Below are 135797 nucleotides of genomic sequence, written 5' to 3'. Positions count from 1 at the left end.
CTTTTTGTACACTAATAACAAGGTTCTCCTGTCTGGTTTGCCAGCTGATGGGCAGAGACCAGCATGTTGGCATCAGGCAGGCAAAACCTGCTCCTCTAATTGGACAAGACATCCTGTGCTTCCTCTTTCCAGGCCTTTGGGTACCACTGCTTGGATGAACACCAAGGACAGAACTAAGTCAACTAGCCCTGCCCTGTACCAGGTCCCCATCCTGTACCCTCACAAGCTTATTGTCCTCTACAGTTATCCCAGCCGGGTACTGATGCTAGGAACCCCACACAGGGGTCAGGATGAAGTGACTTCCCTAAGGGGTATACATACAGTAGGAGGAACGGTCTGTATGGAAATGATTCTATGTCCAAACAGCAAGAGAGGCAAGAGCTAGACAATGACAGGGACACCCCTGGTTGTGATTATCAGTGTGGTTGTCATTTTTACCGACCATCTACTCAGTGCGGGCTCTGAGAACACTGACAATTTACAACACAAGCTCCTTGTACAGGAAGCTTTAGCAGCTCCTGAGCAAAGGTTGCCAGGTGGAAATTGTGTCTAAAGCCAGACACATGCGGGGTAGGGGCATAGGGCAGGGCAGGCCGCCCTGAGTGGCCCGTGCTGGGGAGAATACTGGGGGTGAGGGTGGGGAAGACAGAGGTGTCTAGGACAGAAGAGGTCTGGAACAGTGGAAGACAAAAACAGGCAGTGATGGAAAGGAGGGGGGAGAAGGCCCTGGGGAGATTACAGGAAGTCCTGGCAGTGGGCAAAGTCCTCACCAAGAAGCCAGGAAGCATGGGCTCTTCCTGAGACATGGATCTTCTGAAAGGCCTGTGCACAGGTGCCACCGCCAGGACTTCCGTTTGCTGAGAACAGGCTGAGCAGGAACAGGCGGGAGACTACCAGTGGTGCAGGTGCAGGCCAAGGCGCCGCAGGGGACAGAAAGGTTTGCAGGCGCTAAGTGAAGTCTCAGGAACTGTGCGGGAGATGAGGAGCACAGGACACATGGCCCAGGGCTGCGTGCAAACAGTGAACGGGTGTTGTCATTTTGCCTTGGGACAGGGCAGAGGGTATGCTTGGAACTCACAAGTAGGGACAAGAGTTGGAATCTCAACAGAGCATGTATAGAGTGAGGAGAGGCCCAAAGAGACCCTGAAACTCCCAGAGGAGGAGGGGGCCCTGCAGAAGGCTGACACAAACAGGGCAAGGGATTACAGTGCTTCAGGGAACTGGTTGGTGCCGGAAGTCTCTGAGTACAGGGTGAGTGAGTGATAGCAGGACACACTTCTGAGGGTGGAGTCCCCGCAGAAGGGAATGGGGAGGGGGCAAGAGAAGAAACATTCCCCAACATACACACAGCATGAGACAGTGGGAGGCTATTCTGGGGCCTCCTCTGGTAAATATAGCCTCTGAGCTAGCCGGAGACAGGCTTGGGGGTGGGGGGTGTCGGGCGGAGGTGGCTTCCTCAGTTTGTTTGGGGCACTTCCTTATAAGGCAGTGCAGGCTGAGGCGCCTCCGAGGGTGAGGTCAGGGGCAGAGGTTCCCTCCAGTCCAGCCCGATGCTGTCCCTGTAGCTGCCAGAGTCTCAAAGGAAATCAACGTCTAGGCTTCCTGTGACAGCCAAAGGCACTCTGAGTGCCTTCCTCCTGGGAGCACCCAATCTGCGTGGGGCTCTCAGAAGGTGACCTCGAGCCTCTGGACCCCCAGAGCCCAGGCTTTCCCTCTGCAAGGTACTGGGTAAACCGAATCCTTCCTCCAAACAGTTCTGACATGAGTGGGATCACCCTCGACCTCCAGTGCTCAGCCCTGGGTCGAAGAATCAGCAATCAATTCATTGTCTGAAGAAAATCCCCCTCCATTCCTCTGCCGCCCACAGTCCACACCCAGCCTCGCCCTGGGACACCAGCTGCTGTCACTTGGCCTGTGCTGTTGCAGTAGCTGTCAGTCATGCCAGCCTCTCTGGTGGGGGTGTGTGTGAAGGAATGTGATTTCATTTTGTCTGGAATGTGCTGTCTCTACTTCTCCAGGGAGGGGTGCCCACCAGCCCAGAAAACCCAATTAGACTCTGACTTAGGGACAGACTCCCTAGTTCCTATTGCGCCCAGCGCACCTCTTAGGGGAGGAAGGGCACGTACAACAGAGTCTTCCTGGGAGAAGGAGGAAGGGCAGTTTCTCCCTGGAATAGCAGTAGAGGAAGGTTGCCAGCAGCTGTCCCTGAGCATCGCAGGAGAGCACGGAGCCGCAGTAGAACCATGGACACGGCCTGTCTCAGGAGCAGAGAGGCCGCACAGTGAGGACTCCATCAGTCTGCCTTGGCAGGCAAAAGCAAAGGTCTTTCCTCTTCTAGGGTCCCTGCTTCCTTTACGCTGAACCCTTGCATACCACTTCTAACTCAACAATCGGGGTTGCAGGCCCGCCTCTTGTCTCAACCTCTCTAGGCCTGTTGCCCAGGTGCTCCAATGTCAATGTTCATCTGGGAACTTAACAGCCATTCTGCATGCCCTGCTTTAAAATGATGGGTCCCAGGTGTCCGAATGCCAGGCCCTGGCATCCTCTTCTTTAGAGTTTCCTCCTTCAGTCATAAGGCACTCCCTTCCCCAGTTCCATCCTCCCTCCCTCCCCTTAGGACTCAGCTGTGGTTCCATAAATAACTGAGGCAGGTGCCAGGAGGCCTCTGTTGAGGAACCCCCACCCTGCAGCTGTGGGCTCAGTTGCTCACTATCTGTTGGCCCTGGGCCCCAGAAAGGGTGCCTCCTCCTGGGTTCTCCATTAGTGGAGGCCTCAGTTACCACTCACCGCCTCCTGTCTCTTACGCTTCTCCCTTCTCCCAGCCAGAGAACTTGGACTCACCGCACCTGGGAAACTGAGGTACAGAGTGATGCATCTTGTCCATGATGTCATCAGAGGCCACTTGGGGTCAGCAGAACATGGGCCAGGGAGCTTTGGGTGCCTCACACTGAGCATCAAACATGAGTAGTGTTTAATTCCAGTCTTAAGTGGTCAACAGTCTTCTTTCTGTTAACAATTAATCTAAACACCAAGACAAAGCCACCTGGGTGCCCACAGGCTCAGGGTCCACCCATTTAGCCTTTCACCTGAGCCGTTGGCTTAGTGGGACAGTGTCCTCACATCCTACCTGCTTCTCTTTCCCAGTGTTTCCTTGGGCTCTGTCCCTGAACTTATAGTTACTCTGCCCAGGAGGAAGCTGGCTATTTTGCAGCAAGCCAAATAGAAGCCAGACCTCAAGAAAGGCCCTCATCTGGGGAAGGGAGAGCTGCTTGCATCATACCCTGAGAGGGGCAGACACTGTAGACCAGGATCTGACTGCAGTGCCTGAAAAAGCTCTCTGACAAGCTGGGCATTTTTAGAGTCTTCGGGAACTGCTAAGTCATTGTGGACACCAGGACAATGGAACCCTTTCTCTCCCTATGCAGGAGTGAGGCCCACAGACAGGGTCTCAGAGCTGTGACAAAGGCCCCCAGTGAGGTTGAGGCAGAGCTGTAGGAGGCCAGGGTGTGGTGAGCAACTGGGAGGGGGATGTGAAAGAGCATCCAGAGGCAGCCTAAACCCCAGGACAAGACACCTCGCTGGGAACTGCACTCTACTCATGTGAAGGAGACTGAGAGCTGGGCCTTACAGTGTAAGTCACACTGGTCCTGATAGTGTGACAGAGGTGACAGGCGGTGTGACCCTACTCCATTTCTCCAAAGAGGTGTGCAGCGCTCAGTACAGGACCTCTTTCTGAGGCACAGCCTAACCACCTTCAGGGCAGGGCACTGCGGAGTCATTCCAGGACAGCCCCCCTCTTCCCCAGGAAGCCCAGCCTAGCCAGGACTAAGCTTCCTGTTTGCTGCTTTGCCAGGGAAGCCCAGCAGGTGGTGGAGGATTCTTGTTCTAGCCTTCTGTCTGCTTCTGGAACTCTCCTCATCCACAGAGCAGAGAAGATGGTAGAACCGTGCCATGGGAGACTCGATGAAAACCTTGGGGAGAGGGTTGAAAAGCCCAGGGTACCACAAACCACCATAGTATCTAGACTTTGCCTCAGTGAGTTCTGAACCCGAAGGACAGACACTGCTTTCTCTCCAACCTTCTCCTTTTCAGGATCTCCTCAAAAGTCACCTGGGTCTTCATTCTCACACGGTTCCAGCTAAATTCCCTGACAGCCTCCATCATGCATTGCAAAGGCAACCACGGGCCAATACAGGATAAAGCATGGTCCACGCAGGCCCCAGCTTCTTCTCTTCCCTGTACTGCCTTAACCAGTTTGTACTCTAGGGCCATTCTAGCTTGACTGTGTGGGCAGGCAGATGAGCCCAGACCTGGAGGAAGGAAAGCGGTGGTGAAGGTGGTGAAGTCCGAGAGAAATAGGTGCTTTCTTAGAGAAGGGTCAGGAGAACCCCAGGTCCTCAGCACCACCTTGCCAAGGCCCTGTCTGGGACTCAGCATTCTGAGGATGTCTCCTTGCCTCTTGCTTTTCACCAGGTCGGCTGGCTTTTAGAAAAGTACCAAGAATCGCCAAGTAGGTTAATGGGCATAAAGATTGTGTCCATATGCCACTCAGTGCTGAGTGAATCAGGTGTGAGGATCTGCAGCCACAATTTGTCTTGTCAGGACGTGCACTCCAGCCAAGACAAGGCTGCACTGAGGAGTCCGTGGAGTTCCGACTGGTTCAGGCACCGTTAATCCACTTCCTAGCTTGCAGTGACCTCATCTTAAGCCTCCGTTGACTCAACCCGGGCCAGCACAGTCTGCCCGGCCGGAAGTCCTGCTCTCCCCGCACCTAACTGCCCCGCACTTCTAATAGTCTCCACAAGTCGGAAAGGCTGCGACGCCCCTGGTGGCCTCTTGGCTTCTCTCTCTCATCCCGGGCCACCGCGCAATCTAGTCACATACCTGTATCCGCTGCGCCCTCTACTGGTCACAACGTGTGAGACTCTGATGCTGCTTCTCCTTTCCAGTTCATTGTCCAGCCTTCCCTTCAGCACTGCAGTTTTGGGGGGCACTCCGGGAAGCTCAAAAAGAAGCCACCATTAGGTCCCCCTCCTCAAACCGGACTCTTTTTTAAATTTTTTTAAATTGTTTTTATTGAGCTATATATTTTTCTCCACTCCACTCCCCTACTACCCTCTGCCATGGTTCCCCAGGCTCCCAATTTACTTAGGAGATCTTGTCTTTTTCTACTTCCCATGTACATTAGATCCATGTATGTCTCTCTTAGGGTCCTCTTTGTTGTCTAGGTTCCCTGGGATTGTGAAATGTAGGCTGTTTGTTCTTTGCTTTATGTCTAAAAGCAATTTATGAGTGAGTATATGTGATAATTGTCTTTCTGTGTCTGAGTTACCTCACTCAAAATGATGTTTTCTAGTTCTATCCATTTTCTTGCAGAATTCAAGATGTCGTTATTTTTTTCTGCTGTGTAGTACTCCATTGTGTAAATGTACCACATTTTTTTTATCCATTCTTCGATCGAAGGGCATTTAGGTTGTTTCCAGGTTCTGGCTATGACAAACAAAGCTGCTATGAACATAGTTGAGCACATGTCCTTGTGGTACGATTGACCATCCTTTGGATATATACCCAAAAGTGGCACTATTGGGTCTTGAGGAAGGTTGTTTCCTAATTTTCTGAGAAATCACTACACTGACATCCAAAGGGGTTGTACCAGCATGCATCCAAACCAGCAATGCAGAAGTGTTCCGTTTTCCCCACAACCTCTCCAGCATAAGTTGTCATCAGTGTTTTTGATCTTGGCCATTCTTACAGGTGTTAGATGGAATCTCACAGTTGTTTTAATTTGCATTTCTCTGATGACTAAGGATGTTGAACATTTCCTTTAGTGTCTTTCATCTATTTTAGATTCCTCTATTGGGAGTTCTCTGTTTAGGTCTGTACTCCATTTTTTTAATTGGATTATGTGACCTTTTGGTGTCCAGTTTCTTAAGTTCTTTGTATATTTTGAAGATTAGACCTGTGTCTGATGTGGGGTTAGTGAAGATCTTTTCCCATTCTGTAGTTTGTCGCTTTGTCTTGTTGACTGTGTCCTTTGATTTACAGAAGCTTTTAAGTTTCAGGAGGTCCCATTTATTAATTGTTTCTCTCAGTGTCTGTGCTGCTGGGGTTCTATTTAGGAAGTGATTCCCTGTGCCAATGCATTCAAGTGTACTTCCGACTTTCTCTTCTATAAGGTTCAGTGTGGCTGGCTTTACGTGGAGGTCTTTGATCCATTTGGACTTGAGTTTTGTGCATGGTGATAGATATGGATTTATTTTCATTTTTCTACATGTTGATATCCAGTTATGCCAGCACCACTTGTTAAATATTCTTTCTTTTTTACATTTGATATTTTTTGCTTCTTTATCAAATATTAGGTGTTCAAAGATGTGTGGATTGATATACGGGTCTTCTATTTGGTTCCATTTGTCCTCTTGTCTGTTCTTATGCCAGTACCACGTTGTTTTCAGTACTGTAGTTCTGTAGTAGAGTTTGAAGTCAGGGATTGTGATGCCTCCAGAATTTCTTTTATTGTATAGGATTCTTTTGACTATCCTGGGTTTTTTGCTTTTCCAAATGAAGTTGAGTACCGTTCTTTCGAGGTCTTTGAAGAATTTTGCTGGGATTTTGATGGGTATTGCGTTGAATCTGTAGATTGCTTTCGGTAAGGTTGCCATTTTTAATGTATTAATTCTGCCTACCCAACAGCATGTCACTTTCTGTTGTCTTCTCAATTTCTTCTTCAAAGAATTAAAGTTCTTGTCATACAAGTCTTCCACTTGTTTGGTTAGAATTACTTTGAGATATTTTATGCTATTTGTGGCTATTGTGAAGGGTGTTCTTTCTCTGATTTCTTCCTCAGTCCTTTTATCATCTGTGTACAAGAGGACTACTGATTTTTTTGAGTTAATCTTGTATCTTGCTACATTGCTGAAAGTGTTTATGGGTTGTAGAAGTTCCTTGGTAGAATTTTGGGATCCCTTATGTAAACTATCATATCATCAGCAAACAGTGAGAGTTTGACTTCTTCTTTTCCAATTTGCACCCCCTTGATCTCCTTTTAGTGTCTTATTGCTCTAACTAGGACCTCAAGAACTGTATTGAATAGATATGGAGAGAGTGGACAACCTTGTCTTGTTTCTGATTTCAGTGGGATTGCTGGGAGTTTCTCTCCATTGAGTTTGATGTTGGCTGTTGGCTTGCTGTATATTGTCTTTATTATGTTTAGGTATGTTCCTTGTATCCCTTCTCTCTCCAAGACCTTTATCATAAAGGGATGTTGTATTTTGTCAAATGCTTTTTCAGCATCTAATGAGATGATCATGTGGTTTTTATTTTTCAGCTTGTTTATATTGTGGATTACATTGACAGATTTTTGTATGTTGAACCATCCCTATATCTCTGGGATGAAGCTGACTTGATTATGGTGGATGGTGGTTCTGATGTGTTCTTGTTTTTCATTTGCTAGTATTTTATTGAGTATTTTTTTGTACAATTTTTTACTTATTCATTTATTATGCATACAATATCTGCCTACACGTCTGCTTTCAGGCCAGAGAGGGCACCAGACCTCATTACAGATGGTTGTGAGCCACCATGTGGTTGCTGAGAATTGAACTCAGGACCTTTGGAAAAGCAGGCAATGCTCTTAACCGCTGAGCCATCTCTCCAGCCTCTTTATTGAGTATTTTTGCATCAATGTTCATGAGTGAGATTAGTCTGTAATTGTCTTTCTTAGTAATGTCTTTCTGTAGTTTGAGTATCAGGGTAATTGTAGCCTCATAAAAAGAGTTTGGCAATGTTCCTTCTGTTTCTATTCTGTGGAATAATTTGAGGAGTATTGGTATTAATTTCTCTTTGAAAGTTTTGTAGAATTCTGAGCTGAAACCATCTGGTCCTGGGTTTTTTTTTGGTTGGGAGACTTTTGATGACTGTTTCTATTTCTTCAGCAGTTATAGGTCTGTTTAATTTGCTCATCTGGTCTTCATTTAATTTTGGTAAGTGATATTTATCCAGAAAGTTGTCCATTTCCTTTAAGTTTTCCAACTTTGTGGAGTACAGGTTTTCAAAATATGACCTGATGATCCTCTGTATTTCTTCCGTGTCTGTTGTTATGTCCCCCTTTTCATTTCTGACTTTGTTAATTTGGATATTCTCTCTCTACCTTTTGGTTAATTTGGATAAAGGTTTGTCTATTTTGTTGATTTTTCTCGAAGAACCAAATCTCATTGATTCTTTGTATTGTTTTCTCTGTTTATATTTTGTTGATTTCAGCTCTCAATTTGATTATTTCTTGCTGTCTAGTTCTCTTAGGTGAGTTTGCTTCTTTTTGTTCTAAAGTTTTCCTTTTTTAAAATATTTATTTATTTTTTTGTTTGTTTTGTACACAGTGTTAGTTTCCATGTCTGCCTACATGCCAGAAGAGGGCATCAGACCTCATTATAGATGGTTGTGAGCCACTATGTGGTTGCTGGGAATTGAACTCAGTACCTCTGGAAGAACAGTCAGTTTTCTTAACCTCTGAGCCATCTCTTCAGCCCCCCTAAAGTTTTTTAATGTGTAACACGAGGGCTGGCTTGTTGGGGTATCTGTCCCGCCCAGTACCCCACAACTGGCAAGCCCAAAGAAAATCACTCACAAGACTTCATAAGATTATAAACTGATTGGCTCATTAGGTCAGGCTACTTATTAGTTCTTATGACTTATCTTAACCCATTATTCTGATCTATGTTAGCACACGGTTCAGTACCTTTCTCAGCTGGGCAAGTTACATGCTGCCTCTTCGGTGGTCTGCACAGGAGTGGAGAGAGAGCTTCCTGTGGCCCAGAATACTCCCAGTCTCTTTGCTCCACCCCTACTTCCTGTCTGGCTTTCCCGCCTATACTGCCTGCCTGGCCAATCAGCGTTTTATTAAAATATGATTGACAGAATACAGATAATTCTCCCGCACCATTTCCCTCTTTTTTTTTTTAAACAAAGGAAAATACCCATAATCCATTTGTTGGGAATGTGGGAGTAGTATTTCAGGCTACTTCCTGCTGGTTGGGGGCACTGATGATCTTATGGGGACCTAAAGAAAATTTAGAGTTATAATCAAGTTCTGACTGGAGTATCCTGTGAGTCTTGATCATCTCAGGCATCTGTCTTGAACCTGTTCTGGATGAAGAACTCAGACATCTGGGCCATCTATTCCTGTCGGAGATCTTTTAGGTGGCCTCCCTTGGTCAAAGGTGATTTTTCTTAACTCTGAATAAATCCACAGCCTCTCGTTTTCTGTGGAAACAAAAGCAGAATCTCTTCTCCAAAGTAGCATACCTTTTGACTTCAATTTTGAAGCCAAGGTATTTTCAAAATATCTATATTGGATTAATTCAGCAGCATTTATAAACAAAAGTCTTTTAGCAGCTATTGCTCCTTCCTCAACAATCAAACAATTCAAAGAGAGCATAATAACATACAGTATCAAGATTCTCTGTGTATTTTCTATCTTTATGCGGCTTTATTTTAATCTCTATTGCTTTTATTTTTACTTTTACTTTTTGAGACAGGTTCTCTGTATATCTTTGTCCTGGAATAACTCTGTAGACCAGGCTGTCCTTGAACTCACAGAGACCCTTCTTTCTCTGTCTCCCCAGTGCTGGGCTCAAAGGTGTTTGCTACCACACCTTGAACTCACAGAGACCTGTCTGCTCTGCCTCCCAGGCATAGGGATTAAAGGCGTGTACTACCACACTTTGAGGTCACAGAGGTCAATCTACCTCTGCCTCCCTTGTGTTGGGATTAAAGGTGTGTACCACCACATCCAACTACTCTCTTTCTTCCTTTTTTTTACCCTAAGAACTTTAACCTTTATCCTACATATATTTTTAACTCAGAGTAAACCATTTAGAGGTTTTCTTCCTCTTTGAATCTCTTTTTACTGTATATCTCTCTTTTTCTGACCACATGAGTCTAAAACCGTGGCTTTGACGGCTAGATCCAGTCCATTCCTTAGCTTTCCAGACTCATGGTAGAGGTACCAGCCAGAGCTGTGTTCACTGCCACAACTCTATGGCGTTTCAAGGTCCTTGCTAGCAAGCAAGCTGCAGCATTCTGCTCACAAACCAAACTCAGTCAGACTGCCTGCCTGAAAGAGAGTTTGCCCTGGCAGGACAGCCCAGAAAGCTGGCATTTTAAAACGGCACAGCTTTTTTTCCTGCTACAGCTGAAAACCGAAAAGCATGCATTCAGCTTTTCATCAACACCGTTTAAGTGTTTCGTAACAGGACCTCTTAATAGAGCTGCAGGGTTTTGCAGCTAAAGCTGAGTCAGGAAGCCTCTCTTAGATGAGAGCACTGGCTTGCCTCTAGCAAGTAGAGCAGACCCGAGAAATTGCTGCTACCAAGAAGCCATGCTTTACTCTATTCTTTCCCAAGCTTTCTCAAGCTTTCGGTGGATTCAGTTATCCACGTGGGCGCCATATGTAACATGAGGGGCCAACTTGTTGGGGTTTCTGTCCCGCCCGGTACCCCACAGCTGGCAAATCCCAAAGAGAAAATCACACACAGGACTCCATAAGGTTATAAACTGATTGGCCCATTAGGTCAGACTTCTTGTTAACTCTTATAACTTATATTAACCCATTATTCTCATCTATGTTAGCCATAATGGCTCCATACCTTTCTCGGCTGGGCAAGTTACATGCTGCCTCTTCAGTGGTCTGCGCAGGAGTGGCAGAGGGACCTTCCTCAACCGTAGCCTTATTCTATTCTCATTGCTCTGCCTCTACTTCCTGTCTGGTTGACCTGCCTATACTTCCTGCCTGGCCAATCAGCGTTTTATTAAAATACATGATTGACAGAATACAGACAATTCTCCCACACCACTAATGTTCTCTTAATTCATTAGTGTGGGATTTTTCGTTTCTTTATGTAGGCATTTAGTGATATGAACTTACCTCTTAACACTGCTTTCATTGTGTCCCATAAATTTGGGTATGTTGTGTGGTCATTTTCATTGAATTTTAGGAAGTCTTTAATTTCTCCCTTTATTTCTTCCTTGACCTATTGATGATTAAGGTGAGCATTGTTTAATTTTGATGTGTTTGTGGGTTTTCTGGAATTAGTATTGCTGTTGACTTCTAGTTTTAAACCATGATGATCTGATAAGGTACATTGTGTTATTCCAAGTTTTTTATATTTGTTGAGGTTTGTTTTCGTACCGAGTATGTGATCAGTTTTTGAGAAGGTTCCATGAGGTGCTGAGAAGAAGATATATTCTTTTCTGTTTGGATGGAATATTGTGTAGATGTCTGTTAAGTACATTTGAGTCATAACATCTGTTAGTTCTCTTATTTCTCTGTTCATTTTTTGTCTGCCTGACCTGTCCAGTGGTGAGAGGGGAGTGTTGAAGTCTCCCACTATTTGTGTGTGGGGTTTAATGTATGATTTAAGCTTTAGAAGTGTTTCTTTTACATATGCAGGTGCTCTTGTATTTGTGGCATAGATGTTCAGTATTGAGATTCCCTCTTGACGAATTTTTCCTGTGACTAATATGAAATGACCTTCTTTGTCTCTTTTTTTAAAATATTTATTTATTATGTATACAATATTCAGTCTGCATGTATGCCTGAAGGCCAGAAGAGGGCACCAGACCTCATTAGAGATGGCTGTGAGTCACCATGTGGTTGCTGGAATTGAACTCAGGATCTTTGGAAGAGCAGGCAATGCTCCTAACCTCTGAGCCATCTCTCAAGCCCCCCTTCTTTGTCTCTTTTGACTGATTTTAGCTTGAAGTCTATTTTGCTAGATATTAGGATAGCTACACCCACTTGTTTCTTAGGTTCATTTGATTGGTATATTTTTTTTCCAAACCTTTACTCTGAGACTATGTCTGTCTTTCAGGTTGAGATGTGTTTCTTGTATGCAGAAGAAGGATGAATTCTGTTTTTGTATCCCATCTGTTAGCCTGTGCCTTTTTTATAGGTGAGTTGAGTCAATTTCCATTAAGGGATATTAATGACCAGTGATTGCTATCTCCTGTTAATTTAGTTTTCATCGTTGGTGATGTTAATTTGTGCGTTTTCCCCTTCTTTGGGATTTGCTGCTATGAGACCATCAGTTGTCTGTGTTTTTGTTGGTATAGCCAACTTCCTTGGGTTGGAGTTTTCCTTCAAATATTTTGTGTAGGGCTGGGATTGTGGCTAGGTATTGGTGAAATCTAGATTTGTCATGGAATATCTTGTTTTGTCCTTCTATGGTCATAGACAGTTTTGCTGGGTATAATAGTCTGGACTGGCATCCGTGGTCTCTTAATGTCTGCATAACGCTTGACCATGACCTTCTGGCTTTTATTGTCTCCAATGTTAAGTCAGGTGTAATTCTGATAGGTCTACCTTTATATGTTACTTGGCTTTTTTCCTTTGCTGCTCTTAATATTCTTTCCTTACTCTGTATGTTTAGTGTTTTGATTATTATGTGGCGAGAGGACTTTTTATTTGGATCCAATCTATTTGGTGTTCTTTAAGCTTCTTGTATCTTTATAGGCATATCTCTCTTTAGGTAGGGAAAGTTTTCCTCTATGATTTTGTTAAATATATTTTCTGTGCTATTGAGTTGAACTTCTTCTCCTTCTTTTATACCTATTATTCTTAGATTTGGTCTTTTCATGGTGTCCCATATTTCCTGGATATTTTGGGTTAAGCTTTTGTTATATTTAATGTTTTCTTTAACTGATGAGTCTATTTCCTGTATTGTATCTTCAGCGCTTGAGATTCTCTCTTCCATCTCTTGTATTCAGCTGTTGATGCTTGCGTTTGTGGTTCCTGATCGTTTTCTCGTGATTTCTATTTCTATAATTCCCTTGGCATGTCTTTTCTTTATTGTCTCTATTTCAGTTTTCAAGTCCTGAATAGTTTCTTTCATATATTTGATTTTTTTTCTTGGTATTCTTTAAGTGATTTGCCGATGTCTTCCAATTTTTTGGTTTGTCTTTTCCTCCATTTCCTTAAGGGAATTTCTCATTTCTTCTTTAGAACTTCAGTCATTCTCTTGAAGTTATTTTTAGGTCATTTTCTTCTGCTTCTTCCATATTTGGTTGTTCAGGTCTTACTGTTGTAGGGTCTTTAGATTTTACTGGTGTTGTGTTGCTCTTTATGGTGTTACATGTGTTCTCACCTTTTCTACTTATCTTTTTCTCTGATAGGTGTGGTTGGGGCTGTCTGAGATTCTATTGAATAATCTTCTAGGTGCCAGTGAATCCAAAGCTCAGATGGTTGTTTCTCATGGTACAGTCAGTGTAACAGTTCTAGTTACCCTGTTGTTTACTCCATGTTTCTGGAGATAGCTCAGTGTTCCTGTGCCTTGCTCTGCTCACTTGGCGTTTGCTGTGTCAGGTCTACTTTGGCCTAGGTTGCCGGCTTTACCTTGTTTCTCTAAATCCTGGTCTGGATTCCCTCCCGGAGAAGTCCCTGGGTTGTAGTTGGACCTGGAAAGGTTTCTGGCTCCGGTCTACTGCCTCAGACGTCCCAGGCTTGGGTGTGCCCAGACCCGCAGAGGACCTGCTTACTTCCTCAGACTCAAGCTGGGACCTGCAGAGCTGGTTCTTGCCTATTCCCTTTGATGTCCCAGACCAATGCCCAGACCTATAGAAGTCCTGTCTCAGGCCTACTCATCTGAGGTCCCAGACTCAGGCCTGGCCCAGATCTTGGCCATTCTTACACATGTTAGATGGAATCTCAGAGTTGTTTTGATTTGCATTTTTCTGATGACTAAGGATGTTGAACATTTCCTTAAATGTCTTTCAGCCATTTTAAATTCCTCTGTTGAGAGGTCTCTGTTTAGGTCTGTACTCCATTTTTTTTATTGGATTATGTGATCTTTTGGTGTCCAATTTCTTGAGTTCTTTGTATATTTTGGAGATGTGGGGCTGGTGAAGCTCTTTTCCCATTCTGTCTGATGTGGGGCTGGTGAAGATCTTTTTCCATTCTGTCGGCTGCCGCCAAACTGGACTCCTAATTTGGTTGGTGTCCCATAAAGGCAATGTTATTCCTTTTGATCTCTGGTCCCTTTAAAGGACAAGCCACGCCCACTCCCAGTGACTTCTGACCTCTCCTCGCCATCTAGGCCTCTTTCTTTTCTCTCTCTTGGTGTCTGCACACGTGTTTCCCATCTCTCTCTTTCTCTGTCTCTGTCTTTCTTTCTCTTTTAAGTAATAAATGTTCAGCTTTATGTCTATTTACTATGTCTTGTAAGCCTTTTATCCTCCACCTGCTCACCCGCCCGTCGCCTGCTCTCCTGGCTGCATGGCAGGAGCAGCCTGCCTGGGACGCACTCCCGCCTGCTCTGTGAGCTCGCCACCTGTTCACATGGCCTCTGGGGATCTTGCAGGGACCCACAGCTGTCCTTTCCGGACTAGCAGCTGCTCTGCGAGCCTGCCGGGGTCACACCAATACTTTTTAAGGAATATTAGGCAGTAATGAATCTTTAATTGGCTGGGCAACTTTTTTGCACCACGGCACTATATCCACCAACTTCTTGGTGACTTCTCGGACCTTTTGGCAAGCTAATAATCTCAGCAGCCCTACTTATACCTACCTTTGGAGGTTCTAACCCTGTCTGACTGTTCACATTCACACAGAAGCATCAAATTTGTTTGGGTTCAAACAACTTTATTTCCATCTGGTTTTGCTGGCATGCCACCCTGCAAATCCTTTCAATGAGGAATGAGTAGCACAGTGTCCCTTAGATTAATCGAGAGACAAGGAAGCAGCTGACATAAGAGAGAAGTCGAGGCACTTAGGGACTTACCCGTTGTCCTGAGGGTAAAACCTGAGGGCCAGGAATGAGAGAGAGGGCCCAGGCTGGGTGGAGCCATCCAAGTGTTTCCCAGAAACCCCTTCCAGCACTGTCCAGTCCCACCCCTCTCAGGCCACTCCCTGTTATGGGAAGAGGGCAGTGCTGAGGACAGCAGTATTCCAGGCTGGCTCCTTAGAGACTGGATGGAGGTGCCAACAGTGCCTTCCTGGGCCTTGGGAGCTGTCCCAGTGGTCTTTCTGGGGTGTCCCCTGAGCGAAGAGCACGAGCCTAGGGAAGACACACGTACTCATCCTCCACACTGGACGCCCCTTCGTCTCCTCAGCACCTGGTCCTTGCTATTTAACTCCTGATCTTATCAAAATACTTGCCCTGCCCTTAGGAACCCAGGTGTGGTTGCATGTTCTCAGCCATTAGCACCTAAGGTGTCTCCAGAACTGCAACCCACTTCCTTCTATGAGCCTTGGAGAGAGGCAGTGGTCACTCCAAGCTCACACAGTTAGTGAATGACAGACAGAATGGGTCTTGAGCCCAAGACTTCCAAGTAGCTGGAGGCCCCCACCTGCTTCCTCTTGTCACTCACAGGCCTTCGGGGCACACAGGAAATCTGAGGGGCCTCCCAAAGCCCATTTTCCTGGCAGCGGATCAAAGGCAGGTTGCGCTGGGCCAGCCCCTCTCGGCACCGGTATCGTAGTACAGTGTCCACCGCATAGCGCAGCCGAGGACGACCAAATATTTGAGCCAGGGGCAGCTGTGGTGGAGGCCCACAGGACACTGCAAGGGGCGTACAGTTAGAAACTGGGAGCCTGGTTTGTGGCTGATGGTCCACAGAAACTTGATGGGAAGGAAACGAGTGGCCACAACTGACAAAAAAATCAGAATTTCTGAGTAGGCCAATGTAATGCATCACCCTCCCACAGCCTGGGGCACACCCTGATGGGTTCTTCTGGGTAGCTTTGCTCTCCTTTTATAAGTGGCAGCCCCAACCAGCCTTCCCCTGTCAGCCCTCACCAAGCCCCATCTTGCAGGTGTAGGAGAGGTGGTAGTTGCAGGGTACATCACTCCACTGTCCCTGGTCATGCCACACCATGACCACGCAGTTCTCCCCAGACAGGAAGTAGCTGTCAGGCTGCCCAGGGTTCCAGTTTTCATAGAGCTGGGAAGGGGGAGTACAGGAAGTGGTGAGCTTAAACCCCATAAATACCAGAAGGAACGCCCTGAGGAAACTGGAGGGAGGGCTTGGGGGCACCCAGGGTATGGAGGGGCAGGGGTCTGGGTCTGGTTACTTTGACAGGAGTTTCGCAGGAACGAGGCAAGAGCCCAAGGAGACAGGGACAAGGGAAGAAGGGGTTCAGGGGAAAGACGGGAATGGAGGAGGCACAGTTCCTGAGGCAGAGGGCATCAGGAAGTGACCTAGACTGCACTGCAGTGGAAGTTCTTACCACAGGGGCACCATCTGACCACAAGAAGTCACCCTCAATGGTCCTGTCATTGAGTCCAATCCACTGGTACTCCCGATAGCGATCTGGGGAGAAAAACAGAGTTGCAGTGAGCAGGAAGCCCTGTGTTCCTAGGTCAGTGACTGACCTTTTGGGGGGGTCCACCCAAAAACCTTCTTCCTAGGCAGTTTCTAGGCAGTTGGCTAGGCCTGTGGCTGCTGGCTCTACCAGGAGAGCAGCACCACCAGCGACTGTCTCCATCCCTCTCTTCTCTTCTTCCCCCAGGTAAGATATTTAATATCATGAAGACTCTCCCTAAATTCTTTTCTTTCAGAAGTTTTTAATTCTTTAATTTTATGTGTATGGGTATTTCATCAGCATAGATGTCATGTCTCACTTGTGCACAGTGTCCTCAGAGCCCAGAGGCCTTCAGATTCCCAGGACCTGGAGTTATAGATGGTTGTGAGCTATCATGTGGGTGCTGGAAATGGAACCCTGGATCTTTCAGAAAAGCAGCTAGAGCTTTAACCCATGAGTCATCTCTCTAGCCTGTCTCCCTATTTTCTTAAGGAACCTCCACACCCCATAGAATAGCACTTCGGGAGGGAAGGAAGAAGAGCAAATCTCGTTACCACAGAGTTAGGGAAGCAGATGCACCTGGGAAAACAGGGAGCCCAGCAGTCTAGGCCACCCTGCAGAAGTAGGACATGGAGCCCAATCGCCCTACAGCAGGCTTTCCGGTGAGAGGCAGGAGGAGTGAAGGAAGGGAAAGACAGAGTGAGGAGAGAGGAAAAAGGGAGGAGGAAGCGGGGATGGGGTGGGGAAGGAGAGGGTGAGGAAGCAATGAGGAGTGGGCTTGGTGTGGAGCACGCGCAGTAAGCCAGGCTCCACCCACCGTTGACGAAGTCCTGCTCCTCTGGAGTGCAGATGCTGGTCAGATGCGCACCTAGTGCTCGGCACTGGCTTTCTGCGTCCTCCCAGCTCCTCCGTGTGGAAAAGTGTTTGTAGCAGGCACCCTGGAAGGCTTCCCAACCCGGGCTGCAGAACTGGAGGCCTGGAGCACAGGGGAGGGCCTGTTTTAGGCTGCCAGGTCTCAGATTGGTTTTTTCAACAGCTGGCAGCAGGAGGAGCGAGGGCTCAGAGCCACTTTAGAGCAGCCCGGGAGCCCTCAGCGCTTGGGCAGTGGCTAGGACGGCTGGTTCTCCCGCCCTGCTTTGTGCAGCCCTGCCCGCTGGAGAAGCGGCTACCCTCCTCCCTGCTCCAAAGACTGGACAGAGAGAGCAAGGTTCAGATCAGCTATGTAACTTGCCTGAAGGGCAAGGCCCAAATCAGTGAGCTCCCTCCACCTTAGGAATTAGCTTACTAGGGTTGAGGTCAGTCTTTCGACGTGCCTCCCCGCCCCTGCACACACTCACCAACATCGCACAGGTCCCCCCCATAGCCTGGCAAACATAGGCAGCGGAAACCCTCCTTCTCCTCCAAGCATGTCCCACCATTGTGGCAAGGGCTGGGGATACAGTCACCTGACAGGGAAGAGAGTGAAGGGGAGGAGCTGTAAGGGTAACTGTGCAGACTGAGCTCTCCAGGGGAGGGTTCGTGATCCCCCACCCGGACACTTTCCAGATCAGGGAGGTAACAGTTCTGCCTAGAGTTGGCCCTTGCTACAGCCCATCCCTGAGTTCTGGGCTTCTCTCCTCGCCCTAACCTCCCAGTTCTTCACTGACTCGTCCTTGCACAAGGCCACTGTACTCTCACAACTGTGAGCCCCGATCAGCTGATGGGAAGAGGCCAAGAAAGCCCTGGGCTGTCAATCATGAGACCTGGATTCCTGTCAGTCTCAGGCTGGGCCAGCCGCCTTTTCCAGCCTGCTCTCTGGGCCCTTCCTAGGTGCTGGAGTTGTCAACATCTACTCCATTCTGGTCTAGATGACCAGAGAAAGCGACTTCTAGCAGCGCAGACCAGGTTTCTTAGAACTACTCCCCGCCAGCATCGCACAAGGCACAAAGCTTCATGCTGGCCTTGACGGGGGAGGGGAAAGAGAAGCTGGGCTATGTTGCTGGATACCCTAGCTAGAGCAGGTAGAATGCACTAGTCAGCTTTCAAGCATCGCTTCCTTTCTTCCTCCACCAACAGTCTCCCCAGTAAGGTGAAGCCTGGTCTCAGGTCATGAAGGTAAGAGTCCTGAGCTCCTCATATTGCTTTCTCCAGTCCTTAGGAGATAGACTTTTTTTGTTGTTGTTGTTTTTGTTTTTCGAGATAGGGTTTTTCTGTCCTGGAACTTGCTCTGTAAACCAGGCTAGCCTCGAACTCACAGAGATCCAGCCTCCCAAGAGCTGGAACTAAAGGTGTGTGCCACCACATCTGATGGGAGACAGACTTTTAAACCCAGTCTTTGGTCTCCCACTCTCTAAGGCATAAGTCCCACCCTGGCTGTGAGCTACAGGGCCTAGACCTTGGCTGGGTGGTACGGGATGACTGGACTCCCTTTGGGTTTTCCTTCCTCCCTTTCTTTCCCACCTCCTGACTTAGCAGCAATTCCCCTTTCCCACTACAGCCATTGCAAGGCCAGTGGGCAGAAAGGCAGCGACTGAAATGGGTGAGCTGATGACAACACAGGGGCTGCTCCACTTGGGCCGTGGAGGAGAGGTGAGAACCAGGAGGGCTCAGTCTTTCCTGAGGGCTCCTGATGGGAACCTCACGCTTTGCATGAGACAGATCCTTGGTGTTAAAGAGCATTAGCCCATTTCTCCAGGGGTTGGTCATTAGTGCAGGGTTAGTGCAGGAGAGGAACACTGGGCACAAGGTAGCAGTACTGTCTCTTACTGGGTGCATGGAGGAAGATGATGTACATAAACCTGGAGAAGCCAGAGAACTAGCTCCATGCAGGAACTACCTGGGTAGGTCCCACACCACACCTGACTGTGTGAGTTTCTCCTGTAGGTAACAGAGGACTCCATTGGGTGAGATGCACAGTCAAGTCTGGGGACTCAGTAGTATGAAGGGGAAGTGTAGATGGCCCAAGGAGAAACAGAGGGGACAGCAAGGGTCTGCTGTCCTGTTGGAACAACAAGGATGTTGGCTGAAGAAGAGTGGCAAAGAGATACATGGAGAGACACAGAGGGATGGCGAGGGCGAACGGGACCAGAGATCCTGACTCTGACTCAGTCATGAGCAGAGAAGACAGCTGGAGAAGGGCGGGTGTCAACACCTGGGTACAAAAGCACTTTAATAGAGATTTATTTCCAAGGCTTGTTTTCCATAAAACAGTCAAAAAATACTTCACAGAAGTAGTGGCTTAAGGCTCTTTGGGGTGAATATTCTGGTCCCCAGAGGTGAGGGGCAGGTATGGTCTCTCAGGCTTCCCTGGAATCACTGCGAGGTGATTAAAGGGATGGAACCAAGGGCAGAGGGAGGGAAGAGCGGACGATGGGCCTGGCTCCAAAGGGTATGATGGGTATTACGGGCACCAGGAAGAGGCATGAGGATATTCTGTGTGGCCAGTGAGACGTGAGCTACAGTAGAGGGCCCAGTGGTCAGTAGTGGAACTTGGGTAGCAAGTGAAACAGAGTCCTGGAGTGGAAGTGACAGGATGGGGCACCATAGGGACAGACAGGCAAGGGACAGATGGGCAAGGGAAGGAGGCCAAGGACCAGAGGATCTGGGGAGAAGGTGATTAAAAGCCTACATGTCAGGTGGTCCAGAACTGGAGAAGGAGAAAAAGGAGGAATGGGGGCATCGAGCCTTCAGCAGATTTACCTGACGAGGGAGCCACAGCCACTCCCCCTCGGCTGGCACTGTCGGTGGGCAGCACTGGCTGGGCCTGCACAGTTCTTCCAGACTTCTCTCCTGAGGGGGCTTCCAGCTCTCTGGTACCCTCAGGGGCCCAAGTGGCTGGAAGCAGGGAAGGGCCATACTCCAAGCCGGAGCTCCCTGCCTCCTCACTCTCTCGAGAGACCCCAGAGAGCTCTGGACTTCCAATTTCTCCTGCTACCTCTCTCGCCCCATCTGGAGTGGATGTGAGACTTCCATCCCTTGGGGGGAGTAAAGTCTCTGCAGGTGGTCCATGAACCCTCGGAGGCCTGGGAGAAGGCGATGCACCCAGCTGCAGAACTGCCCCAGCTGGTGGGGTCACCTGGGAGAGTGATTGCTCTGTTTCCAAGCCAGTGGGGAGAGGGCTGCTGAGTTCCCTGGGCCACACCCACAGGTCCTCCTGCTCCTTCTCTTCCTCTGGAGCCTCTGTGTCTTCCTCCAGGGCTGCCTCTTCTTCTGAGGACCGGGTAGGTGGTGCAAAGGATTGGGTTTCCGATTCTGACCACAACAAAACAGTTCAGGACCAGGGACAGCACCCCAGAGCAAGCTGGGGAAGGTGGGGGAAGGGGCGGGACCTGGGGGAGGGGACCTGGGAGACCTGGGGGAGAGGTGTCCTACGTGTCTGTCAGGAAGAACTCTGACCATTGGCTACACTGTGAGGCAACACTCTGGAGCGTTCTGCAAGCTGCCTCTAGCTCCTGCAGACAAGGCTGTTGCACCTCCCTCTCCCAGTCTGCCAAAATTATCTTATCTGTCTGAGAGGGTAGATAAGGAATATATTTCCTTCCCAGAGAACACCATCTAAACACATGCTTCTCTAGCTACAGAGAACTGGAGGTGGAATTTGCTTGAATACTAAGTTTGGGAGAGGGACAGGAGAGATGCCTTGTATGGTGGAACTGTTGATGAAGGCCAGGTCAGAACTATGCTAGCCATGACCCCAGCACCCAGCTGGGCTTACCCTCCTGCCCCCAACTTCTCTGATGGAGTGAGAATACAAGGTATGGGTTTAAAGTTACCTAGGAGAATCCCAGGGGCCTCTTCTGGGCCTTCTGGAGAAGAGGAGCTTCCTCCTGCCCCATCCTCCATGACAGGGATGGAGTAGATGGCCCCACGAGACTCACTCTCCATAGCTTCCCGAGGCAACTGCAGTTCCTCCAGCTTCTCTGTCACTGTGACAATGGCCTCTAGTCCATCAGAGGCTGGGCTGGAGGCTTCAGAGAAGGCAGAGGGGTGGGCAGAGTCTGTGGCAAGAGGAAAATGCCAATGGAAAGCTCAGGAGGCAGTGGCCTGCATCTGAGGCTCTAGGATAGGCCTCAAAAGGCCCTGGAATGTGCTTCATCCTCCCACAACTTCTCCCAGGGAGCTCAAGGGCACCCTGGAACATCATCACTTATTCCTTGAGTACTAATGCAGTGCCTGTTAGTTCTAGGCCAAACATTCTCTGAGTATGGTATAGAGAATGCTAGGGAAACTCCGTCCTGAGAAAACAGACATAGGCAATAAACACATTAGACACACAATAGAAAGAACACTTTGTTATAAGACAAAGTGGGGGCTCATTTTCCTTCAGAGGGATCTGGAACATCTGAATGAGCTGCTCCCTGAAGTGATGGAACACAGAGTGGGTGGATAGGCTGAGTTTGGGTTGAGAAGGGTACAGACTCCATCTCCCCAGGTACAGTATTCGATCGTCAGTGTCTCAGGTACTTGGAGCTCAACTAAGGCAACAGAGAAAGGGCTGCTTGGTGGCTCAGGGAAGGAACACAGGACAGAAACTCAATGATTCCAAAGGAGAATTGGGGTAAGAGGAGCCCAGAGGGCTGTCTCCAGTCAGGACAGATGGATACTATGTCCCTGACCCTCTGACCTGTTCCAGTGAGCCTTGCTCCACCCCACTCCAGACCAACAAACCTGCATCTCTGCTGCGTCTCTCCTCCATCCCTTCTCCCTGCCCATCCACACTAATGTCTCCTACTATTCCTTTCAGGACAAAGTGCTGGGCTGAATTTCAGGTACCACCCTCTGTCCACTCATCAGCAGTGCTAAAAGATTTGACACTTGTAAGCACACTAAGGAGTTCCTGGGTGTGTGTAAGGATAGAGTGTCAGTCACCTGTGCTGGCCAATATGCTGACAGAAATGTGGGGATTGAAGCAACCTTGGAACCGGTGGAAACTGGTACAGACTACTGAGCAGGAGGGAAGTGAAGTGACACAGAGGCTACAGGGAAGATGCCCAGACCCTAGATGACAAGCTGGGCACCAATAAGACCCCTGTGGGCAAATGACCAAGAAGATGGTGAAGCTGAGGCTAGACTCCCAGGCCTGGCACTGCTTGCTTCTGAGGTTACTCACCTCGGAAACAGTAGACATTGAAGCGGTTCTGCTTGCTGGGGAAGCCAGTCTGATTGGGGAAGAGGAAGAGGGTCTTGACTCCTGGCAGACCCCCACCACAGCGTTGGCTGGGAGTGATGATGGGGTAGCGCACACTGCCATCAGCCAGCCAGCCGGGGCTGCATTGGTCCAGGCCACCATTCCAGGCTGCATAGAGCTGGCCCGTACTGGCAATCTGTGCGCCCCGTTCCAGACAGTAGTCCTGAGCCTCCTCCCATGTCAGCTTACTGGGAGGGGCACCTAGAAACAGCTCTCCTGAGTGAGAAGAAGAACTGGGTCATCAGGCAGTTGGCAGTCCTTCCGCCCTGGACTCTTACAGGCAAACTCATTCCTGACATGGGGTCATCTTGCCCACCTGATAGTATCAAGGATGGCATGAAACCCAAGACAAAAATTAGTGCATAGAGAAGTCTGGCCCCAAGTCCTCACTCAATAGTGCTCAGAGGTAGTGCTGCAAATCACCCCCAGTTGGCAGCTACCTGTCAGGTTTGCTCATGGACTTGCCTCTGGAACAGTATTTGGAGGAGTACATCAACTGCCTGCCTATTCTGCCCTTAGACACATGAAGTCTACTGGAGGCCCCAGAAGAAACCCCAGGCCTTGTTGCAGAAGGGCTTGTCACTTGCAATCACCATTTAGGTCTTCAGCATAACAGTAGACATCATAGAGGTCCTCAGGACCCACCACTCCATAGTTCCGGACTCCGGGGTAGCCATCCATGTCTCCATAGCAGGCCTCCCTTGGGTTCTGGATGGGATACCTAAAAGAGAAGAGGCTAAGGGCTGGTGCCTTCCCCCCAGGAGGCTGTCCCTATCAACCTTACTGCTGTGTGACAAGTGGGGCAAGGATGTCGGGATGCAGGACAGTACGCTCTAGGCAGGGGCTTGTCCACTTTCCTTATGCCAGTTTTTTCCCCAGAGGCAGGGAGCCCTGGGGAACCTCGATGGAGGGTGGAGGCAGCAAGCAACCCCGATATAACCAAGAGTCTCTGGGCTACACCTTCAACCCACCTTACAGTTTGGTCGGAAAGCCAGCCGGCATCACACTGCTCGTAACCGCCGAGGTAGGCAGCATAGAGCTGCTCAGGGGTGGCGATTCTGGCACCTATGCGAGCACAGGCTTCCTGGGCTCCAGCAAAAGAGAAAGCATAGCGGGCAGAGCCCTCTCGGTAGAGAAAGACGACCCCTGAGGAGCAAAGAGAATTCCTGAGCCTGACAATCACCAGCGCACTGACTTCCCCTCCCTGTCACTCTCTGTTCACAAAAGGCAAAGTACGACTGAGCTCTCTAGGGCTCGTAGGACTGTTTCCCGCTCTACTTTCTCAATTCAGCCTGTGTCTTTTACGCATGCAAGGTTTGCTAAGTCTCCTCACACTCAGCTCCCCGGGGGCCAGAGTCCTTTCCTCCCTCTTTTTAGGGACCTCACTCTACTCGGTCTTCTCACCTTTGACCTTGACTTCCACAGCGTCACTGCTGTCGTCTATACCATGCTGGACCTCGCAGCGATAGACCCCGGAATCATTGGGCCGCAGCTCGCTCAACACCAGAGACACATCCGTGAGCGATGCAGGGTAGGCGGGCAGGGCTACTCGGAACCTGTAGGCTTCGTTTACCTTGACCCGCAGCCCGCGAGCCACCAGCACCTCAGCCTCCCGGTCCCCAGTCAGAAAGGTCCACTTGACCCGGGGAAAGCCCGGCACGGTTCGGCGGCTAGTCAGCGGCCGCAGGTGGTGGACGTGGCATGGGATGGTCAGGGCGCCGCCCAGCACGCCCCGCAGCTGCGTGGTGCCAATGCGCACGCGGAAGGCTCGGTCCTCTGTGGACAGGGGTCAAAGCCCGCTGCAGCCAGACGCAGGACGCAGTGCGCCTGTGCGCGTGGCTCCAAGCCCCGCCCCCCAGGACCAACCCGCCTAAGGTGCCTACACTGGGCTCGGAATGCTGATCCCTGCCCAGGGTCCTGAATGCGATCCTCCACCCTTAGCCTCCTGCCTTCGGCCCCTTTGCAGCACTGACTCCAAGGTCCCCAACTCATCCCTATTCTGCAGTTGGCTCCAGCCCTTGCCCACAGAACTTCCTCATCCGTTTCCTTTCCGGTACCCGGGCTGGAAGCAGATGACTTTCTGCCGTAGGGGAGATACAGCAGAGACAGTGGTCCTCTGGAGGGTTGCTCACCTGAACTGTCCTCTTTCAGATCATCAGTTAGGACTGCAGGGGCCTGGGTCAGTACCAGGGCTGCTAGCAGGGACAGCAGTGGGATCATGCTGCAAACTGATGGATGAACTTGAGGAGGAAAGATGAAAAGTGTGGTTAGACTTGGGGACGGACTTCCTCTGGCTCTCTGCACATACCAGAATAACCACTAACTCTGTTTCTAATCCCATCTCCTCAGCACCACGAGGAATCCCCAGCCTCTGTGTGACCTAGCCAAGGTTCTTACCATCTCTGAGTCTCTATTTTCTTAATTGTAAAGAAAAAAGGCACAGTCATTACTACCTTATGCATTTTGGTGGGGCCATGTGCTTTGAGTGTCTGTTTGTCTCTCTATCCGCCTAGCTAGCTGTTATCTATATATTGTTGTCGTTGTAAATCTATTATCTATTGCCTAACTATAATCCACAGCAGAAAACACCCGTGCACATGCCAGCACCAGACAGAGTAGATGTCCAACGAATGCTTATAATCCACGATGGGTGGCACTGTGCAGCCAGCTGTCCCTGCACTTGGGTTCTACATCTGTGCGCCCAACCAGTCAACCCTCAAACATTCAGAGAAAAAGAGGCGGTGCTGAGCACATACAGATTTTTTTTGTCACTGTTCCCTAAACAGCATGCATACACTTGGAAATTGTAAGTCACCCAGAGACAGGCTCCTGAGTATGAAAGACATGCGTGGGTAAGATGCAAGGACAGAACTCCATGCGAGCGACTTGAGCACCTTCAGGTTCAGGCAGCCACATAGATCCATGGGGTGGGGGGGTGCACAACTGTGGGCCCACTTTCCCCTGCCCTCAGGTGTTCCCCAGCGGTAAAGCCCAGTCTTCTCTTTCTAGCCACTCCTCTTTCAGGAGGGCCCCTAGACTGAATGCCTCCTGCTTCCTCTCCCCACAAGGACTTGTAAGGAAGCTGCCCCTGGTACCCAACATCCTCTGCCCCCTCCATCCCTCCTACTTTGCTCTCAGTCATTCCCCTCTGACTGGCACGGGCTTTTCCACCGGATCTCCTGGCTCAGAAGCCAGCTGGGACAAAGACCCTGTCCCTGCCAGGCTGGCCTCTGTCCAGTTGCTCCTTCCCCCACCCATCTTTTGTGAAAGCCTACAACTTGGAGTGTACTGGAGAAGGGTGTGGGGCGGGGGGAGAGGCCAGCCCCCGTCTGGCCATGAGCTCTGGAAACACTCTCTTTCTGAGGACCTCAGTGCACTAACACTCTGGGAAAATGCAGGTAGGTGCCCAGAGAAGGCTAGAGCGAACTCTGGGCCACCAGCAGAGCCAAATCAGGAGCCAGGGCATTTGCCCTCAGTACGGAAAGCTGAAGAGCTAATAAACACAGTCTTCAAGAGCCAGGCCGGAGTTTGAAGACTATGAGGACCCAGGTCAAGGATCAGGTACTCTGATGATGCAGCAGGGTACCAAGGTTAGGACGGCAAGCAATTCCTACGGATTACATTTCTTCTTGCTGGCTGCCTCTCTCACTCCTAGTCCTCACTCTGGGTTCACAGTTGCCAATTGCTGGAGCTTAAGTGATGGGAAATTTCCTCCTCTCAAGTCCTGCCATGTCCTTCCAGGCCAGACCCCCCTGCTAACCAGAGCTGTGGCCTTCACTCTTGGCTGGTCTGTGCAAGCTGTAACTAGGGTTATCGCTTGGAAGTAAGAAGGGAGTTAGGTTCTGAGGAGAAGGGTTGCTGGAGAGGCCAGGCTGAGCAGCAGCTACTCACACTCGTCCTCCCTTTTACTCGGTTTGGGACAGCAGGGGATTAGAGGGGAAGCCTGGGGTCAGAGGATCCGATTGTCCTGGGACAAGAGTGGCTCCTGTTCGAAGCTCAAGCGCTCTGACCCTTCCCGGAGGCACCGGGGCACCCTTGGTTGCGCCGCAGCTCCTTTGCTTAATCGCACACTGGCTCCTGCAGACTGCGCGGCGGAGGCAGGGAGCTAGCGGCTGCGCGGCTCGGGACGCCAAGGCCCGTACAGTACGCTGTGCGCCTGCCCTAGGAGAGGCGCCGCCAACCGCGCCCTCGGGTGCGCGGGGACCCCAGGAAGCTACGGCGGGCGACCATCCCCGTCGTCCACAGCAGTTAGGCCAGCTGCGCGCCCTTACCCACGCCCGAATTCTCAAGCTCAGAGAGGTCAAGAAACTTGCCCAAGGTCACACAGCAAGTAAGTGACTGGCAGGGCCCGGCCTCCGCACTCACCTTGTAGGTCCCCTCCGCACACCGTGCGTCCCGCAGCCGCGGCCGAGACTGCGGCGCAATGCGCGGGCGCGAGCAAGGCAGGGTGCGCGGGACGCAGACGGGGGCGCCAGCCCGCCGGGCGCCGCACAAAACCCCTTTTCTTCCCACGCGCCCCGCCTTCCGCGCAGTCCCCGACTCTAGCCGCCCCCGCGGGGGGCTCTGCGCGGTCACGGGACCCGTAGTCTTCTCTGCGAGGGTTCCGGGCGACAGCAGCCAGAGCGAGGGAGGACAAGCGAAGTAGGACAAGGTTCCGCGAACGGGAGCCCAGGACTTGCAGTAGGGAGGGCAGAAGGGGTGGGGAGGGAGCGGTGGAGGGCGCTGTGGCTACGCAAAAAGGCGAGTTAGAACACGGGAACGACTTCTCATTGGTTAAAGGGAGGAGGACCGACTCAAACTTCATAGCTCAGAGGATGAAGGGATGATGGGAGCTTTGCCCAGGGAAAGAGGGCACTGGCGGGTGAAAATGGAAAGCCGTATTCTGAGGTCAGAGAAGGTGCAAACGACCACAGCTTCCTTCCCCTTTGAGGAACCTTTGATTGTTTTACTCCCTCGGTGCTTTCTCTCCCTCCACAGAAGAGAAGCTGGCTTTGCAGTCGTTGGCTAGGCGGAGGTGGGACAGCAGAGCTACCGGCTAGCCAACGCCAAGTCAGGAAAGTCTAGGGCGTCAGGGGCAGTGAGTGGCCATTATTGATGGAGCAGACGTCACAGGTTGCAAAAACCCACGTGCAGAGCGAGAGCTTGCTAGCCTGGTGCCCAGGGTGGGCCTTGAAGACGGCCAATTGCCTGCCCCCCACTTTGCCCATTGCTTCTCCCTGCTTTCCCAGGCTCTCCATCTCTCCCGCCTGGGACGCTAGGCAAAGCCTTGGCACCAACTGTAGGCGACTCAGCCAGATCCCTGCCCCTCATTCCTCTGGATGCCAGCAAGGTCAGTGTGGGAGCCTCGGCCTCATCATCTCCAGATCATCAAATGCACCCTCCCCACCTGTGACACCTTAGGCCCCAACCCAGGGAACGTTGGGACAGTTTCCTAACCATGCCCCACCCCCATGCTGTGGACTTAGTTCCAAAACGCCTTCAGAACCTTTAAAAAAAAAACAAAGTCCTCTCCAAACTCTTAAAAGTTTAAAGGAAGAGTTCCAGCTCATGCCGCCCACTGTAGGGACAGGACAGAAGGACCTTGGAACAGAAGCAGAGTCACGCAGGGAGACAAATGCCAAGCAGTGGCACCCAAAGGAAGGCAACAAAGCAGAGCTCCTAAGAAGCCGGCCAGGAGGCCTTCGTTTATTCCTTCCAAAGGCAGCTAGGACCCGGCTCGGTTTGAGGTCCTAAGACTACCGCAGTCATCAGCCGGGAAGGACTTCAAGACTCCGGGTCCAAGTGTCTGGACTGCATCTGTGTGGCTCAGCAACACATAGGCTTATAGGGCTGCAGGTCCACCAGGTCGGGCTAGGAAACCAAGGGATTGAAATTCAGTCCAGTTGGTGTCTCAGATGTAACCCAACTTTTGCCTGGGAAATTCTATGGCCAGAGAAGACAGGAAAAGAGGCACTCCCCAACATCCCCACGCCCCCACCCTCGAGCTCATCTTGGTGGGGGTTTGCGGGGGGAGGGAAAGCTAGAGCTCCCCGGGGCAGGCAAGGCCGGCTGGAGACTGATGTGGGCAGATTCCCGAGACCAGGGTAAGTAAGAAGAGCAGATGGCCAATTGTTAGGAACACCCTGGCCTCGGGAACCCTGCTTCTGCTTCTGTCTGGGCTGTAAACTCACCCACACCCAGCAGGGTGTCCAGCACACATGTGGAATCTTTTCCTACATTATCCACACCCTTACGAAGGTCTGTCCCAAGGATTCTGACTAGGGGCTCAGCAGCCCACTGTGGGCTGGGCCTTCATGAGGGAGCCCTTTCCAGAAAGTTGGCACTATGAAGGACTCCTTTGTGGCCAGCTCAGGACATTTACCCTGAAGTCTATCCAGACTCGACTCTCACCGTTGCCGATAAGTACCTTCCCTCCAGTTTTGAAGTCTGGCATCTTGACTCATGGCCAAAGGACGCTGTCCGTTTCTATCCTCCATCTGAGGGGCAATTGGACCCGTGCCTGCTGCTCTGTGCAGCCCCTTTAGGTCTTAGGCATGGTCCCGGCACTGGCAGCAACAGAGCCAGTTTTCCTGCACAAACCCGTGTCCTAGCAACAGGGTGCGATACTTCACAGAACCCCAGAGGTCTTCTGGGAGAGATGGTAAAGTGCAGTGTTACAGGGGTTGGCTGGTTGAACCAGAAGCTGCCGGCCCTGGACTACTGCACCAAGGACTCAGGAAAAGAGTGAGGAGGAGGGCCAGGCCTCCTTCATACCCACATGGTGCAGCTGGCTGTCTACCAGGCTGCCCTGGAGACTTTTGCAGGCTCTCTTGAAGAACCTGTGATCTCCTGCCACTTTAGCTCCCATATAGGCCAAAGCTGTGGCCTGAGGTGTGAACAAGCTGTCCCTAAAGTTCTTGCCTTCCAAGCACCTACCTCTTCAGCGCAGGCTGTTACTGGGTGCCCATCTGAAGTGGCCACCAGGAGGGCTGTGCAGACTCTCCTGCCTTCAGGCGCCCCCCTCAGGGCTCTGACACCTGGCTTCTTGGCTGGGAGGGGCTGAGGGCTGGCACAGCTGTGCTCAGAGAATGGGGGCTTTGACAGCCTTAGAAGGGGGCCAGGAAGTACAGAACCAGCTTAGAAATGCCGGGGGGGGGGGTGGCTCTGAGTTGCCATGGCTGTCGGGGGAGCTGGAGCTCGGGACTGCATCTACAGTCAAGCATCTGGCCAGCAGGGTCAGACTCAGATAGGACCACCAGCAGCTCCTTCCCTGCAACCTCCCTCCTCTGTGATGCTGGGTCTGTGATGCTGGGGCAGGCACCTTCTCCCTGAGCCTCAGTGTCTCCTCATATACGATGATGCCAACACCTTGTTGAATGGTCGTTTTTTTTTTTAAATATCTATCTATCTATTTATTTATTTATTATGTATACAATAGTCTGTCTGCATGTATTCCTGCAGGCCAGAAGAGGGCACCAGACCTCATTACAGATGGTGTGAGCCACCATGAGGTTGCTGGGAATTGAACTCAGGACCTTTAGGAAGAGCAGGCAATGCTCTTAACCTCTGAGCCATCTCTCCAGCCCCCTTGTTGAGTGGTCTTGATGTTTAAATATAGCAGACTTTCTTGGACCACTGGCCCCCAAATCATGACACAGAGACTTATTGTTAGTTACGAATGTTCAGCCTTATCTTATGTTTGTTCTACTAGCTCTTATAACTTAATTTAACTTGTTTCTCTTCATCTACATTTTGCCTTGGGGCTTTTTACCTTTTTTTCATGTTGGAGACTGTGGACCACCAGACCCTGAATTTCTTGTAAACAACTTGTTTTCCTCTGCTCTGAGAAGCCTGCAGCTGCTCTGAGCATGAGACCCTGATGGGTTCTGATGAGTCTGCAGCTGAAAGATCCCGAGAGCTGGGGCGTGGCCAGAAGCTGCCCCTGAGCACAATAAAGGGGCATTCTTGTCTCAAGGATGTCCCCATGGCCCTGTCTGTCTGTCTCTGTCTGTGTGAATGATTTTAAATTTTCAGCCTAGTTCCCATAGCGTGTAGCGAGTAGATGCAGAACGGAACGGGTGTCATTTTACACTTTCCTACTGCATGTCCTGCCTTCCTGCTTCCTCTGTGTCTGGCTGACCCTGGGTGTCTCCCTCTTGAGCCCAGATTTCTCCTCCTATCTATTCCTTCCAGCCCCACCTATCCCTCTACTTGCTAGCTAGTGACCATTCAGCTCTTTATTAGACCAATCAGGTGCCTTAGGCAGGCAAGGTGAAACAGCAACACATCTTTATATAGTTAAACAAATGCAGCATAAATAAATGTAACACAACCTTTACATAGTTAAACAAATATTCTGTTCCGCAACATTGGAGCATGTATGTGTTTTTATTTTAATTTTATCCCGCGTGTGTTCACCCTTCTGCGAAGGTCCCCAAGGAGCCCAGAAAAGGGTATTGGATTCCTCTGAAGCTGGAATCATAGGTGTTTGTGATTTACATGGTGTGGGTGCTGGAAACCAAACTTAGTCCCCTGGAAGAACATCAAGTGCTTTTGTTTGACTTCTGACTTTTTTTAAAAAAAAATATTTATTTATTATGTATACAATAGTCTGTCCCCATATATGTCTGCAAGCCAGAAGAGGGCACCAGACTTCATTACAGATGGTTGTGAGCCACCATGTGGTCGCTGGGAATTGAATTTAGGACCTTTGGAAGAGCAGGCAATGCTCTTAACCAGGAAGCCATCTCTCCATCCCCAACTTTTTTTTTTTTTTTTGAGACAAGGTCTCTATGTAGCCCTCGCTGTCCTGGAGGCCAGGCTGGCCTCAAATTCACTGAAATCTGCCTGCCCCTGCCTCCCAAGTGCAGAGATTAAAGGTGTGTGCTGCCACCACCCTCTGAAGCAAGCACTCTAACAGTAGAACCATGTCTCCAGTCCTGCATAGAATGGTTTTAACTCAGCACATTGACTGTGGACAGGACGTCACATTCTTTTGTGACAGTCACTCACTGAGTAGGGAAGGAAGCAACAGTCTTAAGGCATACTGCATGCCTTTGTGCCCATGTCAGGGCATGCAGTATGGGCCCATGAACAGTCACCAATGGTGGTGGTGGTTGTGGAGACCCTGACAGGGCTACTTCTCCACAGAATGGTGACCCTTGGCACTCACCAGCTATTTGGGGGCACGTTGATTGACAGGGATCTCTTGATTTGGAAGGGAGCTGTCTGCACTCACTAGTGCACTTCTTGAGCTACAAACTGTCCTGACCAAGCACCTTGTCCAGTGTGAACAGGCACAGAGGAAGTGGTGTGCCCCTGCAGTCTGTTAGATCATGGCTTCTGAGAAAATGCCTGGAGCTGCCAGCCCAGCACACTCTACAGCCTTTCTTTCTCTCTTCTTCCTTCTTCCCTCCCTCTTTTTTGCCCTCTCTCTCTCTTTCATATGTGTACATGTTCATGTGTGTGTTACTAAAATCCTTTCCCAGGGGAGACATATACAACACTTACCCCTTCTTATAAGGTCCCAATGACAAACTGAGGTTCAATTCCACCAAATTTCATTTTGGGGAGCCAATGAGTTCATTGGGTTTTCTTATAGAGCACAAGTGAGGGGCAACTTCTGGGAGTGTGGGTGCTTCCTACCAAAGGTCAGGCTGGAAGCCATTAACCCCTCTGGCCCCTTCCCAGACCACTGGCAATGGTAGTCAGGTGAGGGTGTCCTGCCCCTCAACTCCCCCTTACATGGGGATGTAAACAGTCAACAAACCAAGTTGGGATGATGCAAGTGGGCACAGCTGAATCTGAAGGTGTTATTTGGTTCAGAAGACAGTCGTGTGCAGCAGTGTGTATGTGTGTATATGAGTGCATATGTGTGCATGTGTGGTAGTATATGTGTGTATATGTGTGCATAAGCATGTGTGGTAGTACAAGATCAGTGTTGAGTGTCTTCCTCTATTTCCCTCTACCTTGTTTTTAAGATAGGCTTTGTCATGGCACATACCTCTAATTCCAGCACTTGCGGGAGGGGGACAGAGGCAAATATGTGTCTGTGAATTGGAGGCCAGTCTGGGAGTTCCAGGACAGCAAGAGCTACATAATAGAAACAGCCTGTCTCAAAAACAAAACAAAACAAATAAACAGAGGAGAGCTAGGCTTTGCCACTGAACCCAGAGGTAGGCCGGCTGCCGTGAGCTCCAAGGGCTTTCCTGTCATTAACTCACTGACCGGATCACAGGAGCTCAGGGCTTTTCTATAGGTGCTGAAGATCCAAATTCAAGACCGCCTGCTTGGGTGATGGGCACTTTACAGCTGAGTCACCTGCTCACCCAACCCTCCCCTCCTCCTTCCATCCTCTTCCCCTTTCTCCTTTCCTTCCCTTCCTCTGTTTTTCCCCTTTGAGGCAGGAGTTCCTCCTTATATAACCCATCCAGACGGGTCCCTATGAGTTTGGGGTGAGCCTGGTTTGCATAGAGCAGTTTGCATAGAGAGAATCTGTCTCAAAAATGAATAAATAAATAAGAAATTGCATTAGGCCACTGCCTTGAAGCATCAGGGACAAGACAGATGGAGTCAGCATGAAGCACAAAGGGCCCAGCAGAGCTATGACCCACGTCCTTCAGCTCTCACTCGTGAGAAGAGAAGTGTCTTGATGCCATCTGGGCGCTGGTGTAGGCATTTGTCTGGGTCAAGGGCAAGGCAGGCCTGCTAGATCAACACTCAGGACGGTGACTGCAGTTCGCAGGGGAGCTGTCAGGCCATAGCTGACTTCCTCTGCTGTGGAGAAAAGATCCCTAGAGGAATTATCCAGTCTCCCCGAGTTCTCCAGTGAACCCCATGCCTCTCTCCTCTACGGCACTTTGACTGACTATCCGCCCCACGGCCTTTCTCCTATCCAAAAGTCGCTTTGCTTCTCTTTCCCAGTGAGCTACTCACTTGTTCCCAGCCCAAGACCTGCTTCAGGGAGCCCTACCCAGGGCGTGCTGAGAGGCCAGCAACACTTCAAGGAGGGGTGCGTGTTGTGAACACGGCAGCACGAGAGTAGTGCAGCTGTGTGTCATGTGGAAAGCTGTGCGTGCTGGCTTTGATGGTGGCCCATTTCTTCCAGGGGGACACTGTGATTGACCTAGAGGAGAGGTCTTTGTGGTGGTCCTCTCTCTCTTTTCATTTTTTGAGACAGGGTTTCTCTGAGTAACAGCCCTATTTGTCCTGGAACTCACTTTGTAGACCAGGCTGGCCTCGAAGAGTCAAACCCACAAAGATCCAGCTGCCTCTGCCTCCTTAGCGCACCACCACACTCGGCACTTGCTGTCATTTCTTCAAGTCTTTTTAATGAGATGAGTGTTTTGCCTGCATGCACCATGTGTAGTACCTTCCAAGGCCAGAAGAGGGTGGCAGAGGCTGTGCAAATGGAGGAGCAAAGGGTTTTTGAGCATCCTGTAGGTACTTAGACTGGAATCCATGTCCTCTGAAATGCCAAGCCAGTAGTTCTCAACCTACTCTTTAATACAGTTCCTCAGTTGTGGGGACCTCCAGCTGTAAACTTATTTCTCCTCCTCCTCCTCTTCCTCCTCTTCCTCCTCCTCTTCCTCCTCCTCCTCCTCCTCCTCCTCCTCCTCCTCTTCTTCTTCTTCTTCTTCTTCTTCATTATGTATACAGTGTTCTGCCTGCATGACAGAAGGGGACATTCTTTTTTTTTTTAAATTTATTTATTTATTATGTATACAATATTCTATCTGCGTGTATGCTTGCAGACCAGAAGAGGACACCAGACCCCATTATAGATGGTTATGAGCCACCATGTGGTTGTTGGGAATTGAACTCAGGACCTTTGGAAGAGCAGGCAATGCTCTTACTTCTGAGCCACCTCTACAGCTCCCTTCACTGCTACTTCTTAACTGCAATTCTGCTACTGTTGTGAGTTGTAATGTAAATATCTGATATTCAGGATATCTGACATGTGACCCTCATAAAAGGGTCATGATCCGCAGGCTGAGAAATCTCTCTAGTCCCACAAAACATGTTTAATTTCAGCTAAGGATCTTGGGATAGCAAAGTGGGCAAATCTCAGGGTGTATCCTTCTGAGGGACAGAAAAGAGGCAGCCACCACACACAGAGGAGGAGGCAACGCTGCCCCAGAGATATACCTCTGCATACTTTGATTGTGACTTCTGTGGTCACTTGAGAAACCACAACGGACTTCCAATGGGGCACTTGGAATAAAGAATGGGTCAGGCAGCATTCCCGGCTTACTGGGCGGTCTCAGCATCACAAAGGAGAGTTCCCATAGTGTGCCTCCCGGTGCAACAGAAGAGCTCACAGTGTCATTTATAGATTAGTCCTGGGGGGACAAGGGGATTTAATCAAACTTCTAACTATAGTTACAGAGGACAGAGCAGGGTATCACATGGCATTGTAAGGACACTCGGCTAAATCTAGAATGTGGAAACTGGAGGGGGACTGGCCCAGTTTTGTTCTGTTTTTTTTTTTTCCTTCCTTCTCATCTGTGGTGTGGTGTGTACATGTGTGTACACATGTGTGTGTGTGTGACTCATGAGTGCATATAGGGGTCAGAGATCTATGTGGGGCATCTCTTCTATTGCTCTCTATCTTATTTTTTTTGGAACAGGGGCCTCTCATTAAACCGGAGCCACCACATTGCCTAGACTGACTGTCAGGAGCCGCAGGGAGTTCATGTCTCCACTCCCACAGATGTGTGTCATCACACTCGGCTTTCGTGCGGGTATTGGGGATGAAGACTCAGGTTCTCTGAGCCATCCTCACCATTTCCGGCTGCCTCTTTAGATAGGGCTGTATGCAGTCCATCCTGACTTTGAACTTGCTCTGTGACCTTGGATTCTGATCCCACCTTTCCTCTCAAGTGCTGGGATTACAAGTGTGCACCACATTCAACTCTTCTTTTTTTTTTCCCCCTTTTCTCCTCCTTCCTTTTAGAAAATTAAAACTTTAATATAGGGCTGGACAGTAGTGATACATGCCTTTAATCCCAACACTTGGGGGGCAGGAGCAGGCAGATCTCTGTGAGTTCGAGGCCAGCCTAGTCTACAGAGAGAGTTCCAAGACTGGCTCCAAAGCTACACAGAGAAACCCTGTCTCAAAAAACCAAAAATAAATAAATAATAAAATTTTTTTAAAAAATTAATATAGGGCCAGACAGTGGTGGCACACGCCTTTAATTCTAGTATTTGGGAGGCAGAAACAGGTGGATCTCTGTGAGTCTGAGGCCAGTCTGGTCTACAGATCGAGTTCCAGGACAGCCAAGGCTACCAAAAAAATAAAAAACCAAAACAAAACGAAAATATAGAATCTCACAAATAGCCCTGGCTGGCCTTGGACAGAGCTCTGCCTGTATCTGTCTCCCAAGTCCTGAATTAAAGACATTTGCCAGCACGCTCAGCACCTGGTAAGATCTTCTGACTAGTGCTGACGCTGTTGCCCTAAAGGAGGGTGGTCTCCTGCTGTCTGACCTGCTGGGGTCCAGGATCTTGGTTTCCTGGGGTATAGCTTCACTATGGCAGAGACCAGTACATTGAAAGCTTAGGATATGTAGAGGGGTAGCTTTCAGTGTGCCCCCAAATCCAGACTGTTCTCCCTGGTGCTGGCGATTGGCCTGGGAGCTGGTGCTGTTTATCAGAGTTTGGGAGAAAGCTCCAGCCAAAATAAGGTTGTACTCTTCCGCCCCCTAGTGGCCAGGAGAACCTCAGGGGCACATGGCTAGGCACCACCCCGTGCTCTTTCCTTTCTTCTGCCTAGATGACTGATGGCATTTGATTTTGGTTACCTTTTAATTTTTTTTCCTGACACAGCACCTGGCATTGTAGCCCAGGCTAGCCCAGAACTAATTATGCAGCCTAAGCAGAAAATTCTCCTCTTCAGATCCCACAATGCTGGGATTCCAGGCTGAGCCTACACACCACTAATTATGTTTGAGATGACAACTTCGGTAGCAGCCTGAAGCTCCGAATGCCTAAAGTGAGAAGTGTCCCTCACTGAGGAAGCAGAAAGCCTGGGTGAGATGGTGACCTTTGGGATTTAAGCACTGAGTGGTCTAGCTGACCCTGATGGGCATGGCCCTGAAAAATGATTGTTGGTTCCCAGCTGCTCAACTCCGAAATAATCACACAGAAACCATATTCATTAAATCACTGCTTGGCCTATTAGCTCTAGCTTGTTACTGGCTGACTCTTACATATTAATTTAACCCATTTCTATTAATCTGTGTATCGTCATGTGGCAGTGGCTTATCAGCAAAATTTTGGGCAAAGTTTCGGCATGTCTGACTCTGGCAGCGGCTCCATGGCTTCTCTCTGACTCCCTCCACCCTTCTTTCTCCCAGCATTCAGCCCCACTTTCCCTGCCTGCCTAAGTTCTGCCCTGCTATAGGTCCAAAGCAGTTTCTTTATTCATTAATGGTAACCACAGCACACAGAGAGGACTCCCACACCAGGTGAGGATGATTGGTACTGCACTATTGTCAGGAGTCATTTGTTGCTACCGGCAATTGTGAGCACCAGGCATTTACTACCCAGTGCGTGCCGTGTCTTAAAACCCACAGCATGTATAGCAGACCAAGCTGAGAGGCCAGAGCCTGACCGTTCGCTGTATGATGGCGATCAGAGGTGCTGTCCGTCTGCTCACTCTGCCCACTACCTGCCCCTTACATGATGTCCCATGCGATAAATTCATTTTTTTTCTAGACAGAGTTTCCCTGAATAGCCCTGACTGTCCTGGAACTCCCTTTGTAGACCAGACTGGCCTTGAACTCGCAGAGATCCACCTGCCTCTGCCTCCCAAGAACTTCATGTGCCACCACTGCCCAGTGGGATGAATTCTTTTTAGTAATTATAGCAAAATAATTTAGTAGTGATAACCTTGGGAAGCAATTTTAAAGAATTTATTTATTTATCATTTGTATTTTATGTGTATGACTGTTTTGCCTGCATGAATGTGTGTGCACTTTGGGTATGTCTGGTGTCCTCAGAGGCCAGAAGAGGGCACCAGAAACTGGAGTCAAGGACAATGGGAAGTTGACATGTGGGTGTTGGGAACAAAACTCAGATACTTTGCAAAGATAGCAAGTGCTCTTAACTTCTGAGTCATCTCTCCATCCATAAAGCAATTCTACAAGATATCTCAAGCTCAACGTAGAGACCTCCCATCGATCGCCCTGCCCAGGGCTCTTCTCCTGCCAGGTTCCTGTGCTGTGTGTCGCTGCTGGAATGGTAAATGAGTTCTTGAATCACATGCGACATTTTCATCAGTGACAGACCATGAATACCACAAGTGTAATGATCCTGTAAGATTCTGCTGGAGCTGAAGAGAAACAGCACCTGCAGAAGAAAAAGAAAATCCAAGAAGAACTCAGCAGAAGCTTGCAGACCTCAGCAAGCTCCTTCACTCAACTCTCGGAGCTCAGAAATTGTAGGATGTGGTGCAATAAAAAAAATCTTGGTACAATATAAGTGCAACGGAGAAGAAACTGGCCAAGCACAAATATAGCAGCAACACAGCAATTGAACTGAAATTAGGTTCTTGTATAACCCATGCTGGCTTCATACTGGCTATCCAGCCAAGGACAACCTTGAACTTCCGATCCTTCCGTCTCCTTCTCTATCACTTGGAGCTGCCACATTACCTGGTTTATATGGTGCTGGTATCAAACCCAGGGATTCATGCATGCCAGGGAAACATTCTACCACCTGAGCTGCATCTCCATACCTATCTCCTTTTCAGTTTTAAAGGGACTGCCTTGCTGTTTCCATAGCTACCACATCATGTTACATTTCTACAATGCACAAAAGTTGAAAACCTTGGTTTGTTGGGAATATTATGTTACGGTGTGTTACTTTTGTTTATGTTGCATTTGTTTAACTGTGTGGAGCTGTGATACTTTGCCTGTCTCAAATACCTGGTGGTCCAATAAAGATCTGAATGACCAATAGCAAGGCAGGAGGAAGGGTAGGCGGGGCTGGCAGGCAGAGAGAATGGATAGAAAGAGAAAACTGGGAGGCGTTCAAAACAGGAGCCTGAGAAGGAGGGGGACATGCGGGGCCAGCCATCCAGTCACAGAGCAATCCACGGAGTAAGAGTAAGATTTGCAGAAATAAGAGAACGGGAAAAACACAGAGGCCGAAGGGTAGACAAGATAATATAAATTCAGAAAAGCAGGCAAGAAACAAGCTAAGATAAGGGCAAACGACTCTAAGTAAGAATAAGCCTCCATGTGTGATTCATTTGGAAGCTAGGTAGTGGGCCCCCCAAAACAGTCCAAAGAGCCTAACATCATATTACTACATTGGTTAGGCACAGGCACAGGGACACACACTGTGACCCAACAATGAGGCCAGTTCAGATACATAGTCAGTTTGAGGACAGCCTAGTCTACAAACAAAACAAAACAGAAAACAAACAAACCCCCAGAACAAAATAAAACAACAAAACAAACAACTTGTCTCAAAAATATTGAAAATATTTTTCAACACAGATGGGTCTCCATAGTAGACAGAAAGGGTTTTGTTTTGTTTGACACAGGCTGGCTGACCTGCCTCTGCTGAGATTAAAGGCATGCACCACCACACCAGGGCCTTGGTAGAGAAATGTTAATGGTACCTTGTCTGTTCATAAGCAAAGTCAGGTTTTATTTGTTTAGTTTTAGTTTGAGAAGAAGTTGGGAGGTAGAAACAGGTGACAACTTCCTCTGAATTGAAATATTACAGGCTTCTGAGACTCAGGAAGTAAACACACCTCATAAATCCTTCACAGGCCCCTCCCCAGGTTCCCTAGGTGAACAAGCCTGGGAAGCAGAGTCACTGGCAGGGCTGCTGCAGGCTCTGCAACTCCCAGGATGCAGCTTTGTCACACATCCTGGATCAGGCTTTGTGATCAATGCAGCTGCCACTGAGTGGCCCCTCTTCTTCTAAGCAACCACAATCAATTCATTGGTTTGCCAAGGAGGCCTTAGTGGGATTTTGGTTCTGGTCTGTTCTTGGTGAACCCTCTGAGATGAAGAAGTGCTTGTTCAATTCTCCCCAAGAGGTCACACAACAAGGTCTCTCTAGTAGGATGCACTCTAATTCTTGCTTCAGCCTGGGCACTGTACCTGGTCGCAGCCAAATTTATGATGGAAAAAAAATGACCATGAGAATGTTTTGAAAACAGTTGCTCTCCTTAAGAGCCTGAGTTCAAGGCCAGCCTGGTCTGCTAAGCAAATTCCAGGACAGCCAGGGCTACACAGAGAAACCCTGTCTCGAAAAAGAAAACAACAACAACAACAACAACAACAACAACAAAGAGCCTCAGTCACTTGGGAGGCAGAAGCAGGTGATCTCTGTGAATTTGAGGCTAGCCTAGTCAACATAGAGAGCTCCAGGCCAGTCAAGGCAACATAATGAGACTCTGTCTCAAAACAAGCAAAGTAAAAAGCTAATTAAAGTAACTAAACCTCAGTTAATCCTCAGGGACTCCACAAGAGGGTGCTGTGACCACAGAAGATGTGTGCTGCTTCATTGCCCCTGAGGACTTTCTGTAAGACTTTTAAAAACCCCACGGTGAAGTCCCACGGCGAAGTCACTCCAAGCAACATAGGAGGTTTATTGGAAGAGGAAAGAGAAGGAGCAGAGACCGGTCCCTGAGTCAAGAGTGGCAGGAGAGAAAGAAAGAGAAGAACTATCCTGCCAGGGCCCCAAGAGCAGACCAGTACAGATGCCTGCCCTTGGGACAAAAGGCAAGGAAGGCAAGGTTGAAGGTGAACTTGACCCAAGGTGGGCCCTGGCTAATACACAATTATGTCTTAGTTTTAAACACAAAGTCTAAAGAATAAAAACATCAAAGATGAAATAAATATTTATGTAATAATATAATAAACATAAACACAATAGGATATAAGTTGTTTTTTGTACAGTTATACAATGTACTTGTGTTGTAACCCAAGTGTTATGAAGGGATGAAGTGGCTAGCCTAGGGGCTGGGCATCCGGGGCTGCTCAGGGAGATTCTGTCAAAAAAAAGAGGGGGGGTAGTAAGCTAAGGTTAATTTATTATTGGAAGAAAAAAAAGCAAGGTGAGGATGGCACACTCCTTTAATCCCACCACTCAGGAGGCAGAGAAAGGCGGGTCTTTGAGTTCAAGGCCAGCCTGGTCTATAGAGTGAGTTCCAGAACAACCAGGGATACACAGAGAAACCCTGTCTTGAGAAACCTGAAAAACAAAAACAAAATAAAATTTTCTTATTACATTTATTCATGTGTGGGTTGGTGCGCTATGTTCAGCAGTCATGTGGAGATCAGAGAAAAACTCTGGAGACAAGCACTCTCCTTCCATGTAGGTCCAGAGACCAAACTCAGGTCCTTAGCAAGTAACTTCTTTTTTTACATTTTTATTTATTTATTTTATTCATTATATATATAGTGTTCAGTCTGTCTGTATGCTTGCACACCAGAAGAGGGCACCAAATCTCATTACAGATGGCTGTGAGCCACCATGTGGTTGCTGGGAATGGAACCTCTGAGCCATCTCTCCATCCCCCAAGTAACTTTTTTTTGGTCTGTTTGTTTTATTGATTTTTATTGAGCTCTACATTTTTCTCTGCTCCCCTCCCTGCCTCTCCCCTCCACTTCCCTTCAACCCTCCCCCAAAGTCCCCATGCTCCCAATTTACTCAAGAGATCTTGTCTTTTTCTACTGCCCATGTAGATTAAATCCATGTATGTATCTCTTAGGGTCCTCATTGTTGTCTAAGTTCAGTGGGACTGTGTTTTGTGGGCTGATTTTCTTTGCTTTATGTTTAAAAATCACTTATGAGTGAGTACATGTGATAATTGTCTTTCTTAGCAAGTACCTTTATCTGAAGAGCCATCTCAGCTGCCAAGGAAACTATCTTTATCAACTTAGCATAGACTGGGTAGGGTCATAGAGTGTGTCCTGGGCCTTCCCAGTCCTTCCTTGCTTGTCCACTGGTTGACCAAGGACAACACCTGTACCTGAATGTTCCCTTCACAGTAAGAGTCCTGAAGAGATTTGCCATGCTTCTACTGTAGTATTTAGAGATGAATGTCACTGTGTTCTCAGAGCTTGCAGTATTGAGTACAGCTTTGTCCAGCTCACAGCTTAGGAGCACCAGGCTACTCTGGTGCAGGAAAATTGTCTGTATTCTGCCAATCATGTTTTAAATAAATACTGATGAGCCAGGCAGGAAGTATAGGCTGGTCAGGAAGTAGAGGCAGGGCTATGAGAACAGGAGAATTCTGGGAAGGAGGAAGCCCGTTCTTCCCAGTTCAGCCCAGATCACCAAAGAAGCAAGATGTGACCTGCCCTGCTAAGAAAGGTACCAAGCCATGTAGCTAACATAGATAAGAATAATGGGTTAATATTAGCTATAAAAGCTAATAAGAAGACTGAGCTAATGGGACAATCAGATTATAATTAAAGCAGACCCTTTGTGTGATTTTCTCTGGGACTAAATGGCTGGGGAACCAGGTGGGACAGAAACCCCAATGAGCAGACCCTTCCATGTTACAGAATGGCACCCACATGGATAACTGCATCCACAGAAAGCCTGAGAAAGCTTGGGAAAGAATAGAGTAAAACATGGCTTCTTGGTAGCAGCAATTTCTTGGGTCTGCTCTGCTTGCTATAGACAAGTAAGTGTTCTCATTTAAGAGAGACTTCCTCACTCAGCTTTAGCTGCAAAACCTTACAGCTCTTTTAAGAGGTCCTGCCATGAAACACTTAAATGGTGTTGATAAAAGCTGAATGCAGCTTTTTGGTTTTCAGCAGTAACAGAAAAGGAAAAGCTGCACCATTTTAAAATGCCAGCTTTCTGGGCCTTCCTGCCAGTGCAAACTCTGACTCTTTGAGGCAGGAGGTTTGGCTACAGAGAGAGCATTTGAGTGTTGTTTGTGGACACATTATTGCAGCTTGCTTGCTGGCAAGGGCCTTGAAACGCCATAGAGTTGTGGCAATAAACATGGTTACAGCTGGTACCTCTGCCATGAGGCTGGAATTGCAGAAAGCTAAGAAATGGGCTGGATCCAGCCGTCAAAGTCACGGCATTAATCCTACCCATATTGCTTAGCAAATTAAAGACCCATGTAATCAGAAAAAGAGAGATATACAGTAAAGAGAGATTCAAAGACAAAGAAAACCTCTAAATGTTTACAGTGTGTTAAAAATATATGCAGGCAAAAGGTTAATGTTATTAAAGTAAAAAAGAAAGAAAGAGAGTAATTGGGTGTGGTGGTACACACCTTTAATCCCAACACTTGGAAGGCAGAGGTAGATTGACCTCTGTGACTTCAAGGTGTGGTAGCAAATACCTTTAATCCCAGAGGCAGAGACAGACGGATCTCTGTGAGTTCAAGGACAGCCTGGTGTACAGAGTGAGTTCCAGGACAAAGATACCCAGAAACCCTGTCTCAAAAAGCCAAAAATTAAAAATAAAAGAAATAGAGTTTAAAATAAAGCTGCATAAAGATGAAAAATACACAGAAAATCTTGATACTGTATGCTATTATGCTCTCTTTGAATTGTTTGAATACTGAGAAAGGAGCAACAGCTGCTAAAAGGTATTTGCTTATAAATGCTGTTGAATTAATCCAAGATAGGTATTTTGAAAATACCTTGACTTCAAAATTGAAGTCAAAAGGTATGTTACTTTGGAGAAGAGATTTTGTTTCCATAGGAAAAGAGAAACTGTGGATTCATTCTGAGTTAAGAAAAATAAGATTTGATCAAGGAAGATCACCTGAGCAATCTCCAGCAGGAACAGATGGCCCAGATGTCAGAGTTCTACATCCAGAATGGATTCAAGATGCTACCTGAGATGATTAAGCCTCACAGGATACTCCAGCCAGGACTTGATCATAACTCTAAATTTTCTTTAGGTCCTCATAAGATTATCAGCACCCCAACCAGCAGGATGTAGCCTAGAAAACTATGCCCACATTCCCAAAAAAATGGACTATGGATATTACTTTCTTTTTTTTTTTTTAAAAAAAGGGGGAAATGGTACAGGAGAATTGTTTGTATTCTGTCAATCTTGTTTTAAATAAACACTGATTAGTCAGGCAGGAAGTATAGGCAGGTCAATCAGACAGAAAGTAGAGGCAGAGTGATGAGAACAGAGGAATTCAGGAAAGGAGGGAGCTCATTCTTCCCAGTCCGTCCCAGACTACTGAAGAAGCAAGATGTGACCTGCCCCACTGAGAAAGGTACTGAGTCTTGTGGCTAACATAGATAAGAATAATGGGTTAATATAAGCTAAAAGAGTTAATAAGAAGATTGAGCTAATGGGCTAACAGATTATAATTAATGCAGACTCTTTGAGTGATTTTTCTCTGGGACTAAACATCTAGGGAACCGGGTGGGACAGAAACCCCAACGAGTAGGCCCTTCCATGTTACACTACTTCATGTAGCTCTGTGTGGAAGGCTGTAACATCTGGGCTATGGAAATAAATTCTACTATGTTCATGAAAAAAGAAAATCACCTGAGACATTTCTCACAGCTTATTGGCCTTGGTCAGCTGGTGTAGGAGGTCATTCTGTATTTGTGTTGCTTTCATTGGCTAATAAAGAAACTGCTTTGGGCCTGATAAGGCAGAATTTAGGAAGGCAGAGAAGACAGAACTGAATTCTGGGAAGAAGAAAGCAGAGTCAGAGAGAACCACTATGGAGCTGCAAGAATCAGACATGCTGAATCTTTCCCAGTAAGCCACGACCTTGTGGTGATATATACAGATTAATAGAAATGGGTTAAATCAAGATGTGAGAGTTAGCCAATAAGAGGCTAGCAATAATGGGCTAGGCAGTGATTTAATTAATGCAATTTCTGTGTGGTTATTTTAGGTATATGCTAGCCGTGTAACCAGGACTAAAAGCAGACCCTCTCTCCTTCAACAATCAGCAATCAACTGTGTGTATAAAATCTGCACATATCTGTGAATTAATAATCCCACTGGAACAGATTCAACACAATGCCCATCAAAATCCCAGCAAAATTCTTCAAAGACCTCGAAAGAATGGTACTCAACTTCATATGGAAAAGCAAAAAACCCAGGATAGCCAAAACAATCCTATACAATAAAAGAAATTCTGGAGGTATCACAATTCCTGACTTCAAATTCTACTACAGAACTACAGTACTGAAAACAGCCTGGTATTGGCATAAGAACAGGCAAGAGGACAAATGAAACCAAATCAAAGTCCCAGATATTAATTCACATACCACTGAACACCTGATTTTTGACAAAGAAGCAAAAAATATCAAATGGAAAAAATTTTTAACAAATGGTGCTGACATAACTGGATATCAACATGTAGAAAAATGAAAATAGACCCATATCTATCACCATGCACAAAACTCAAGTCCAAATGGATCAAAGACCTCAACATAAAGCTAGCCACACTGAACCTTATAGAAGAGAAAGTGGGAAGTACACTTGAACGCATTGGCACAGGAGACCACTTCCTAAATAGAACCCCAGCAGCACAGACACTGAGAGAAACAATTAATAAATGGGACCTCCTGAAACTGAAAATCTTCTGTAAAGCAAAGGACATGGTCAACAAGATAAAACAAAGCCTACAGAATGGGAAAAGATCTTTATTAACCCCATATCAGACAGAGGTCTAATCTCCAAAATATACAAGAACTCAAGAAATCGGTCACCAAAAGAACACATAATCCAATAAAAAAAAATGGAGTACAGACCTAAACAGAGAACTCTCAACAGAGGAATATAAAATGGCTGAAAGACACTTAAGGAAATGTTCAACATTCTTAGTCATCAGAGAAATGCAAATCAAAACAACTCTGAGATTCCATCTAACACCTGTAAGAATGGCCAAGTTCAAAAACACTGATGACAACTTATGCTGGAGAGGTTGTGGGGCAAAGGGAACACTTCTGCATTGATGGTGGAAATGCAAACTGGAACAACCCCTTTGGATGTCAGTGTGGCAATTTCTCAGAAAATTAGGAAACAATCTTCCTCAAGACACAGTAATACCACTTTTGGGTATATATCCAAAGGATGCTCAATCGGGTCACAAGGACATGTGCTCAACTATGTTCACAGCAGCTTTGTTTGTCATAGCCAGAACCTGGAAACAACCTAAATGCCCCTCGACTGAAGAATGGATAAGGAAAATGTGGTACATTTACACAACGGAGTACTACACAGCAAAAACAAAAAACAAAACAAAACAAAAAAACCCGACATCTTGAATTCTGCAGGAAAATGGATGGAGCTAGAAAACATTATTTTGAGTGAGTAACCCAGACACAGAAAGACAATTATCACATGTCTTCACTCATAGGTGGCTTTTAAACATAAAGCAAAGAAAGCCAGCCTACAAACAACAATCCCAGAGAATTTAGACAACAATGCGGACACTAAGAGAGACATACATAGATCTAATCTACATGGGAAGTAGAAAATAGAAGACAAGATCTCCTGAGTAAATTGGGAGCATGGGGACTTTGGGGGAGGATTGAAGGGGGTAGAGAAGAGGCAGGGAGAGGAGCAAAGAAAAATGTAGAGCTCAGTAAATATCAAAAAAATCAGGTGTTTGAAGATGTGTGGATTAATATCTGGATCTTTGATTTAGTTCCATTGGTCCTCCTGTCTGTTCTTATGCTAATACCAGGCTGTTTTCAGTACTGTAGCACTGTAGTAGAATTTGAAGTCAGGGATTGTGATGCCTCCAGAAGTTCTTTTATTGTATAGGATTGTTTTGGCTATCCTGGGTTTTTTGCTTTTCCATATGAAGTTGAGTACCATTCTTTCGAGGTCTTTGAAGAATTTTGCTGGGATTTTGATGGGCATTGTGTTGAATCTGTCTCCTGGCTATCTTACACCTGAAATAATCACACAGAAACTATTTAAACACTGCTTGGCCCATTAACTCTAACTTCTTATTGGCTAACTATTACATATTAGGTTAACCCATCTCCATTAATCTGTGTATTGCCACATGACTGTGGCTTACCGACAAAATTCTAATCAGTGTCCATCTCAGGCAGGAGATCCAGGCAGGCACCTGCCATTCTGCCATTCTGCCCTTTTTCCAGCATTCAGTTTTGTCTACTCTGCCTTCCTAAGTTTTATCCTATCAACTAGGCCAAGGCAGGCTTTTTATTCATTATCCAATGAAAGCAATACACAAACAGAAGGAACTCCTACACCATTTCCCCTTTTCTGTTTAAATAAAAAGGAAGGCTTTAACTTTAACATAGTAAAATTACATATAACAAAACAGTTATCAAGCAAGAATTACAGTTACAATATTTATATCTATTTTGTCTTTTATCGTAACAAAAGAAAACTATGACTATCTATCTATTCTTTAACTCTATCAAAGACTTTAGAAAGATGTAATATTACCTATGTAAACTAGAAGTGCATTATAAACAACTTCCAAAGCTCTACATTTGACAGAGACATCTTGCTATTGGACAGTCACCCAAAGTTCTTCTGTACCATTGGGGCATCCATCTTCGGCCTACAGGCCCATAGTATTCAGCATACTTTTCCATGAAGCAGGAAATTTTAAAGACAGTTTAGTCACTTTTTTCTGTGTCCTGCAGAATGGCTCACAGACTCTTTTATGAAGCATGAAGCAGGAACCCCGAAGGACCATCTCACCTTTAGGCAAGTTTAGCAGTCCTCTCTCTGTGGGTACTGCTTGTCTAGTGAAGCAGTCCTGGCAAGAACAGTTTCTTGCCCAGATGGCTAACCAACTCCATAAGGAACCTCTTCGATGCCCATCTTCCTCTTGAAGTAGCTGGTGCTGCCAGAAGCAGATGTATCTCATCGTCATGAAAAACCCTAAGTTATTAAAACATTTTAAATGTCATATTCTGTAGTCTTTGAAAGATATGAAGAATCCCTATCTAACTGAAATATATCTCTATATAGCTAGAAAATCTAACTAACATGACTACAAGCTTGACTATTATTGATGATGATCCATTAACAACCTATATATATATGTATATATATATTTAAAGATTTATTTATTTATTTATTTGTTATGTATACAACATTCCATGTATGCCTGTACACCAGAAGAAGGTATCAGATCTCATTTCAGATGGTTGCAAGCCACCATGTTGTTGCTGGGAATTGAACTCAGGACCTCTGGAAGAGCAGTAAGTGCTCTTAACCTCTGAGCCATCTCTCCAGCCCACAACCCATATTTTTAAATTATACATTACATTATTAAATGAACTACACAATCACAATACCTTAAACAAGAGCAGAAATATAACAAGATTGACCTTAAATTTATATCAATAAAGCAAAATCCACACCAATGCAAATTATCCATATCTATATCATATCCCCCTTTAAATGTAAATAAACAGTTATAAACAATATTTGGGAATATGGATGTAGTTATTTTTCTCCAAACAGCTTCCTGCTGTATGGGGGCGCTGTTTTACTAGGTTTATCTCAATCAGCAGTTGGGTGAATCATTTTTTGTGGGGGTGTTCAAAGTGACATTTTAGGAGGCCTAGGTCCATGAAACCATATTTATATGGAGGCAATCCACAGGTTCTCATCTTCTGTGAAAACAAAAGAAGAACCTCTTTTCCAAAGCACCATATCCTTAGACCCAAATTCTGAAGTCAACATACCTTTATAATATACAAGTTGGTTTAGTTTTGCAACCCATACAATGAAATGTGTTTTTGTACTTAGTTCCTTCACAGTCAAAAAATTTAAAAACAACACAATAACATATATAACTTAGACTCTGTAATTTTTTTATTTTTATATATGGCTTATTTTCACTCTATTACTTTACTCTGTCTCTTTAAAGTCTTTACCCATTTTTTTTAAAGCATTAACTTCATTTTATGACTCTATATACTCTTTTTATTTTTTTCTCCTAGGCCTACGTACATTTATCCAACACTGTGACCCATTTACAGGTTACTTATGTCTGAATATGTCCTATTGTGAATCTGTAATTTTTTTATTGTCCAGGAACACTTTTACTTTGTGCTTTTAAAATGCTAAGTGCTTAAGAATCTAAGTTGGCAATCCTAGGTCAAATACGGTTACTGCCTGTTTGTCCCACCCAGTCCAGCATGGTGGAGCCACTCGTGCCTCTGAGCCGCATGCAGTGCCCTTCCAGGCACACAGTGAGTCCAGTTGCCATCAAACAAACCGTAGCACTTTACTCACAAACCCACCCAAATGCTCTGTCTCCCACAAGAGACAGAAGTTGCACTAGCAGCATAGCCCAGAAAGCCGGCATTTTAAAACTGTACAGCTTTTTTTTCCTTCTATCTCAGTTGGTAGAGCATAAGACTCTTAATATCAGGGTTATGGGTTTGAGCCCCATGTTGGGTGCCACTCTGTAACAGGAGGAGTGGGCTGCTTGTTGTCCTGGCCACCTGGCTATCTTGTACCTAAAATAATCACACAGAAACTTTATTTAAACACTGCCTGGCCCATTAGATCTAATTTCTTATTGGCTAACTCTTATATATTAGTTTAAACCATCTCCATTAATCTGTGTATTGCCACATGACTGTGGCTTACCAGCAAGATTCTAACCAGCGTCTGTCTCAGGCAGGAGATCCATGGTGTCTGCCACTCTGCCCTTCTTCCCAGCATTCAGTTCTGTCTACTCCAACTACCTAAGTTCTGTCCTATCAACTAGGCCAAGGCAGTTTCTTTATTCATTATCCAATGAAAGCAACACACAAACAGAAGGAACTCCTATACCAATTTATCAATAGGTAGATTCGTTAGCTAAAGTATGATACCTACAGCATGATAGGGCACTCAACCTGCTATATGCAGATCAAGGAAAAGTATATATGTCTCTATGAGAAACTTGTTTCTATGTTAACCAGTCAATTATAATCTTAGAAATCTTGACCATGGTAAGAAATGATCTTAAAACCAAATGCTTAGATCAACTGAAGGGAAACAATTGGTACTAGTCACTGTTCAGCTACCCTTGGGTAGCAATTCCTGCTCAGTACTGCAGGTTCCCTTATCCTGTTTCTCATGATTGGTCCTGCCAATAGAAAATAGTAGAACACTTGCACTCTGTTGAGCTATAAATGGAAGTGTCCCATTTGACATGGACACACAAGACAAGGTGGGTGAAATTACCTGGGTGTGAGTGAGAAGGGAACATAGAACATGCAACAATCCTGCTTAGGTGCTTATTAGAGGGGGTGCATACAGGTCTAGGGAATCGGTGTGGAGAGAGAGAGAGAGAGAGAGAGAGAGAGAGAGAGAGAGAGAGATGGAAAAGGGAAGCAACTCAGGCTGCAAGCAGGAAGAAAGATCTGCCTGCCTCAGTGGACGGGGGGGGGGGGGGGGACTGAGTGTGGCTTGTCTCTTAAAGAGACATAACAGATCATTACATTCCCATCTCTTTTTTATAATAAAAAGGTAGGAGGTTAGGCACCACAGGTTAAGGAATTAGAGTGGCACATTCTCAAGACTGCTTCCTGCTTATTTGTGGGTGTCATCTTTAGGGGGAAACCTTAGAAATTTGGGTGCTGGTCATATTCTGGTGTAGATGGTTTGCTTGTTCCTGTTCAGTGTTTGTGGTATGGAAATGTCTGGTGTCCCTTACACCTGATTAAGGTATTGACAGAACAGAGGACAAAATTAAGGAAAAATAATTTAAGACCAGGGAATTGAGAGGGGTGTATCTGACCTGTTTAAGGTGGATCCTTCAATTCAGCTCTCTGGAACTCATAAGAATTCTTTGGGTTTGTGAAAATAGAAGTTTTAGACTTATACATTGTATAAACAGTAGCATATTTATGTCAGAATGAACTATGACAGATATTTTTGTACAATGAAAAGTATTTTTAAGACTATGGAAGGCAGTGTGAGAGAGAAATTAGATAACTTGTATTAGATAACTCAGACCTTTATAACTTGTAAGTCTTGTATTTGTAATTTACTGAAATTTGTTTGGTGAGGTTGTTCTTTTAAACTGACAAAACCTCTCAGCTGTCAAACTGCATCAAATATCTTTGAGAAGGATAAAATTTTACTTTAGTTACTGATAATAAAAAAAACGACAGAGAACTTACTTGGTTGGCACCTAGAGCTACTCCTCCAGGTCCTCCATGGTCGCTGAAGGTCGTATTTGCCTTTTGCTGTTTAGCACAGCGCCTACCAGGCTCCAGAAGACCCTGTAGGCTAAGAAATCTGTAGAAGACAAGCCTACCTTGACCTTAGCAGTTAGGCTGTCGATTCCAGCGACTCTGTCCACATCTGGAGATCTTCAGTTAGATGAAAGGCAATTTGCCCAGTGGTCAGTGCTTGGCAGTTGAAGCGAATTGTGGATGGGCGTTGTTCTGTGTCCATCTGTCTTCTGTCTTCTTTGGAGGAAATAGAGTGCTGCTGCTAGGAGCCAACCTGTCTCTTTTGTTATGTAAAGTTTTTTTAATAATTAAAATTTTTAAAAGATTTATTTATTATGTATACAGTGTTCTGTCTGTGTGTATGCCTGCAGGCCAGAAGAGGGCACCAGACCCCATTACAGATGGTTGTGAGCCACCATGTGGTTGCTGGAAATTGAACTCAGGACCTTTGGAAGAACAGTCAGCGCTCTTAACCTCTGAGCCATCTCTCCAGCCCAATAGTTAAATATTTAAATGCCATATTACCCAGATCTCTGAGCAGTTGAGGGCTGTTTATTAGGTATAACTACAGTATAGAATCTGCCTGGAGAGCTGGATTTGAGCTTGATTGTATTGGCTCTTAACAGTTAAGATTTACACTCATAAAAAGACAGAAAGAAGAAAAAACTGCTTTCAATAGAAGGTTAACAGCAGAGAACATCTTAATATATTTTAAGTGAGGGTTGGATTAAATATAAAGTATTTTTGTAAGAGACTTAAAAGTACATACCAGTTTAAAACATGAGACTTATTGTTTTTGTAGTCTGAAATGAGATGCAATGAACAATTATAACATTTAACAGTAAACATAGATGCATTGAAATTACATGTATGAACACACACACAGAGAATGTGGATGTTCTTGGTGGGCCCTACCAAAGGCATGTCACTCCCCAAAATACACATGTGGCAGAGTCAGCAAGAGGAACTGGGGGACCAGGCAGCGTATACCTCAGTAAAGACGGCAGGACTTGGTCACTTGACCTGGCTCTTAGTCAAGATGGTGGTAAGGTCACCTGACCTCAGTTAAGATGGTGGTAAAGTCACCTGACTGCAGTCAAAATGGCAGAGGTCACATGTTGTATGGAAAAGCCACTCAGTTAAGATGGAAGTAAAGTCACCTGACTTCAGTTAAGATGGTGGTAAGTGTAACTCCTGCATTACTCTTGGTGCAGTCCACATGCCACTGTACTGTTCACAAGCTGGGCAAGGGCTGGGAGATTGAAAAAACCCACAAGAGAAAGTATTTGAAAGTAGATCAGACGAATGTCGTTTATTAAAGTTTAGCAAAAACCTTATATACCTAGCTGCTGCACAATGGACTATCCCCCAGGCAGGTGGGAAATTACCACACCCAAGGTGGAGTCAACAATGGCCCTATAGCTAAGCACCAGGTGGGGCAAAGGGAGCACAGGAACAAACAGGATGTTTAGCTGGTTGGCCAGAAACTGTCCTCAAGATGAACCCTGGTTTCTTTCTTTCTTTCTTTCTTTCTTTCTTTCTTTCTTTCTTTCTTTCTTTCTTTTCTTAAAACAGGGTGTCTTTATGTAGTCCTGGCTACCCTGGAATGTAGATCAGCTGGCCTTGGACTCACAGAGATCCTCCTGTCTCTGCCTCCTAAGTGCTGGGATAGAGCATGTACCTCCACTTGCATCTATATATGTAGTTTAATGCCTGTACAAGCAAAATAAAAATAGACTTTTCATCTTAAAAGAAAAGATGAACCCCAGGAGCAGGGGTAGACCCATGGGCTCTACAGGTCCCCATTTTATATAAATTACATGATTAGGCCTGTCTTAGGTAGCATTGGACGTCAGGCAACACCCTTACTCATCATGGGAAAACGTCCAGGTCAAAACACATTTCTTGTCTTAGATTGAGGCAGCCCTAAAACCATTCCCATCATTGGCTCACTAGTCACCATCACTGAGTTCAGCCAGATTTGGACTGAAAGATCCTCCGGGGCAATAGCTAAGAGGACTCACCAACTGGCGACATCGACCTGAGCTTGCCTTTGACTCTGGCACCATGAAACCATGAAGATGTTGCTCCAGCACATATAAGCACTCCTTAAGGAGGCTTTGCCTGCTCAATCCTTAATAAGTCTGCCCACAAATTGGATCCCTTTAAGTAAGATCTCAGCTGGATGAAGAAATCCTGGTATAGTTAACTAGAATAAATTGTGCACTCCAGGGTCCATGAATAACAGCATTAAGCCTATCACTCTATAACCTAGCCATGGTTTATAATCAAAACCAATTGCAAATTTAACTTCAATATTCACTTGTAAATTTAGCTCAATTTTACTGGCCAAGGCATTTGCAACCTGCCCTGATAAGGTATCTATTGTGCTAGCAGATGATGGGGGAAACTCTGTTAACCAATCACCTTTAAGAAGTGGAGCCTAGTTAAGGTGTGGTTACCTGGAGCCCAGGAAGAAAACTGGGATGGACCAGGTGTGTGCTCTCTCTGGGTGATTCCCGCTGAACACAGAGAAACTCAGACTTCCCATTCTTGTGGCGTGAGTTTCCCATATAACTATTAAAAATATCATTGTTTATCTTTAAGCTGGCCTGGTTATTTCCTGAATTGAGCTAGTTTCTACAAACAGAAGCAACTGACTGACTACTAGTAAATCCAGCAGCCGTAGCCACTCTGGCAGCCACAGCAATGACCGCCATTGTCATGGGGTGGGTAGATAGGTAGAGGAACAATCCTTGGCACTCGGACCACCGCAGCCAGCTACTCAGGATCCCAGCAACTCTTCAGTTGACAAACCAGTGTCTACTTGATCTCTTGGCTCTGTCCTGTCTTCAGGCTTCTGGACAAGAAAATCCACAGCACGCACCAGGTGTTCAGGTACCCACACTGGACTGTCAGCATCCTGCAGGAAAACACAAACAGCCCCTCTACCCCACACCAGTATGGGATCTGGACCACACCAAGTACCATCTGCTAGATTCTTTCATTTGACATGAGGCATCCCGGAAGAAACTGGCCGTCAATGCTGGTCAGCAACGGTATGAGATTGAGCATCAACAGTCAAAAAATTTTAAATGTATAAAATAAAAGATAAATGGTCTCTGAGGTGGAACCATAATCCCCCTTTTTTGTTTTTGCAAACAAGCTTTGAGTGTACAATGCACTCGCTCCACTACAGCCTGTCCTTGAGGATTATAAGGTATTCCTGTTTTATGAGAAATAGAGAACTCAGAGCAAAATTTAGCAAAGCCAATGCTGGTGTAGGCTGGTCCATTATTAGTTTTTACAATTTTTGGAACTCCCATGTATGCAAAAGCCTAGAGACATTGACTTTTAACATCCCATGATTTTTCTTCTGTGTGGGCTGAGACAAAAATAAGATGAGAATATGTATCCACAGTTATGTGAACATATTACATGCGCCCAAAAGAAGGAACATAGGTAACATCCATTTGCCATAGATGATTAGGAGCAAGCCCGCGAGGATTAACTCCCAGATGGGGAACAGCTAAAAGTTCTGTACACAAAGGGCATTTTTTAACAATATCAGTGGCCTGCTCTCGAGATATCTTAAAATGAAATCTTAGAGACTCAACACTGAGATGAAAACAATTATGAGCTTTTTCTGCAGCTTCATAAGATTCTTGACTCACTGCACAAATTTGGTGAGTAAGCTGATCAGCCAATGCATTACCCTTGCTCAAGGGACCAGGAAGGTCAGTATGAGCCCGCAAATGTACTACGTAAATGGGAACAGATCCAGCCAAAGCAATGTAATAGCCAATAACTTCATGTAGACTCGAGATATAGAGGCAATATAAGCTGCAGTTCCCAAAGGTGAAAGAATTTTGCTTATATATTGACTGTCAGTAAAAGGTTAAATGGGGTATTAGCATATTTCTCTAGGGCCATTTGTACAGAGATCAATTCAGCCACCTGAGCAGATTTAGCATCAACAGACTGAATATCAAAAACAGGCAGTTCTCCTGGTGGAAGATCCATCAGTAAACACATTCCGTGCCCCTGCCAGAGGCTGCAAAGAAATAACTTTAGGGAAGCATAACAGATGATTTTTGAAAAAGGTGACCAACTTATCAGAAGAATAATGATTATCAAACCCGCAGGGATTAGTGCATAAAAACAAGGTTCAGTCTTCAACAAAATTTTGCAGCCAAGTTATTTCTGCCTGGGTATATAGTGTAATAGCCTTATCAGGTAACATTCCAAACTAAGTTTATACCCTTTCTGAATAACATGTAGCACAGCTGATGGACATGAGATAACAATTTTTACAGGTGACACATGTTCATGTACCCATAGGATAGGTCCTTGTGCTAAAAAAACTCCAGTAGGACTATGCTGAGAGGGGAAAATTATCAACAGCAGAGGCTGGCTATAGTTAACATAATGAATATGAGCAGAGGCAAGCTTTTCTTCAATTAAAGTAATACATTATTGCCTTGCCTGAGGTGTCAACTTACAGAAGGAGGTCAGATCTGGATTCCCCTACAGAATGTCGAAGAGTGGTTTTAAGACTCCCATAGGAATTGCCAGACTGGGCCGGACCCAGTTGAAATTTCCAAGCAATTTTTGAAAATCATTTGAAGTGTGTAGTTTAAACAAAGAGTAACTTTCTGTGGTTTCACTCCTGTCTGCAACAGCTGATGCCCCAAGCATTGATATGGAAACTGTTGCTGTACCTTTTCAAAGGCTATCATCAACCCAGCATGTGCCAGGCATTCCTGCAAGTCAGCAAAAGCCTCAAGAACTATATCTGAGTATTGTCCAGCTAATAGGATGTCATACATATAATGAATGATATACAGTTGAGAATATTTATACCTTATGGGGCAATAACCTGGGTCACAAACACTTGGCAGATGATAGGACTATTACCCATTCCCTGGGGGTAATGTTATACAAAAAAAAAAGCAACACAGTGGGGAAAAAAGAAAAGAAAAGGGAAAAAAAGAGGAAGAAAAACTGAGAGACCCTGGGTTCTCAATCAAATGCACCACACAGAGGGGCTAGCATGGGAGGACTGACCCCAGGTCAGTCCGATCACAATTTTAGTTAAGGGAAGCAATCCAAAGATGAATGTCAGTGAAGGGCTCAACTATTCAAAGTTGGGGGCTGTTCCCCTATTTCTAGGAACACCGGAAGATTGTCAGGAACTCACCAGTCAATTCCTTGGGTTTGGAGAAATGGTAAAGCTGACCAGACTGGGGGAAACTCACCAATTGAAGTCGGTGGTGTGCATAGAAATCACGCTGTAGAAATCGTGCTCAGGCATATGGAACACGTGGTTGTTGTGGAGAAATTACCTGGTTCTGGATCCCGACCTTGGGAGAGGCGCTCGGAGTGGGAGAGCCTCCCGGTTTCAGCACCAATAAAATTACCTGGGCGTGAGTGAAGAAGGAAACACGGAACATGCAACAAACCTGCTTAGAAGTTTATTACATGCCTGGGGATTTGATGTGCAGTGAGAGAGAGAAGGTGGTTTTGTCCAGCTTTTTAAAAGGTGTCTAGTGCATGCGCACAGGGGTTGGCATGACTACATCATACATTGATGACACAGATGATGGGCTCATGCATGTACACAAGGGTTTAGCGGAGTCATATATGGATGGAACCACACATGCATGCAGGTGAGTCACTGGGGCCCTTTAACATTCAGGCAATTGCTTGAGGGCTTGTCTGCACATGCATGGCTCTAGAACCTGGAAGTGCAGCCTTATTTGTTGCTGAATAATTACATTCCACTATTTTGTTTATTATAAAAATTGGGGGGCTTGGGGAGCTTAATGGGTGGGAATGGGGTGTCATAAGGTCTTTCATGACTGCTTCATGCTGACTTTATGGGTGTCAGGGAGTTGAGTAAAAGGTTTAAGGTAGGGCAGGTGAATCCAGTGAAGAAGTCCCTTGAGCTTGGAAGCTGTGGGAGTTACAAGAATTAATTGAAAGGGGCCCTGTCATTTAGGGGAAAGGGGTGAGGGGCATTGGTCTGGGGGAGAGAATAGCACCTGATCTCCTATTTTAATTGGCGGTGGGCATAAATAACACATGATTGAGGTAATGAGTAGTCGGTAAAATCCCATAATAGGGAGCAAAGATGGGATAACAGCGGAGTAAACAGATGATCAGGAAGGGGAGAGGTTTTAGGTGAGAGGCCAGGAGCTAAAACTGGCCGCCCATACATGAGTTCAAAGGGTGAGATGGAAAGGGGGCTCGAGGTGAAGCCCCTGTGACACTTTAACAAGAACATTTTTAAAGGAATGGTTAATTCGTTTTACCTTCCCTGAAGACTGAGGATGGTATGGGATATGAAAATGCCAGGGAATATTAAGAGCCTTAAACAAATTTTAAGAAATCTGGGAAGTAAACTCTGGGTCATTATCCGACTGAAGAGAGGTTGGGATTCCAAACTGGGGGATGATTTCTCAGAGAAGAACACTGGAAACTGTCTGGGTCCTCTTGTTAGTGGTGGGAAATGCTTCAGCCCACCCAGACATTGTGTCCACCAAAACCAGGAGATATTTAACTCTTCTGACCATGGGCATATGAGTAAAATCCAGCTGACAGTCAGTTCCTGGAAGAGAACCCCTGGCCCAGTGGGTGGGAAAAGGGAAATTACGATATTTGGTCTTGGGATATGACTTTTGATAGATTTTACAAGAGGCAGTGATAGCTTTTAAGAACTTTAAGTACTCAGGGGTGGGCTGGAGGTGAGCCTTAACAAAACAAAACAGAACTTTGCTATTAGGATGAAAGAACTGACATAGGCAGGACAGAATTTTCTGGGTGTCGGGGTGTCTGTGAGAATGTGGGCTATACTGTATGAACCCCCCGAGGTGACTGAGGTAGGTTTGGGCTCTGGAATGCTGCTGCTTTAGCTGCTTGGTCAGCCCAATTATTTCCCTTGGAAATAATGGAACTGTCGGTCTTATGAGACCAACAGTAAATAATTCCTATAGCCTTGGGGAGATGGGAGGCTTTTAACAGGTCCATAATGTGACCTGAGTTAGTTATGGATCCTCCTTTTGTTGTAAGAAGCCCACGCTCCTTTCAGATAGTTGCCTGGGACAGGAGGATATACAAGGTATATTTGGAGTCTGTGTAAACAATTTAAAGATTGTCCCTTTGCTAAATGGAAGGCACAGGTAAGGGCTATTAATTCATCCTGCTGATTAGTGGTATGGGCAGGGAGTGCCTGTGCCTCCACTACTCCAGTAACTGACACTATGGCATAGCCTGCTCTATGAGTTCCTTCACATAAAAAGGAGCTGCCATCTGTGTACCAGGTATAAGTGGCCTGGGACAGTTTGCCCTCCTGTATATGTGAGGGGTGGGGCAGTAGATCCTCTAAGATTTCTATGCAGGAATGAGATGGGGAATAATTAATGTTAGGTTGAGTTAGGAGATTTGAGATATTAATGGGTGGGCAGCATTGAAAAGTGAGTGTGGCATCTTCTACTAGTGCCACCTGGATGAAAAGAACTCAGAAGGAGGTAAGGTTTGTAAGCCTTTGTAAGTTAAGAGATGGGACAGACTGTGGTGGGAGAAGACAGTGGTGGGTGACCCAAAGGTTAGTTCTTTGACTCACTAATCAGAAGCTCAGCATCCACTAAAGCACATATGCAGGGTGCCCAACCCTGAGTGGTGAGGTCCAGCTTCTTTGACAGGAATGCTACAGGTGCAAAGGAATGTCCCAGCTGGTGTCCTAGGACCCCAAGGGCATATCCCTCCTTCTCTGCTACATACAGGGAGAAAGGATGAGTTAAATCTGGGAGATGAAGAGCTGGGGTCTGGATAAGGGCTTGTTGGAGTCTCTGGAAGGGTTTAGTAATGGGATGGAGAAGAGGCTCATGCAGAGAGCTGAGAGTTGCCTCATATAAGGGTCAGGCAAGGACAGAAAAAGAGGGGATCCAGGAACTCAGGAAGCCAGCTATTCCTAGGAATGATAAAAACCTCTTCTTTTGTGGAAGGAACTGCAAGGGACTGAATTAGCTTTTATTCTGTCTAAGTTAATAGCTTTTTGGGTTGGGGTAAGAGTTAATCCCAAGTAAATGACCTGAGAGGTAGACAGTTGGGTCTTAGCAGGTGAGATTCTATAGCCTTTTTTTGGACAGGAAATTTAAAAGAGCAGAGGTATCAGTTTTGCTGATCTCCAATTATGGAATACAAGTAAAATACCATCTACAGACTGTATGAGTTTAGACTTAGGGAGAGACAGTGAGAGTAGATCAGAAACTAAAGTCTGACAAAAAAGGTGTGAGCTGTCCTGGAATCCCTGGGGAAGGACAGTCCAGGTGAGCTGTGTGGAGAGGTGAGTGCCAGGGTCAGTCCAGGTGAAGGTAAAGATATTTTGAGATTGAGAGCTGAGAGGAATAGAGAAGAAAGCATCCTTGAGGTCTAGAACTGAGAAGTGGGAGGTTCCTGGAGGAACAGTGGAAAGAAGTGTGTAAGGGTTAGGATGACGAGGGACCACTGAGGAGTCAATGAGCTGAAGGTCTTGAACCAGGTGATAGGTTTCATTAGGTTTTTTAACAGCAAGTATAGGGGTGTTAAAGGGAGAAGAAGTGGGGCAAAGTAGCTTTTTTCTTAAAAGGTCAGAGATAATAGGCTTAAGTCCCCTAAGGCTCTGGAGAGAGGGGGGTACTGAGCTTGGGTAATGTACTTATTAGGGTCTTCTAATTAGATAACAATGGGGGAATGGTGTTTAGCAACAGAGGGGTTTTGGGTGTCCCAGACTTGGGGGTCCACCTGGGAGGCTGGAAGGTGGAGTGCTGCTGCTGTTGAGTGTGGAGTAAGGTGAATGGAAGAAGCAAACGAAATGGAAGCTCCTACTTTTGCTAAAAAGATCTCTTCCCATAAGAGGTACCGGCAGGCTGGCATGACTAAAAATGAATGAGTGAGATAAATACCCCTAAAAACACAGTTAAGTGGTGGGGTCTGCTGAGGGAGATAAGGCTGTCCTCTTACCCAGACCATAGGGAAACTAGAAGGAGAGGTAGGACCCCAGTATTTCCTCAGTACCAAGTATGTGGCTCCGGTGTCCAAGAGAAAGGCAATGGGCCGTCCTGATACCGTGATGTTTACCCGTGGCTCCCTGTTACAGATGACAGTTGTGTTCAGGTCAAAGGAGCCTGGGCAGCCTCATTCATTCATGGCCAGACCTAGAAAGTCAACTTGGGAATTTTCTGGGTTTGATGTCTCCATGCCACTTTGTGCACGAGGACAATCTACTGCCCAATGTCCTTCTCAATGGCATCTTGGACAAGGTCTCGCAGGACCAAGATGAGGATCAGGGCATGCTCTGGCCCAGTGACCCATTCTATCTCATTTGAAACACAGGTCTGGTGGTTCTTGAACCCCGTGGGGCAAGGGAGCAGCACGGACAGCGTGGATCAGGCGGTCTTTCGCCTTGGCCGGTCAGGAAGCTGTAGTTAGCACATGACAGTGATTGTGGGCTTTGTCATTCATCACATGGTATACCTTAAAAGTCAACTCTAAGACTTCTGCCTGTGGGGTCAAGGAGCCTTTCTCCAAACGTCTAAGTTTAACCCTAATGTCAGCGTAGCACTGATTTAAAAAAATGGGTCATGAGTAACAGTCTGACTTCAGTGGTTTCTGGATCTAAGTTAGTATACTGTAACAGAGTTTTTGTGAGTTGTTCCAAAAACGCAGAAGGATTTTCCTTCGTATCTTGAATGATCTCTGAGAGCTTAGTATAGTTTACTGGCTTGAGGGCAGCCTTATGAAGACCTTCCAGGAGGCAAATCAGAAACTGGTCCCCAGCTAAAATCCTACCTGGAGTATTATAGTCCCAGTATGGTTCCTGCTCTGGCACCACCTCTGCCTCCGGAGGGTGGGTTGCAAGAGTTTAGTGAATCTTGTCTGCATATAGTCTGGCCTGCTCCCAAATTCATCAGGAAGTAGGTTATTAGATAAGATCATATATACTGTGAAGGGTGAGATTATAAGACTAGGTAAGTTTTTGTTCTGTATGGGAGAGTTCTGAGAGTGAGAAAGGAACATGTACTCTAATCAATCCATCTACACTGCCACCTCTTGCAACGGGAGAACTGCAGCCAGCTTGGCTTGGTTAGGGTTGGGTTCCTTAGCGTGTGAGAGGACGGGTAAAAGTGGGCGCCAGAGCAGGGCGGCTGCTGTGGCCAGGCACCGGAGAGGAAGGATGATTCAGTGGGGCTGCTGGAGCGGGGTTGGGGGTGGGGGGAGCTGAAGAGCGAGCAGAGGGAGGTGGTGAGGCAGTGGGAAGTAAAGGAGTGGAAGGATCTGTCTGTTGAGGTCTGGAAAGTGTGGATTTCTTAGTGAGGTCTGGAACAGTAGCTAAAGGAACTGGCCTGGGAATAGGAGTAGGAGCTAAAGGAACAGGAGCAGGAACTGGGAGAATGGAGGTAGCTGCCCGCTGAGGTCAGAAAGGCGGGGGTTCGTTAGCAGAAGTGGAGGATTCTTCCAGTACAGATGGCAAAGCTTAAGTCTCTATTTCTCAGAACTGTGTTGTGTTCAACTCCATAACCATGAAACATTCTGTAACACAAGCTCCAGGAAGATTTCCCTAACTGCTTTGTAAAATCCTAACTGCCTGGTCTTGCTTACAGAACCTCCACCCTGTGGTTTTGCCTATAAAAGGAATTTGAGAGGGCTGGGGAGATGGCTCAGCAGTTGGCAGAACTGGTTGCTCTTCCAGAGGACCGGGGTTCAATTCCCAGTACCTACGTGGAAACTCACAATTTTGGTTCCAGAGGATCCAACACCCTCACATGTATGTAGGACACCAGTAAACATAAAATAACAAACTGGCTCATCACTGATCTCATGAGCCCTGCCTTATGGGGAGACAGCTGCCGGCTGTTGTGCACATAATATACCTTGATTTGATAAGGCCATAATTTGTGGTTGTTGGTCTTCTTTCTTTCATCTTTGTGATTAACATTGCTTCATTTCTATTTTTCAGTTATAAAGACATAGATGAGTTAAGTGAAGTTTTCTTAGATGTCTGGTTTTTATAATATTTTGCAACTTGATGTCTTTGTAAGTTACAAAATATTTACTAAGCTTTTTATGTCTGCCCCATTTGCTGACACAAACAAACTGGTTATGCAAAAACAAATCAAAACAAATGCTTGTCTAAAACCTCTCAATAACTCCAGATGAGTCGGCTTAAAAGAATTAGAGCTGGATGTAGGCCCATATTTCTACATGGTATGGCCATGAATCTCAGGCCACAGTTTGTGCCTGTCACACAGGAGGTGGTCACACCTCGCATTTACAGACAGGCTGTTCCCAGGGTCAGGATAGGCTAATGTTGTTTTGCTCCTTCTTTGTAATTTGGAGGACGCCTGGGATAGAGATGCTAATTCAGCCTATGTGACAGAGCCGGCATACAAAACAGGAAGATGGGGAGCCGTGACAGAGAGGGCATAGAAAGGTGTGACTAAAGTCGCTCACCTGGTTACCTAGGAAACAGAATGCTAATGAATTTACCCTCAGTTTATGTTTTGGTATAAAGGCTGTTTGGAGAATAAATATGAGGAATTTTCAGGATGTGAATTCAGGATTTCATGAGGGATCACTGAGAATCTCCCTCCCGATAAAGCCATGTGTGTTATTCTTTTGGTTGCACGCATCTCCTTGTTTCTCTCTCTCTCTCTCTCTCTCTCTCTCTCTCTCTCTCTCTCCTTCTCCCTTTCTCTCTCTGCCCCCTCCCTTTCTCCTCCATAACCCCCTGAATAAATATTTCAATCTCACTCTACATGTGTTGTCTGTCCATGTCTCCTGTCTCCCAGACCCGCCCGAGCTGTCTCTGCTGGCTCACGGGGGACCTTGGAGAGAGCAGCTAGGTACCCGCTGGGCTTCCGCTGCTCTGTGAGCTCTCCGCCTGCTCACATGGCCTGCACAGTCGTCTCTGCCTCGGGACTAGAGTCCGCTGCCTGCCTACAGCTGCTGCTGGGGCACACCATCATTTTTTAAAGTATAAAATTGGTGCCACATGACTCTGATATCCTGAACCGGGTTCTTTTTCCACTCCCACCACTGGCTTCCCGGACGACTTCAATCATTGAGTCACTCCTCATTCTGCTACGGTTGCTTTCGTTCTGCTACGGTTGGCCCGCCTGCGTTAGCACTGCACACTTCCCATGCAGTGCATTCGACTGGGGACCGGGGTCCTCAGTTTCTTTATCTTTTTTCATTTTTTCACTTCTTTTCTTTCCCTTTTCTCTTCTCTCGTCATAACTGCCGCTATGGAGCGGCCTCTGGCTTCCAAATAACCTGCCCAGATCCAGCTAGGCCCATAGCACCCACCCATGGATCGAGGACACTCATCCACGTGGTCCTGGGTGTTTGTTCTGTTTGTGTGAGTTTTCACGATTTTGGCTCTGGATAGCAACCGGCTCCCCGGCTTTTAAAATTCCTGCCGGCTTTTCAATTCCAGCCGTGGCATGGTGCAGTTTTTTCAGTTCCAGCCTTTTGCTCCCCTCTGCGGCTTATGGTATGGCAATGTAAGTTGTCTCAATTATACCCACGCCTCCCCTCTGGTCCAGAAAAATAATTTATGGTCCAGGCTGGCACCAGACCATGACAGCTGGACTTGTTAAAAGTTAATATTCTTGGAAAAAAAGAGGGAGAAAGGCTGTTACATTTTTTATGTTGCATTTGTTTAACTCTATGAAGCTATAAACTTTGCATGTCTAAAACATCCGATGGTCCTAATAAAGAGCTAATAAAGGCAGGTAAAAGGTAGGTGTGGCGGGCAGGATGAGAGAATAAGTAATAGTAGAAATCTGGGAGGAGAGGATCAAAAAGAAAGAACAAGGAGAGGAGGAAGCTAGGAGCCAGGCATACAGCCACACAGCCAACCATAAGAGAAAGGTAAAAAAAAAATCAAGAGGCAAAAGGTAGATGGGATAATTTAAGTTAAGGAAAACTGGCTAGAGAAAAGTCAAGTTAAGCCTGGGCATTCATAAGAAAATAATAAACCTCTATGTATTTATTTGGGAGCTGGGTGGTGGGTCCCTCAAAAGAGTAAAGATCAAAAAGCAACCAACTACAATAGGCAATTCCATTGGGCCTTCACCTGAGTGTCCAGCCCTTCTCCCAGCTGGTTGTACAACTGGGCCTTAATTAATGAGGCCTCAAGGGTCTTTTGCTTTTGTTTGTTTTTAGGTAAGCTAGGAGATATAGAGTACAAAGTCAGAATGGACAGGAAGTGCACTTATGCAGCAATGGAGAAACTATGGCTAATACTGGATGAAGGTCCCAGGAAAAATGAAGGTTGCCTGGTAGTCACCTTAGTGAAAATATTCACAACAAATGATAAATTTAGTTGGTACTGTTATGTCTCATAATATTTTTAGAAACAAAATTTGTATGTAAGGTTAAAATGACTAAATATAATTACAGTAGATCTCTCAGTATTTCCTCTTATTTACAAAAATGTTTCCCCATCCAAGGTCCTCAATATCTTTGAAGCTCTTAGTGAAATGTAAGCGTTCTCCCTCTCAAGATCTCAAGGGTTTTTGCCTTTAAAAGTAGTCTATAATAGCTAGTCAGGGCTTCTCTCCCTCACCTGGCTGAGGAGCCCATTTGTGCAAACAAGAAAAAACTTCCTCTTGCTTTTACATCAACCGTACTGGTGACTGGTTTCTTGGGGTGACCATCCTGAGGAATTAGCATCCCAGAGTTGGGGGGTCTAACATTTGGGGACTTGTGGCTGGAGAGATGGCTCAGAGGTTGGGAGCATTGCCTGCTCTTCCAAAGGTCCTGAGTTCAATTCCCAGCAACCACATGGTGGCTCACAACCATCTGTAATGGGGTCTGGTGCCCTCTTCTGGCCTGCAGGCATACACACAGACAGAATATTGTATACATAATAAATAAATAAATATTTTTTTTTTAAAAAAGAAACATTTGGGGACTCATCCGGAATCTGGTATGCCCCAGGCCCATTACCAGGACTTGGTTGGAGGTAAGAGCAAGCTGGCCATTTTTATTGTCTTGAATATGTCTATGTCTTATGTTATTTTTGTAGTCTGGCCAGTTCTGTATTTGTGCCTGTACAGGACTTGCATTAGAATTGGACCAGGAGGGGAGGCAGACATGCCCTGAGACCCTTGGTCCCGGTCTGGAGTCTGCTCCAAGAGTAGTCTGGGGGAAGAAGAGAGACCAGGTCTCTCTCCCCGGGGAGCCTGATTTCGGTCAGCCAGCTCCCTCTCGGTTTGTACTTTCGATTTTAGATTGATCTGTTGAGGCACGGCTTGGGATTTTTGTCTTGTGTGTGTGCCTGTTTTTCGTCTGTTATTTGTTCATATTGATATCTCACTAGTTATGGGACAATGAGTTACCACCTCTTTGACTTTAACTCTAAACCATTAGAAAGAAGTCTCCGACTGATCCCAGAACCAGTCAGAGGAGGTCCAAAAGAAGAAATGGGAAATTTTCTGCTCCTTGGAATGACCTACCTTTGAGGTTGGCTGGCCGAGAGATGGAACTTTTAATATCAATACTATCTTGCAGATTAAAGAAAGAGTCTTCCAGACGGGACCCCATGGACACCCGAACCAAGTGCCCTACATCATTACTTGAGAAAGCCTCTCCTGGGATCCCCCATCTTGGGTTAAGCCAGTTCTCCCTCCACCAGGGGCACAAGCCCCAAAACCGGCCCCCTGGCCATCCTCAATGCCCCTCACACCTCTTCCCTCAGTGCCAGCTTCCCTCTCTTCCCTTCTTCCCTTGAATCAGCTTGCCTACCCCTCAATATCACCTTCACCCAGAAGGGAGGATAAAAATACCAAAACTGGCTAAAAGGAAGAACCTGGGCATCAGATAGTATCTTTCCGGTACTGACCAGGGAGCCACTTTTAAGATCAACCTCAAAATAGAGTCACCCCCTAGTAAACCGGTGGGGCCAAATATAGTATTGTCCAACAGGGTGGTCCCTTGGCTGGCCAGTTAGGCAACCAAGAGCCAGCATCTGAGACCCCTACCGCCGCTTTAGACCTCCTCCCCCCAATTTCCCTTGACTGAGCAGAGACTGCTCAACCTAGTTACAGGAGCATACTTGGTCCTCAACCAAACTAGCCTCAACTTGACCAGTTCTTGTTGGTTCTGCCTGGTCTTGAGCCCCCCTTATGACGAGGCCATTGCAATCTCAGGAGCCTATAATAACACCACTAATGCAAGCCAATGTCTTTGGGACACACACCATCAGTTAACTTTGACTGAGGTCTCGGGACAAGGAATCCGCCTAGGGCTCCCGCCCAAGTCCCATCAAGGGCTCCATAAACCACCATCCCGACCGAAGGGACAGAGGCTGATTTTTACCTGGTTCCTAGCCAGGGAATATGGTGGGCCTGCAATAAGGGACTCACCCCATGCATCTCTACTAGGGTCCTTAACACTACCAAAGATTTTTGTGTCATGGTACAACTGGTACCTCGGGTGTTCTATCATCCAACTAACACCCTGGAAGATTTCTATGACAGGTGTCCCACATGCTTTCGGAGAGAGCCGGTCACCTTAACCCTGGCAGTCTTACTGGGATTTGAGGTTGCTGCTGGGGTGGTACCGGAATGGCAGCCCTGATTCAGGGCCCCCAATATTATAATGAGCTACAGGTTGCCATTAATGAGGATATACAAACATAGAACAGTCTATCTCTAAATTAGAAGAGTCACTTACCTCCTTATCCGAAGTTGTGTTACAAAATAGGAGGGGATTAGATTTACTCTTCCTAAAGAAAGGAGGTCTATGTGCAGCCCTAGGTGAAAAATGTTGTTTCTATGCCGACCATTCAGGAGTCATCAAGGACTCCATGACAAAATTAAGAAATGGGCTAGATAAAAGACAAAGGGACCAGGAGGCCCAGCAAGGCTGGTTTGAAGGATGATTTGACAGATCACCCTGGTTAACCACCCTCATTTCAGCCATCATGGGACCCCTAATCATTCTCCTCCTGATTCTCACTTTTGGTCCCTGCTCCAGTTCATTCGTGAAAGACTGAGCATCACCCAAGCCTTAGTGCTCACCCAACAATACAGGCCCTAAAAGGGGACCCCTGATATTCCAGGATTGGAATGTTCCCAAAATAAGAGGAAGGAATGAAGAAGACATGCTTTTGTGAACTAGTCATGACCCAATCCTGCCTGTTGACTAGAACGTTAGGTGTTTTCCAACAGCCTGCAGGTGTTTCCCTGTCCTTCACCTGGCCCAGCAACTGCCAGTCCCACCTTTGACATAACCAGTCATAGTAAATGCCCTTAAAATGAGTCAATCCCTGCGTTTGACAAACAACCCACTCTACCCGCTCCCTGAATATGTGGTTTTTGTGTTTAAAAGTGGCCTGTAATAGCTAGTCGGGGCTTCTATCCCTCGCCTAGCTAAGGAGTCCATTTGTGCAAATGAGAATAAACTTCTTCCTGCTTTTACATCATCCATACTGGTGAGTGGTTTCTTGGGAAGACCCGCCTGAGGAATCAGCATCCCAGAGTTGGGGTCTAACACCATAATCTCAGTCCAAACCCAACACCAGCCATAACTCCAACCCAAACCCCAGTCATAACCCCAACACCAACCCCAACCCTAACCCTAACCATAACCCCAATCCCAACCCTACCCCTAATTCTAACCCTAATAGCAGCGGTGTAGGGCCCATGAGTCTACCCCTGCTCCCAGGTTTCATCTTGAGGACAGTTCCTGGTCAGCCAATTAAAAAATCCTGTTTGTTCCTGTGCTCCCTCTGCCCCCCCCTTGATTAGGGGCATTGTTGACTCCACCTCGGGTGTGGTAATTTCCCACCTGCCTGGGGGGTGTTCAGGCAGCAGCTGTGTATTTAAGGTTTTCCCTAAATTTGAATAAACGGCAGTCGGCTGATCTCCTTTTGAATGACCCAGCTCTCTTGTGTGCTCTTTCAATCTCCAGGCCTTTGCCCAGCTTGCGTATGGTACAGGGGTGTGCAAACTGTACCGAGTGTAATGCAGACACAGGTGTTACAGTTGACGGCCCTGCTGGGATTTCAGGAATTACACAGCAGCTGTTCAAGGTGTATTCCTTCAGGGACTATGATGCCCCTTTCTCTCTTTGAACTCGCACTAATATTAGCCATAGTGCTTCCTGTAGGGCTAATCCTGACAGAGCCCCAGGCCTGGACTCTGACAAAATTTTTATTATCTCCGCTGTATCTAGAAATAATGGGTTTAGATTGTTTTTATCTGATTTCTTTAATAAGTCATACTTTGGCCCTTATAAATAATAAAACAGACCAATAATCCCTGGCTTTACTGGAATCTATGATCAACCACCTCACTCTCTGGCTCCATGGATCTGCTTGCCCTTGTCTTTCAATGTCTAATGATTGTGAACTTCCTAAATCACCGGCTGTTCCAGCACCCACTCCTTCATCAAAGTCAACGACTGAAATGTAACCTAAGTAACCGAATGTGTGAAGTGACAAGACTGCCTGTCCTGGCTCCCTCTTGTGTTTGCTTAAACACTTATCAGCCCCTACCCACCACCTCCAACAGTCAAGTCTAACACATTTGGGATTTCCATGACTCTGGCCATGGTCCCAATGTATTACCCAAAATAATTAATGTTTATAATAAATGAAGAAGGTATAAGTAAAAAAATAATTGCTGTTATGCACAGAATAACTATGTTCTGCCAAAAACAAATGTTGCAAGGCCATTCTCCCTGCCACCTCACATTGACGTCCCTAAGGAACCTGCACTGGGACTCGAACCCACCCTCAATCACAGGCCAGAAAGAAAGGACTCGTGTGTCTTCATCTGCATGGTTGCCTGTATCTTTCTCGAATGGATTTATTATAGAATGTATGTGAACCATGTGTCTGCCTAGTGCCGGGGGAGGTCAGAAGAGGGTGTTGGCTTTCCTGGAGCTGGAGTTACAGATGTTGTGGTTTGTGGTCCTCTGAGAGAGCAGCAAGTTCTCTTAACTGCTGAACTATCCACTGGGACTTTATTATCTTTAATTGTACACTTTAGCTGGGTTGATCCTAGGACTCAGGGGACAGAGGCAGAGTGATCTGTGTGAGTTCAAGGCTAGACTGGTCTACATGGTGACATAGGACAACCAGGGCTGTAATGAGAGACCTTGTCTCAAATTAATTAACTAATTTACTAATCAATTAATTAAAACAAGCCTTAGAGACGCTTCTAAGTACATTTAAAGGTGTGTTTAGACCCACCGAATGATGTCTGTTCTGTAAGGCCTCAGCAGTTTTGGAAGTTTGGAGTGCTTCTGGCGAGTGTGAATGAGAAATCTTTGGGTGGCTGGCTGGATCTAACGACAGCCCGGTTTCTCCCGCGAGGATGGCCAGGCCTGCAAACTTTCCTCCCTGTTCTCCTAGCTCTTGATGGCATCTCATCACAAACCCTTAAAGACGTGCTGTATGTGCTTTGGGTCCAGGGCCAAAGCCTCCAAGCTGTAGAGCTTATCGAACAGAGAAGACGTCATGTTATTTTATTGGTAAGTTAATGCCTGGGACGCTCCTCTGCCCAGGAGCCTGGAGCGCCGCGCTGGCCCTCTTTCTGTCGAGAAGTGACTCTGTCGCACCTGGCAGGGGCAGTGTTCTCACTTCTCGGCATAGCAGTAGGTTCCGTAGGCCGCCTGCTGGGGCCGGGGGAAGCCGAAGCTGCGCACCCCAGGGTCAGGGAGGCCCCCGCAGCGCGGCCGCGGCGTGGTGATGGGGAAGCGAACGCTGCCGTCCGCCAGCCAGCCTCCGTCACACCGATCTAGCCCCAAGAACTTCCAGGCAGCGTAGAGGTGCCCGACCTTAGCTACCACAGCTCCCCGCCGCCGGCAAGCCGCGTGGGCTTCAGAGAGCGTCAGTCGCCCGGGCACGAAGAACACCTGGCCTGGGAACGTGAGCGGGTGACCGATTGCCCCAAGCAGCGGGTCTGGGAGGGGGGCGCGACAGCGAAGCTCCGGAAATGGCAGCAGGAGAACCCTGGCAACGCGGTGCTTGCGGGAGCCCGGAGGAATGTTGTCAGGGACACTCCAACTCTACCTTCTCCGCTAGGCTCGCCGCTCTGGGCCCCGGCCCTAGACCCTCCCCCCACCCGCCCTCCAGGCCCCGCCCACGACACTGGACGCCGGCCAGCCCCCGCCTGGTTTACAGGTCCTGCTCGTGCCATCTCTGGGGTCCTTTCACGCGACCGAGTCGAGTCCTTCCTCCTGGCCCAGGCCCGACCACGCCCTTGCTCCAGGATGGAGTCCCCAGACCGGGCACCGCTTCCACGCAGCTGACTCACCTGCCAGTGCCGAAGTGAAGCAGAAGGCGTCGTAGCGGTCACGGCTGCGATCGCGGGGCCCGTAGCTGCGGATGCCTGGCCGCCCATGACCCCCACACGGGGCGCGCGCGTTAAGCACAGGGTAGCGCACCGAGCCCTCCAGCAGCCAGCCGGCGTTGCACCAGTCCAGCCCCTCTGTCCACGCTGGCGGAGGAGGGGGCGGGGAGAAGGGAAGTCACCGGCGCAAGCTTGCTGGGACCGGTGTGCAGCCCAGGGCGGTCAGTCGGGGATCCGGTACTCACCCTGGTACAGCTGACTATAAGTGGCCAGGCGTCCGTCCTGCTCCTCGCACGCCTGCTTCGCCTCGAAGTAATTGAACTGGTAGCGACCCCGACTGGGTTGGTACGGAAACACCACACCTGGTGGATGGAGAGCTTGGGTAGGGCAATTGGGTGCGGAGAGGAGCGCCGGCAGGGGAGGTTGGCATAGCTGAGGTACCGGCACAGCTAGGGAACAACAGTGCTGGAACAGAAAAGCTCACCCTCCAGGCGCAGGGTCAGTGCCACGCTCTCGTCCTCTATGCCATTGATGAGCTCGCAGCGGTACCGGCCCTCGTCCTCCAGGCGCACGTTCTTGATGACCAGAGAGGCGTCCAGTCGATGCCCCCTCCGCATGCTGGCACGCCCTCCCAGGTGCCCGTAGCCTCGGGCGTGCAGTCCATTGGTGATGAGGATTATCGTTTCTCGGAGCTCCCCGGGCTCCACTTTGCTCCAGCGTACCTTGTAGCTGGGAGGCGAGGTGCCCAGGACGCAGGGCAGTGTGGCCGTGGCCCCACGACGAGAGTGAATGACCTCGTGGATGGGGAGCAGGAGATAGTGGGGACCCGGATGGGGGGCTGAGCAGAGGGGCCACAGTGGCAGGCCTCTTATCCTCCTTGCCCCAAGTGCCCACTCAGACCTAGTCCCCAGAAGCTTTCCTGGGGGCTCACTGGCACCACCCTCACCTCTCCTCACTGATTCTTACTCCCTATGTACTTTCAACAGCTTCTCTTTTTAGCCCTCCATCCCCTGAACCCTTTCCCAGTGTCCTGGTTGGGGGCTGGGCTAGGCTCTTACCCGGATTCCCCAGGGCTTGGTGAAAGGTGGTGAATGCCCAGGGGAGAAGGACGCAGCAGAATGCATGGAGAGGGATCCTACTTGGCATGGTGGTGTCAGCAAGCGCCGTCTGCGGGGCACAAATGACAGACATTCCTCAGTACTAAAGGAAAAATGGGGAGGGGACCAAGATGAGGATCAGCCTCCTGCTGAATATGTGGAGGCATTTGTGCCGTTGGGAGGTAAGAGGCTGGTGGGGGGTGACCTCAGCCAGAAAACCCTGCCTTAGCATCTCCTCCGGGGTTCCCTCATCCCATCTGCTTCCCAAGCCTGCTTTTAGGATTTGGATCTCTGAATTCATTTGACAGCGTGACTTTCTACTCCAGAGTCAAAGGCAGTACGATTTCTCCTGTTTTGAAGAGTGGCTCTCCTCGTACTGCTGATACTTCAAACCTTCTTCACACATTTTCTGGGGCTCGGGGCTCCAGCCTGCCCTGCACTGCTAATGCCTATCCCCAGTCTGACTCTGCACTGGAGTCCAGGCACAATGGACTTAAGAGGCATCAAAATCTCTGGAAAACTTCCCTTCATTGTCCAATCTGTCTCGCGGTGGAGCATGAAGTCTACTGGACCAGACATGGAACTTTTCCTTATGCCCTTATCACTGGCTAAACTAAAGCAGGGCACACACACTGGTAGGGTTTCCCGTGGCAGAACATAACATTGTAGAATTATGAAAGCAGTTCCAAGTGCAGCTGTCTGTCTGTCTAGGCTGTGGCTCCCTGCCTCCTTTTGTAGTTTCCATTCTAACCTCGGTGAACTTTTTTTTAAAACAAATGGTGGACTTGACTTGTTTTTATTCAGTCACAAACTGGGCTCTTCCATATGCTAATTGCATAACCTTAACTGAGTAACAATGTCAGCCTCAGTGTCCTAGTAAAGTGGTAATTGTAGCAGGCTACTTGTGGTAGCTAGTCCTCACGTCAACCTGAATGGATTTAGAATTGCCTCTGGGCATGACTGTGAGGATGAACTGAGGATGAGGTCCACCCTTAGTGTGGGCAGCACCACCCAAAGAGCAGGAGCACCAGGCAGAACAAGGAAAGCCTGTGAGCCTAAAGCAGTCTTTCTAAAGCTGTGTCTGCTGCGTATTTTGTTCACAGCAGCAATACGCATAACTAACACTCTACACTCAGAAGTTGCAAGAATTGGGTGAATTAATCAAGGATTTGTAAAAACTTAAAACAGTGCCTGGTGGGAAAGAGTTCTAGGGAGTACAGAGTAGCTACAAGCTGTGTGTGCATTGTTATGAACTAGCATTAAATAATTAATGGAAGGAGAGATGGGAACATTGGCATAGGGTAAAGAAGGCCCCGAAGAGTATCCAAAGCACTGGGCTCCAAAGACCAGTTTGTAGCTGGAGAAACAGGTTAGTTACATTAAGATGGCTCAGAGGTTGAAAGTACTGGCTGCTCTTCCAGAGGTCCTGAGTTCAATTCCCAGCAACCACGTGGTGGCTCATAACCATTTATAATGAGATCTGGTGTCCTCTTCTGTCATGCATGCAGGCAGAACACTATACATAATAAATAAATCTTTTTTTTAAAAAAGGAACTTTCCATCAGGTGGGAGTAGTGTTCACCTTGTACTAGGGAGGTAGAGGCAGATGAGTTTGAGGCAACCTAGTCTACAAAGCAAGTGATAAGAATGTCAGGGCTACCCAGAGAAACCCCATTTCAACACCCTCACACACACAAAAGAAAAAAAACTTTCCAATAGGGGCTGGAGATACCCGAGTTTGGTTCCCAGCACCCATGCCAGGCTATTCACAACTGCCTGTAACTCCAGTTCCAGGCAATCTGGTGCTTTCTTCTGGACTCTAGGAGTACCTACTTTCACGAGCACACACCCACCCTAATATTACACACTAGTAATTAAGGAAAAACAAGAACTTTCCAATAATAAAAATGAAGTGCCTAGTAGCACTCAGGAGGCAGAGACAGGTGGATCTCTGTGAGTTTGAGTCTAGCCTGGTCTACACAGAGAGTTCTAGGACAGCCAGGGCTACTTCGAGAGACCTTTCTCAATTAAGACAAAACACTGTGTGGGACAGGAGTTCATATAGGACAACGTTGTCAAGTAAACGTGACCTTTACTTTTGGAAGCTGGTGAGATGGTCCCATGTGTAATGGCTATTACCACCAAGCCTGATGACCTGAGTTCAAGTCCCAGCAACCCAGGTATTTAAAAGAGAGAGCTAGCTCCCATAAGTCGTCCTCCGATTCCATTCGCACACCCTGGCACAAGCACACCACACCTGAACACTAAATAATAAAATGTTTCTAAAATAATGGACCAAGTGTGATGTAGGTTAACCTACCATCAGCATACTTGAAGTACAATCTGATCTAAGCACTTTACTACATACTGTGTGTTTATGTCTCTGGAGATTTAGGGAGGCAAAATTAATACCACAGGGGCAGTCACAGACCTGTGAAGGGAGAGTTTGCTGGGGTTTGATTCCAGACCTGACAGGCTTGAGCTCTTAGCCACTGGTCTAGAGTTCTGGAGTTAGGAGAAGCCCACATACACCATTTCCACACCCCTTGTAAAAAGAAGCCAACACAGTAGCCTGAGTTCAGTGCCTACCTGAAAAGATGACCTCTCCTCAGAGAAAGGGCGTGGTGCTTAGCAGCTTCCTATCCTGCTGAAGAAGGTGCGGTGGAAGTGCTGTTGAGGATGCTAGCGGTTCGAAGCACCCTAATGGCCTCAGGACTTGGGCATCTGGTCGATGATCTGACTCCTTTGACACTTCTCCAGGAAGGCTTGCTTCCTGTGCTCAAATAAGCTGGATGCTGAGACCTGTTCCCCAGCTCACACTAAGCCAGTGGTGACAGGATCCGTGGCTCCTGCTGTCTTGGGGCCAGGCCAGGTCGGGATGACGGAGGACAGAGCTGATCACCTGGAAGAGAACAGAGCGGGCCCTGCAACTTCTCCTCTTCTTAGACCAGGGATGGGACAGACCAACTGCAAGTACAAGTGTGTTGGTCCAGGCAGGGTGCGGATGAACCTAAGTGTGAATTCAGCTCTGTATTTCCATATGGACCTCATCCAAACAACAAAATTGCCCCTCCCTCCACCTAAGCCCTCACCTGTGCCCTCCGTGCCAGGCTACATATGGCCTTTTGGAAGAGACTGTCAAAGTGGGAATCACTTTCAGAATGTCCGGCTGCTTCGGGGCCCTGACCCTTTCTGTCTGTCTGTCCTTTCCTTTTCTGTTCCCACCCCAATGGAAACACAATTTCCCATTGTCTCTGTCTTTCCCCTATTGTTGGATAACAGGGCCCTTTTATTCATCCCTTGGGCAATGGTATGGAAATGCCAGCAGCTGGGGATATGCGATGTGGGATGCAGGACAGGCTGGCACAAAGCACCGGAAAAAGGCCAGGGTGGTGATTAGCTCTGAGCAGAAACTAACATCCAAGGAGGATATAGGGGAAGACTGAAATGAAGCACCCTCAGTACTTCAAACTCCGGCATTGCAAGAGAGTATGCATTGTCAAGAGATGCTGAGGAACCACCTCATCTGCCTCTGGGAAGGCACAAGGTGGAACTATGGAAGCTCCCTGGTATTTTTCTTATTATTTTAGAGGTATGAGTGTCGCTTTGGATGTATGGTGGTGCATGTCTGTGGCATGTCATGTGGTGTGTGCATGTCTTATTATTTTAGAAGTATGGTGTGCCCACAGTGCCCTAAAAGATCAGGAGAGGGCATCCCTGTGTGAACCACAACTTGGGTGCTGAGAATGGAACCTCGGTCCTCTGAAAGAGCAACAAGTGCTCTTAACCACTGAGCCATCTCTCCAGCTCCTAAAACTAAGGTCATCTGAATAGTCAACTTCTCCCTCCTCAGCACAGAATCATCTTTGTTTAAATTTTCAGGAGAACTGGTGAGATGCTCAGTAGGTAAAGGCACTTGCCGCACAAACCTAGCAGCCTGAATTCAATCAGCAGAATGCACAATGGAAAGATAAAACTGACTCTCAAAAGCTGTCCTCTGGCCTCTACACCCAAATTCAACCTGCAGTCCCTCACACACAATAAAAACAACAAAATTTTAAAATTCTGAAGAGGCCAAGTGTGGTGGTTCACATCTCTAATGCCAGCACTTGAAATGCTGAGGCAGGAGGATTGCCATGAGTTTGAGACCAGCCTGGGTCACAGAGTGAAATCTTCCTTGAAAACAAATAAAAACAGGGTCAGAGAGAGGCCTAGAGAGGCTAAAACCACTGGCTGTTCTTCCAGAGGACCTGGGTTCTATTCAGGTCACACACGGCTCACAACTGTAACTCCAGGCCCAAGGGATCTCACACCCTCTTCTGGCCACTGTAAGCACCAGGCACACATATGATATACAAACACACATACAGGAAGACACCCACACTAATATTATATAAGTTAATTTCCTAAGAGGAGGAGCTTTAATCTCTTGGGCAGAAATTTACTTCCTCTCCTGTTTTCCTGGTCTGGCCTCCTGGTGAAGTCTACTCCCACAGAGTTACAGTTCATGTACAGTCGTACAAAGCTGAGGTGTATACCTGGAGTTGTTCTTACCTGTGTACACCATATAGACAGGTCCCCGTTGACAATTCAGATTAAGACTAAGACTCCTGGCTTCTACCAGTGCAGAGGACCTGCCCCCACGACAGTTATTTAGAAGTCTTTTTTTAATTGCTTCTCCCTCTTTTTCCTAAGATTTTATTATTTTTAGCTGGGAGTGGTGGCACCCGCCTTTAGTCCCAGCACTCAAGGCAAAAGCAGGTGGTTCTCTGGAGTTTGAAGTTGATCTGGTTTACACAGCAAGTTCCAGAACAGATAAGGTTACAAAAAGAGACCCTGTCTCAGAATAAAAATAAAAGATTTTATTTATTATTTAGTGTATAGGTAAGTGCAGGTGAGCAGCCGAGGAGGCTGGAAGTGTCAGGTCCTATGGCACAAGAGTTACAAGCAGTTGTGAGCTCCCAGATGTGGGTACTGGGAACTGAACTCAGGTTCTCTGCATAAGTAGTTCAGGCTCCCAGTCACTGAGCCATCTCTCTAGCCCCTTCAGATGGCTTCTTAGCCATCCTTTTCCCTGTGGAACAACTGCACCTTGTAGCTTCAAGGTCTTAGCATTATTTACTTTTAGAACAGAGCCCAGACAGGTAGAAATGAGAAAGACTATACTGCCCACCAAAGCTGATTTACAAATTAAACTTTTCACCTTTTTGTTGTTTGGTGTTTGAGACAGGATCTCACTGTGTACATATGGCTGGCCTGGAACTAGCTCTCGTAGACCAGGCTGGCCTTGAACTCACAGAGATCCACCTGCCTCTGCCCCCGCCCCCCAGTGCTTGGTATAAGGGCATTCAACACCACACCCAGCCTCCCCCGACTTCGTCACCTTAAATGCGTGTGGGTGTTTTACTTGCGTGATGTCTGTGCACCACATACATGTCTGCTGCCTACACAGGTCAGAAGAGGGCATCAGACCCCCTGGAACTGGAGTTATAGACAGTTGTGAGACTGTACGTGGGTTTTGGTATTCGAACCCTGGTCCTCTGGAAGAGCAGTCAATGCTCTGGATGACTACTGAGCCATCCCTCCAGCCCTCCAGTTTTCCTGCTAATGCTTCTCCTTTCTTGGTCTCCCTAAGCCTGATGAGTTCCCAGAATATTGTTTGGGAATACCTGACAAGAGGTCCAGCCGGTTACACACTGCTCAGGGCCAGGCTGACCACCCTTTTCTAAGCTGCCACACCTCCCACCCCCAATCCTGCTGCTAAGCCTTACTCCTCCTGGGACCTAGCCATTTCTCCCTAGTGAGAAAACAATTAGCCTGCTGTTTCAGGGTTCAGGACAGCCCGATCCTGTGCATCTGACTGACTTCCTCCCAAGGCAAACAGAGGAGAGAAGCCAGTCTAGTGCCACCCGGGAGGGGCTTCTCCTCCCCGGAGGGAGCCGCTGGCGCTGGCTTCTCTCCTCTAGTTGTGCACTGAGATTCTCCAGCATGGAAGGGCTGAGCGTGGCCTCTGGGAACTACTACTGCAGAGAGAGTCCTCTAAGGAAAACTGAGGAAAGAGTACCTGCTGAACTGCCCGGTTGTGTGTTCAAGGCTACTTCCAGTTCAGTGCCCAGGGCCTCTTGAAGAGGAATCAGGTGAGTGCTCCCACTTGACTTAGCTTATCTTCCCTGGTTTAGTGGTTTCCAGGGAGAGGTTTGACCTCAGGATTCCACTCCCTGTCCGCCGCTTCCAGCTTGGTGGCCTTGGTCAAGTCAAACGTGGTCCCAGTTTACCCCCAGGTACACACATGAATTGCTGTAAAGCTGGCAGGATGTCACTGTAAGGGTTGAGAGGGGTGTGTGTGACTGGCAGGGGGCTTTCACAGTTGCGTCCAGGGTCTTCTCTAGGTGACTGATCTAGGTGCCACATTAAGGGGTGAGCCTGAGAATGAACCCTGAGGCATCTTGCTTCCGCTCAAGGCACTGAACTGGTTAGAGTGAGGGTTCAAATAAGAAAAAAAAAAAGTGGGGGATGGACACTACGCTGGAGAGATTTGAAACCACTAATCTGCAACAGCAACACCTTTTCAGATGAAAGGAAGAAGGGAGGAAAAGAGAGAGAGGAAGGCAAAAGATGGCACAACCTGACCTCAGCCTCCATTTGCAGCCTAGGTAGAGGCTACTGCCCTGGCAGAGGACTGCACCTCCTCTCATTGCCCTGCCAGCCCAGAAGGTCTGGCAGGGGTGCAGCAACCTTCTCTTCACTCTGCTCCCTTGAACAGGAGTCCCCCGATACCTGCTCAGAACCTAGAACCCCAAGGAGGCTGTGGGAGGGAAGAGCTCCCTGACATAGGGCTCCTTCCTGATACCATGCTCTCACCCCAACCTACCAAAGGCCCAAGGGATCCAGAAGCTCTTCTCAGGATTGTTGAAGGTTTAATGACTGAATTTTGCTTATGAAGAATCACGTCAGCCACAATCTGCTTGCAACACTCAGCCCACTGCTGTGCTAATTGAGCCAGTGAACCAATCTTTTGTCCAGCTGCCCCTGTGAGTAACTGAGTTTCTTGATCCCTCATTCTGTTAGACCACCTTGTTCTCCTGGGCCTTAAGGCTTGCCTGCAGATCCTCCTAGTGTAGTCTCCTGAGTAACCCAGCTATAGACTTGAGGAACGACACCAGCTTTGCCGTCCAGGACCTTGCTGTCTTGCCTGTCTGTTGGTGCACACTCCCAGATTTACATCCAGGACCTTGCTGTCTTGCCTGTCTGTTGGTGCACACTCCCAGATTTACATGGGTCGGTCTTAAACCCAGGCCAGATGGAATGGCTAAAAGAAACAAGGGCTCCCCATTTTGTTTCCTCTTTCTCTACACTCTGTTGAAGAGGCAAATCCACCTCAGCAAAGGGGCTGTTTATTTCAGAACCATGAGGGGCAGACATAGTAGGTGTGATGGCTATTCTTGACTGTCGCTTGATTACATGTGAACTTAACTAAAACCCAAACAGTTGAGTAAACTTGTGAGATTTTTCTTGATTGAATCATCTAAAGCGAGAAGATCTGCTGTCATTCCTGAGGTGTCCCCTGACAAGTCTGTAATGCCCATGATTCCAAAAGGGGCACAGAGATGAGCCACTCCGGAGACAGTTTCAGGCAACGGCATCTGCTTTACTGCATGTGAGCAGCTACTTATATAATGGTGAGCACTTTACCTCAGATTGGACAGTGAGCACGCATATCATCAGGGTCTCTGTGGGAAAGAAGAGAGATCACCCAGAAAGTGAGGAGATGAGGTGGGAGAGAAGAGTGAGCCTGTGGAAGTGGGGACAGAGTTGATTCAGGGTGTATTTGGTTTGAATAAGAATGGTCCCCATAGGCTCATATATTTGAATGCTTAGTCATCGGGGAGTGGCACTACTTGAGAAGGATTGGGAGGTGTGACCTCGTTGGAGTAGGTGCCCTGTTGGAGGAAGTTGACAGACCAGCCTGACTCTATTTTAGGATGAGAAGCCATCTTGTTACAAGGTCAAAAGAAGTTCATTGCTATTTTCTGTAAAAATTTAAATTTGATCATGTCTTAATCTGTTTTTTGGAATTTTATATGTTCCACATTCTATATCCTGAGCTCCACCCTGATAAGATCAGATGTTCCGCCAAGTTCCCACATAAACCAGAAACTCTTAGAAACCCTGGCCTTGCAGTTTGGGGAATATAAAAACCCTATTCCTCCTATGTTTGGAGTTATTCTCTCAGACCCCATCTTGGGGAGATAACCTGTCAGAAAATAAAGCTTACTTAAATTAACCAAAAATTAGAGTCAATGACCTCTATTCTCATTTGATGAGATTAACAAAGTGTGTCACTGGGGTTGGGTTTTGAGGTTTCAAAAGCTCAGTGGATCTCTCTTCCTGCAGATCTGGATGTAGAACTCTCAGCTTCTTCTCCAGTTCCATGTCTGCCCATGTACTACTGCGCTCTCTAAGTGGACTGGATCTCTAAAACTATAAGCCACCCCAGTTAAATGCTTTCTTTATAGGAGTTGTCATGGTCATGATGTCTCCTCACAGCAATAGAAACCAGGTGATTGCTGCTGCTGTGACAGGCCTGACCATGCTGTTTGTTGGTGGAATGTAGACTGAGATGTTTTGGATTAGGAAAGCAGTTGAACACTTCAAGCAGGATTTAATGGGTCATACTAGTAGGAGCAAGGAAGATAGTGGGGCTGAAAACAATGTTGATTATGGTGGCTCAGCTCAAGAGGTTTCAGAGGAGAATAATATTAGTAAGTAACCTAGAATATTCTTGTGTTTGATGAAGAATGTGACTGCTTTTTCCCTTGTCCAAAAAAATCTGCCTGAGGCTTTGGGCTGCCTGAGTTTTGGACTAATGGAATTGGCAGAGGAGACTTCAAGACTCTATCGTGAGGTTGTTAATAACCATTTTTATGCAGATCTATAGCATAGTGACTAAGACACAGGGTGACATTGACTAGTTGCCAGGAACGCAACACCATTGTGAGCTAGCAGAAGCATGGGTTGGGGGCTATAGGACATCAAAGGAAAGTGACAGAGAGAAGAGAGGACGAACATACAGAACTGGATCTGGCCTGGGGTGAAAGACAGAAAGGGCCACTGCGGCCAGGGCTTCTCCACGGCAGCTGAAAGGTCTTTTTTACAGTTGTATCAGGAACAAATGGAGCTGATGTAGGTGAGGGTCATTCCTGTTTGGGTCTAGGGGGAGGTTTAGAAAGTAAAGCGCTTAACAGACAAAGAGAAAACATGAGTATGAGGTAAGGAGAGGAGTAACCCAGGGTAGGGCTAGAGAGGTAGGGAACAAAAACCCATATATAGGAAGAGACTAAGGCTGAAATTTTTGTCTGGTCCTTGTGTCTTTGGGCCCTGTCTCAAACCAGTTAGTCCCCTTCTCAGAGGTCACCTGAGCTGCATCAGGGATTTAGGAGCACCAATCTTACTTAACAGTTTCCATCTGACAAAAAGTGTGTTGTAGCAGGGACAGAAGTTAGAGTGTCTCAGAGGAGGGTTCCCCAAGGGCTAGAATAAAGCATAACAGATGGCAAAGGTCCAGAACATAAGACAGCCATTTGATAACAGTATGTATTCTTGTGGTACACTAAGCAAGGGAGGCAGTCTCTGTAATATATAAAAAATAAGCAAGGCGGTGGTGGCATACACCTTTAATTCCAGCACTTGAGAGGCAGAGGCGGGCAGATCTTTGTGAGTTCAAGGCCAGCCTGATCTACAAGAGCTAATTCCAGGACAGGCTCCAAAGCTACAGAGAAACCCTGTCTCGAAAAAGCAAAAACAAAACAACCTCCCCCCCCCAAAAAAAAACCCACTGGGATGGAGAGATAACTCAGAGGTTAAGAGAACTGATTGTTCTTTCATAGGTCCTGAGTTCAATTCCCAGCAACCACGTGGTGACTTAGAACCATCTGTAATGAAATCTGGTGCCCTCTTCTGTCCTGCAGGCATACATGCAGACAGAACACTGTATGCATAGTAAATAAATCTTAAAAACAGAAGAAAAAGCTGGGATTTCTCTCTGTAAACTGGATACAACCCAAGTCCTCATTACAAACACTTCATTAAGAAAAAAATAAGATAGACTTTTAGTACTAATGTCATTTTTACTGAGTATATAGTTAAGAAAGTAGGACAGTGGTATCCTTAGTCGAAGAAAAGAACAGGCAAGAAAACCATCCCAGGAATCTTTGGCAGGCTTTGTCAAAGGTGTTAGGAAGACTGAACTACAGAACTCTGGTGTGTGGTCCCGCCAGTTGTATAAATGCATTTCCTCTACTAAACAAGCACACCAGTCGGGTGGGAAGCTTATGTACAAGGTTCCTTTGTGTGCAGCATCCACGTATGTCAGTCTAGAACACACTGAGGATGAGTAATTTTGATTCTTTGTTGTTGGGAGACAGTTAGGATGTGGGTGCAGACTCTGAGATCCTCCACTGCAAGAGACAAGAGCAATTCAGCTTCTGTATAGATGCAGGAGATTTACATGCTTCTTCCTCCACGCATCCTTGTCCTGTAATGAGGTTAGCATGCAACTTGATCCATCCAGATAGCAAAGCACGGGATGGGTGTTCCTAAGGGATGGCCGGGATGGCCGTGCTGTGCCACCCTGCTTTTTCTAGAGAATTCCTAATGCGCATGAATGGGAAGTCCTGCAGGGGAGGAAACCTGCCAGATTTTAACTCAGAACTCCAGTGAGCCTGAAACCCTGCTCTCATCCCAGAGACCTCTTCAGAGAACCACTTGTATACATTTGCTTTCAAAGGTCTGGGGAGAATAGGGCCATGGAATTTATTTGGGCATTGAAGAATGGGTTCCACCTAGCTGACTGAGGTGAGGGTGCCTATGGCTGATTCTCTTAGTAGCCAACATGGTGAGCTTGTAAGACTTTAAGACAATTCTGAAGCCATTTCTGAACCCTCTCAGCCTCCATGCCTTAATGCTTCCCCTCCTCCCCTGGGAACCAAGGACCTAACAGCTACACATGCACGTACTCAGTTCCTGAACAATTACATATATATATATATATATATATATATATATATATATATATATATATATATTGACTCAGTCCCCTGGGAAACGGGGTCAAAATGACCTCTTACCTCATCTGATCTGACAATAGTTCTCCAGTCAATTATTGGTATTAGCCCTTTTCAAACAAGCCAATCATAATGGTCAAGGAACAACCCCTCTTGTTTCTATGGGGCCTTCTCCTTTAAAAGTAGACTGTACCAGCTAGTCGGGGTCTCTCGGCTTCCCGAATGCTGAGGGACCCTGTCATGACAGAATTAATAAAATCCTCATGCTTTTACATCGGCTGTGGTATATGAGATGGTCTCTGGGGGTGACTCCTTCTCGGTTTGGACACTCATCAGCTGGAAGATGGGCCTCTGGGTGTGGCTGTGGAGGGGGGCTGTCTTAATCTGAGAGATCTATGTACAGGGAGAGGGGACCGAGAAGCAGATTTCATCAGCCTCGCTTTCCAATTGTGGTTGCCATATGATCGGCTGCTTCAGACTCCTGCTTGTCCACCACGACATATTTTATCCTTTGGGACAGGAACTGTGAGACAAAATAACCTATACTAGTCAGGGGTCTCTAGAGAAACAGACCGATATAATGAATATATAAATGTGTGTGTGTGTGTGTGTGTGTGTGTGTGTGTGTTTATTAAAGTTTCTCACAGGTTGCGGTCTGACTATTCCAACAATGGCTTCCTGATGGGAAGTCCAAGAATCCAGTAGTTGTTTGCTCCATGAAGCTGGACGTCTCAGCTGCTCTTCAGCATAGACTAAAGAAGTGGGTGCTGATGCCAGTGAAGGAATGAACTTGCCAGTAAGAGCAGGAGCAAACAGGAGAAGAGCAAGAGCCTCCTTTTTCCATGTCCCTTATGTGGGCTGGCACCAGAAAGTTGGTTCAGACTTAAGGAGGGTCTTTCTACCTTAAATCCCACCTCAAATGATCCATTCAAGGAAAAGCCCTCACAAGTGTACCCAGAACCTTGGGTTTTTGTAGGGCCTATGGGTCTACCCCTGCTCCTGGGGTTCATCTTGAGGACAGTTTCTGGTCAGCCAGCTAAAACATCCTGTTTGTTCCTGTGCTCCTTCTGCCCTTCCTGGTGATTAGGTGTAGGGCATTGTTTACACCATCTTGGGTGTGGCAATTTCCCACCTGCCTGGGGGAATTCCTTGTGTATCAGCTAGGTGTGTAAGGATTTCCCCAAGGTCGAATAAACGGTTTTCGGCTCAACTCTTTTGGAATGACCCAGGTCTCTTGTGTGTTCTTTCAGTCTCCAGGCCCTTGCCTGACTGGCGTGTGGTAGGTACAGTGGCGCGTAAACTGTACCGAGAGATGCAGGTGTTACAGGTTTTAGTTTAGTTAATCAAAGAGATGATCAAGTTGACAGTCAAGAACAGCCACCACACCCTCCAAGTTTGTCTCTGTAAATAAATTATGTTTGTAGTTAGCATGACTACAAACATAGCTCTGATCATGAGAGAATTTATCATTTATAAGGCAGCTGACCATTGGCTTTTGTCTCAGTCATCTACAGTAACTCTCATGAAATTAGAATTTTATAGTCTGTTATAATTTTTGACCTATAAGTCGATGGGGAGGGGGTAGATGGGAGTTGAGTGTGGAGGAAACAGGAGGAGAGGAGGGAGGGGATACTGTGGTTGATATGGAAAATAAATAAAAATAATTAATTACTAAAAAAAATTACAATTTTTTTTCAAGACAGGGTTTCTCTGTGTAGTCCCAGCTGTCCTGGAACTGACTGTTTACCTCAAACTTACAAAAATCCACCTGCCTCTACCCCCTAAATGCTAAGATTAAAGGTGTGCACCATCACCACTGCCTGGCTAAAGTTACAATTTTTGAATTGAAGTTCTTTTAGTATCAAGTAAATTTTGAACCATAAATACAGCCCATGGAGAGACTGGAAACCTCATTTTCCTAATCCTCTTACGGTGTGTTTTATAAAATATTACAGTATTTTAAAATATATATTGAAGCACAATCCTAATTAGTTTTAATCATAAAATTCCAGAGTCAGATATTGGGGTAAGAGCTGAAAGCACAGAGAAGAAGCAACCATGGTCACCTTTTACCTCTCCAACTCCTTAGACCAAAAAAGGCCAAATTCCAGTCTCTGGCCTGCCTTATCACTTCCTGTCTATCTGTACAGACCTTTAAACCTCTATGGTTAACTAGTGGCTAGCTCATCCTCTGATCTCCAGGCAAGATTTATTTGTTAGAACACAAACAAATATCACAACATTTCCCACTTTTTGTCTAAAATAAAAAAGCAAAGGTTATAACTAACACAGAAAAACTATATACAATAAGTACAATAACTATATATAATATATACAGTCAAGAATTACATTAACAATGTCCAGTTCATTAATATTTGACCAGTTTATAGAAAATACTCCATGATCTATCCTATCTTGATGAGTCCAAAGTGCTGTACATAATTTAGTTTTTATCCTAACTTACATTACCAATCCAAAACTATCTTTTGAGGTATCTCAATCTTATACACATTACACCTCTTTAGTGAGTTTCTTTTCTGAATTTATTAACAAGAAAAACTATAACTATCTAGTCTTCACCTCCATCAGAGACCTGAGAAGGAAATAATATTACCTGAGTAAACAGGAAGTGCGAACAAGTGACTTCCAAAAACTGTGAGCAATGACAGACAGCTGACAGCCTGGGCAGTCGCCCAAGGTTCCTCTGTAACACTGGGGCAGCCATCTTTGACCTACAGGCCTAGGATATCTGACAGGCTTTCTGTGAAGCAGGATATTCTGAAAGACTATCCTACCTTGTCTTGGCAAAATTTGGCAGTCACTTTCTTTTGTGTACTGCTTGTCCAATTAGGACAGCATACTGTTAGAAGTTTAGGTGAGGTACTTTCTTTCCTAGTGGCTTACTTTAGCCATAAATAAAGGAAACTCCTGTGGAGTTTCTTCTTTGATGCCCATTATCTTCTCCGCAGTAGATTGGTGCAGGAGCAGGCAAACCTTATTGTCATTAAAAAAAAAAAAAAGAACCTTATATAACTATAACATCTTAAATGCTATATTTTGTAGATTTCTAATGTGTTTGAAGACCTCCTACCTATCTAAAATATCTTTGTTTAACCTTGAAAACATACTTAACATGACTACAAGTTCGAATGTAATCAGTGACTAACACGAACCTGTCTTCCTATATTATTCTAAATAGTTTGTAATAATAACTTTCAAAGACTAAAAATTTGCATTATAGCTGGGCACTGATGGAGCATGCCTTTAATCCCAGCATGCGGGAGGCAGAGGCAGGATCACTGTGAGTTCAAGGCCAGCCTGGTCTACAAGAGCTAGTTCCAGGACAGGCCCCAAAACTACAGAGAAACCCTGTCTCAAAAAGCCAAATTGCATTATATTGTTAAATGAGCTGTGTAGGCACAATACTGTGAACAAGAGTAGAAATATATGAACAGCATATTCTAACAAAAATAATCTTAAATTTGTATCAATATACAAAAATTCTTATCAATGTAAAATATTTAAAACTAGTAGTTGCTTTTTTGGTTTAAAAGTAGATTCAGTAATCTACCTTTTAATCCTATCATTTCTATAACATACAGTATAACAAAAATAACCTCAACTGAGCAGTGATGGCACATGCCTTTAATCCCAGTACTCGGGAAGCAGAGGCAGGTGGCTCTCTGTGAGTTTGAGGCCAGCCTGGTCTACAAGAGCTAGTTCCAGGACAGGCTCCAAAGCTATAGAGAAACGTCTCTCAAAACACACACACACACACACACACTAAATAAATAACCTCAATTTTGTATCAATATGTAAAAATCCAAGCTAATGTAAAATGTTTAAGCCTCTGAGCTTCAGGAGCTGGCAGGTGGGAGAGAAACCTTCGGTTACAATATATAACTCAGTTTCTTCAATAGCTAAAGCTTAACAAAGTTAGCAAAGGCACAGGTGATGACACACATCATACCTCAGTTTCTGTTAACATGGACAGACCATTGTAACTCAGGATACACATGTTTATAAACTGTAGTCACCCATCCATATGTGCACACTCAGGCCTCCTGAGACTTTGTTTTTGCTTTCCTGGTTTTGTCTTTATTTGCTTTTTTTTCATTTTTATGACAAAGTTTCATCTCATCATATAAAAATTCATTCTTATTCAAAAGATTTTAAGCCTCTTTTTTTCCAGAAATACAATCTTATAACTTTATATTTGTTAAAATTTTCTTAAACCTATTTACTGTTTCTCTCTATTTTCTTAAAACAGAGTTGAATCCAAATTCATATATGGCATGTTGTAGCAAATTAAGATCACCTATACATAAACTTTTAATTATTAACCTTTTTGTTACAAGTTTTAGGTTAGCTTTTTCCCTGGTTGGAATTTTTTTTCAGTTTATTTAAACCATCACCTGTGGGCACACAGATCCTGAGAGGAAAGTTTTTCAGCAAGAGTTTCAAAGACATCCATGTGCTTGAATAGGAGAACATCTTTGCTAAAAAAAAAAAAAAAAAAGAATCAAGAAGGGGAAAATTCATAAAGTTGGATATTTGTAATTATATTTAGTAGGCCTCATCCAGTCCACACAGCAGCGTCACGACTGCTGCAGGGGTGAGCTCTCTCCCCATTCTTTTTCTTACACCCAAGTTTTCCCAGAGAACCTTGAGATCTCTCATAAGGCCTAATCACATACAACCAGCTAGGAGGAAAGACTGGCTACTCAGGTGAGAGCTGATGACCTTGTCTGCCTTGAAGCCCAGTTGTGATTTTTTGAAATGTGGTATATATTATGTAACACAAAATATATAAGAAAAATTTATATATATGTAATATATATTTTATTATCTATATTTTAAATTGTGTGTGTGTGTGTGTGTGTATGTGTGTGAATAGACATACCGTGTTCTGCCTGCAGGCCAGAAGAGGGCACCAGACCTCATTACAGATGGTTGTGAGCCACCATGTGGTTGCAGGGAATTGAACTTAGGACCTCTGGAAGAGCAGCCAGAGCTCTTAACCTCTGAGCCATTTCTCCAGGCCCCAGTTGTGATTATTTTAATCAGGCACAGCTGGAGTTTTGAGTGATTTTTTTAAAGACGTAGGGTCTTTTTCATCCATAACCAGTTTGTGTGTGTCTGAAGATGGAGGCAGACAACCTGAAAAACACAGCAAGTGTTTTTTCTCCTATGAGAACATCAAGTTGCCAATAAATAACTTACAGACCATCAAACAGAAACCATAAAAATTCAAACTAGAGTGTCTAGGCTTGTGTTTAGAATCAACCAGCATAAGGTAAAAAGGAGTTCCAAGAGCAGTTTCAGGTCATACATCAGGAACTTTTTCCAGACAGAAAAACATGCCTTGCATAAAGAAACTTGCTGTGCATGCCACCGCCATTCTGAAGCGGGTGTGTGTGTGTCCTGGACTCATTGGCTGTCAAGACTGCTGCAATGCCTGGTTCTTCGTTGGGGCAGAGAAATGGCGGGCGCGGGGCAGGGGGACTGGGGGGACGGACGGGATAGCTGTCCTGTTTCCATTTTGAAGTTCTGGATCCATGGTTCCCGCAGTCACTATTTCCCCTTTGTGACAAGCTGTCCCAGCTGAGGCATAATCTTTTTGTCTATTTTGTTTTGTTTTGTTTTTTGAGACAGGGTTCTCTGTGTAACAGTCCTAGCTGTCCTGGAACTTGCTCTGTAGACCAGGGTGGCCTCAAACTCACAGAGATCCGCCTGCCTCTGCCTCCCAAGTGCTGTGATTAAAGGCGTACGCCACCACCACCCGGCATAATCTTGACTTTATGACTCATTTCCCAAGGACTCGGGGAACCTTTTGGGGGAAGGGGATAGAAGTTAATTAGTCCGTGCTCTAGGAGAAGTTGCAAAGCCGAGTTGGAGGGATCAGAAGTGTTAAGATGTGCTGGGAATTATGTGGTGGGAGGAGTCTCAAACCCTTCTCCATTCTGTCTTATGAATTTATCTAAATAAATTTAGATATTAAAATCGATTTTTTTTTTCAAACTGGACCAGTGGTGGCCATTGTCTAATTGAGGCCAGATTTGGACTGGGAGCCGAACAAGTATGAGTGATCTCAGGTCTCCTAAATGGAGATTTTTTTTTTTTTTAGATTAGCCCACAGAGACACTAAGGATGTGTACTTTGGAACCCAGAGTCGGTGCTGAACCAGGTAAAAAACAGTCATCTGGAGGCATTCCTCAGGTTTCTGATAGATCAAAAGTGCATGGAAAGTAGGAGGGGCGTCCCCAGACTAGTATATTGTTAAGGAGTCAGTTGCTCCCAGGCTGTGGAAACCTCTCTTAACTTTCACCTAAGTCTTGCAGGAGCTGGAGAGAATTCCTGGGACTCTCGATTGAGCGAGTTTTGTGTGTGGAAAGCTCCCAGAAGCATCGACCCGGCAAGTCTCAAGATGAGATAGATCGGTCATTCCTTGAGCCTCTGTGGCCTAACGAGGGACCCGAAACCCAGGTAAGAGTCCTCGCTTCCAGTGTACTGAGAGGAGGACGCTTGCACTTTAGCCAGGAACTCAGTTTCCGTGGCAACCAGCTGGAAGCGTGGTCTCTGACAGCCCGGGCATCTCTATGGTTTTTGTATCCTAGAAGGACCGAAGTGCACTTCCGGGAAGATGGCGACACCCACGCCTGGCGTGACACGTGCTTCCACGGAGAGGACCGCGCACTGAAGGTAAGGGGTTTGCTTCCTCAGGGACAGGAGCAAAGGCGGAGACCTGCCAGTAGTTCCACCCTGCTGACTCTGCTGCCGTGGAGAAAAAGGCAGCGGCCAGCCTTTTAGGCTCCTGCAATCGGGTGGCTCTGGCCATCCCTGAAAACTGACTGGAGAGGGGACAGTGCCTCAGAGTGCGCTTGCAGCCTTCACAGATCTAGCTGCGTCTGCCTACGCCTGGCTATTGCTCAAGTATGTTGAAAGCGATTCCTACTTGGTTACTCAGTTCTGTTCAAAAACACTGAACGCGTTCTTATTGTCAAGGGCTGGGAAATAAAATCGTCTCCGACTCCGGGGAGTATGGTTCTGAATTACTGTGTCGAAGAATAGGATGTGGGAAGTCTTACAGAGAGCATAACAAACAGTAAGAACCCCAAAATAGCAGCTTCTGAAATTCCTCACTATCAGTCCTGGGTCTATAGCTAATTTGGTTTCAGCGAGTAACTAAAGTTATCAGTGCCCGATTTCTTCTTCATAAATTACGGATAAGGAATACCTTCTACGATTGTTGGCAGGCATAGATAGAATCAATGTGAAGCAGTTAAGAGCAGGCTGGTGTTGAGTCAGTGCACTACAAGTGTGGAGTATGATTGTTGTTAAAATAATCAAAGATAATTTCTGAGAGGTTTTAAGGTGACCTCAGTATCTAAATTTTACTTGTGTTTCTATATCAAGAAGCAAGGTAAAATCGGAAGAGAGAAGCTGGCCGGTCTCGAACCCCGGCCAGCCGGTAATTAGACCCTATCTAAAAACAAAAAAAGACAAGGGGGCGAAGGGTAGGGCCACTTCACTCTTTTTCTGTTGCTGTGCTCAAGGTTCAGGTATCACTTGAGCTTTATATAACATCCTTCCTGGTGGAAAGGCGGATAGAAATGTGGTTTGTCCTAAATGTGCCTCCTCTTTATACTTGAGATGCCTGATAGCCCCAGCCCCCTTAAAAGGTTCTGTGGACTTTGCTGACTTTTAGCTGTGCAGAAGTTGGAGAATGTTCCTAGCCACGGGAGTACATAGAGTATATTCTCCCAACAGAGCAATGGTATCACTTGTGTGCTACTTGGGAAATTACATGGTCTATGCAGTCATAAGAAAGGGGAAAGGGCAAGTACATGGGAGGGTTTATGGGAAGAGTTTTATCTCGTGGGCCTCAACCCAAAGGGGTCTGTCTGGCTTTGAGAACCGAACTTACTGTTTGAGGTAGGGTCTCACTATGTCCCCCTTACTGGCCTGGCACTTAGTATGTAGATGGGATGGCCTCTGTCACTTAGATCTGCTGCTCTGTTTCCTGTGCACCACCACACAGGGCTGCCAGGACTGTTTTATTATTTTTTTAAAATTTATATTTTATGTGTACAAGTGTTTTGCCTGCTTGTATGTATGTACATCTGATGCATGCCTGCTGTCAATAAGAGGGTGTGGGGAGTTGTAAGCTGCCTTGTGCTTACTGAGAACCAAACCCCTTTTCTGTTCAAGAGCAGCAAATGCCTTAACCACTGAGCTATCTCTCCAGGCCCCCAAACTGTCATTTTATACATCATATCAATAACTTCCTTGTCTCTAATAGTCATTATCCTGTGCGTTGACCTCACTGCTAGGGAAAGAACTGCCACAGATTTAGTGGCTTAATTCGATAAATAAATAATAACTCTAAAAAGAATTTATATGTGTGGGTGTTTTGTCTGCTTGTATGTCTGTGCCCCATGTGTGCCTGGTTCCCTGAGGAGATCAGAAGATGTCAGATCCCCTGAAACTAGTTTGTGAGCTGCCATGTGAGTGCTGGGAATCAAACCCACAACTCTGGAAGAGCACCCAGTTCTCTTAACCACTGAGCCATCTCTCCAACCTCTGGGGCTTTTTATTTATTTATTTTTTGAGTGTATGTATGGGCGTGCACACACATGGAGGCCAGACGTCAGCCTGAGATGTAATGTCTCAGGAATTAACCGCCTGTTTTTTGAGACAGAGTTTCTAACTGTTTGGTTAGGCTGTGCTGGCCTAAAATAAAGCCCTGGAGAGTTTCCCGTCTCCATCTCCCACACTAGTGCACACCACTGTGCCTGGCCTTTTTCATGGTACTGTTGCTTTTTAAAGTCCTGTCTTACACTCCTGGCCACCTTTTATCTCTTGGTATCTTATGGATACCTTATGGATGGTATCTTATGGATACCTTATGGATATCTTATGGATGGTCAGGGGTTAAGAGTACTTACTGCTCTTCCAAAGGACCTGAGTTAATGTCCAGCACCCACATGGTAGCTTGCAACCATTTATAATACAAATTCCAGAGCATCTAACACCCTCTTCCAGTTTCTGAGAGCACTGTATACACATGGTACACATACATGCAGGCAAACACTCAGACAGCTAAAGTTCAAAGAAGTCTTGTTTCTAAAAACATTATTCTTTCAGAAGTGTTTGCAATGTTCAAGAGGGCCTAGGCTGTTCTAGGGTTGAGGTGTTGTTTTCCTCTGCTAGACTGATGTCAGGACATCCATCTTGATCCCCATTGCTCCCCTGAAATTAGAATACTGTCTGTACAAAAAGTATCAAAGAGTAGGCCTACTATGAAGTACAGCAATAGCCAAGTAAGCACCAATCGTTTAAGGAAGTAATGGAACATTGTGCATGGGGGGAAAACTTGGAGTAAAACAGGTGATTTTTAAACTCGGGCTAAAACAGGTGATTTGGTCCTGAGTTGGCAGAGAGAACTAAGGGAGGAAATATATCAAAGAAGGCGTGGTAGGGCTGGGTAGGCCCTGCCTCTGGGAGAAAGGCTAACGGCTGACTGAAAAGAGAAAGGTTAGGAAACACAGTCATAAAACCAAGAACAGTCCCAGCTCCCAGGAGGGGGCCCTGTAGACCTGGTCGGTGTGTGTTCTTTGGGAGAGATAAGGAGAACAAGACAGAGCTAGCTAAACTAACACCAGGTATTAGAGGGGAATGTGCTGGAGGGAGGTTGTATAGGGAGAATATGAAAGCCATCTGGCCTTTGGTTGGCTTGCTGATTTGGTCGAGTTTGAGTCTCTTTAGGTTCCTTCCCAGGCTCCCAGAAGTCAGCCTTTGGGAGCTAGTGTTACAGTCATGGGCTGAGCATTGTCTCACAGGTGGAGTCTCAGGTACAAGTTACACCTTTTCAGGTTCCTGGCTGCAGGTGCTGGGCCTGCCCTGTGCTATTCCTGCATCACTGGCGCACTGCTCGACGTGTGTGCAGACTCGCGTCCCACTAGGTTTCCACACCAATGACTAATGTCCAGAGGCTCCTGTGTCACTTGTGTGTTGCCGTTTCCCAAGAGTGCAGTTCATGAGGGGGGCCCTTCTGAAATGGTGTTTACAGCTGTCCTGTCAGCACCAAGTGAAAGCCTGGCAGCTCTGCCCCACTGAAGCTTCCTTTGTGGATTCTGTCTCACTCTGCCCTTTGAAGTGTCTGTTATGGAATTACTATGGTACACTGCAGGTTTTCCAAGCCCCTCTCTCTCGAGCCGCATCTCCTGCTTTGTAAAGTTCTGTTTGCTATTACAGCTAGAAACATCCAGGTGTCCCTCGTGTCTTACATTTATTAAATACCTTTTTCCTGTTAATTCCTTGGGAGACTTGGACAGCCCATGCCTGGATTTCACCTCTCACCTTCTGCTCATCATTCTTAGACCAATATATAATATTTAAGAGCATTTCTTAAAGTTTTTTGGACTCCATAAAGGGTATTTAGTAGACTTTAAATCTGATGAAAGTTTTGCCTTTTAGAGCTGTCTCTTTGAGAAGCTCCAGATTTACTCAAGTAGCCCCGTTAGTCAGCTTTGACAGTTTTCTGCAGCCAGGGTGGTAGCACATAGTATTGATCCCAGTACTTGGTAGGCAAGCAAGCAGATCTCTGTGAGTTCAAGGCCAGCCTGGTCTACAGAGAGTTTCAGGCTAATGGGGGCACATAGTCTCAAAACAAAAAGCAGTTGTCTCCTATACCCATAACAGATGATTTTAGCACAAACCGACTCTGGTAGTCTGTCTGTTCAGTGTTATGTGCCTGCTTAACTGCTTCGGAGGCAAATTTAGTGTACAAGGTGGGTCCAAAAGGAGTATGTGTGAGTAACTGTAAAGAAATGCAGTTACTCAGAATCATGTGATTTGGGCTAGTGTTCAAATTGCTTGAATGGGTCTTCAGGCAAGAAACCCAGGTCCTTTTTTCCTCACTTGTAGGACGAGTTAATACCTATCGGACAGGAATATCTGTGAAGTATAATGAGGTGATAATGTATGACACCCATCTTTGTTTACTTAGTGTTGCTAGCATCCCCTTCCTAAGCTGAACAGTTTAAAGGGAGGCTTCTGGAATCTGAACCAGTCATTAGGAGGAAGATTGGCTCCCATACCAAGACAGTACAAATGCTGGAGCACAGTATAGACGGTAGGCTCTCTTAAGGACCAGTCTCTAGCTCAAGACACCAAACACCTCATTGCTTTGATTTTACAGGGTAATAATTTAGGGTGATCTTACAGACTCTGCAGACAGGCTTACTGGTTTAAATTCTCCATATGTTAGTTGTGTGACTTTCTAGCGAGCTACTCATGATAGTTTACATTTTAATGTGTGTCTGTGTGTGTGTGCATGTATGTTTGTGAATGTGCATGCGTATGGAGGTCTGAAGACAGTCCATGGAAGTTAGTTCTCTCCTTCCACTAAGTAAGTCTCTAGGATCAAACTCAGGTCCTGGGTTTGGCAGGAATCACCTTTACCCACCTAAGCACCTCTCTGGCCATCACTTCCTATTGTCTAGGAGCCAAGGCCAGTGAATGGTGCTGGGGATTGAACCCAGGCCTCACGCAGGCTCACAAGCATTCTACCTACTAACCACACGGTGCCCTTTTCTTTTTCGCTCACTTAGGGTCTCATATAACACAGGCTGGCTTCAACCTTTCTAAATGGTTCTGGGTGATACAAACTTCTGATCCTCTTGTGTCTGTATTCCAAGTGATAGGATTATATGTGTGTGCTATAGGATGCTGTGGGTTGAAACCTGGGACTTTATGTGCTCTGTTGTCCAAGCTGCATCTCCAGGGCTTTCTTTCCCTATTCAAAGGATGGTACCACATCTTCCCTGGTGAGAATCTGAGGACAAAGACTCTCTGCCAGCCATGAGTGTCACCCCAAAGGTCAAGAGTCGTGGGATGAAGTTTGCTGAAGAGCAGCTGCTAAAACATGGATGGACTCAAGGTGTTTTAGGGCCCCTTCCATATCCTCCCAACTCCCTCTTTCTGCCCCATGTCAGTTCAACCAGAGGAGAAACTAGTTTGAAAATTTTAGAAGCATAAATTTTCTGGCCTATTGGAAAAAGGAAGAATGGATGAAATTCTCATTCTTCAATAATGGGGGAATAATGAGGTAAAAATAGTTGGGCAGATTGGAGGAGCCAGTAGAAATACGACAGAAAAAGATCATCCTGGGTCAGATAGAGGCACTTGTGGAGTGAGGAGATTCGGAAAGGGACATAGTAAACCCAGTGATCAGTGAAAGGCACAGCGGTTGACCCAGGAGGACTTGCTGAGGGCTCAAGGCAAGCTACAAAGTAAACCACTCGCTGTCCTCTGCAGGCAAAGGCCTGGGCCGAAATGAGAATGGCATCACCCAGGCCCTCAAGGTGACGCTGAAGCAAGACACCCATGGGGTAAGCCTGGAAAATGACCAGCATGAATGTGAGAGGGCACCCATGAGGGCCGGGGCGGTGCTCAGACTGTGACTTCCATTTATTATTTACCTGGAGGTGGGACATGACCCTGCCAAGGAGTTTACAAACCACTGGTGGAGTGATCTCTTCAACAAGACTGCAGCCAGCTTGGTAGTGGACACAGGGAAGGTATGAGCTTGTCAGGTGCACTGATGAATGAATGTGTGTCTGGGATGCCACAGGGAGGTACAGCATGCTGCTTTCTCAACCGGTGCTTCCCAACAGGACGGAGTGCAGATAAGGCGCCTTTCCACGGAGACTACCCAGCGTAATCACCCCAAGCCCAATCTGCTGTACCAGAAGTTTGTGAAGGTACCAGAATGAGAGGTGCAGTTCTTTACTGGGTCCCGATCCTTATTTTACAGATGTGACCAAAAGGGTGAAAAACCAAATGCTGAAGAACCCACAGATGGCTTATAAAGGCAAGAAGAATAGAACCCAGGCTTTCCAGCTTCTTACTACAGCTGTAGAAAGCCAGCAGTTAGCAGCATAAATTCTGTGCTCGGGGCTTCCTTCCCAAGTTTCTCCATCTGTTGGCATCTATTTTAGTTCAGGCAGTCCTTGCCTTTCTAGAAACTCTTCCCCTCTGTACAGGTAGCTGGCTTTCTTCAAAACATCCACAGGGTTCTCTCTGAAACACAATCGGATTATGATTCTTTTTGTTTTCAAAATGGATTCTCTGTAGCCCTGGCTATCCGGAAACTCACTCTGTAGACCAGGCTGGTCTCAAACTGAAGAGATATACTTGCCTCAACTTCCCTAGTGCTGGGATTAAAGGTGTGCACCGCCGCCATCTGGCTCCACCCCCTGATTTATCCCTCTTGGCCCACTCCCACCTGTCTCTCTGGACAGAAGCAGGTCTGCTGCTTCTCCTTCAGGAAGCCATGTTCTCCCTCCCGCCCCTTCTCTGCCAGTGCTCTCTCTGCCCGTCACCTGCTAACCATTTCTTGACTTTCAGATTGAGATTATACATAAGCGCCTTCTAGAAACTACTCTCAAACCCTGGCTTGAGCTATTTGTGGGGAGGGCAACATTTATCCTAACTGCTCATGTAATTACATCTGGACTAGATTCATCTCATTCTTTTTTCTATTTATTTTTTGTGCATGTATACATGTTCACATATGTATGGGTACATGTGTGCAGGTGCTCATGCATGTATATTTATATAGAGGCCAGAGGTTGACATTAGATATCTTCCTTGACTAAACTAGGGTCTCTCACTTGAATCCGCCTCTTGCATGCTGGGGTTACAGCACTATGTGGGTGCTGGAGATCGGCACTCAGGTCCTCGTGCGTGCACATCAAGTGCTGTTACCAGCTGAGCTGTCTCCCTGTCTGGACCCATTCATTGTCCTTCTACTCTATCCTGAGCTACATGGCCCATAATAGGTTCTGTTCACCTACTAAACAAAAACTGGGAATAGGAGTGCTGCCTTTTTTGTTAGCTACTGGCACCTACTCCACTATGAAAACTTAAAGTTTTCCCTGCTTGTGCTACAGTCAGCCATCTATGAGCCAGAGACGCCCTGGCTGCTATGTCATGGTCTGGGCCAGCCCAGACCATAAATTATTTCTCGAATCATAAGGGAGGCATGGGAATAATTGAGGCACAACTCACATGGCTTTATCGGGAAGTTTTCAGGGATCCCTCATGAAATCCTAAGTTCACATCCTAAAAATTCACCCGTGTTTATTCTCCAAACAGCTTTTATACCAAAACGTAAACTGAGGGGAATTCATTAGCATTCTGTTTCCTGGGTAGCGGGGAGAATGACTGTGGTCAGGTCCACACCCTTCTATGTCCATTTGGTCACGTCTTCCTATCCATCTTCCTGCTCTGTCTGCCTGCTCTGTCATGTAGACTGAATTAACCTCCTTCCCAGGCAACCTCCCAAATTACAAAGAAGCAGCAGAACAACATTAGCATATCCTGACCCTTTGTTTAGGGAGGTGACCACCTCCTGTGTGGCAGCTGCAAATGGTGGCCTAAAATTCTGGCTGCCATACAAAGTAGAAATATGGGCCTGTATATATAATATGGGCCTACAATCCACTCCCTCTTATTTATTGTAATAAAACCTGTGCTTCTGCAACAGGACAGATGATGCGTCTGCCTTAGGCAAAGACTTCACCATTTACTCAAATTTACCTGTCTTTGGAAATTATGTGAGCTCCTGCCTTAGGAATCTGGGAAGAAGAAGCTTCCAACTCTCTCTGACTGCCCACCTCTGTGAACAAAGGGGATTAAGGGAGAGAGACACCTGTGGGCTCTGTGTCTTGGAGCCATATTTTTTTTTTGGGTCAGGAGAAATCAATGTTTTATGAATAATCAAGATCCTAAAGACTATAGTCTCCTATTCAAAGGAGAGGAGAATCACCTGAGTTGAAAATGTTTTTTTAGCTGGTTTAGAGCACATCTTGAATGTTTTACATTGCATCAAAATCTAAAATGTTTAACATATGCATTAAACCAACACATTTACAGGGCACATCAAACTTTTCTCAACATCTTATAAGCAGGTCAATACCATAATTAACAATAAATCCATAATTAAATCCAAACATTTATAGAGCCTGTCAAACTTTTCTTAACATTTTATGAGCAGTTATAAACATTATCAGGTCAATACCATAATTTTAGACTGGGAATTAACAATAAATCCACAATTTAACATATCACATATTAATATATACATATTAAATCCGTATTAATCAAAAGACAAGAAAAGTTTTTTTTCTGGCCACCGTACAAAGCAAAAATATGGGCCCATATAATATGGCCCTACACTGCTCCACTTTCCAATAACTGTGGCCCATCTCCTTCCCAAATTGAAATACGCAGCCTGCATAGCTCTGCAAGGGAACAGTGGTGAGTTGTAGGGCTTCTTAAAGGGAGGAGAGTTGGTAAAGGTATTGGGTTGGCTTCATCCATCTCCACAACTCTTTTCTTCTAGACAGCCACACTAACCTCAGGGGAGGAGAAGCCTGACAGAGCGAGCAGCAGTGGTGACGACAGCCATGAGCCTATGCCTCCAAAGATGTGAGATTGTATTTTGCATTGAGGGCATGTGGGAGGAGAGACCTTGGCATCTTAAGAGGATGAATAAGTAAACCTAATGTTTGACTGGGCTCTTTGAAGGGAGGTTGTAGAATTAGATAGGCTATTCTTTGTATTCTTAGTAGTTAAAAAAGTACCAGGTTTTGAATAAGAAATAGTGAAAATGTACATTTTTTTAGACAGAAAAAAAATCAAGCCTTTTCACCATCTGTTTGTGATTTGTCGTCTGCCCTTACAGTCTGACTGATGAGATGCTACTCAAAGCCTGTAAGGGGCGAACAGCACACAAGTAAGTTGTGGTCGCCTTCTGGGTTTCCCATCTTTTCTGCCTATGCTTTAGAATAGCCGGTGCCACCTCTCAATTATTTCCATCCCAGGGAAATAATTGCTATTGTTGATGCATTTGTGTTTGAAGTTAGGCAGCTGCCCTCCATTCCCAACTTTCTATGCTGACTTGGACCCATTTCTTAGGGCTGCCCGGATTGGAATCACAATGAAGGCCAAACTTGCTCGCCTGGAGGCCCAAGAGCAGGCCTTCCTGGCTCGGTTCAAAGGCTCAGAGGATGTGGGGACCTGTCAACCACAGGCTGACAGGGAGCCCTCCCGAAAGAAGAAAAAAAAGAGGAAACAGAGAGAGGAGGAAGAGGCTGTAACACCTGAAAAGAACGTAGGTGAGGCGCTCCTAGAATACACTGACCAGAGCGTTAAGAAAAGCAGGAAGAAGAAACGGAGGCGGAAAGAAGAGAAAGAGGGAATGGCTATAGGAAGTGGGGAGGAAGAGGCTGAAGGAGAAGGGGGGCCTAAAGAGCTGAGCACAATGCAGTCTGATCAGTCATCTAGGAAAAAGGAGAAAAAGAGGAGGCAGCACCATGAAGAAGAGGGGAAGATGGGAGTCTGTGATAAAGGAGGCAGAGATATGACAGGCAGGCCAAAGGCAGCGGACAGTGGAGCGGGCACAGACCCGTGGAGAAGCAGCAAGAAACTGCAGCACTGTGGGGAGGTCTTGGACACCCAAGCTGAAGAAGGGAAGGATGGCCTAACAAAAGGAGAGAGAAAGGTCAGAAGAGGCAAGAAGAAAAGACAGAAGTGTCGTGAGGAGGTGGTCTTGGACGTAAGCGATAAAGATGATGACAGCAGGACTTGGGAAGTAGAGAATGAAGGTGAGAGAAGTCAGGCACATCCAAAGGAGAGAGCTGGCATCAACACTGACCAGAGAGCTAAAAAGAAGAAGCAGAAGAGGGACCGAAGGTCTCCAGTGTAGCCCTGCTGACTCCTCTTCAGGGGTAGCCTGGGTTTGCCCCTCTGCAAGCAGCTAAGGAGCACCAGTCCGCTGAGGAAAGCGAAAGCATTCAGTGCTAGCTGAGGGGTAGACATTCCCTGAACAATGTCCTGTCCAGAAAGTACAGACCCTGGTGCCCAGCTAAAGGATGATGGAAGAGAAATTGGGGTAGGAGTTTCTATTTGAAGAAGTGTCTCTGGTAAAGTCTGAAAATGTAGACTTATGTGAAAAGACAGTTTGTTTTGTTATTTGAGACAGGATTTCTCTAATATATCTCATGCTTTCCTAGAACTCAGAGATCCACCTGCCTCTACCTTGGCCTGTACTACTATACCCTGAAGAATGTTTTCATTTTTAAATACTGTGAAGATTAAGAAAAACATACATTTAGATGTATGGGCTGGGTTAGCCTTCCAGACTGCCTGTTTCTAATCATGATTAAATGAGAGCTTGGCTCCCAAGCCTATAGGTCATTCCCAGTTAACATCATCATTTCCAGCATGTGAAGTTCTGAAAACAAATTAGACGGCCCTTGGAGACTTTTGAAGAAACTCTGTTACCCTCTTGGGGTCTCGCTACAATGCTAAGCTGAGTTTGTTTAGAGGTATCATTCCTGGGTAAAGGCTATCACACCTGAAAATAACAATGGAGTTATTTTCTATTGCTTACAAATGCCTGGTCTGTTTCCGCAAGCAAAGTGTAGCCTGCTGATGAATATTAAGGCCAGAAGACTCCAATTTGAAGAGACGGCACCAAGCCTTTATTAGAAAGCTGCCCGCCCACCTCCCTTACTGTAAACGGTAGACACACTCTGTGTCAGGGTAGGACGGGAGGTTTAGCTGGTACTTCTTTTCTAGAGCAGGTGGTACAAAACGTCCCCCCAGGTAATGATACCGGCCAGTAAACTGGGTTGCAGACTTCTTGGGAGCTGTCAGTGAGATGAGTAAGTCTGGTTGGATTCCTCCAGGGTTTCCTTTCTCTACATCCCATCCTGAAGAGAGAAAGTGGTATGAGGAAGTAAAGATGGTCTAGTCCTTATGAATAGGTAAACTCTTAGTCTCAGTACTATTGGGTTTGGGTTTTCCCACAGGGTCAGCATGAACTTTGCTCCCCAGCCCTAATGTGGGGCATGGAAAGGTACATTCAGATTATTTTAGATCTGGTCTATACTGTGGATCAAGAATCCAGTCCTCTGGGTACCAGCCTGAAGACAAGGTGGAACACCAGACCCCCGCACCATCTGGGTCCCAGCACCTGAGGGAATGTCGATGCTAGCAATAGGCACAGTAAGTCCACTCAGGACACTCAAGATGCTGTGGAATGGCTCCCGAACATCACCCTTGAAGCTGAAACCAAAGATGGCGTCCACCACCAGTTCATACAGTTCATCAACCATCATGGGCTGTAGGGGAGCAGGAAGAATGTCAGGAACTGTTGTCACATAGGAAGGGCTGTCCCTGCACCCACAGACCACAGAGGTATAGAGATAATTGCTTCCTAAAGTGCAGACTGCGGCCATTCTGAATTCAGGCATATGTTCTATTCTGAGTGCCTGCCTGCCTGCTTCCTTTGGGGAGAAAGGGGCTGACAGTGTAGGGAGCCTGAGCCTGGAAGCCAGAAGGGACCAATTCTGCCTTAGCTTTGCCTTGTTCCGATTCTGTGATTCTGGGCAAACCGTTTCTCTGCATGTCAATATCTCCATCTATAGAGTAAGTTAATTCTTTAAATTTCAGATTTCCCACCCCTAAATCCATGAATCTACAGAAAAGGCTTAGGATGAGGCCCTGAGGGTCAGGTCTATGATAACTGCACGCTGGGGGAGAAAGCTGACTGCAGAACAGGGGTGCCCGGATCTGCTAGTGTTGGGAAGTGCTGGAGCACACACTATGGAGGGGCTCCTACACTGCTGCTGCTACTTGGAGAGCAACTTTTATGGCAGGCAACTCGGTCTGAAAACATGAAGGGAAGGGCAGAGGCAGTACTTACTGGGGAGATGAGATATAAGCCACCTACCTCTGGGGGCATTTCACTAAGGAAAGGAATGTCCATTTTCTGACACTGAGTCACTAGCCCAGTGAAGAGTGGCTTGTTAGGTTTTTTGGGGTAATAGATAGTTGGCTGGTAACCCTGGTTGGAAAGGAAAGTAGCAATTCAGTCTCTGATTCCAGATTGCTTATACCTTTTTACAAAGACTAGCTCATATACTCACAAAAAGTTTGAGGTGTCGCGCGCAGACCAGGCCGTCCCCTCCATTATTCCCGGGGCCACAGATGACCAAGACGGTAGGGGGACTCTTGGACATGGACGAAGGGGGATAAGCCTGAATGAAGGCAGAGGCGCAAAGGGTGTGGCAGTCACGGCCCTCTGCTCCACCGCGGGAGGCCTCCCCACATGCCACCTACCTTGGCAATGGCCGTGGCACAGCTCAGCCCGGCCAGCTCCATGAGCTGATCCACGCTGAATTGGTATTCGTTAAATAGCTCCTCGTCCACGGCCCGCGCCTCTTCCTGGCTGTGGGAAGTCCTGGCCTGAGTCCACCGCCCGGGCGCTGGGGGCGCGGCCTGTCCCGCCCCGCCCCCGTGGAAGAAGGTGGCCGTACCTCAGGTACTTCACCGCGGCGCTCGCCATGGTCTCCGAGCCCCGGCGCGGCGTTCCCCACCAGGCAGGCCCTGCAACGCACACACTCTGCCGGCCTGCGACCCGGGGCAGGCGCGAGCCCGCAACCAGCAGCCCGACACCCAGCAGCGCCCGCAGCCCGGACATTCGGCACGCTGCACTCCCCGCCCAGCGCATGCGCACGGCCTCCAGCGCCGTTTGCGTCCAGCCGTAGGTTCCGTGTCCCAGGCGTGCCGCGCACCTTCGTTCCGCCTTGCATTCTCGCCTTTCCCCAGCGCTATAAGAGCTCATACAGACACGCTTTGCTCGCTACCTAGCACTCTGTCCTCCAACTCAAGCAGCTCTTCTGCCTGCAGCTTTCTTCGTGGGAGATTGGCATTACACGCATGTACCATCCTGCCCAGCTCTTTTTTTTTAATTATAAGAGAATTAACTTTTCTAGGTTCCTACTTTTTTTTAAAATATTTATTTATTTATTATGTATACAATATTCTGTCTGTGTATATGCCTGCTTGCCAGAAGAGGGCACTAGACCCCAATTACAGATGGTTGTGAGCCACCATGTGGTTGCTGGGAATTGAACTCAGGACCTTTGGAAGAGCAGGCAATGCTCTTAACCTCTGAGCCATCTCTCCAACCCTAGGTTCCTACTTTTTAAAATATTTAAAAGGTGAGGAGGCGCGCACGTGCCCCTGGTGCACACGTAGAGTTCAGAGGCCAATTTGAGAGCGTCCGTTTTCTCTCCATCCACCATGTAGGATCCAGGAATCAAAGTTTGGCAGGCTCTCCAAGTCGTCCTATGGGCCCCTGCCATTCCTGTTTACTAATTTAATGTAGGGAAATAGAATTTGTAAGGCAGTAGTATTGGCTGATAATTTAGATATTCATCTAACTGTACTTCAAGTCCAAGGTTCCAGGGTCTTATTCAGAACCTCACTAGCTTTATTTTCTGATTTCATTAGCCTGTGAGTGACTTTTACATGTTACTCAAGACTCCTTGTAGAATTTCTGGAGAAAATAAATTTGGTCTTAAGCTGTTTGTTTGTTTGCTTTTAGTTGGCTGCTGTGTAAAGTTTTTCCGGCCCAATAAGCCTCTCTGCCAATGAATAATCCAAATCAGACCAAATCAAACTGAATTAGAAAAAGCCTAGGTTTAATGGGTGCCAGGGCTTGGGGTAGCCCTCAGGAAAACACGGAGAGGGAGAAGGAGAACTGGAAAGACCTCAGGTTTGGGCTGGGGGAGGGGAGCAGTTTAAATAGCCTGTGGGCGTGGTCTTTACCCTCTCTGGGGAGGGGTCACCATTTGGCAGATTTTCTCAGAGGTGGAGTCTGGACTGCTCCAACTCCCAGGGGAGGGGACTTGGGGTGGAAAGTTTCACGCAAAACGTTTTAGAATGATTGCCAAGGAGCTGGAGTGAGGCTTCCTACCAAACATCCCAGACTCCTTGAGTAAAGGGGTGCCAGGGGCTGGGGTGACACTTTAAACCATACATCCCAGACTCTTTGGATATAGGGGGTGCCAGCTCAGGTCTGGCTACTTTCTGCTGAGGAGAGCTGGGAGTTGGTGGGCTCACACTCAGAGAGAGGTATGGCTGGAAAGGCATCCAGTTTACTGTCACCCTGAAGACCCTGAGGGAGATGAGAAGGCAGGTGGCTAGGAGAAAAAATACATTGTTATTATTGGCCCTATGAATGGGGCTAGCCATGGGAATGGTCATTAACTGCCAGAAAGAATGGGACAGAGAGGTGCCCTGGTTGTACTGGTGAGACTCAGGTGAATAAGTGAGACAAGAGAGCAGAAATGCCCTTTTAAAATCAGATTTTAGATGGTTGGTGTCCTTTTGAACCAGGAGAGTTGGTACCAATGGTGAAGTCCCAGGAGCTGGTACAGGTGTTGGCCTTAACTGGAGGGCCCTTTGTAAATTGGTCTTGGCCCAGACAGCAGGAGTGACCTGTAAAATATGCTTGAAAACAGGTGGGATTAAAATAGGCTTTGGAGACTGTTAGTTTTTACCAGACCTGATTTTTGATACAGCAGCAGAACTTCTTCTAGGAACCTGTAGATATCTGTAAGACAACTGGAACAGGAACATTTTAGAAGACAATTAAAGGGAATTGGGAACTCTGGATCTCTGAAGATACATCTGAAACCTGTTAATCCTAGTCTATGAAGCCTGTGAAAGAGGCACACCTGTCTGTATTTTTAGTAGGAAAATTAACAAATAAAGTAGTGAGTTACCAGTACCTTAAGTCATCAAATGCCATTAGACAGATCTGGGAGGGATAAATGAGCAGAAATAAGACACGTTTTTTTAGCTACACAGGCAATGCCAAGTCACTCCGTAATAATCTTTGGTGAACACCAGTCTAAGAAGCAATACTTGCTGCTAGCTGCTGAGTCCAGGAGGTCCGAAGATTTTACTGTGTGTGAGGGAAGGATTTAGTCTACCTGTCTTGGCAGGATGAGACAATTGATCCCCCTGTGTAGCGTCCAAGAAGCTGATAAGGTGGAAGGCCACATTTTGCTGTGTGGGTGGCTTTGCCATACCCAAAGACTAGCCTCCAGACAGAAGGTCTTCTGTAACCATATATCTTCTCGGAGAGGCTAAAGGATGCTGCAGGAGCTGGCATGTCTCTGTGTTCGAAACTCTTTTGTTAAATGCCATACTCTCAGATCTGTAAAGGCACTTGAGAGTCAGGGTACCATTACCTGATTGTTATATTTAAATTAGACATATAAATTAAATTTAGACATGTACTTTACCCAATTAGTTAGAGCTTACCAATGCTAGTAAAATGTAAGAATATTAAAAGGAATAATTTAATAAGTCAAAGAATTTTGGAGACAGAATGTCTCTTTAGTAGGTCCAGCACATGTGGGTACTCTTACCCAAGATGGCACTAAGGTCAAAATGGTGGCTACCCACGTTTATATTTTTCCAGAGCTGTTGTAATCTAGAGTTACAAGTTTAAAGATTTTAAAACACGCACACATACACACAGAGAAATAATACAAGCATCCTATGGAAACAAACACAAATATACACATAGACATAAAAGCAGAGTGTGGCCACATTATTTTAACAGACAGACAAATGAATTTTTTTCTTTTTTATTATTTTAAAATTATATATATATATGTATATATATATATAAAAATATGGAACGCTTCACGAATGAATTTGTGTGTCATCCTTGTGCAGGGGCCATGCTAATCTCGGTATCGTTCCAATTTTAGTGTATGTGCTGCTGAAGCGAGCACCAAATAAATTTTTTTTCGAAACCTGTGTCAGCTGACCAACTTAAAAACTCTGGTGTAGGTGGCAGAAACCAGGAAAGTGTAGGCCCATATTTCTTTATGGTGTAGCAGCCAGGCTCTGAAGCCATTGGGCTGATCTGAAGTGATCACATAGCCCTGCAGACAGGCTGTCTCTGCCTGACAAAGGTCAGGATGTTGGCTGCTCTCTTTGTAATTTAGAGGATGCCTTATAGAGATGCTAATTCAAGCCTATGTGACAGCTAGCATACTCTGCAGACAAGTAATGTGGACATGACAAAAGGCCATTCACCTGGTTGCCTAGGTGACAGAATGATGATGTATTTTCCCACACAGTTTATGTGTTGATATAAAAGCTGTCTGGAGAATAAATGCGGGGAGATCTTCAGGAGGAAGGAGCCTGAGATGCCCTTTTCCGTAATAATGGTGTAAGCTGTGTCTGGTTATTCCTTGCGCCTCTGTACCAGTCCAGTTCGGGAAAATAAATATCTGTGTTGGAGCCACATGGGCTTTAACATGGAAGCACACAGGTGGTCCCATTAAGGACCAGATTAGCAAATGCTGCAAGAGAGAACCGAAATAAAGTACAGAACACCTATGCAGTCTTAGAGTGAAGGAGGGGGAGAACAGATCCTTTATAGAGAGTCCCAGAGAGAGACAAATAGCAAACAGCCAGAGAAGTGTGGAGGGGAGCAGGGAAGGGGCGTGGAGCAGAAGCACAGCATCCAGAAATCATTAGCATACTGAGGTTTGTTTGTTTTACATTAGGTGTTAAGGGATGTAGGTGTCAGATAGCCCCAATTTAAAAGGATTTTTATAAAAGGCAGCCCAAGGGCGTTTGGAGATCAGGCCTTGAATTGTTTTGTTTTGGTTTTGGGGGAGGGTTTATTTTGTTATTGTTTTGGTTTTGGTTTTGGTTTTTCCGAGATAGGGTTTCTCTGTAGCTTCGGAGCCTGTCCTGGAACTAGCTCTTGTAGACCAGGCTGACCTTGAACTGATAGAGATCCGCCTGCCTCTGCCTCCTGAGTGCTGGGATTAAAGGTGTGCACCACTACCACCCGGCTCATGCCTTGAATTGTAAGTGCCCATTTTTACAAATCTATGCCAAGCCTCAGGACTCAAAGCCTACCACAATGCATCCACTATGATAAGACTCTTGAGCCAAAAAACAGGAGGGCGTGAGAATTCCATGGAAGTGTAACCTCTCAGTCTCAGTGCCTTAGTACTTCCCCCGTACCAGGAAATCTAACAACTCTACATGCACGTACTAAAATGTTGAGAACTTTCCATCATCTCCCTGAGTCCTTGTGAATGTTCTCCAAATAAAACTCAGTTATTAAATAGGGGCAATATAACCCTTAGGTGTTGACTCAGTTCCTGGTGTTTTGACTCAGTCCCTGGGAAAGAGGCAAAATGACCCTCAGATGTTTCCTCTTACCTTACCTGATCTGGCCACTCTCCAGCCAATCATAATAGTTAAAGAACAACCCCCAGACACACCCCCCCTTGTTTCTGTGGCTTTTTGCTTTAAAAGTAGCCTGTATCAGCCATTCGGGGTCTTTCTTTCTGGCTTCTCGAATACTGAAAGACCCTGTCATGACAAAATTAATAAAATCCTCATCAGCTGTGGTGTGAGAGGTAGTCTCTTGGGGTAACTCCTCCTCAGTGATTGGACTCTAGGGTCCAACAGAAGGACATCTCCATCCCACGGAAACCCACAAGCGTGAGGACTGCCTTGCCCCTTAGGTGGGGGAAGACCCTGGGCCTTAGGGGTCTTGACTTGGAAAAGGGGAACTCACCCAAAGTCGAACTTAGCCTATCAGAAAGCAAGGGTCAGAAGGGCTAACTCATAGCCCTGGGCCAGTGGGGGGAAAAAAAAAACAACCCTCTCAGTGGGACCTCCAGATGTAAAGTTTTTCAGGTCCAATAATCCTCTCCGCAATACAATAATCCAAATCAGCAAATCAGACCAAATCAAACCAAATTAGAAAAAGCGCATGTTTAATGGATGCCAGTGCTCCCTGGTGCCCTCCAGAAAAACACGGAGAGGGGGAAGGTGTTGCAAGGAGGCTGCTTGTTGATTCCTGGCCGCTTAGCCCCAAAATAATCACACAGAAACTATATTATTTAAAACACTGCTTGACCCATTAGCCTTAGCTAACTCTTAAATCTAAATTTAACCCATTTCTATTAATCTGTGTATCACCACATGGCTGTGGCTTACCGGGTAAAGTATTGGCGGCTGTCTTCTGTGGGGCTAGATGGCTTCTCCCTGTCTCTGCCCTTCTTTCTCCCAGCATTCAGTTTAGTTTTCCCCACCTACCTAAGTTCTGCCCTATGAACAGGCCAAGGCAGTTTCTTTAATCACCAATAATATTCACAGCACACAGAGGGGACTCCCACCTTCCCTCCCCTTTTCTGTATAAATGAAAAGGAAGGTTTTAACTTTAACATAGTAAAATTACATATAATGAAACAGATATAAAGCAGAATTAGTTACAATGTTTATGTCTACTTTATCTTTTATCATAATTAACAAAAACTATATCTACTTACTATCTATTCTTCAACTCCATCAAAGACGAAAGGAGAACAGGAAAGACCACCTGTTCATACTCTGGGGGCAGTTTAAATAGCCTGTGAGTGGTCTTCACCCTCTACGGGGAGGGGTCACTGTTAAATATATTTTCTTGGCAACAAACCTCTTTGCCGCTGCAAATAATCTCTGTCAAACCAAATCAGACCAAATTAAAAGTTACCCAGGTTTAACAGGCACCAGGGCTCCCAGGTGGCCCTAGGAAAACATGGTGGGGGAACAAAAATGACCACCTGAGAGGAAAAGCGAAAACCACATGTTCATTCTCTGGAGGCAGTTTAAATAGCTTGTGGGAGTGGTCTTGACCTTCTCTGGTGAGGGGTCACCATTTGGTGGACTTTCTCAGAGGTGGAGTTTGGACTGAAGCAACTCCCAGGGGAGGGAGCTTCAAATGGAGTTCTCAGCCCAGCATTCCAAAACTGGATGCAGGGGCGCTGGGGTGAAGCCCCTGACTAAGTATTCCAGACCCATTGTATAAAGGGGTGCCAGGAACCTGAGGTGATGTTTCCAACCAAATATTTCAGACTCTCTGGATAAAGGGGCACTGGCTCCAGTCTGGCTACTTCTGGCAGGCATGGGGCAATGTGGGAGAGGGGAGAGCTGGGAATTGTTGGGCTCATGCTCAGCGAGAGGTGTGGCTGGAGAGGCATTCGGTTTACTGCCATCCTAGAGATGCCAGGCATCTGTTCCTTGAGGGAGATGAGAAAGTAGGTGTCTCGGAGAAAAATATTGTTATTACCCGTCTTATTTGTACCAACAAAGATGAGTATGCCAGGACAGGAGCAGATAGGCTCTTTATTGTGGCATCTTGGAAAACCAGAGGGTGAAAGGTCCTAACTGCTGGACAGACCAAGTGTCCTGAGTAGGTGCCCACTTGAGCCTGGAGAGACGGTACCAGCATGGGTGTCCCAGAAGCTTGGCAGCCAAGTGGGTGGTGAGGATTACCGTGTGAGGTCCTGTTCATCGAGGTTCAGGAGACCTAGAACTAGCTGTTTGAGGAATACTCTGTCCCCTGGGAGGAGTGGAGCAGATTCAGGGACATTAGGGTACACTGGTGTAGGGGCAAGGAGACAGTTGTCAGCATGTGAACGGAGAAGGAACCTCAGAAGGGAGAGGTAGGGTAGATACTCCACACCAGTGGAGGAGTTTGGACTGGGAGGTGATGGTTAAGGAGAAAGGGCCTGCCATAAAGGAGCTCAAAAGGACTCAGACCCTCAGGGAACATAGGGTGGCCCTGAGACAAGTAAGGGCAACGGGGAGAAGGGAGGGCCAAGATAACCTGAGTTCAATGGAGAGCTTGGTCAGCTGTTGCTTGCTGAGTGCATTGACCCTCTCCACCTTTCCCGATGGTTGTAAGCAGTAGGGGATGTGGAGTTTCCAGATGTTGAGAGCTTCTTACATGAGTTCCATGACCCTGGAAGTGAAGGCTGGCCCATTGTCCATCTGGATGGTTTCTGGGATGCCAAACTGAGGAATGATGTGGTCCAGGAGTACCTGAGCCATCACGTCTGCCATTTCCCTGGAGACCAGAAATGCTTCTATCCATCCTGTAAAAGTGTCCACAAGTGTTAGGAGATAGCAGAGTTTTTTATGAGTAGGCGTATGGGCAAAATCAGCCTGCCAATCTTAGCCCAGCTGGTGTCCATGAAGCTGATGCAGAGGTTGACATATATGGAGAGCCCCCTGTGGATTGGCCTGGGCACACATCTGGCAGGAGGAGTGAACCTGTGAAATAGAATCTCGAAGATGGCTGGGGTCAAAGAGGGGCTCTAAGAAATGGAACAAAGCTTTGGGCCTTATGTGCAAGGTCTGGTGGATGTCTGAAATGATTGCCAATGCCTGGTCTTGAGGAAGGATGAGACAGTTATTTATAGAACCATCCATCCTTAGTTTTCGTGGTTCCCTTTTTTATGATCTTGTCCCTCTCTTCTGGTTAGAAAAGAGGTGATAGGTTAACACCTCTGAGCCTTGGCATTGCCTGAAGCCACTGGGTCCTTGGGGGATTGGTGTCCCCGACAGTGAATAATGGCTACTTTTGCAGGGAGCTGGAGGGCCTCCAAGAGGTTGGCTATAAGGGGTCCATTAATATGAGAGTACTCTTGGTAGTAAGGAAGCCCTTTCCTTCCAGAGTGCAGAATGGATATGGGCTATTAAGAAGGCATATTTAGAGCCAGTGTAGATATTAGCCCATTGGCTCTTGGCTATTTGGAGTGCTCTAGTCAAGGCAATTAATTTGGCCTTTTGTGAGGAGGTTCCCATTGGCAGGCGGGTTGCTTCAGTGTGTTAGTGGAAGTGACCACTGCATGCACTGTCTGGAGGTTTCCTGATTTATCTGTAAGGGAACGTCCATGAACAGACAGGGTGAGTTGGGGATTTGTAAGTGGCTGGTCTAGAAGATCTGGCCAAGGTGAGCTTAAGGCCTCTACAGCCTCTGGGCAAAAGTGAGAGGAGGTACGGGGGGGGGGACAGGAAGGAGAGTTGTGGGGTTTAGGGAGGGACTGGAGGCCTAAGTAATTTGGGGGTTTTCTAAAACAGTAAGTGAAAAATCTAGACTTGTGAAGGCCCAAGGAGAGCGAGAGAGAGGAATGACTCAGATCTGAGAGGCGGTGGGTGGAATATACCGTGATTGGCCTGGACAGGGTGATCTTGAGAGTCTCCCGAGTGGGTTCAGCTGTCAGAGCTCTTCAGCATGGCTGTCATCCACAGATGGTGTGGGCCAGCTGTTTGGATAAAAAGGCAATATCCCGATTCGAAGGCCCAGCCTGTTGGGTTACAGATCCCGTGACCATGCCTGACCTCTCGTCTGTATAGAGATGGTAAAGCTTTGTGGGGTCTGGAAGAGCAGGAGCAGGGACTGTTAGAAGAGCATCTTGCAGTAGAGAGAAGCAGCGGTGGACGATGGCCGTGTGGGTGAGAGGCCCCGTGGGGGTCTCTGGCTGCCTAGTACAGAGGCTTGGCTGTAATGGCAAAGTTAGGAATCCAATGATGGAAGAACCATAGCAGGCCCAAAAATGAGAGGATCTGAGCCCCTGTGGTTGGAGGCTGTAAATCCTGCATGGCCGGGACCCTGTCAGAGGGGAGGGTCTTAGACCCCGGGCTGAGTTGAACACCCAAATAAACCACTGTGGGAGAGCACAGCTGAGCCTTAGCTGGTGAGACTCGATATCCCAGGGATCCAAGGAAGTTCAGGAGCGCAGAGGTGGCTGTCGGGACAGAGACAATGTAGGACTGCAGAGAAGGAGATCATCAATGCAATGGACGGGGGTGCTAGGACCAGGGTCAAAGTTTGAGAGATCTCGAGCCAGAGCTTGGCTAAAGAAATGGGGGCTGTCCTGAAAACCCTGAGGAGAACAGTCCATGTAAGCTGTCTGGAGGACGGGGAGTGAGGGTCCTCCCAGGTGAAGGCAAAGAGGTAGTAGAGTCAGGGTGTAAAGGGACAGTAAAGAAGGCGTCTTTTCGATCCAGAACAGTGAGTAGGAGGTGGCAGGAAGGACGTTAGACAGGAGATTGTAAGGGTTGTTAACCAGTGGGTGAATTGGAATAATCACTTCATTTATGAGATGGAGGTCTTGAACCAAGGAGTAAGCCCCAGAAGGTTTACACACGGGAAGGATGGGAGTGTGCAGGGTGGGTCCAGAGGAATTTAAAGTCCTTGAAATAGGAGGTGGGTGGTAACAGGCTTAAGACCTTGGTGATGGGTTTCAGGAATGGGAAACTGGGGTCTGGAAGGGAAGGACGAATGGTTTTTGAGGCGAAATAGGACTGTCTGGTAGTGAGTAGCAATCACAGAAATAGAAGTGTCCCGTACTTGGGGATCTACTGGATCAGGGAGGGTAGGGACAGAACAGTCTGGGGTAGGAACCTGTGAGGCTGTTAAAGTGAGAAGAAAATGTGACTCAGGAGAGGGTGTGAGGGCCAAAGTGAGTGTGGGCCCCGAAGCGGCTGAGAATATCTCAACCAAGTAGAGGTGCAGGGCAAGCGGGTGTGACCAGGAAGGAAGGAGAGAAGAATCTCCGGCAGGAATGCAGGGCAGTGGCAGGGTCCTAAGTGGGAAGGAGTGGGTCCCATCTACCCCCATGACTGAAAGTGGTGAGGGGAACGTAGGGTCTGAGTGAGATGTTAAAACAGAGTAGGTAGCTCCCGTGTCCAAAGGAAAGGCAATGGACTGACCAGATACCTGCAGGGTTACACTAGGCTTGGAGAGGGCGATGGGAGTCATCAAGTCTGGGCCGCATCAATCCTCTGCAAAGTGAGTAGTTTGAAGGCTGGCACTGTCTCACTTGCCGATGTTGGTGAGGCTAGACTTCCACGGCATAGAGGATGAGCCTGCATGGGGACATTGTGATTTCCAGTGTCCAGGTTGCTGACAGAGATAGAGCATGGCCTCATAGGTGGCAGAGTCCCAGGGCAATATCGTGCCAAATGGTCATTTAGGCCACATTTGTCCCAGTCTTCCCGCGAGGTTGACTTAGGCCGAGCTCCTGCAGGATGGAGCCTCATGGTTGACTTTCCTTGTGCCCCTCAGGGTCCTGGTGGCCTCAGGGCAGCTGCTAAGGCTTGGGCTTGGAGCATTGCCGCCTGTTGCAGCCTCGTCTGTCAGGAGGACTCAGCTGTCTCTTTTGGGAATTAAAATCTTTTTTTAAAAAAATATTTATTTATTTATTATGTTCTGTCTGTGTGTATGCCTGCAGACCAGAAGAGGGCACCAGACCCCATTACAGGTGGTTGTGAGCCACCATGTGGTTGCTGGGAACTGAACTCAGGACCTTTGGAAGAGCAGGCAATGCTCTTAACCTCTGAGCCATCTCTCCAGCCCCCGGGAATTAAAATCTTTAAAGGCCGTTTTCACCAGTTCCTGTATGGGGTTTGGGGTTCCTCAGCCTTTTTAATTTTTTTTTTAAATATCTGTTGCTGACTGAGAAATGAAATGGGTAGCCAGGACCGTGGCTCCCGCTGGGGAGGCTGGGTCCAGTCTAGTATACTGAACCATGATCTCTTGAAATCGGTTTAAAAGAATGGCCTGTTTTTGTCAGCTATCTGTTTGATCTCCCGAAGTTTATCAAAATTAACTACTTTTTCTGAGACCACCTCCAACCCTGAAGGAGTCAGCGACCATGATGTCCCACCTCTGTTGGCCGTTTTGGCCTGGTTGATAATCCCAGCGTGGTTCTGTGGCTGGCACCACAGCCACTTCCCCCACAGGGACTGTGCTGTCCACTGCTGGGTCTGGTCTGTGTACCGACCGTCTAGCTGCTGCCTGATTCTACTCGGCTCTTCAGGAGTGAGGGTAGAGGCCTGGGTGACATAGAAATTATGTCAGGTTAGATCGTAGGCCTGGGACAGATAGCAGAACTCCTTAATATAAACAGAAGGATTAACAGAGAAGGAACCCAACTGCTTTTCTATCTGAGAGAGGTCCGGAAGAGAGAAGGGAACATGGACTTTAATAATGCCATCAGCTCCCCCTACCTCCCTAAGAGGGCAGAGACGGGCAAGGTTATGGTGAGACCTGATATGAGAGGAGACAGGAGTATGGGAGCGTCAGGTCAGTGTGTAGAAGGGGTCAAAGAGGTGAGTTGTGGCATGGAGGTGTAGGGAGAGGTGGTAGGAGGAAGGGGAGGGGAGGAAGGTGGGTAAGGAGAAGAAAGTTGGCCTTGAACCTCAGGGACGGAGTGGGGGTGGGTGTGGGTGGGTAGGGGGAGGAATGTGGAGAACGTTGCTCCACAGGAGGGTACAGGTAGTTTGGGTTGGGGGAGCAGGGGAGAAGCCAGTGTCTCTGGCAGCATAGTCATGACAGAACTTTCAGGGTCCCAATTCCCAGATGGTCAGAAATCTGGAGGCCCAAATTGGTGCTGCAAGACATTGGCTACTGAGGGAGGGGCGAGAGCACAGCGCCCAGAAACATGGACATAGGAGAGTTCAGTCCGTTTATCTCCACGGTGGCAAAAATTTCCGAGGTCCTGGAGGATGGAGTCAAGAGTTCCCTCTGGTGGCCATCGTGTCCCACTGTCAAGGTCATACTGAGGACAAATCTTAGTGCACAGAAAAGGCCATTTGGGACAGATGGTTTGGGACAGTCCCAATTTATAAAGATTTTGTAAAAGGCAGCCCAGGGCGATATAGAATCCAACTTCGAATTGCAAGAGCCCATTTTAGAAGTCTATGCCAAATCTTGGGACTCCAGCCTGTCGCAATTCGTCCAGCATAACAAAGTTCTTGAGTCAAAAACGGGGGGGAGGGGGTGTTCATGAGAGATGTGTGGCAGATGTCTCTATCCATGTCTCTATCCACTCAGTCCCACCTCAGCAAGAACTGTCTCGCTTCTTGCGTTGGCACCTGGCACAGGACAGCCCGAAAATCAATAATCATAAATGGTCCCTGGACCCTAGAGGCATGTACTCACAAAGGAGAACTCACCAAGACAAAGCTGATCTTAGCCTGGTGAAGGGCATGGGAGAAGGGCATTTTCCAACACATGGGCCTGGGCCAGAGGGAAAACAGCCCCCCCCTCAACGTGGGACCTCCAAATGTTAAGTATTTTCCAGCCCTACAAACCTCTTTGCCAATGCAAATAATCCCAATCAGATTAAATTAAAATCAGACCAAATGAAAAATTACCCAGGTTTAATGGGTGCCAGCAGTCCTGGGTGACCCAGGGAAAACACGGGGGAGGGGGTAGGAAAACCAAAATGATCACCTGAGAGGAAAAGCAGAGACCACGTGTTTATTCTCTGGGGGCAGTTTAGCCTGTGGGAGTGGCTTGACCCTCCCTGGGGAGGGGTCACCATTGGCCGGTTTTCTCAGAGGTGGAGTTTGGACTGAGGCAATTCCCAGAGGAGGGTACTTGGAATGGATTTCTCTGCCCAGCATTCCAAAAATGGATGCCAGGGGCTGAGGTGAAGCCCCCGACTCTTCATATAAAGGGGTGCCAGGGAGCTGAGTTGATGTTTCTGACATTTGGAGGGGTCTGGACTGTGGCAGCTCCAGAGGAGGGGACTTGGGGTGGAATGTTCCACCCTAAATATGTCAGAATGGATGCTAAGGGGCTGGGGTGACACTTGCAACCACGCAGGCTGGTTTTGTTTTCGAGAGTTTCTGGTGTGGGTATGTGCACATGAACTCAGGGGCCCACAGGATCCAGGTGCCGTCTCATGCGGCCTAGGCTGCTCGTGAACTTATATTGCTAAAAATGGCCTAAAATGTGATTCTCCTGCCTTCACCTCCCATGTGCTGAGATACCAGGTCTGGGCCACTATGGCTGGCTCAAAGCTTGGTGATTCTGAAGACCAAAGCACGTGAAACATGTTTCTTTGACACAGATAGCGTGTTGACACGTGCCAGGTGCTGACATGAACTACCTCACTACCTCATGTCTAGTGTTCCCAGTGCAAAGGCAAGAAATGCGACCTGCCCAGCGGTAGTGAAGGTGGGTGCTGGGAGCTCAGCAGGCGGGCCTACAGTCTGCATGGAAGATTTATTCTGTATTCCCCAGTTTCAGAAACATGTAAATAAGGGCTTATCCCTTCTGATTTCATTCTGATGAGCTGAAACTATAGAATGAGACAACCAATGAGAGCTGTTTCCACGAAGGCAGTCTGAGTCCGATCCTTTCTGTTCCTGACATGGAGCCTTTGGGTTTTCCTTTTCAAATCCAAATCCAGACTCACATGGATTGAGTCTCTGCTGAGCCCCAGAGGTTTTGCATCCTTTTTAATCCTGCCAAACTCACAATGTAGTTTTAGTCTATCATAGATAAGCATATTCAATCAGGTAACACGATCATGGTTGGTTCAGGACTGACCCAATAAAGCATTCTTGTATGGCAGACACTGTCATTTAGCCCTTAAAACCCATTTTCCTCTCCTCCTTTGCTAGCAGATCTCCTGATTTTCATCTCTTTGTACAGCAAAACCTTACATTCTCTCATCTCCCTCCAGCCGGTAAGAATGGCCATAATTAAATTTTGACCACTTATGAACAGAAATGACATCTTCCAACTTTCATAAAGTACTCCCAAAGGGGGAGGCCGTTATTTTGTTTGTTTGTTTTAGAGACAGAGTCTGACCATGAGCCCTGACTATTCTGGAGTTCACTCTGTAGACCAGGCTGGCCTCAAATCAAAAGATCACAGAGATCTGCCTGTCTCTGCCTCCCATGTGCTGAGGTTAAGGGTATGCATCACTATGCCTGACTTCATAGTGTACATTTTTTTAGATTTATTTTGATTTCATGTGCATTGGTATCTCACCTGCATGTGTGTCTGTGTGAGGGTGTCAGATCCCCAGGAACTGGAGTCACAGACAGTTGTAAGCTGCATGTGGGTGCTGGGAACTGAACCCTGGTCCTCTAGAAGAGTGGCCTGTGCTCTTAACCACGAGCCATTTCTCCAGCCCCACTTCTTATTACTGCTGAGATAAAGGTATGAGGCTTGTCTCAGGGTTACTACTGCTATGATGAAACATGACCAAAAATTAAATTAAGGAGGAAAGGGTTCATTTGGCTCACACTTCCACACCATGGTCCATCCCTATCATCAAAGGAAGTCAGGACAGGAACTCAAAGGGGCAGGAACCTAGACAGGAGCTAATACAGAGGCCATGGAAGCGTGCTGCTTACTGGCTTGCTCATCATGACTTGTTCTTCCTGCTTTCCTATAGAACCACCAGCCCAGGGATGGCACCACCTACAACAGGCTGGGCCCTCCCACTATGAATTGCTAATTAAGAAAATGCCCTGCACATGGACCTAATGAAGGCATTTTCTCAATTGAGGTTCCCTCCTTTCAAATAAGTCTAGCTTGTGTCAAGTTGGCATAACCTCTCCAGCGCAGTGCTACTGGCGGAGCAGCTGACAGAACCTCTCCAGCGCAGTCTGTCTGTGGAGCAGCTGACAGAACCTCTCCAGCGCAGTCTGTCTGTGGAGCAGCTTCTTTCTTCTCTCCCCAAAGGCCTTCTGCATGTGCTTCATCACTGAGCTACTTCCCCAATCCCTGAAACAGTGGTGAGGCAGAAACCCCATGCTAATGTCAGAGCTGGGGCGTACAAATGTGTCAGCAGTTAAGAATTCTTGTTGCTGTCGCCTGGCAGTGGTGGCACACGCCTTTAATCACAAAATTCAGGAGGCAGAGACAGGTGGATCTCTGTGAGTTTGAGGCCAGGCTGGTCTACAAGAGGTAGTTCCAGGACAGTCAGACTACTGTCTCAAAAACATATAATCAATCAAACAAACAAGACTTAAAAAAAAAAAGAACACCCACCCAGGAAAGATAGACATTAACACCTAGCATCACCTTGACCACCCCGACGTCCATCCATTGCTGGTGGGAGTGCAAACTTGTAACTATAACAGTTAGTGTGACCTAGTGTGACACTGGTTAAATATAGAGATCAGCTGTACCACTCTCAGATACACGCCCAGAGGACTCTGCATCCTATCACACAGACACCTGCTCATCCTTGGTCACTGCTGCTCTACTCACGATAGCCAAAAAATGGAAACAGTCTAGATGTCCATCAACAGATGAAAGGATAATGAAAAGGTGGTAGATTTACACAATGGAATATTATTCAGCTGTAAAATATGAAATTTGCAGGTAAATGAACGGTACTAAAAAAAAAATCATGTTGAGTGAGGTGACCCAGACTCAAAAAAAGAAACATGGTATGTTGTCTTAGTTAGGGTTTACTATTGCTGTGAAGAGACACTGGTGATGGGGAAGCTCTGTCAACCAATCACATCTAGTTAAGGTGTGGCTACCTGGGGCCCAGGAACAAACACTGGGAGGACCCAGGTGCACGGTGCGCACTCTCTCTAGCTCTCTGCAGCCCCCACCAGACAGGTAGGAAGTCGGACCTCCCACTCTTGTGACCATTAAAATATAATTGTCATTCTTGAGTTGGCCTGGTTATTTATCGTACCAATCTAATTCACAACACACCATGACCACAGCAACTCTTCTAAAGAAAACATTTAGCTGAGGGTGGCTTGCTTACAGTGTCAGAGGTTCAGTTCGTTATGATCATGAAGAGAAGTATGTCAGCCTGGTGCTGGAGCTGAGAGTGCTATATCTTCCAGGCAACAGGAAGTTGACTGACTGTCACATTGAGGGAAGGTTGAGAAAAAGAGACCTCAAAACCCACCACCACAGTGACATACTTTCTCTAACAAGACCACACCTCCTAATAGTGCCACTCTCCTTGGGGGCCACTTTCTTTCAAACCACCATATATGTGTCCTCTTATATGTAGGTGTTAGCTTTTAAGCCTTCAATAGGTATACCAGTATAACCACAGACGTTAGGTATAGAGTAAGGAACTAGGTGTGGGGAGAATCTTCTAGGATGAGTCTCCCAAGGAAGGGAAAATAGAATATATAGTAAGAGAGAGACTGGGGGGAAACAGGAACAGGAGAATTAGAGTAGGAGAGAAAAAGGGGGTAGACTGTAGAGAGGGACAAATAACACCACGGGTCACCTGAGTAGTCACACAGAACCCAACTACAGCAGAAGTTTCTTCAATATAAACATATATGAAAGAAATCTAAATGGAATCATGAGATAGTACGGAAGACAGAGCCCCAACCAGACACCTTTGACCCCCAAATGAACCTTCAGCACCAAGAGTGGATTACATCTGACTGACTTGTTGGCCAAAGGAAACACCCAGACAACCTGGGCTTTTGTCAAGTGTATTAGTTGTTCTCCACAAATGGATGGCAAGGACGTATTCCAGCAGAACACAGCGTTGACATCTCACTGAACACAGAGAAACTGTGAGGTGCCTAGTTAGAGCATTCACCCCTGAGACCAGAGAGGCCATGGCCCTGGGGAACCAAATACTACACTAGTGCTTAAGGAACACAGAATTAAGATGACTCCTGATGACATTCTGCTGGAGCCAGAGATCAGTGTCTTGCCCAGTCATCATCAGAGAAGCTCCTCCTGTAATAGATGGGAATTACACAGAGATTCACAACGGGACAATGTACAGAAAGTGAGAGACATTAGAACACTCGGTCCTAAACCCTCTTTTCGGGGCTCAGGGAGCTATGCAGAAAAGGCAGAAAGATAGTAAGAGCCAGAGTTGATGGATGACTCCAAGGAAGCAGTGTCGTCCAGACACAGGGCCCATGCTCATGTGAATTCATAGAGGCTGTGGCGGCATGCCCAAGGTCTGCACAGGTTCAAGGGTCCCAGTGCTGAGAGGAGAAAGTAGACATGATCTTCCAACCCTAACCAAGACAACTACTGGCAAAGAAAAATCTGTTTTTGCCAAAGAAGTCTCCCTGGGTATATTAACCACGGTTAATGGTAGGCCCCATGCCTGGCAGTAGATGGCCAACTCAAATGCTCAACAGTGTTTTATAGACTTTTTGTCTTATGTTGCTTTGTTTTGGCGTTTTTTTTTTTTTTTATCTTACTAGTCTTTTGCTTGTAAATTACGGTTTCCATTTTTGTGTTTTTTGGGGTTTGTGTGTATATGTGCTTTTTTGTTTGTGTTTTGTTTTTTAATTTGATCATTTGAGAGAGAGAAAGAAGGTGCAGAGAGTTGGATGGATGGGGAAGATCTGGAAGAAGATGGGGAACAGGAAACCGTGATCAGAATAGATACTATGAATTTTTAAAAAAGGCTGGACATGATGGTGCACACCTTTAATCCCAGCACTCAGGAGGCAGAGGCAGATCTCTGTGATTTTGAGGTCAGCCTGGTCTACATTGTGAGTTCCAGGACAACCAGGGCTACATAGAGAGACCCTGTCTCAGAGAGAAAAAATGTGTTTTTTCTCTGTGAAACTGTGGGCAACCTCCCTGATCCCTCCCAGTCTCCTTTGCACAATGCTGGGGATGGAATTCCAGGCATTTTGTTTGCTAGACAAGTTCTGGACCACAGAGTCCCACTCCAGCCATGTTAGCTGGACTCACATCTGTTTAAATCTCAGCACAGTGAGAAAGGATGAGCGTGAGACTTGCTTTGGTCTCTCCTGCACCTTTTTATCACTCCATTCACTTCTGTAGACCAGGCTAGCACTGAACTCAGAGTTCTGACTGCCTCTGCTTCCAGAGTCTGGGATTAAAGGCACGTGCCACCTCCACCCAGCCATGTTCATCATGTTTTTATACAAACCTTAATAGTTACCTGTCACCCACAATTTCCAGTTTGTTTCTCTTTATTTTTAGATTTATTTATTTTATTGTATCGTATGAGTGTTTGCCTACGTGTATGTCTGTGACTCACGTGTGTGCCTGATGCCCTCAGGTCTGAAGATGGCCTTGGTTCCCCTAGAGTTATGAATGGTTGTGACCCACCATGTGGGTCCTCAGAAGAACAATGAATGCTCTTAACCGTCTCCCCCACCCCTCCGCACCCCCAGTTTGCAAGTGGAGTGCCAGATCACTCCAGATGCTTAGGGTCTGAATCACTTGGTAAATCCCTCCTGGCTTGTATCTGATTCAGCTGCAGTTGTTTTGAAGCAACTAACCTTGGCTTGCAGCAGTGCTGGAGGAATTGCTTGCTCACTTAGCGCCATGCCCTGTTAGGCCCTCAGTCCCTGGCTACAAGTGAAGTAAACAGAAACAATAAGAAAAATGACTTAGTTTGAATGAGTCTTTGTAGGACAAAGATTCCTTTCACATGTAGGTCCTGGATTCACATTTTACACTAACTCCTAGCAGCCTGCTGGTCAGCTCGGGTGGGGGTGGGGCTGCACTGCTGGCTGCACCACGGAGTCCATCTCAGGGACTGTTCGTGTGACTGGAAGTTTAACCCCTGGCCTTTGAGCCTCCTTTTGTTTTGTTTTGTTGTCAGATTTTTGTTTTGTTTTGCATTTTATTTTTTTGAGACAAAATCTCATCATATAGCCCTGGCTGGCCTGGTACTTGATATGTAAACCAGGCTAGCCTCAAACTCACAGAGATCTTCTGGTCTCAGCCTCCCTAGTGTTGTGAAATAAAATATTTGTTTAACTATGTAAAGAAGTGTTGTGTTTGTTTATGCTGCCTTTGTTTCACTATGCACAGATGTGTTGCTGTTTTACCTTGTCTGCCTAAGGCACCTGATTGGTCTAATAAAAAGCTGAATGGCGATAGGTAGACAGAGAAGGGATAGGCGGGGCTGGTGGGCAGACAGACAGACATGGTGGAAGTAGAAAGCAGGACAGACAGTATGCAGATGAGGTAAATGAGCCTCGGAGCAGCACATAGATCAATAGAAGTGGCTTAGTTTAAGTTAAAAAAAAAAAGCTAGCTAGAAACAAGCGTAAGCTAAGACCAAACATTCATAACTAATAAGTCTCTGTGTCATGATTTGGGGACTGGTAGTCCAAGAAAGCCTGCTACACGCTAATTGTTCTGTTACTTTTTAAGATAAATCTCACTATGTAGTCCAGGCTGGTCTTCAAGGGGTGATCTTCCTGCCTCCTTCTGAGTGTTGGGATCATGCCAATTCTCCTCCCTCACATGCTCCTCTGAGTAAACACCTGTAAGTGCTTAGGCTGTGGTGTAGGCCTAGTAAATGTCACTATTGTCATTATTGCGGCTGTGACCTGGGGTGTCCTGCAGGTGTCAGTAGTGGAGCGTCTGTTCTCCACTACAGAACTATAGAAAAGGGGACACGGAGAAGGTCAGTGGTCCCAAGGTCAGCTGAGCTAGGAAGTCACTTTTAGAACTGACATAGGCCTTAGCAGTTATGACATCCTAATCCAGAAAAGCAAAGATCAGTGTCCACCAACCATTTTATAGTTTTCTTTTATCTAATGAGTTATAGACTCCCCAAGAGGAGCAAAGAGAATCTTAATGCTGAGCCAGCACAGACCTTGGTCTGCCTGTTCAGGGGTGCTATGTCCATACCCAGCTAAAGAGGTTCCTTCCCCAGAGCCCCTAAATGCATATATTGAGAAGTTCCTGCTGGGGTGAGAGCTGTGGTCAGCAGGTGCAAGTCACATGATCATGCAGAAGCCAGAATGGTTGCATGTCCTCTGAGGGTTCCTTCTGAGGGCTTCCTTGGTCCACATGGATGGCCTAACAGAGGCAGAGAGGCCTGCCCTGGGCACTGGGGAAGCATAGGAGGCGGCTCCCTGTTCGCAGCATCTCATCCCTATCTTCCTCAGGACTCTGCTTTTCCCAGGCCTGCAGGCAGGCTGCGCAGGAGCCAGGCATACCGCCAAACACTAGCGCCTTTCTCCTCTCAACCTTACAACCACTTCAAGTTATTTCTTTTATTGTGCCGTCCATTCCCCAGCCTCCACCCCTCCCCTAGGAACCTACCTACTGACTTGGAGCTTGTTGGGTGCTGTGATGACCCACCAGATGGAGGGGTGCTCCACTCCACTGGGACTGAGGCCTCCAGCTGGAAGATGAACAGTGGCCCCTAAGCCTGATGGAGAAGGTCAGATCCATTTATTACAGGCCTCGTCATGACCAGGACAGCACAGTGGGAGGGAGGTGGCAGGGCTGGGGTCAAATGGGGTGGATGTCCAGGCATGAATCGGTTACTTCATGAAGGATGCCTTGTATGGACCAGATGCTTGATAAACACGGGCCGTCTACTGACAGTGGTATAGGCTCCTGTGTCAGAAGGGAACACACCGAAAAGAACTTATCAGTAGTTCAAGCCAGCTCACCAAGTAATAAGGCCTTTGGGACAGTCTAATAAGAAGCAAGGCCCAGCATGGTACCTGACATGGAGCAGTATTGACTGAGGTTTCTGTCCCACCCTGTCCTGCGTCATTCAGTCCCAAAGAAACACACAGAGGTCTACATTAATCATAAACTGGTTGGCCTAGTAGCTCAGGCTTCTTATTAACTCTTATAACTTATATTAGCCCACAATTCTTGTCTGTGTTAGCCACGTGGCTTGGTATCTTTTTTGGCGAGGCAGTCACATCTTAGCACCCTCTATGTCTGAATGATGACTGCAGACTGACTCTTTCTCTTCCCAGAATTCTCCTGTTCTCATTACCCTGCCTCTACTTCCTGCCTGGTCACCCTGCTGATACTTCCTGCCTGGCTACTGGCCAATCAGCATTTTATTAAACAAGTGCAAGAAACAAATGTTTACAGGGTAAAACCATTGTCCCCCAGCAGAGTGGGCTTTCCATCCTAAGGTGTTAGGAAATGAAAGCCACAGGACAGGAGGGAACACACATCTGGGAAGGGCTTGGGGGAGATGGACCAGGCCCTGAGGAGACAAGCAGAAATGTGGGAAGGCAGGGGGCAATCTGGGGATCCAGGGATGGGTGGCAGGCCTGGGTGGGGGTACCAGGAGAGAGAGTTCTGACTTTCAGGAGTGGGCCATGTTTTTCCCACTCCCTCCACTCATGGTCCTGTCTCTGAGGTTCTACCAAAGGGTCATGTTCACCAGTCCCTCCGTCTCTTTCTCCTCAAGGCCCTCTCCTGGTTTTTCATCTTCCCACCTACTGAAAGGTTTTCAGGGACAGAGAACTGAATGTGGCCCAGCTGTGGGACAGCCCACTGGCCAGCTCTCCACCTCTGGCCAGCAAACCCTCTTCCACCTCTCCAGGCCTGCTTTGGTTCACCTGTCCTGGGCATCTTCTGCACGGCTTTGTGCTCTAGTAGAGGCCCTTGCCGTTGGCCTGAGCCTTCTCGGAGCAGAGGGCTAGGGAAGCACAGACTCTCATATGGAAAAAATCGCTACTTGGCTGTCACACTGTCCTGCCCGCTGCCTTCAGGGAGCTAGAACATCCCCGCCACAGACCTACTTGCTGGAGACAGCCCAGGGGGGTTCTGAGAATCAAATTCTGACATGAGTCCTTCGATCTATAAAGGCCTACCTACTAAATCTTACGTGACAAACCAGGCTTGCTGACCAAACCATAATCTGACCGCTACCCTGTCGTGCCTGAAGCCTTCCGGTACTGTCAGAGCTGGTGAGAGACCTTAACTGGACCCCAAGTCTTTTGACTTTTAATCCAAGCCCCCGCCTGTTCCGGATAAGTACCTCTGCCCCTCAGTGTGGTAACTGAATTTAGGGCCTCTGTTGTGGGATATCTGATCACACTGTAAACTCCAAGTTTGCATTTGCATTAATTAAATAAAATCAACCTTGGGTCAGGAGGCTGAGTTATCAACTAGTTGACAGAAGTCAATCAGAGAGTCATAGGGTGTCTGTGAGACAGTAGAGAGGTGCGCAGGAGGAAGTAGGGGGGACTCAAGGTAGCTGGGGTTCTTTTGTTTTGGTGAGCAGAATGATGCTCCTCGGCCTCTCTGAGCTAGCAGGTTTTCACCGCAGCCTTTGACCCCCGAGTCTTACTGATAAATAGAACAACTTAACTGAAAGCTGTATTTGGCAACAGTAACATAGCCGGTGCCTGCGGGAACAGAATTCTCACCAGCCGGGGCCACTGCCGGAGAGACAAGCCAGTAACTGTGGAGCTGTGTTTGCTGGCTAAAACAGCAACAGATTAAAAAATCTCAACCCCACTGACGGAAAAACAACAAGCTTTACATATGTTGGGCAAGCGTTCTACAACTGAACCACACTCCCTGCTTCAGGTGAATTTAATTGTGCTCAGAGACTACACAGTGTCCCGGTCTTTAAAGGAAGAGGACACCAGGCGGTGGTGGTGCTCGCTTTTAATTCCCAGCACTTGGGAGGCAGAGGCAGACGGATCTCTGTGAGTTCGGGGTCTACAGAGCGAGTTCCAGGACAGTCAAGGGTACACAGAGAAACCCTGTCTCAAAAACCAAACAAACAAAACAAAACAAAACAACAACATTTCATTTGTCATTCAACCCATTCAACCCTATAACAAAGCATAGATTTCAGTTTTTGGGGTGGGGGTAAGTTTCCTATGGGGAAAAGCATTTGGAGGGCCCATGACCTGCAGATGGAAACTAGGAAGCAAAATGAGCCGGAGGCAGAGTTTAGGGGAACCTGGAGTGTTCAGCTTCTGGAGCTTTCTTGGAGCACCACCCCCTCCTGTGGCCATTTAGGGAACTGCACCCAATGACCGATTCCCAAGTCTTCGCACCCAGTGGATTTACCTCTCAGTCAGGGTAAGCTGTTGTGGTACAGCTCTTGTGCAGACACAATCTCCTGCCACCTCCCTGCCCCACCCCCACAACCTGATATACATACATCCCTCCTGCAAACCCAGAGGCAGATGAACACAGGAGCAGTTAAATGTGGCATCCCTGAGAGCATCCTTTCTGGGCAACTTGATCCCACCTCCTGGTCTCAGGTGTCATATTACCTGGACTGAGCCAAGAAGGTCCTCATGGCACCCACCAGCTTGGCTACAAGCCCTTCCGGCACAGAACCTGGCTCATGCTGGGGAAAGGGGGAAGTGGGGGAGTGGGAATGGACGGGGCTGTGCAATCTGCAGGAGGAGGAAGGGGACAGAAAGAAAGCACAAGAACTCCGTTTGCCTTTTTTTGTGCCCTGACCCCATGCCCTTGAGTCCCCGAGCCCTGAACTGTGGGCAGACTGCCTCTTTCTCCAAGTAACAGCCCAGGACCTGGAATGGATGGTGTTTCTAGTGAGTAACTATGAGGCAGGGCAAGGAACAAAGGCCGCAGGGTCAGCCAGAGACAGTTTCTGGAGGAGGAAGAGCAGGAAGAGTCAGGGCCATCATGGAGGGTCTCACCTGACACTGGGCCAGCACCTTCTTATAGTATTTCAAGGCCTGGTCATGTTGCCCGAGTCCAGCAAGCTTCCCCAAGGCCCTTACAGGCCACTGTCCCTTCCTGTCCCCTAAGGAGGAGAGCTTGAAAGATCTTTCCATGTTCCCTGTTCCACAGACCCTTCCAGCGTGTGCATCCTGTCTTTGCCCCCCCCCCCCCCCCGCCCAGTTCCAAACTAACTCCTCATTCTTACCAGTCTCTTGGGCATGCAAATAGCTGTCCCAAGCAGCCCTGTGGTCTTCCAGTTGGCTCAGTGAGAATGCCAGGCCACCCAAGCTCCGACCTTGTTCCAACCGCTGGCCCACAGAGCCTGAAACCAGAACACATCCATCTGTATAGGGGCTTGGTTGCTGGAGCATCGATACCCTGCCCCCAACAAGGCAGGGTCCCAGGCTCCAAGAGCCGAGCCTCAGTACCCCTAGGTGACCCACGAAGGCCCAGGCTGTCCAGCTTTAGCCTCTCTCACCTCAAGCTTTACCCTAAATGCCTCCCTGGCCAGCTGGAGCCAGGGAGTCAGTCAAGGTCAGATTAATAGTTTAAAACAAGCAAAACAACAACAATAATAAAAACATAAAACCACTTCTCACTATGTAGGACCTGACTGGTGTAATTCACAGAAATCTGTCTCTACTTCTAGAGTGTTAGGGTTGAAGCAGCAGCGATTTTCTACCATATCCTGAAGGAAAAAATCTATTTAGGAAGGCACCCAGGTCATATTTACAGTCCCACTTATGTGGTGTGGAGGCTGGGTTTAATTTTTTATTTGTTTGTTTTTATAGTGCTGGGAATGGAATCCAGGGCCCTGTGTATGCCAGGCAGGCACATTACCACCGAGCTACACCCCCATTGTTTTCATTTTTCCACATTTATTCTGTGGGTGTGTGTGTGCACAGGTGGAAGTCTGAGGACAACTTCTGGGAATAGGTGCTCCCCTTCATCAGCACGGGCTCTGGGGAGTGCGCTCAGGCTGGCTGCTTCCCTGCTGAGCCACCTCACCAGCCCTTCATAGTCTGGTAGTCCCATTTGGTGTTGCTGCTAAAGGTCACACTCAGTTGAGGAGATCCAGGGCAGCACTTCTGGCCTCTTGACCCAGGCCGCTGAGCCTACAGCCCTTTGCTCTGTCCACTCTCCCATTTCAAGTAGTGCCAGAAGGTCCCAAAGATCCATCCACCCAAGGCTACTGGGTGTGCAGCTGTACAGACATAGCACCCAATTCTCTCCTCCAGGTCCCCAGGCTCCTCCAAACCCTAGGGCACCACCAGGCCCATTGGAAACTTATTCTTTTTTAAAAAAAAATATTTTTTATGGTTTATTTAACTTTATTTTATGTGCATTGGTGTGAAGGTGTCAGATCCCCTGGAACTGGATCTTCAGACAGTTGTGAGCTGCCATGTGGGTGCTGGGAGTTGAACCTGGGTCCTCTGGAAGAGCAGTCAGTGCTCTTAACTGCTGAGCCATCTCTCCAGCCCCTCTTTTTCTTTTTTGACAGATACCATGTAACCCAACCTGGCCTTGAATTTGATATGTAGCCAAGGATGATTTTAAGCTTCTGCCTCTCTTGCTTCCACCTACTGAGTACCAAAATTACAGACACACACCACCACACTTGGTGTATGTAGTTCTGGAACTCAGTTCATGGCTTTGTGTATGCTAGGCAAGTGCTCCGGCTGTACATATTCCCAGTCCTGAAACCTCTTCTTAATCCTTTAGTCTTGGCCTCACTCTCCAGTCCTAGACACCCACCATACTGATTGGCAGTCTACTGGTGAAACTCCTTGGCTTCTTGATAGTGGCCAAGGACATTGTAGGTCATTCCAAGGTTTTGAAACACTGTTGCCTGGTCTGCTGGCTGTTGACAGGAGAGTAGGGTCTGCAGGAAGGCCTCTATAGCCAAAGGAAACAGTTGAAGTTGGAAGTGACCCATGCCTAGGTCATTGTAGAGCAGCCCTGGAGAGCAGAGACAGTCACTGACAGTCAAATGAGCCATGACGAAGGCTGCACAGGTACAGCTCCTGACCTGCTCCTCCAGCCTCCGGTCCCTTCTCAGCACTCGGGGCACCAGGCTTGGGCTCAGCCCCTCCTCAGATCCCACAGCTTCTTTACTAAGGCTCACTCAGCAGGCCCCGAGCAGTGCTCTGGTCAGCATCAGCTCACAGTGCTCCTCCATCAGTGCTCTGGTCAGCATCAGCATCAGCATCAGCTCACAGCCTCCTCCATCAGTGCTCTGGTCAGCATCAGCATCAGCTCACAGCCTCCTACAACAGTGCTCTGGTCAGCATCAGCATCAGCTCACAGCCTCCTCCATCAGTGCTCTGGTCAGCATCAGCTCACAGTGCTCCTCCATCAGTGCTCTGGTCAGCATCAGCATCAGCATCAGCTCACAGTGCTCCTCCATCAGTGCTCTGGTCAGCATCAGCATCAGCTCACAGTGCTCCTGCATCAGTGCTCTGGTCAGCATCAGCATCAGCTCACAGCCTCCTCCATCAGTGCTCTGGTCAGCATCAGCTCACAGTGCTCCTCCATCAGTGCTCTGGTCAGCATCAGCTCACAGCTTGCTTCCTGTAAACTGCAGGCTTCTTGCTTAGGCCATCCCAGGGCCTGATATCAGGCTCCCATTTTTGCCTGTGTTTCCCCATGGTCACCCTGGGACTGGTAATAGCCCAGAGCCCTGTGATACCAGTCCAAAGCTTGGGTCAGTTCACCGAGTGCCTAATAGGCCAAAGCCACATTGAAGCACTGGTCAGCACAATACCAGTCTTTGGACTTCTCTTCAGGATGGGCTCTCAGAAGTAGCTCAAGTCCTATGGCCGGGTAACCTGTCTCCACATAGGCAGCACCTAGGTTGAAGGCGCAGGCTCGAAGAACAGAGCTGTCTCTGGAAGATGGGACCATGGAGGCTAGCAGGAAGGCCTTCTGGAAGCTGCCCAAGGCCTCCTGAGCCTGACCAGCCTGTAGAGCCGTGAGGCCAGCCCTGGTGAGGGTCTCGACATTGGTTTCTTGCTGCAGCCACTTCCTTTTCTCCTTTTTCTTCCCACAGTTTGAAGATTTGGGTACAGGCTCGAGTTTTGGGTGGCTGTCCTTGGGAACAGGGGAATATCTAGGGTTGACACCAGACAACAGAGGGGTCAGCGTGTCAGCCTTTGCTCCCTCCTCTACCCCTCCAGTAGGATCCCATAAGGGAAATTGGAGTCTACCTCTGACCAGGGGATTGAGAAGTTCCCCCTGACTCTTCCCTTGCCTCCTGTGTCACAGTGGGCAGCATTCTGTCTCCCACTTCACAGAACTCTTCCTGTGGCCTTTGTTAGTGCTCAGACCCCTTCCGTGAATTAATCCCCCTTGCTACAAAAACCAAACACCAAACAAGCAAAGGTCCCTGCAACCTTCTGTAATTTCATAGGCCTTTTCTCCCCAAAGTCTTCCCCCAACCCTGACCCCCCAGTACTGGGGATTGAACCCAGAATTCAAGACAAGCACTCTGCCGCTGAGCTGTGCCACCAGCCCCATTTATCACATAGGGTTAGCAAGGGAGGCTTTCTTGTCTTCCTCTAGCCTGGGAACATGTGGAACAACTAGATTTCAATGAAAGTTTATGAAAGGGGGGCTGGAGCAATGGCCCAGCAGTGAAGAGCACTTGCTGTTCTTGCAGAGGGCTCAAGTTTGGTTCTCAGCACCCACATGATGACTAACAACTACTTATAGAAACAAAACAAAGAATCAATGAGACAAAGAGTTGGTTCTTCGAGAAAATCAACAAAATAGACAAACCTTTATCCAAACTATCCAAAAGGCAGAGCGAGAATATCCAAATTAACAAAATCAGAAATGAAATGGGGAACATCACAACAGACACAGAGGAAATACAGAGAATCACCAGGTCATATTTTGAAAACCTGTATTCCACAAAATTGGAAAATTTAAAGGAAATGGACAACTTTCTAGATAAATATCAATTACCAAAATTAAATCAAGACCAGATAAGCAAATTAAACAGACCTATAACAGTTGAAGAAATAGAAACAGTCATCAAAAATCTCCCAACCAGGGCTGGAGAGATGCCTCAGTGGTTAAGAGCATTGCCTGCTCTTCCAAAGGTTCTGAGTTCAGTTCCCGGCAACCACATGGTGGCTCACAACCATCTGTAATGAGGTCTGGTCTCCTCTTCTGGTCTGCAGACAGAATATTGTATACATAATAAGTAAATAAATAAATATTAAAAAAATCTCCCAACCATAAAAAACCCAGAACCAGATGGTTTCAGCTCAGATTCTACAAGACTTTCAAAGAAGAACTAATATCAATACTTCTCAAATTATTCCACACAATAGAAACAGAAGGAACATTGCCAAACTCTTTTTATGAGGCTACAATTACCCTTATACCCAAACCACAGAAAGACATTACTAAGAAAGAGAATTACAGACCAATATCACTCATGAACATTAATGCAAAAATACTCAATAAAATGCTGGCAAATCGAATCCAAGAACACATTAGAACCATCATTCATGATGATCAAGTCGACTTCATCCCACAGATGCAGGGATTGTTCAACATACAAAAATCTATCAATGTAATCCACCATATAAACAAGCTGAAAAATAAAAACCACATGATCATCTCATTAGATGCCAAAAAAGCATTTGACAAAATACAACATCCCTTCATGATAAAGGTCTTGGAGAGAGCAGGGATACAAGGAACATACTTAAACATAATAAAGGCAATATACAACAAGCCAACAGCCAACAACAAACTAAATGGAGAGAAAGTCCCAGCGATTCCACTGAAATCAGGAACAAGACAAGGTTGTCCACTCTCTCCATACATATTCAATATAGTTCTTGAGGTCCTAGCTAGAGCAAAAAGACACCAAGGGGAGATCAAGGGGATACAAATTGGAAAAGAAGTCAAACTCTCACTGTTTGCTGATGATATGATAGTTTACATAAGCAATCCTAAAAATTCTACCAAGGAACTTCTACAACTCATAAACACTTTTAGCAATTTAGCAAGATACAAGATTAACTCAAAAGAATCAGTAGTCCTCCTGTACACAGATGATAAAAGGGCTGAGGAAGAAATCAGAGAATCAACACCCTTCACAATAACCGCAATTAGCATAAAATATCTCGGAGTAACTCTAACCAAACAAGTGGTTTCTTTGAAGAAAGAAATTGAAGAAGACACCAGAAAGTGGAAAGATGTCCCATGCTCTTGGGTAGGCAGAATTAACATAGTAAAAATGGCAATCACATGTACTCACTCATATGTGGTTTTTAAACATAAAGCAAAGAAAACCAGCCTACAAACCACAACCCCAGAGAACTTAGACGACAATGCGGACACTAAGAGTGACTTACATAGATCTAATCTACATGGGAAATAGAAAGTAGAAAAAGAGATCTCCTGAGTAAATTGGGAGCATGGGGACCTTGGGGGAAGGTTGAAGGGGGGAGGGGAGAGACAGGGAGGGGAGCAGAGAAAAATGTAGAGCTCAATAAATATCATTGAAAAAAAAGATAATAAAAATGTATCACAATGAAAAAAAATAAAGTCAACAGTAGACAAGGGGGGCTCCCTACACTAAAGAAACATCTCACAACTAAGGAAACAATCAGCTCTGGGAAACCCACAAAATTGGTGAGAAATCTTTCCAGCTAAGACATAGGACTAATATCCAGAATATACAAAGAACTCAAAAAGCAACAGTCAAAAAAACCAAATGAGGGGCTGGAGAGATGGCTCAGCGGTTAAGAGCATTGCCTGTTCTTCCAAAGGTCCTGATTTCAATTCCCGGCAACCACTTGGCGGCTCACAACCATCTGTAATGAGGTCTGGTGCCCTCTTCTGGTCTGCAGACAGAATATTGTATACATAATAAGTAAATAAATAAAGTTAAAAAAAAAAAACCAAATGACCCATTCAAGAAATGGACCTGGAACTTGAATAGAGAGTTCTAAAAAGAAGGAAAATAATTGGCTAGGAAATATCCCCAAAGTTGTTCTTTCTCCTTAGTAATCAAGGAAATGCAAATCAAATCGACTTTGAGATTTAATCTTACCCCAGTCACAATGGCTAATATCAACTGTGGGGGCTAGCCATGACAAACTAAGTATGGACAGGTCACCCAAAGGAAGTTCTTTATTTCCAACCATCATCACCTGCCAGAGTAGAACTTGGCCCTCATGAATTTAATAAGAGGCCTGAGTCTCAGTAGTTTACCCTGAGGCAGGGTTGCAGTAAGAATCATAAACTGAGATAACCAGACCACCACCCAGGAGCAGACCATTCAGAGGAAATGCCTGACATTCCAACTACTGTAGATAGGATCACCTGCCAGCACACCTCACCAGGACACCCCTAGACAAATGTCAGCCAATCAGGGGTTCTGAACCTCAGAGACCCCTCACTCCCACATTTACTACCATAAAAACCCAATTCTAACTGAACTCGTGGCTCTCCAGTTATTCCAATATGTTGGATATGCGGAGAGACCGAGTTTGCAAACTTGATTAAAATAAAGGCTCTTGGGGGCTGGAGAGATGGCTCAGAGGTTAAGAGCCATGCCTGCTCTTCCAAAGGTCCTGAGTTCAATTTCCAGCAACCACATGGTGGCTCACACCATCTGTAATGAGATCTGGTGCCCTCTTCTGGCCTGCAGGCATACACACAGACAGAATATTGTATACATAATAAATAAATATTTTTTAAAAATAAATAAAAAATAAAGGCTCTTTGCTTTTACATATGGGACTCAGTTTCCTTGTTGGCTATTGTGGGGACCCACGGATTTTTGCATAATATCAACAACACAACCAACAACCAGTGCTGGAGAGGGTGAGGTAAAAGGGAATCCTCATTGTTGGGATTGTAAACTGGTACAGTCACTCTGGAAATCAGTATGGGCAGTTCTCAAAAAGCTAAAATTAAGTCTACTGTATGACTGAGCTATACAACTCCTTGGCGTATACCCACATGACTCAACATCACACTCCACAGCCATGTTTATTGCTGTTCTGTTTACAATAGCTAGGAAATGGAACAACCTCACAATAAAAATGTGGTGCGCACACACTGTGGAATACACACCACTACTCAGCAGTGAAGAAACATAAGATCGTGAATTTTTGCTCATAAATGGATAGAATGAGAAAAGACCTTATTAAGGGAGGTAGTTGAGACCCAGAAGGACAAACACAGCATGTTCTCTCTCACCAGAGGTTCCTGGCTCCAAACCAGAACACAGCCTGAAATGACCGCAGAAACCTGGAAAGGAAAACAGGACCAGTGCCAGGACAGGGGGTGGGGATGCAGGGGTTGAGGAACAATGGAGAGGGGAACAGCAGGGTACAAGTGACCTGGCCAGGGAAATGAGAAAGGGGGCTCTTTAGGGATGGGCATTAAATACACAAGAAGGTTCGGGAAGAGACCCAGGGGACACTGTGGAAGAAGGGGTAGAAAGGTTGTAAGAACCAGAAGTTCAGGGAGTTTTCTGGCAGATTGTGTCTTCTAGGAATGTCAGAAGCTACACCCATAAAAGCTCACCAGTATAACTGCCCAAGCATGAGTTGAACAAGGAGGACCGCGATGAGCATGCCAGAATGAGTAGGGGAAGGCCCTGAGGGGTCACCCTTGTACAAAGGATCACGGGCAACTGAGGAGGGCTGAGAGCAAGAGACGGCCTTCCCCAGGAAGAGCTCACCAACTGTTTGTTCAGTGCCAAATGGTCAGTCCTGAAAACATACACACAAATAACACGATGTAGCCTGAGCAGGTTATATTTAGGAAAACACGTGTATATACATATACACATGCAAAAGAAATAACAATTAGTAAAAGAAGACGCCATGAATTTGAAAGAGAGAAAGGGTGTATATGGAAGGGTTTGGAGGAAGCAAAGGGAAAGCTAAATGTTGTAATTATACTATAACCTCAAAAAAGCATTCATATATATGTGTGTGTGTGTGTGTGTGTGTATATGTATGTGTATGTATATATATATATATATATATATAATTTTTAAAAAAGAAACTGAAGAGAGAAAGGATTTATATTAGCTCACAGTTTATCATGGTATGAAGCAGAGCAACAGGAGCTTGAAGTAGCTGCATCTCCAGTCAGGACACAGTGAGGGGCAGACGCAGTGCTTTCTGCTCAAATTCACTTTAAAAAGCCTGGGACCCCCTGTCCAGGGAATGGTACCTCCCACAACTTAAAAAGGTCCTCCCACTCCAATGACCATAATAAAATAACCCCCCACAGGTGTGCCTAGAGGCCTAGCTTCCAGGTGATTCTGCCAAGTTGACAATTAGTAACAACCATCATAGAGTCTTTTCAAATATCTGCTGTGAGGCTTTGAGCCCTGCCTAGCCACCACAGCTTGTGTGGCCTGAGGCAGAGGGAGAAGGGAGAAAAGCAGGTCAGAGAAGCCAAGCACACACCATGCCCACTCCCTTTCTCGCCATAGATGTTATTAGTGAAGCCAGCTTATCTGTCCCCTGCAACACTGAAGTAGCTTCCCAATTAGTCTGTACCCAGTCTCACTGTTTCCAAGCCCTGGCTTTCATCTTCTCTAAAGCCTAAAACCACTCTGACCTGCATCTAAAGGGCTGGGAGTTGCTCACCAGCCCTGGTTTCAGTGCCTTGGCAAGGTATCTGAGGTGTGTGGGATGTGTCCTTCTCCCTGCTGACCTTTCCTCCCCATCACTAAGATAATCAATGTTCCTAATATTCTTGCACATTCTATTGCCACTGTGTGGAATGCCCCTCTCCTTTAATCTGGTAAATTCTTCCATTTTCAGCTGGGATTGTCAGGCGCCAGAGGCACAGCTGCCGCCTGGAGCGGCCTGAGCTCTTTTCAGAGTCCGCTGCAGGTAAAGCTAGGGTTCTGGTTCTGCTGCAGAAAGGAAATTGCAGGACAAGTCAGAATGAAACAGAATTGGAGTTTTATTAGTAAGAATTTTAACACAGATGTAAGCACATCTGATAATAGCGGAAAAAGAGAGCAGCCACCCAAACATGGGGGTAGGCTTCTGCGTGAGTCATGCTTTTTGTGCCTTTGTAATAACCATAGATCAGATTTCGGTGTTGTCTGAAGTTACATCTAAGAAGGTTGCCAAGGAACTTAAATAGGTTGGTTGTCAAGGTGCACAGGACAAAGTCACATAGGGAAGGGAAAGCCATAGGCAGACATGAAGATTGCACAAGACAGTTGAACCGTGTTTTTTACTGTAAGCAATGATCATATTCTTTTTTTTTAAAGATTTATTTATTTATTATGTATACAACATTCCTTCCATGTATGCTTGCATGCCTGAAGAGGGCACCGGGTCTCATTATAGATGGCCATGAGCCACCATGTGGTTGCTGGGAATTGAACTCAGGACCTCTGGAAGAGCAGTCGGTGCTCTTAACCTCTGAGCTGTCTCTGCAGCCCAATGATCATATTCTTATTTGCGAGATTCCCAGAAAAGGGGTTTGGCATTTGTGGGAGGGCCTGCCCAGAGCACTGCTCTGCGGGAGCCTGCAGAAGTAAGCCTGCAAGCAGGTAAATATGCCTGTCGTCTTGCGCTGCAGAACCTTCAAAGGGCACACTCCTTTATTCCCAGGTTCTGGGGCTCCAGGTCAAGACAATGTAGCTGACTTAGATAGCCCCTTAAAATTCAGCATTTACCAAAGGCGCCACAGGATGGGGTCCTTAAGGGACTTGAGGAACCCTTGGGCTTTCATTCCACAGTGCAGGGAATCTTTGGAAAGAGAAGAGTAAGGCCCGACTGGAAGATGAATACATGCTTAGGTCTTAATCGTGTTTCACTGTGATTTTGCCATGTTTTTCTTTTGGAAATTCCATATGTGTATACACTGTGTTGTGATCATGTTCATTCTTCATATTGTATAAGTCTTACTTGAAATATTTCTGTATAAACAGCATATTATCTCTGGGTAGTCGTCTCACCAATTCTGTAGGCAATGTGTGCAGTCTTTCCTTACGGGCTCTGTAGCGTGGACCCAGCCATGACAAGCTCATTAGAAGCCTGAGGTCTCAGTAGTTTTCCCTGGTTCCAAGAAAGACCACAAACTGAGACCACCCAGTCACCACCAAGGAACAGAACATCCAAAGGAAATTCCTAATGTTCCAACCATTGTAGATAGGATCACCTGCCAGCACACACCCATCGCTTTTCACCAGGACACCCCTAGACAAAAGTCAGCCAATCAGGGGTCCTGAACCTTAGAAATCCCTCATCCCCCCACCTTTGCTACTATAAAAGCCCAACCCTAACTGAAGTTTGCAAACTTGTGTAAGAAGTATAGGCTCTTTGCATTTACATACAGGACTCGGCCTTCTAGTTGGTTTTGGGGGGGACTCCATTTTATGTGCATTGGAGTTTTGCCTGCGAGTGTGTCTGTGTGAGGGTGTCAGATCCTCTGGCGCTGGAATTACAGATGGTTGTGAGCTGCCATGTGGATGCTTGGAGTTGAATCCAGATTCTCTGGAAGAGCAGGTAGTGGTCTTAACGCAGTCTTAACTCTTAGCTAGTGAGAGACTTCAACCAGACTCCAGGGTCCATTTACTCTTTTGGCTGCCACAGAGGCTTGTTTTTTATTTTTTAAGCCTTAGCGCTTGATTGGTTTGTTTTTAGTCAACTTAAATTATCCTGTCTACCTTTTTCCTGGGGGGGTAAAGATTTATTTATTTATTTATACAATGTTCTGCATGTCTGCAGGCCAGAGGAGGGCACCAGATCTCACTTTTCCTCTGGGCTTTTCCCTTTTTCTTCC

The 135797-nt window shown here is 46.8% G+C and overlaps 5 protein-coding genes, 1 long non-coding RNA gene and 1 other non-coding gene across 16 annotated transcripts; 1 reads left to right on the top strand and 6 right to left on the bottom strand.

The window, feature by feature from the left end:
* Positions 1-14608: 14608 nt before the first annotated feature.
* On the bottom strand, positions 14609-27108 carry Bcan (brevican). 5 transcript variants are annotated; one of them, XR_014997733.2, is made up of 14 exons: positions 26823-27108; positions 24590-24697; positions 23862-24233; positions 23429-23603; positions 23051-23178; positions 22380-22673; positions 21043-21267; positions 19970-20521; positions 17629-17736; positions 17109-17267; positions 16217-16299; positions 15786-15930; positions 15337-15637; positions 14609-15044 (listed from the first exon to the last, which is right to left on the bottom strand). XR_014997733.2 is itself a non-coding variant. In XM_048454137.3 (14 exons), the coding sequence occupies exons 2-14, from the start codon at positions 24675-24677 to the stop codon at positions 14949-14951; spliced, it is 2637 nt and encodes an 878-aa protein (XP_048310094.3). In that variant the 5' UTR covers positions 24678-24697; positions 26823-27106; the 3' UTR covers positions 14609-14948. The 5 variants fall into 5 exon arrangements, 3 of the variants coding, with proteins under 3 accessions (XP_048310094.3, XP_048310102.3, XP_085534231.2); XR_014997732.2 differs by having other exon boundaries at positions 15358-15637; positions 26823-27107; XM_048454137.3 differs by having other exon boundaries at positions 15337-15548; positions 26823-27106.
* A 1005-nt stretch (positions 27109-28113) lies between these two features.
* LOC146891339 (uncharacterized) lies at positions 28114-29152 on the bottom strand. Its single transcript, XR_014997734.1, has 2 exons — positions 28848-29152; positions 28114-28307 (listed from the first exon to the last, which is right to left on the bottom strand). It is a non-coding gene; the product is annotated as an uncharacterized LOC146891339 (long non-coding RNA).
* A 38674-nt stretch (positions 29153-67826) lies between these two features.
* On the bottom strand, positions 67827-86609 carry Hapln2 (hyaluronan and proteoglycan link protein 2). 3 transcript variants are annotated; one of them, XM_087897395.1, is made up of 8 exons: positions 74123-74265; positions 73620-73932; positions 70992-71100; positions 70418-70771; positions 70179-70295; positions 69898-70080; positions 69200-69501; positions 67827-69076 (listed from the first exon to the last, which is right to left on the bottom strand). In XM_087897395.1, the coding sequence occupies exons 3-7, from the start codon at positions 71077-71079 to the stop codon at positions 69218-69220; spliced, it is 1026 nt and encodes a 341-aa protein (XP_087753521.1). In that variant the 5' UTR covers positions 71080-71100; positions 73620-73932; positions 74123-74265; the 3' UTR covers positions 67827-69076; positions 69200-69217. The 3 variants fall into 3 exon arrangements, with proteins under 3 accessions (XP_087753521.1, XP_087753522.1, XP_087753520.1); XM_087897396.1 differs by lacking the exons at positions 67827-69076; positions 74123-74265 and adding an exon at positions 86509-86609 and having other exon boundaries at positions 69091-69501; XM_087897394.1 differs by lacking the exon at positions 67827-69076 and having other exon boundaries at positions 69091-69501.
* Gpatch4 (G-patch domain containing 4) lies at positions 76996-101015 on the top strand. Of its 4 annotated transcripts, XM_087897391.1 has the most exons (11): positions 76997-77167; positions 88221-88280; positions 88427-88579; positions 88711-88795; positions 93904-94037; positions 94415-94488; positions 94585-94677; positions 94774-94860; positions 97506-97591; positions 97848-97898; positions 98081-101015. In XM_087897391.1, the coding sequence occupies exons 5-11, from the start codon at positions 93959-93961 to the stop codon at positions 98868-98870; spliced, it is 1260 nt and encodes a 419-aa protein (XP_087753517.1). In that variant the 5' UTR covers positions 76997-77167; positions 88221-88280; positions 88427-88579; positions 88711-88795; positions 93904-93958; the 3' UTR covers positions 98871-101015. The 4 variants fall into 4 exon arrangements, with proteins under 4 accessions (XP_087753519.1, XP_087753517.1, XP_087753516.1 ...); XM_087897390.1 differs by lacking the exon at positions 88221-88280; XM_087897393.1 differs by lacking the exons at positions 88221-88280; positions 94585-94677 and having other exon boundaries at positions 76996-77167.
* Positions 99626-101701, bottom strand: Naxe (NAD(P)HX epimerase). The gene is made up of 6 exons (XM_048454205.3): positions 101488-101701; positions 101291-101399; positions 101098-101208; positions 100902-101015; positions 100143-100290; positions 99626-99879 (listed from the first exon to the last, which is right to left on the bottom strand). The coding sequence occupies exons 1-6, from the start codon at positions 101679-101681 to the stop codon at positions 99677-99679; spliced, it is 879 nt and encodes a 292-aa protein (XP_048310162.1). The 5' UTR covers positions 101682-101701; the 3' UTR covers positions 99626-99676.
* Positions 101702-104658: 2957 nt separating this feature from the next.
* LOC125415192 (U6 spliceosomal RNA) lies at positions 104659-104766 on the bottom strand. Its single transcript, XR_007236554.1, has one exon. It is a non-coding gene; the product is annotated as a U6 spliceosomal RNA (small nuclear RNA).
* Positions 104767-121391: 16625 nt separating this feature from the next.
* Ttc24 (tetratricopeptide repeat domain 24) lies at positions 121392-128277 on the bottom strand. The gene is given in 11 exon segments (XM_087897417.1): positions 121392-121510; positions 121642-121746; positions 122632-122715; positions 122718-122785; positions 124586-124662; positions 124979-125085; positions 125209-125325; positions 126759-126962; positions 127129-127164; positions 127526-128047; positions 128250-128277. Coding segments are annotated over 11 exon segments (1467 nt in total).
* Positions 128278-135797: the final 7520 nt, after the last annotated feature.

Source organism: Myodes glareolus, chromosome 17, assembly GCF_982192425.1.
Source record: "Myodes glareolus chromosome 17, mMyoGla1.1, whole genome shotgun sequence".
In the NCBI taxonomy this organism is placed as follows: Eukaryota; Metazoa; Chordata; class Mammalia; order Rodentia; family Cricetidae; genus Myodes; species Myodes glareolus.
This window is presented reverse-complemented; position numbering and strand designations above follow the sequence as displayed.

What these genes read in the sequence shown, in the direction of transcription:
- Bcan (XM_085678105.2), bottom strand. Translation starts at nt 25,373, where the DNA reads ATGTGGCTGCCTGAACCTGAAG. An exon ending in TCTGAAAGAGGACAGTTCAG is followed by an intron (nt 24,234 to 24,589) that starts GTGAGCAACCCT and finishes CCCTGTCCACAG; the next exon opens with AGGACCGAGCCTTCCGCGTG. An exon ending in GGCTGTGGCTCCCTCGTCAG is followed by an intron (nt 17,737 to 19,969) that starts GTAAATCTGCTG and finishes CTTCCCTGTCAG; the next exon opens with GTGACTGTATCCCCAGCCCT.
- Hapln2 (XM_087897396.1), bottom strand. Translation starts at nt 71,079, where the DNA reads ATGCCAAGTAGGATCCCTCTCCATGCATTCTGCTGCGTCCTTCTCCCC. An exon ending in ACTGACCCTGCGCCTGGAGG is followed by an intron (nt 70,296 to 70,417) that starts GTGAGCTTTTCT and finishes TCCATCCACCAG; the next exon opens with GTGTGGTGTTTCCGTACCAA. An exon ending in CTTCACTTCGGCACTGGCAG is followed by an intron (nt 69,502 to 69,897) that starts GTGAGTCAGCTG and finishes TCACGTTCCCAG; the next exon opens with GCCAGGTGTTCTTCGTGCCC.
- Gpatch4 (XM_087897390.1), top strand. Translation starts at nt 93,959, where the DNA reads ATGAGTGTCACCCCAAAGGTCAAGAGTCGTGGGATGAAGTTTGCTGAA. An exon ending in TGTACCAGAAGTTTGTGAAG is followed by an intron (nt 94,861 to 97,505) that starts GTACCAGAATGA and finishes CTTTTCTTCTAG; the next exon opens with ACAGCCACACTAACCTCAGG. An exon ending in GAGCCTATGCCTCCAAAGAT is followed by an intron (nt 97,592 to 97,847) that starts GTGAGATTGTAT and finishes CTGCCCTTACAG; the next exon opens with TCTGACTGATGAGATGCTAC.
- Naxe (XM_048454205.3), bottom strand. Translation starts at nt 101,681, where the DNA reads ATGCGCTGGGCGGGGAGTGCAGCGTGCCGAATGTCCGGGCTGCGGGCG. An exon ending in GCCGCGGTGAAGTACCTGAG is followed by an intron (nt 101,400 to 101,487) that starts GTACGGCCACCT and finishes GACTTCCCACAG; the next exon opens with CCAGGAAGAGGCGCGGGCCG. An exon ending in CGCGACACCTCAAACTTTTT is followed by an intron (nt 101,016 to 101,097) that starts GTGAGTATATGA and finishes CTTTCCAACCAG; the next exon opens with GGTTACCAGCCAACTATCTA.